The 144,179-nt window shown below is 40.9% G+C and overlaps 1 long non-coding RNA gene across 2 annotated transcripts; it reads left to right on the forward strand.

The window, feature by feature from the left end:
• The first annotated feature begins 12,442 nt into the window (after positions 1–12,442).
• Positions 12,443–116,291, forward strand: LOC132439428 (uncharacterized). 2 transcript variants are annotated; one of them, XR_009522353.1, is made up of 5 exons: positions 12,443–12,561; positions 35,055–35,167; positions 93,316–93,394; positions 94,597–94,673; positions 115,492–116,291. It is a non-coding gene; the product is annotated as an uncharacterized lncRNA (long non-coding RNA). The 2 variants fall into 2 exon arrangements; XR_009522354.1 differs by having other exon boundaries at positions 94,601–94,673.
• The last annotated feature ends 27,888 nt before the right edge of the window (positions 116,292–144,179 follow it).

The raw sequence follows: 144,179 nt of genomic DNA on the forward strand, positions 1-144,179 counted from the left end.
CACATTGGAAACAGAAGTACAAACTCCATGCCCTTTATGGCTAGAGATTTGAATCTAAGCTTTTTTTTTTTTTAAACCAAAATGGCTAAGAGAGTTTCCTGGAGCAAGGGCTCCCCTCCAAAAACCAATTGGCAGGGATCCATTTTCTTCTAAGATAGAGCAAGGTTGTGCTGTTTTGCCTTTGTCATAATGAATCGTTTGGGGCCAGAAAATGAAATAAGGCATTTTTTTAAGGGAGTATACAAAACGACTGGCTGGTGGCTCCTTTGGCAAAAACTGGTGCCCAGTAGACGGAAAGTGAAATGGAAACAGAAACGAGATCGTAAGATCATTGAAGGGCTTGAAGGAATGCCAGAGCTTCCCGATTTGTTTCTATTTGTTGAGCCCTCTGGCCCTGAGGGAATCCTCACCTCACCACGCTCTGACAGACCTATCTTCCTGGCTACGTTCACAACAGACCAACGATGGCCATCGTTGGTATAGTCCATGTTATAAGGCTCTGAGGTCCCACCCCAGTTTAGGATTCCAGAGAAGCCATTTTCCCAAATCAGTAACTCAAGTGCTTTGGGAATCACACTCACCAACAGGCTATTTTAAAAGCAGAAGCACCTACTGATAAAAGCATCGTCACCATCATCATCTTTCTCATTAAGAAAACTTTGGCTTTCATCTGAGCAATTTTATACTTTAAAATAGCCCCTTGAACCAAGATAAAACACCTTCAATAAAAGTGGTTGTGACTGAGGCATGTTGGAGAACACCCAGAAGCTCTTTCCTTCCAAAGCTTGGGGCATCTTATAATGTACTTTGTATAAAATTTAATTGAGGACTTTAAATAAACAGGGAATTAGAACTGTTTGGTTAGGATTAGAAAGGGAGAAAGTGAGAAGGCATAAGAACATTGGGGATATTTTCATGTTGAAAAGCGAAGAGTCCAAGTTTCCTGCTATGGTTTAATACGAGGGTTCACAAGCTACATCTGCAAATAACTAGCTATCCGCTTCGAAAATGTTCTTTCAACTCTCTGAGTCTCAGTGACCTCATTTGTAAATGAAAGTGATTCATCTAGGTGACTCTAAGGTCCCTTTCAGATCTGAGAGGATGTGCTCTGAGTTAAAAGGGGGGGGGAGCATGGGAACAAGGCAAGCCCCTGGAGACAGTCTTGTCCTGTGCTAGAATAATGGTCCTTCTTGCTGCCCCACCCAAGCAGTCCTCCTGAGGGTAGTGCCTTTTCTGCTCTGGACACATAGCAGCTATGTTCATTCCTCTGCTTTACATTGGGAGTCTCCTTAGGTTCAAAACACAAATTTCACAATTTAAACTCACCTGAATCATGTTGATCTGATTTTTCTGTGTGTTCCTGGGGTTTTCTTCTCAGTCTCATCCTGGCCTGCCTTTTTTATTGGCTCAAGGCTCAATTTCCATCAATCCCTTCATTTCTAACCCATATCTCCCATCTCCAATATGTAGTTGGAGGCTCACAACCCCCAGATTTCTGCAGTTTTCCTCATTTTTATTTCCGCATGTGGATCTGGGCACTAGGAAGGTACCAGTCTTACTTCTCACTTCATTTCCCATCCTCTGTTTATTTGATTTTTTTCCTTTCATCAGTACAACAACTATTTCTTTGCTACTTACATTCATAAGTCTAATTTTCATCTACCATTTTTCTTTGTCAAAGAGAATCTCAGTTTAGAAAAAAGGAAGGAAGAGAGGTAGAAAGAGAGAAAAAATTTAAATCAATTGTGACGTGAGTCACCTTACTTATAGACGACTAAACACATCATTCAAATTGGACATGGAATTCCAGTGCAGAATCCGTCCATTTACTATGGGGAGCAGAGGGAAAGTAAGATGAGACTTCAGACAAGGGGCTAGAAAGTAAATTGTCTTAAGGGCCAAGCTAAGAGGTTGAGGCTTGCTCTAGAAACTCATGGAAAGCCACTAGATGTTTTAAACAAAAAGTGACAAACACCAATATCTGTGCATTTTTTAGGTTGTATATTTTGCGAAGTCAGTTCTTCCTGGAAGTCATCAAGAGCAGATATGCAGAGTTGACCATTTTTCTCAGCAGCATGGAGTTCTCAAGGGTGCAAACTCCAAGTCCACAACTCAGCACATGAAGTCCTACCTCCCTCAAATAAATGTTATAGATCCTACTACTTGTAGAAGGTCAAATGGCAGGGTAGGGGCTGGTGTGGGGGCTGCTTTGAGGGCTGGCTGTTGGGGTCATTGGCTGTAGTTCTGGAAAAGGTTCTTTGTGAAAGGAACACTTAATTGGGACCTCAATTGAGGAACCCTGTGGAGCAATAGGAAAGAATGCAGGGCAGCTGAGAACTGTTGTGTTAATTAGTTCAAAGTGGAAGAAGCTGAGTGTGATCTATAAAGGCAGGCTTTTCAGACAAAAGGCAAGGAGAAAGTGGAGCTGAGAGGAGGGCTACGGAAGGTCCTGTGGATTTGGATGTCAGAACCACAGAGGTATGTACACAGTGGGGTGTATGGCTGGGTTCTCCAAAGGAGGAAGGGTACGTGTGGAAGATTTTTTGAAGGCAGAAAAACATGGGGGCTACAACCATATTTTTTCAAGGGCTAAAAGGAGCAAAATAAGTAGGTACTCCTGGAAAAGGAGACCTAGGGTACTCCAGAATCAGAAAAATGGGAAACCAGAGACGGAAACTTTAAGAGAGAGGTTGGAAATGAAGGTGTTGGAGATGGTGACTCAGAAGTAAAAGGACTCACTTGAAGAGGGCAGGGACTTTGCTCGTTTGTTTTATCTCCAGAGCTTGTCACGAGGCCTGGCTCTGGGTGGGCAGTCAGTTGTTACTTTGGATGCCGTAGGCAATGGAGGTTGGCTAAGACTTCTAGGTCACTGGAACTCTTCCTGGAGAAGGATCAGAAGAGAGGGATCTTGAGGTGCGCTTTTTCTTTCGCCTCCCTGTTCATGTCATTCCATTGTTCCTCATCTCCACACACTGGCGGCTTTGGTGTCAGCATTCCTAAAACAAATGCAACAATCCCTTTGCTTTATGGCTTTTCTGGGCAGGCAGCATGAGGAGAGAGGGTTTTTGGCTTTGGTGAAAATCCATCTTAATTTCTAGGTAGATTGCAAATTTCAAAAGCTTTCCTTTGGTCTGTTTTTCCCCTCGAGGACTTCTGTGTTTCTTCTCCTCCACCTTGCTATTCAGCAGAACAAGGACAAAAGTGACACCAAAGTGCTCCAGCGTGCCTGCCTTAGGAAGCTTTCCTGGGCCCCGCTGTTCAGAATCTTAGATGGCACCGTCATACGCCCGCCAGAGCAAACTAGAGCGTCCGTTACATGGGGTTCAGGGTCAGTGTGAGAAAGGCAGCCAGCAGGTAGGGGAGCCCTGCCAACAAAGTTGATGGAGCCCCACTTCCACACTAAACCAAAGCCCCCCTGCCCCAGAGCAGCCTGCTCCCCTCCCTTCCTTCCGCTGAGCACAGCCCGAGACACATTTGACCAGAACTGCAACATTTCAAACATGAACCAAGGTCTGCCTGGAAATCCTAATTAAAAGTGTTCCATTCCCAGGTGACCCAATCACATCCTGCCTAAAACTCCTGGCCCACATCCCACCACCCAGATGCTGAAAAGAAATCTTCCCCCACTTAACACCAAAACCTGCCCTCAATGTTTCTTCAGGGGACAAAGAAAAAAAAAAAAACTATGCTTATATAGAAGTCAGCCTACGAGTTCATTAAGGAAAAGGAGCGTGGCTTATTCATCTGTCGTTCAGACGTTTGATTGTTGGCATTATGGTGGTGGTGGTGATGATGATGATGATAATGGTAATGATGAACTTCTATGACCTAACCGGATTGGAAGAGAGACTAAATGCTGGTGCTCTGAAATGATCTACTCAACTCTGTCATCTGTAACAACCAGTGATAACTCTCTTGTCTTGTAAAAAGGGTTTGTACATAACTTGTACATGGTTTCATTTTGTATTTTTCGCAGATTAAAAATTTATGTATTTGTGTTCTAAAATGGCGAGTGTGCCTTGTGTCTCTGTAGCACCCACACATCTGTGGGGGGTGGAGTCTCTGAGTTTCCATCAGGTTGCTCTAGCTCTCCCTGAAGGCAAAGTTGTGGACTGATAGGAGGCATGGGAATGACCTTCCATTGCCTTTCCAGCTTCGAGTGTGAACAGAGCCCTGCGCCTCTAAGGAGACTGTCAGTGGGTACCAGCCCAAGACAGCAATGGATGGTGGCGGGGTGGGGGGAGGAAGAGCCGCTGTCATTAGATGTGGTGCCTGGGAATCAGTCCCTCCAGGGTCACACCATGGCCGGAGGGCCCACAAGCTCCTGCAGAAACATCCAGCATGCAGGTTGCTAAAGAAATAGGCAGCCTTCAGGTAGGCCCCTGGAAAGCTAGAATGTGTCTGTCCTCAGCCACCTGCACCCAAGCTAGTTACCCTTTCCTGATACCTGCATAGCGAAGCAGTGCGCTTTTTCCTTGCATTTAGCTTATCAAGACAGCCTTTACAAGTTTTGATTCATCCTGCCCCATACTCACCCCCACAGAGAAATCAATGAAACTTTATCGCAAGGCAAAAGAAGAAAGACAATGACAACAAAAAACCTCTTAAAAATTGGTGCTGTGGTCTCAGGGCCATCGTTTAAATCATCTTCAGAATCCTAAGTTTGAACTCTTTTAGGGAGGCCGGACTCCCAGAGTTAAGGCTGGTCTAGCCTGGAGGAAAGGAAGGAGCTAGAGATTGGAGAAGAGCCACCCACGTTGTATGTATGTAATGTGTATAATGATTGGCATTTAATGTATTGTAGAGATTGTCTCACTTGTTCCTCAGCCACATATTTACTGAATAGCTATTATGTTCACATTCCTCTGCTGGGAGCTGGGGATAGAGCAGTGAGCAGTATCACGACCCCACTCCAGTCTGGGAGGGGATAAACAGCTAGTAGTCATGTACTAAAAATTAACCTACAGGGGTTAGTACAGTATGGCATTGGGAAGGCATAAGAGAAGCACTTAGCCATTTCAAGAACAATCTACCAACTGACTGATACTTTGAGAAACAAATTCCTATTCTACATAAGCCAATGCCAGCCCAAACCAGAACTCATTCCCAGGGGTCAGCAAGGCAGGTTCACCTGTCAGAATGTGCCAATTCCTGACAGTTTTTGGACCCTGGTTTCTCAACTTGCCTTCTCCAATATTTGCTAACAAATCTGAACGTTGTTGGGGAATGTAATTGCAGAGCATATGGTCCCCATTAGTTAGGCAAACTCCACTGCCAAATTTGGCTCCAAGGAAGGAGTCTGCACAAAGGATGAAGTATTAGGAAGAGATCGACAGTGACAGAGAAAGCAAATGAAAGAGATGAGACAGTGAGTTACAAAATAGCAGGCCCGCCATACCCAGCGCGATGAATGTGGAACATATTTTTCTATTTGTTGAGAAAACAATATATGAGAATTTGTGCTAAAATCTCCCTGTAGCAAAAATCAAAGTAGACCATTCACCGGAATCAATGCTAACTGCTTTGCAACGTCAGATAAGATAGATGCTGCCTGGGAGAAAAACCGGGGGGAACAGAATAGACAGGGTGCAAAGGAAATAAAGCATGAATGATATCAAAATGTAAATATGGGCTCAGGACTATTTTAAATGTTAATGGACCAGGGCTTTCAGAGAAGAAACCGAATCTCATGCTTACTAACCTTTCACATTCCGAGAGTCTGAAAGTGTAGGCTAAGAATCAGAGATAAGAGGTCCCCTGAGACCTGGAAAGGATGATTGGACAAGTGGGGCCATGGGGTATCATCAGGCAGAAAGCAGTTCCCCTGCCCAGTCCAGCTTCTGAAAACTGCAGAGGAAGCAGGGCTGTGCCTGCACCCAGGTACAGCCTGGCTCCTTGGCCTGGTCTTTCCAAAGAGCTAAAGTAGGGGTCCTCTCATTCGCTGCCCGCCTCATGCACCTTGGTTTTCAGTCTTTTGTAGTTATCTCACCCATACCTAATTTGACAGATTTTTTTTTGCTAAGTCATCATTTCTTTTTTTTTTAATTGAAATATAGTTGATTTACAATGTTTCAGGTGTTTAGCAAAGTGCTTCAGTGATATATACATACATATATCTATGTATCAAAGTGATATATACATACATATATCTATGTATCTGTATCTATCTATTCCTTTTCAGATTCTTTCCCGTTATAGGTTACTACAAGATATTGAATATAGTTCCCTGTGCTATACAGTAGGTCCTTGTTATGTATCTATTTTTTATAGAGTAGTGTGTATCTTTTAATCCCAAATTCCTAATTTATCCCTCCTCGCCCCCCTTTCCCCTTTGGTAACCATAAGTTTGTTTTTTATGTCAGTGAGTCTATTTCTTTTGTGTGTGTGTGTGTGTGGTTGTTTTTTGTTTTTTTTTTTTTTTTTTTTTTGCGGTACGCGGGCCTCACTGTTGTGGCCTCTCCTGTTGCGGAGCACAGGCTCCGGACGCACAGGCCCAGCGACCATGGCTCACGGGCCCAGCCGCTCCGCGGCATGTGGGATCTTCCCGGACCGGGGCACGAACCCGTGTCCCCTGCATCAGCAGGCGGACTCTCAACCACTGTGCCACCATGGAAGCCCCAGTGAGTCTATTTCTAATTTGACAGATGTTTTAAAAGCAAGTTACCTTAATCAGGTCTTTCTGAAAATAACCAACTTTGTTTTTGTAGAATCAGTAAGCTCTTTCCTGTCCTGTTTCTTTGGTTAGCACACTATTTAATTCAATTGCACACTACAATAACAAGCACAGATGTTTCAGTTGGCTTGGGACTGCTGGGAGGCTCAGCTGGTGAAAGCACAAGAAACATCCCACAAGGCGTGAGATGTCAGTGTACGGCAGACAGCGGCGAGCCTGTTCACAGGAGGATGGAGAGGGAGCGGCAGCTAACCCAGCTAGTTGATGAGTAGTGCTCGGTTAAGAGGGCTTCTAATAGAAACAATTGTAGGTCTCTATCAATGGGAGAGGAGTTAAATGAATTTATTCATACATCCAGTGGCGTACTAGACACTCAGTACAAAGGATGAAGTAGATTTATGTATATCAGGGGTTGGCAAATTATGTCTTATAGGCCAAATGTGGCCTGATGCCTGTTTGTAAATCAAGTTTTATTGGAACATAGCAATGCCTTTTCATTATGTATCATCTCGAATTGATTTCCTGCTGTAACAGTAAAGATGAATAATTATGTCAGAGACTGTATGACATCTGTAAAGTATTTACTATCTTACTTTTTACAGGAAAAATTTAGACTCCTGACGCGTACTGCATACAGGGAGAAAATAAAACATATAGTCAGATCCCATTACTGTTAACTGATTAGGTATATTTATATATTCATTAAAGTTTGGAAGAAAATAAGGTCGAGCCATAAACAATGATTGTGAAGTTAAGGCAGAGGCAGAGGGGAAAAATTAAGAGACCTACGAGGGACTTTTGCTTTTCACTTGATACATTTCTGTTTTGTTTAGGTGTAGGTAGATTAAACATGCATAACTATCAACAGGAAAAGTGCTCAAGACACTTCTTTTTAGGAAAAATAAATGTATATGGGCCTAAGACCACAAAAGGATGTAAGTAGCTTTATCGGGATGGGAATGGAGTTCCGTTCACTGCATAGACCTTCCTAGGGCTCTGCATTTCCTAGTTCCTTATTTCTAAGGGTCCTATATACAGCAGGCAAGTATGAGACACGGTGACATTTTCTCTTCCCTTCAGAGCTTGCTGTAATTGTTGGGCTCTGGACCTGCCAGGCTAGCAAGCATGTGTCTTATTCTACCACAACCTGTTCCTCCTGTAATTGTATACCCAGCACCAAGACAGCACCCCGGACTGAGCTGCCGAAATCCAAGCTCCAAGGCTACCCTTTTCCATAGGCTTCAACTTGGCAACACTGGCCTTGATCGTGGCCTTATTCTGTTTTGCAGTCTTTTTTGCTTTTTTTAACAAGGCATCTTCCCAAGAAATGACATGCCTTTCTAGGATCTTTTATCCATTAATTAATTAAAACAAAAATTATTAGTTAATCATACATATTAGTTGCACACATGTTAAATGTATAAAATTAAGTAAACAGTGAAAGTAGGTCTCCCTCCTATTTCTCAGTCACCCAGCTCCCCTCCTTACAGACAGTCATGGTTAATCGTTTCTTCTTCATCCTTCTAGAAATAGTTTATGCATATACAAGCAAAATCCAAGCATAACATGCTATATACTTTATATACACTCTATACAGCTTTTAAAAACAATATAATGTATAGATTATTTTTTAATCCATCCATCAATCTTTCTAAGGGCTACATGGTATTCCATGTAAAAAGTAATTTACTTAGCCTTTCTCCTACTGACAAATATTTAGGTTGTTTTCAGTCATCTTCTATTTCACCCACAGCTTCAATGAACATCCTGTGCATATATCTTGGTGCATGAATGTGAGCTTAACAGTAGGGGAAATTCCCAGAACTGGAATTGCTCTGTCATTTTAAAAAACATTTAGTTGTATGAATATTGCCAAATTATCCCCCAAAGGAGGTGTCTTAAATCATAATTCTACCGTTTATCACTGAGTCCCAGGTTTCCCACACCCTCTTCAATGTGGGATATTAACCAGAATGATTCTGACTACAAATAACAGAAACCCTGGCTAAAGTGGCTGAGACATTCCATGTTTATCCTCTGATAACATGGAAACCCAGAGGTGAGTTGGCCACAGGGCTGGTTGGTAACAGGAATGAGCCATCTTTACCAAGAGTCTCGGTGTTCTCCATTTTCATGCCCTGCTGCCTTCAGGTTGGCAGTGTCTGTGCTCATGGTCAACAAATAGTAGCAGTTATTTTAGCAGCCTTGTACAGACACAACAGTGTCCTGTGAAGAAGAGGACATTTTCTCTTGTGGGACTCTTCAATATAGAGGAAATATTTTCTAGAGAAAGCCAGTACATTTCCCTTCAGGTCCTGTTGGCCACGATGGGGTTCCTGGCCCACACCCAAAATAGTAACCAGAAACAGATCTGATAATTATGCGTTTGACTTAGACTTTGGGCGATTATGGTTTATCCATGTTAGACTGGCAGGTGAGGTCACCTGCACCATACCTGGGGACAGGTGTAAGAGGAGAGGATTGACCGGCATGCAATATGAGAGAAATCTGGGAGTGATAGAAATTTCTGTGTCTCAATTTTAGGGATGGCTGTGTGCTTGTATAAACTTGTCACAATTAATGGAACGCACAGTGAAAATCAGTGCATTTTATGGCATAAAATGAGATTGAGATATGGCATATCTCAATAAAATTGATGAAAAAACTTAAGACAGGGCTTCCCTGGTGGCGCAGCGTTTGAGAGTCTGCCTGCCGATGCAGGGGACACAGGTTCGTACCCCGGTCCGGGAAGATCCCACATGCCGCAGAGCGGCTGGGCCCATGAACCATGGCCACTGAGCCTGTGCATCCGGAGCCTGTGCTCCCCAACGGGAGAGGCCACACAGTGAGAGACCCGCGTACCGCAAAAAACAAACAACAACAACAACAAAAAGACATTATAAAATGACAACAATCAAAACTGTAGTGCTGATGCATGACTTGAAAGACAGAGTAAAGAAATAAAGAGGCCAGAAATTTCTCCCAAATATCTGGTAATTTAGAACCGGATAAATTAGTGGAGAAAAGGTGGTAATTCAAATGATATTGAGTTACTTGAGTAGTCATGGCAGTAAAATAAAACTTCATGCCTGTTGAGAATTAAATTGTTGGAGTCCTAACCCCCCCAAAAGACTTGTTGGAGTCCTAACGCCTATAACCTCAGATTGTTACGTTACTAGGAAATAATGTCATTACAGATGTAATTAGTTGAAATGAAGTCACATTTGAGTAGGGTGGGCCCCTAATCTAATATGACTGCTGTCCTTAGAGGAAGAGACAGAAACACAGATGGAAGATGGCCATGGGAGGATGGAGGCAGAGAGTGGAACGATCAGTCTGCAAGCCAAGGAAAACTAAGGATTATTGGCCGCCACCAGAAGCTAGAAAGAGGCAAGGAAGGAGTCTACCCAGAGTCTCAGAGGGAGCCTGGTTCTACTGATACCTAGATTTAGGACTACTAGACTTCAGCACTGAGGGAGAATAAATTTTTGTTGTTTTAAGTCACCCAGTTAGTGTTACTTCATTATCATCCTAGGAAACTAATACATGACTTATCTAACTCTTTATGCGAAAAGTAAATTACTTGCAAGATGAATAAGGTCTGGATCTTCTGTGCAACATTGTGCTCATAGCTAACAATATTGTATTATATACTTAAAAATCTAAGAAGGCAGATCTCATGGTAAGTGTTCTTACTGCAGTCACATAAAAATAACTAACCAGATAAATAACTGAAGAATTAAAAAGAAAAAGTAATAGAAGAAAATATGCCAGGCATAAAAAATAAATCTCAGATTGAAAGGCATTTTAACTATGACATAATATTCAAAGGCATAAATTAAAGCTGTAAATAACTAAATTACTTTAAAAATATTCATATCAAAAATAATAAAATATTGTATATAATAGCATAAACCCACTTGTCAAAAGACAAAGGTGATGTTTTTATTTCCGATAATCACAAACTAGTAAATTGTTCCAAATGTTCCAATGAGAACAGCTAGGAAAGCTATCTACCTATCTATCTACCTATCTTTTTCAAAGAGAAAATGTTTGCTGAGGGCACTGGTGAGCTACAAAGACAGTGACAAAGGTCAAGATTTATCACTACGTATTTAATGCTTTTTCATGTAACTTTAAATGGATTCATTTTTAAAATTTCGTATTGTTTGTTTGTTTTTCACATATAGAGATCCATATACATTATGGTATATTGACCATATATCCAGTGACTTCCCTAAATTTACTTGTCAACGCTAATAATTTGGCTTTATTCCTTTGTGTGTCCTACATAGACAGTTATATCTGCCAACATGGGAGTATTATTTCTTTATTTTCAGTTATTATACTTCTATTACGTTGTTTTTTTTGGTCTTATTGCTTTAGTGAATACCTCCTGTACGGTGTTTAACAGAAAAGGTATAGTGAACATACCTGTGTTGTTCCCAATACCTGGGAGTATATATCAATATATCACGTTTTCTTTACCCATTCATCTGTTGATGGACACCTAGGTTGCTTCCATACCGTGGCAATTGTAAATAATGCTGCTATAAACATTGGGGTGATTGCTGTGCTGGCTTTTTTTGACTTCCATTTGCACAGAATGCCTTTTTCCATCCCCTCACTTTCAGTCTATGTGTGTCTCTAGATCTGAAGTGATTCTCTTGTAGGCAGCATATACATGGGTCTTGTTTCTGTATCCATTCAGGCACTCTATATCCTTTGGTTGGAGCATTTAGTCCATTTACATTTAAGGTAATTATTGTTATGAATGTTCTTATTGCCATTTTGTTAATTGTTTTGGACCTGTTTTTGTAGGTCTTTTTTTCTCCCCCTTTCTTTTTTCCTTCTTCTTTGGTTCTCTTCTCTTACGATTTGATGACTATCTTTAGTGTTATGTTTGGATTCATTTTTCTTTTTCGTATGTGTATCTATTACAGATTTTTGGTTTGTGGTTACCATGAGGTTTTTGTATAGCAGTCTATATATGTACATGATAGTTTTAAGTTGCCGCTCTCTTAATTTCAAATGCCCCTGGCTGGGTTGGTTTATGGGCCCTGCCTTGTGTGAACGCTGCTGGCTGCTGGTTAGTGGGGCCTGGTTACAAGGCAGCAGACTGTAGAACCTCAGGGGGTCGTGGGGCTAGTGCTGGCTCACTGGTGGACAGAGTCAGGGTTCAGAAGACTCCAGGGCTGTTGCCCCCTCCACTGGTGGGTGAAGCCAGGTCCTGGGATTAGTGCCAGACTACTGGCAGGCAGAGCCGGGTCCTGGAGTCTGGCTACAGGGCCCAGGGGTCCCAGAGCTGGTGTCAGATCACTGTTGGGGGTTGGGGGGCCTGGTTGCTGACACAGTTGAGTATGGCATCCAGGGTGTCCCGAAGGTTGTGTTGGCCTGTTACTGGGCAGGGCCAGGGCCCAGCTGGTCCAAGGATAGGGTCTGGCTTGCTGGGGGATGGTGGTTTTCTTGCATCTGGAGTCTGCCCCCTGGTGGGTGAGGCTGGTCTAGGCTAGAGCAGGCTTCCTGGAGGGCAGGGCTGGTGCTGGCCAACTGGTGGGCGGAGCTGAGTCCTGGCCCTCTGGTGGGCAGGACCGTGTCCAGGAGCATGTCTAGAGGCAACTGTGGCCTATCTGCTGATGCGTGGGCCGCGTCCCCGCCCAGTTAGTTGTGAGGCATCCCAGCACGGGCACCTACAGGCTGTTGGCGGGGCCAGGTCTCAGAGCTAATGAGCAAGAGGGAGGAGCCCCAAAGAGCGCCCTGGCACGAACTTCCACGCATAGAAGGAGCTACCAAATATGGCTGCTGCCAGTGTCTGTGTCCCCAGCATGAGGTGCAGCCCCTCTGCCCCCACCATCCCACCCCTCCAGGAGACTCTCCAAGACTAGAAGGTAGGTCTGGCCCAGGCTTTTGCCCTGGGTCCCAGGGCCTGGGAGATTTTGTGCGTACCCTTTAAGAGTGAAGTCTCTATTTCCTCCAGTCCTGCGGGGCTCCTGCAATTAAGCCCTGCTGATTTTCAAAGCCAAATGCTCTTGGGGCTTGTCTTCCTGGTGCGGGACCCCTGGGCCACGGAGCCCGATGTGGGTCTGAGAACTCTCACACCTGCAGGAGAACCTCTGCACTAAAATTATCCTCCAGTTTGTGGTTGCTCACCCCAGGGTTGTGGGAATTGATTATATCATAAGCCTGCCCCTCCTACCACGAGATGTTGACTCTTGAAACTGGGTGATGGATACATAAGGTCTATTATACTCTTCTGTTTATTTTTTATATGTTGGAAATTCTCCATAAAGAAAACTTAAATTTTTTGATAACACCAAGTTTTAGTAAGGTTTTGGAGTAACTAGTAGTCATAGATACTGGTAAGTCAGGAGACTGGTACACTTTTGGGTAGAAATATAGCAATCTCAAGTATATTTAAAGATGAGCATAATATACCACCAACCAGTTCTTCTTCTGCATATATGTGATAGAGATACCCTCACAGATATATACAAGGAGGCAGGCAAAATACTCTCAAAGCAGCACATTTTTTGCATGTGCAAAAAGTTGGAAGCAATGTACATGTCCATCAACAGGAAAATAGATGGATTGTGGTATATTCATCAAATGCATTTCAATAGAGCAGTAAAAGTTAATGAACTGTAACTATGTAAAGTAACCTCGATGATGCACAGACACAATCTTGAGGTGGAAAAAAAAGAAAATAAGCAAATTTTAGAAGGATCCATTTATTTTATATAAAGCTTTAAACATATTTAACAATGTTATGCTCACATATATAAGATTAATTGCAGATGGTATAAAATTATAATGAAATGCAAAAGAATGGCTGGCACTGAATTTTGGATAGTAGCTACTTGTAGAGGAGGAAGGAAATGTGTTTTGGGAAATACACAAAATGGGCTTCAAATATATTGGAATTGCATTAACTGTTATGCTCGGTTTTACACGTGACACAAGTGTTTATTTTAATATTTTATATCATTTTTTTATGTCTGAAGTTTCACAATTTAAAGATGTCAAAATAGGGCTTCCCTAGTGGTGCAGTGGTTGGGAGTCCGCCTGCCGATGCAGGGGACACGGGTTCGTGCCCCGGTCCAGGAAGATCCCACATGCCGCGGAGCGGCTGGGCCCGTGAGCCATGGCTGCTGAGCCTGCGCGTCCGGAGCCTGTGCTCTGCAACGGGAGAGGCCACAACAGTGAGAGGCCCGCGTACCGCAAAAAAAAAAAAAAAAAAAGTCAAAATATGTGAAGGAATAAAATAAAGGTTATAAGCTTGGTGGAGTATGAACACAAAAGAGGAACCATAGATCCAGCCAAGGCACTCATAGGAAGCTCCCTGATAAGGAGATATTTGTCTTGAAGGATGAAAATGAAAAGAATGCTTTCATCTGTGAGACAGAAACAGAAAAAATGTCCAAAGTAAGTTGTGTTATTGTTTTCTTGGGCCAGCAGGCTACATTGAGGCAGCTGACTTCTTTTTTTTTTTTTAACAGCCGAGGAGCTAAGAATGTGTTGGTTTTTTTTTTTTACATTTTTTTTTTAATGGTTACATTTTAACTGGCTATATAAGTATTTACATAATGTCCTCAGTTTTGCCTCTTGGTCCATAAAGCCTAAAATATTTACTATCTGGTACTTTAAGAGAAAGTTTGTTAATCTCTGGAACTTTTTTTTAAAATGAAGTATTGTTGATTTATAATATTATGAGTTTCAGGTGTACAGCATAGCGATTCAGTATTTTTGCAGATTATACTCCGTTATAGGTTATTACAAGATAATGGCTCTAATTCCCTGTGCTATACGGTATATCCTGTGGCTTGTCGACCCCTGGAACTTTAAATGCTTCTTTCCTAGTAATTCCGGGTGTATCTTCCTGATCATGGGACAGAAACAAAAAAACACTTTTAGTGTAAAACTTCTTTTGGTCTCAAGGGAGTAAATGCAGGTTTATATTAGTTGCAAAGCACAGAAATACAACTTAAACTACCTTAAGCAAAAAGAGTGAACTGTTGATTATGAGTCTGGAAGTTCAGGGTAATGGCTTCAGGTGCAGCATGATTCACATGCTCTAATGATATCATAAGAATTTTGTCTCTGGGTCCCTAGACTCCGCTTTCCTCTGGGTTGACTTTATTATCAGGTGAGCTCTCCCACTGTGATGGAAAAGACAGCCAACAGGAGCCCCAGGCTTATAACTGAGCAGCTGTGCAAATTGTCATTCATGATTGTTCCAGGAAAAGTCTGAGGATACATATTCCTTATCCTGGATCAACCGTCCACCCCTGGATCTGGGGGCGAGGGTGTCTCTTTGGTTAACAGGGCCCAAGAGTGTAGGAAAATTACAAGACTTTTACACAAGAAGAAAGAATGGGTTCAGGTGTCCCCTCAGCACTAGATGGCCGACACTATTTCTGTTTACCCCTCAGCTATTCCACCTTTACTACCCCTCCGGCTTCAAGATCCCAAGGCTGATGATAAACTGACTTTACTGCTCTTTGGGTGTAATACATTCTTCATACACTTCCTATTTAGTCTGCTCACTTTTTGGTGCACCATGTATTTGGATTAACTCTGTTTTGTTTTCAGTACGTAGTTTTGACTCCACATTTGCCATCTCCTTGTAACTCAGTGACTTTCGTGCTTAGATTTCTTAGTAACACTTTTGAAAATTCAGCTCTTTAGATCGCTCCTATTCCATCCATATTAGAAATTAGTGGGAATTGTGATACAGGCATAAAACCTACAATGGGGCTTCCCTGGTGGCGCAGTGGTTGAGAGTCCGCCTGCCGATGTAGGGGACGCGGGTTCATGCCCCGGTCTGGGAGGATCCCACGTGCCGCGGAGCGGCTGGGCCCGTGAGCCATGGCCGCTGAGCCTGCGCGTCCGGAGCCTATGCTCCACAACGGGAGAGGCCACCAACAGTGAGAGGCCCGCGTACCACAAAACAAAACAAAACAACAAAAAACCTACAATGAACTGATATTTGGAATACCTACAAGATGAATAAACCTTTGCCTTGCCATATTTTCAACATAATTTAAAAATTTCAGATGGTAATCCACTTCTTTAGCCAGTTTTACCAAAGTCCAATTCCCAGCTAGCAGTAGGACTAGGGAAAGAAAAGGAGGTGAGGAGGTAGAAATATTCTGCCACATTTATAGTGAAATCTGGCTAAAGACTGCTGACCTAAAACAAATAGACTGCCAGTTATTTCTCCAGCAAAAATGAGTTTATTTGGGATCAGCAAAGGATTGTAATTCAGGGTCTGCAATCATGACGAGTCAAGTACAAGTCCCCAGTGAAAATAAAAGAACGCTTTTTAAAGAGGGGAAGAGGGGGAATTCTCTGGTGGTCCAGTGGTTAGGACTCTGCACTTCCAAAGCAGGAGGCCCAAGGTTCAATCCCTGGTCAGGGAGTTAGGATCCCACAAGGGTATGGAGTGGCCAAAAAATTAAATAAAAAGGGAAGAGGAAGTTGAGAGGGCTAATAGTAAACAAAGAGCCCATTGGAGGAATTGAGAGTTCGAAGTATAGTGACTTCTCATTGGTTGAGTTGTGACAGTCTCTCATTGGCTGAGCTCTTGCCAGGCAAGAATAAGAAGCATTTCTTCTTTCTCTTGGGTTCTCCTATCATCATAGGACATGAGAGTTTCCCCTTCTGGCCTCCTGACGATGTTAATTGAGGTTTCTGTTTATTAATGTTTATAAGGCACGCTTCCTCAATTCTGCATAACAGAGTAAGAGTGTTCAGCCTTCATTATTGTCATTAATATGCCATCTGATTAGACCACATAGTCTTTGACATGCCAGGGAATTGGCATGGGCAAAATTCTCAGGTCCTGGTACTCTCGCTTAAAGCAGGAATTCTATCTAAATAATAAGTTTTGTAGGAAAAAAAAAGAAAATACACACAAGTATGGACTACCTCAGGCGTCAGATTTGGGGAACAGATGTAGAGATTTCAGAAAACTTTCCCATTTGGACTGAGCCAGACTAGTCGTGGCTACAGAACCAGCCATTAGGCAACCAGCTGCAAAGAATACCTGCCAGCAACTCTCCTCCCAGCACCTGACACAACCACCCCCAGCCTCGGGTCATGTTCCCCCGCTCCTGAGCGTTTCTCAGTTACATAGGCTCGTGGCATGTGGGTAGTCACTCCATCTCTGGCATTGGAACTACCTCCCCATCAATGGGTGCATCTGATCTTTCCCCTGTACCATTTTCTAATCAGGGGCTAGTTGTCCTAGTCCCAGCTGTAGTGGCCCCTAACACAGTGGGTCCTCTGTGATTGGAAGCCACTATTCAAGCAGTTGGAGTCCTGGTGTCAGCCATTTAAAGCAACTATTCTTCCAAAACAAGCACTGAAGGACGAATCTCAGTGCAAATTGCAGAAAGCCCAACTCCACCCCCTCTAGCTCATCACTATGTACGCTAGATCCCCCCTTCCCCATACTGACGCCAGGTCACATTGTCCACAGCGCACAGCACAGCCAGGAAGGCAGCTGGGTCACCTGCAGCCAAACTGCCTGGATTTGAATCCTACTTTGCTGTTCAAGAGCTCTTGGCCTCTGTTGCACCTCTGTTCCTCAGTTTCCCTGTCTGAAAAAATGTGGATAATGATTACCTTCAATCATTATTATGGAGATTGTGTGAGTTAATATTGGTAGGCTTGCTTAAGACAATGCCATGCACATAGTGCTATATATGATGATCAGAAAAACAGCCCATCAAATGCTGAGTCTTCTTTAGACATAGCTGTTAGTTTCTAAGCCGTCACATCTGCATTTCCACAACCAGAAAAGGAAAGCTGTCAAGGATAATGACAGGCAGAGGAGGAACTGAGCAAAAAGGAAGCCTGGAAAGGACCAATCAAAAGGCCACTACATATCCCATTCCAGGAAATAGCCTTGGATCTGTTCTGGCTCCCATGAAGCCAGGATCTAAAACCTCGACCCCCACCCAGAGAAATGGAGACTTTAACAAGAGGGAATTAACAAGCTCTGCCCATTAAAAAAAAAAAAAAAAAAAAGAAAGAAAAGAAAAGAAAAAACCCACAGAAGTCCCTAGTTGTAGCTACTGAGACACTTCCCGGAGGAAGGTAGCTGACTTTTCATCAGATGTGTCACTCGGTGCAATAATTGCTGGCACTAATGGTGCAATAGCAGTCTGCTCAGAGTACTGTTTACCCATGTCTGTTCTGTCTTTCAACTTCAAAGTGCCCATTGCCTCATAGAGCACATCAAAATGACACCACTGTTGTTACGGACAGTGGCCTAACGCAAGACACAGAAATCAAGTGATTTCTCTAGACAAGCAAAAGAGAAGATAATCTTTCATGAAGAAGCAAGGCTTGTGTGTGTGTACACATCCTGAAGCTCCATCTTTTTTTTTTTTTTTTGGTATGCGGGCCTCTCACTGTTGTGGCCTCCCCCATTGTGGAGCACAGGCTCCGGACGCACAGGCTCAGCGGCCATGGCTCACGGGCCCAGCTGCTCCACAGCATGTGGGATCTTCCCGGACCAGGGCACGAACCTACATCCCCTGCATCAGCAGGCGGACTCTCAACCACTGCGCCACCAGGGAAGCCCTGAAGCTCCATCTTAATTCACAGGTTGGGGAGACAGAATTGGATTGCAGATTTATTCACCTTCAGCAAACACTAGAATCTGAGGAAGGCGAGGAGTGATGAGACATGGATGAATAAAACCAAGAAAGAGGTTACAGAAAGGGCATGGTTTTTCTGGTTTTACTGGTAATTTGTCCCCATATTGCTGGTGACTAGACCTCCTTGTTAAATCAGGAAAAGTATGGAATCGATTGTGACTAAGAGGACACGGTCTTTTACCTCTACTCCACTTCAGCAAACTACTTGTACCCCCATACCTTGATCTGACCATCTCCCTCCACCTCTCCTGCCATTCATTGCAAGAAAGTGACATCGAGACATCACAGCATCCTTAAATTCCTTAACTTTGGATAAGACTCCCCATTAATCATCTCCATCCTGGGATTACTTCTACCCTCCCTGTGATGTTAATGTCGGTCAGTCACATCAGCTGCACTCTCTTAGACTCCTTCGTTTTATCTTCTTCTTTACCTTTTGCTCACTATCCTGCAAACGTCACATATTCTGGATCAACATAGCCTTTTCTCTTTGATTCTATCTCCAATCTCATGTCGAGAATATGATAACCATGATCACGGACTACTTTACATGCTGAAGATTTCCAAGCTCCTGGGCCCATATTTCTCCATAATCCATTTCCTCATCTCTGATCAGTTGCTTTTCATATTTCTATAGCAGCCCTTGGTGAAGTTCGGTGTGCATAATAATACCCAATTGAGGGGCCTATTGAAATACACATTTCTGGGCCCTCTTCCAAGAGATTCTGATTCAATAGATCTGGGATGGAGGCTAGGCACTCACAGTTCTGACAAGCTTCCAGGTGATATTAATGTCATTTGTCCACGCTTTTTTTTTTTTTTTTTTTTGCGATACGCCGGCCTCTCACTGCTGTGGCCTCTCCCGTTGCGGAGCACAGGCTCCGGATACGCAGGCTCAGCGGCCGTGGCTCACGCTCCGCAGCATGTGGGATCCTCCCGGACTGGGGCACGAACCCGTGTCCCCTGCATCAGCAGGCAGACTCTCAACCACTGCACCACCAGGGAAGCCCCGGGCTGTGCTTTTGAGTAGCACTAATATACAGCCCCTGGCATACTGTAAATTTTCATTATATAATTGCTTTAAAGACCTCAACCCGTTCCTTTCCCCACTTCAGCTGACCTCTTCTACTTGGCAAAACTAACAAAAATGACTGTAAAATACAAATGCTTTTAACTTACTTTCTTGCCCTCCTAAACTTATGTTGTTTTTACCCAACTCTAACCTTTCCCTTCATGTGTCAAAGGAAGAAGTAGTGACTTTGTTGCTAGTTTCTTGAAGTAGAAGGGACAATGTGAGGTTTACAGACAAAGACCTGGGTCTGGTCTTTAGCTGACTTACTCTACGATTTGCCCTCAGCACCACAGGGAAATAAAAGCAGGAAAGGTTAGGGACTTTTTCCTGGCCAGACCGAGTCTAGAAAATGGGAATGTGCATTGCAAATGGAATAGTAGCAAAAGCAAGGATTCTGGGGCCAGGTGGACCTACAGTTATATACAGGCTCCATCATTGCCTACCTGCATGGCCTTTGAAAAATCATCTTAACCTCTTCTCCTAAATGCTGTTTTACTGATTATTGTGGATACAAATCTTTGACCACAACTTTAGCAGCACAAGAAATATAACTTTATTTTTCTCCAATGTTTCAAGCCCCCACTTGGCTAGGGGACAAATACTCGATATCAGCCATTTCAAGGATTTCCCTTTTCTTTTCCGAAGGTTTTTTCTTTGTTCTTGGGGACTTATATAGTTTTAAGGTTTGGGAGGATTTCTCATCCTGGATTAGTCAAGATCTATCCACACTGACATCTGCTGAGATGCCCATTTCCATCCAATTTTTTGTTGTCGGTTCATGCAGGTTGCCCCTGAGTCAGGTCTCATGCATGAACCCGAGGCCTCATCAGACCCACCCCATCTGAGCTAGTTTCATGCCCGTTGTGGGTATCCAGGAGCCAGTCTGCTTCTCCCTGGCTTTCTTTGGCTATCAGAAATTTGGTGGGGCTCTTTAAGACCCTTCCCCACTTCCATGCCACTCTCATCTTGAATCCTTCTACTGTCCTTGCATCTTGTTGAGACACCAGCAACTCTGTGAGGCTGCCAGTAGCCAATCAGCTTGGGCACACCAGGGTGTCATTTCTACCCATGGCTTCGTGCTCCCCAGGGCTCTAGATGAGAATCAGAGACACAACTCTCTTGGTTTTCAGATTCTCTATATCTATTTATTTTTGAAAATTAAAGGCATAGCCTCTTTAAAACCAAAAGCCTTTTCCTCCTACTTCTGTAACATTTATTCTATGAATCAATGAATGCCACAAGGGAAAAGGCTAGTGGGTACAAAGATATTGTAGGAAAAATGTCAATTAGTATTTCAAAACATCTCAGCCACATGTATAAAGTGGGATATGATTAGTTTTAGGCTTACTTTGAGAATTCAATGCCATAACACAGGTTAAGTACATAGCAGTGTCTGATTTAAAACAGAAACTAGATAAATATTATTTCCCTTCCCTTAGTTCTCCCCACCTTTCTGAACATTTGTCTTTTCCTCAATGGCTTTTCTTCCCCTACACTTTCCCTGCCTTTTATTTGAAATCTAGTGGTTCTTTAATTGTTATGTATTCATCTCCCCAAACTTTCTACTTTTTGTAATTGTCCTGAACACCCACAGACACCTCACACTCATCTGGTCCGGAACTGCCCTTGATGTTATTCCCCCAGATTGCTCCTTCATCTTGGATTTCCTTTGTCAGTCATAGCACAGCATTCATGACTCTGCTTAAGAGAGAAACCTAAGCATCGATCTTGATATCTTCATTCTGCTCCAACACCTCCCACATCTAATCAGTTCTCAGTTAATGACTATTTCTCCATCCTGACCCCTCCTATCTATTCTCACAGCCACCGGCATAGCTAAGGTCCTCAACAATTCATATATCTTTTCCTCCTGACTGGTCCCCTTCCTACCTGCCTGTTTCTGGCCACCCTCTAGCCATCCACTGATAATATTCTATTTCTAACACTTAGATGTGATTTTGTGATCCTCTCAGATCAACTATTTACACAGTGGTGCTTCATCCCCTACAAGTGATGGTATTTAAAGGCCTTGGCTATCTACTCTCAATTTTCATGTCCATTTTTAATCCTCTCTTCTTTCCTTTCTCCTCTGTTCTTCACCCACATACCAAATCGGTGCTCAACATTGGTGTTCTAAAAATAAACTTGAGGGGACGACCAAGTGTACTGTGACACAAGAACTTTAGTACTACTAAAAACTTAGAGGTTCGGAAATGTATATAATATATCAATATATATTTATTGTAAGTATACAATATATATAAAATTGCTTTTTAAAAACCTCAATTATTTCCTTTTCTCACTTCACACCTCTTCTACTTGGCAACAGCGACACAACTTACTATAAAATGCAAACTCTTTTAACTTTCTTATGTTACTTTCTTATATACATAAGAGTATATATTATATAATATATAGTAGATACATAATATATGGTAGTGAGTTCGTATAATAACATCACATTGATAATGGAAAAGAAAAAAGAAAAAGGGATAAAGGAAGAGCTAAGCAGCAGTACCCTGTCTACACTGTTGACCTAAAACGAGTCGACTTCCAGATACTTCTCCAGCAAAGATGGGTTTATTCGAGATCAGCAGAGAATTGTAATTTAGAGTCTGCAACCATGGCAAGCCGTGTGCTAGTCCTTGCTTGGCAAGGAAAAGGGGAACGAACAGTTTTATAGGGGGGAAGAGGAAGTTGGGAGGGCTAGAGTAAGCAAAAGTGTCCATGGCTTTTCGTTGGCTGAGTTCTTGCCAGCCATCTTCTTTCTTCCTGTTGGGCTCTGCTATCCTCGCAGGGAGTGAGAGTGTGGTCTCTTGACTCTATTTAATTGAGGTTTCTGTTTATTATTATTCTTTTACACTTCTCCCTTTCGATCAAGATCTTCCTCTAAAAACATCACTAATCAGGAGTCAGGTTTCCCAGTTTCTGTGGCTTTTTGTCCCTCAGTGCCAGGAGGGACCTTGCCTGAGTGTAGTGTTTCACATGGGAGGGAAAGCGTACAGACTGGAAACCTACTGAGGTAACATTTGAGTAACGAGGAGGGGTAGGAGGGAGAACTTTCGAGCACTTTTTATCACAGACGTTGGAGATCTTGAAGTGTTATATATCATCATCAAAGATCTGGTGGCCAATTTCTAAGGGGCCTGGTCGGGATATCTTGGGAAAGCTGTCTCATCAGATGTCATATGCTTCAATTCTGGGAAATCTGTACTTTCAGATCACCAGATGATGTGCAGGCCAGTCAGGGTTTGGTGCTTTCTTTAAGTGTGTCATGTGAATCCAAGAGTATATTCCTCGGAGTTTGGTGGCATAAGGGTTGGTTAGCAGTACTTGATAGAGGCCTCTCCAGCAAGGTTGAGGCAAGTTCTTCTGGAGGTGTCTTTTCCAATGGACAAAATCTCCAGGAGGTAAGGTGTGATGCTTAAGGTCTTTGTCTCTAGGGAGCGCACTGTGAAAAGATTGCTTTACCAAAGCATGCTTATTTATTTATTTATTTATTTATTAACGCATCAATTTTATTTATTTATTTATTTTTGGTTGCGTTGGGTCTTCGTTGCTGTGCACAGACTTTCTCTAGTTGCGGCGAGCGGGGGCTACTCTTCGTTGCGGTGTGTGGGCTTCTTGTTGCAGTGGCTTCTCTTGTTGCGGAGCACGGACTCTAGGTACACGGGCTTCAGTAGTTGTGGCTCGTGGGCTCTAGAGCGCAGACTCGGTAGTTGTGGCGCACAGGCTTAGTGGCTCCACAGCATGTGGGATCTGCCCGGACCAGGAATCGAACCCATGTCCCCTGCATTGGCAGGCGGATTCTTAACCACTGCGCCACCAGGGAAGTCCCAAAGCATGGTTATTTTTAATAGAAGCAATTAGACCGTTATAATATTGTAGGATCTCTCCTTCTATAAGTTGTGAGTCAAAAGAAGAAGGAGCCAAGTGTATTGGGCATCCTATGGCCATCTCAAAGGGTGAGATTTTATGAGCTCCCAAAGGGGTAAATCTGAGATTTAGAAGGACCAATGGCAATGCTTTTGGCCAAGGTATTTGGAGGGCTTCTACAATTTTTACCGATAGTCTTAATAATGCCTTTAGTGCAGTAGAATAAACCAGAGGACTGAGGGCGGTAAGCACAGTAAAAGTGCTGTAAAACTGGCTAGATAGTACAGGCTTTTCCAAGTACCTGCCCAGTAAAATGGGTTCCTTGATCACTGTGAAGTTCAAGAGGACTTCCATAGGTAAAGATAATTTTTCCCATAAGGACTTTATCCACAGAAGAGACAGTAGCCTGTCTGCAAGGGATGTCTTCAGTCTAGTGTGAAAACAGACTGTGACTAAAACATATTTATATCCATGAGACAGAGGAAGTTGTAGGAAATCCATTTGCCAGACCTCCAATGGTCCATTAGGCAGTTTAAAATATCTGGGAGCAGTACCAACAAGCTTCCCTGAGCTGTAGTTTAGACAAGTGGGGCAAGTGAGGAAGGTGCCTTTTGTGGCCTCGTTAACGTTTCCCCACCAATACTGATGCATGAAGGCTGTAATTTTGCCAGTAGACCAAGGGTTTAATGCATGCACATTGCTGAGAAGTGGGAATTTTAGTCTCCAGTAGGACGGGGTTGTTATTTGGTCCAAACCAGAGCTTTCTCTTTTTATCAAACCAACAATTGTTGAATTTCCACTCTTGTTTTTCCTTTTCTGGGTCCAACTGTTTGGCTTCTCTAGCCAGTTTTCTAAAGCTATCATTTGAGGAAACATCCCTTTGGACCATGACAGAGGCTTGGCTGCTGTGAGCCCCTTTTATTTCCTTGAGGAAATATCACCGAGGTGATTTCCTTTACCTCCCAGAGAGTCAAAGTTTAGAATGCTCTGGAATCTTAATAGCTAAAGTGGCAGGTAAAGTATTGCGTCCAGTGATTCCTGAACATAAGGGTCACGTTCAACTTTATTTCTGCTGAAAGTAAGGAAGTCACGTTGCTTCTACAATATTCCAAAATCATAAGCTACTTCAAAAGCATATCTACTATCTGTATAAATATTGGCAGTTTTGTCCTTGGCTACAAACCCTTGTAAGAGTGTATAATTCAGCCTGTTGGGCAGAAGTAGCCATAGGTAAAGATGCTGCCTCAACAACATCAAAAGGAGTTGCAGTAGCACACCTGGCGCGATATTTGCCATGGTCACCTTTTAAATAGGAACCATCAGAGAAGCAGGAGAAGTCAGTTTACTCAGAGGAGCTTCCTGTAAATCATCACAAGGAGTCAGGAGGTGATCAGTTAGCGTTAAGCAGTCATGAGGAATTCTGTTAATGCTGGAGGGGAGAAAAGTAACTGGGTTAAGGTTACTACAACATAAAAGGATTATGTGAGGAGTAGTTAACAAAAGGACTTCATAGGAAGTGAGGCGGCTGACTGAGAAATGTTGAGTGTGAGGAGAATTCAGGAGGGCTTCTACTACATGAGATACAAAAACAGTGAGAGGGGATCCCACCACAATTTTCTAGGTGGTATTAATCAAAAGGGCAATGGTCATAGTTGGTCTATGGCAAGGGTGGTATCCTCGCACCACAGGGTCCAGTTACTGGTGTGACACCCTATGGGTTGATGGTGGTCCCTGTGTTTTGGGGTGAGTACCCCAAGAGCATTCTCTTCCCTTTCATATACAAAAGGAAAAAGAATCTCATAATTGGGATGCCCAAGGGCATGTGGGTTCATCAAACTCTCCTTTAAGGCCTTGAAAGCTATGTTGTCCAGTTTTCCCCATAAAACTGGGTCAGGGTTGTTATAGCTTAGTAAAATATAGTGAGGTTTGGCTGTTAAGAGAGAAATTTGGAATCCAATTTTGGCAATAACCATATAGCCCAAGAAAACTTCAAAGTTGGCACTCAGTTTTGGGTTGGGGAAACTAAGACATCATGAAGTCTATCTGGGTCTAGATGTATCCCTAATTCTGATAGCAGATGCCCTAAATATCAAACCCGGGTTACAGAAAACTGAAAAAAAATGTTGGTGACCTTATGTCCCTTTAAGGTTAAAAGCTTTAGCAAGCGGATACTCTTCCTGTGAGAAGGCTTGAGAAGGAGAGCAAAGAAGCAAATCATCCATATATTGCAACAAAATAGAACAAAATAGAACCTCTAGGGAACTTTATATTATCCAGATCCGCCTTCAGGATTTGTGAGAAATACAAAGGACTCTCAGTGAAACCTTCAGGCATTACTGTCCCAGGTGATTTTTTTTTTCTCAAATGAAGGCAAAAGGTATTGGCTAGCTTCATCAACTGAAATATTAAAGAAGATTATCTACGAACTGCATAGATCAGTTATAGTAAAGAATTTACATCCAATGGGAATGGATGCTAGTGAGGCAGGAGTGTGAGAAACAACAGGGTGTCCAGGGATGACAACGTAGCTTAGTGCTCAGAGATCCTCAGCAAATCTCCACCCTTGGCCATAGGTCTTCTCACCAGTAAAATAGGGGTGTTACGGGGACTAGTGCAAGGGACAAGGAGGCCTAGAGACTTGTAATCTCCTATTATGGACTTTATGCCTTGAAGGCTTCTTTACTCATTGGGTATTGATTAATTCTGGGAAGAAGTTTTGAGGGATCTCTTTGAATCTTGACGGGAGGTGCACTGTGAATTTTGCCAATACCGGTTGGAGATTTTGCCCATAAGGAAGGTGGTAGCTGATTCAGTAGGGACAGATGGTCACTGTTTTCAGAATCACCTCTAGTACCATCAAAGATGGAACAAATAAAACATGTGAAAGGGTCCTTTAACTCACCTAGTTGGCTGATTGGATGACTACTGCCAAATTTTAGAATTGCTTCCCCTTCTGAGAGAAAGAAATTCTGGCATGATACTTCTCTAAGAAGTCTCAGCTTAATAAATGCATAGGGGCTGAGGAACTAAAGTGAAAAAATTGTGTATCTCTTAAAGGGTCTAAGAAAAATGGAATAGGCTCAGGGACAGGAACCTCTTGAGGTGCATTGGAGATCCTCGCTATTTGAACTGTTTCTGAACTCCAAGGCAGGGGCTGCTTTATAATAGTGGGGTTGAGCACCCGGCGTGTGGCTCTGGTGTCAGTTAGGACTGGAGTAGATTCATCCCCACTCTGGAGAAATGTCTCTCCAAGCTGATTAAGAGGGAAGATTGGGAAAAGTCCCTGTACTTCCTCAGAGCCCGTCATTAGAATTGGGAGGGCGTTGGAAAGGCTGGTTAGAGGGTTGAAAGTGCCTAAGGCACTTAGATTTGTAACAGTCCCTTTTCCAATATCCTGGCTCTTTGCAATAATAGCAGAAACTAGAAGGTTTTGGTTCTGTTTAGGAACCTTCATCTGCTGGGGTTGACGATTAAGAATTTTGATGGTCTTCCATTTTGGTGACTTATCTAGAGTGTGGGAGAGCTGGTTTGCCAGATTCACTGAATCTGGAGTGGACACAGTTTGCCATTCCATCCTGGTCCGTTTTAATGGAAAAGTCCCAGTTCAGCCCATTAATAAGCATAGAGTCAAAAGCTATGCAGGTGGAATCAACACCTGAAGGAAGACCAGAACTTTCTTGAAAAATAATCTGCAGTTGATTGTAATCATCATGAACAGGTTCACAAGACGTTTGTGTGCAAGCCTGAATTTTGTTCCGATCAACAAGCTTCCAAAAAGCTCTAGGAACTGCTTGATGAAGTTGCCTAGTGATTGCCTGGGCCTGGTCATGGAAGTTAGCGAGCTCCCCGGTCGTAATTCTAGAGATCTTCCAGGATTTTCCCAGTTAGTATTTCTCATCCAATGCTGATCCTGGCCTCCACCAATAAGCATATGAACCAGGCAGCATAAGTCAGAGAGACTCGGCTGCCAAGTTTGAATGACTCTATTAAGTTCCTCAAAAAGTCGATGAAGTTATTCAGTTACTTTGGGGAAATCTTTGACTATGGCTCCCAGTTCAGCTTCAGTCCAGGGAATATAAGAAATAAAGGGTTTAGCTTCTGGAGGCTCAGGAGGTTTATGTTTAAAGGGATAGGGTCTGACACGTTCAGAGGAATAGGTAGTGGGAAGAATTTCCGAGAAAAGGGGAAGTTCTGGTGAGAAACTCAATACAGGGGAATTTAGGGTATAGAGGAGGCATCATAGGCAGGGATGAGGAAGATGGCCCCAGCGGCAGAGCCTGGCCATGGAGCCAAGGGAGAGACATAAGATTGTGCTGGAGGGGTAACCTGAGGCAAAGAAGACAAGGAAAAGAGTCTGGGGTTTCAGGAAGCATCTTATCTTTCTTTGTTGGTTTGCCTCAGTTAATCTTAAACTCTTATTCTTCAGAGAGGCAATTTCAGGCACCTGATAAAGTTCGGAAGCCTCAAACTATCGATCAAAATAGGCATACCACTCCGTTCCGGAAATGCTGAAGTTACTGCAATCCAGTTTGGTTTTAAGGGAATTAAGTTTGGGGATTTCAAACGTTCCCTATAATGTCCATTGATATTCTGATGGGCAAGGGCAAGAGAACTCTTTTATAGAGGGAAGGAGGAAGTTGGGAGGGCTGTAGTAAACAAAGGGTTCATGGCTTTTCATTAGCTGAGTCCCTGCCAGGAAAGAAGATGAGTCTTTCTTTATCCTGTTGGGCTCCCTCCCTCTCTGTTCTCCTGACTCTATTTAATCGAGGTTTCCATTAATTTTTTACTTTTTAACAACATCATTATAGTGTTTATTGCATAGTTCAGTGCTTGAAACATAGTAGATTCTCAACTAGCAGTTCCTGAGGAAATGAATGTGCCCTTGGAGACTTCGCTGCTGCTCTCCTCTCTGCCTTGCTGGGACATCCCAATGGGTGAAGATCACATGATGCCAGCACCTTAGGCATGCTGCTGGGAATTTCCCACTTTCCCGTTTGTTTTCTACCTGGCACAATCATACTCATTTTTCAGGCTCAGCTTAAATATCAATTTCTCTATTAAGCCTTTCTTGGCTTTGTAGATCATTTCTCTCTTCCTGAGAAATGAATCCTTTCCTTCTGTGTGCTTCCACACCCCTTGGTGAATGCATTTTCCAGGTGCTTTAGCACGAAGGATTCATTATTTGGTTTATGTATTGTATCTTACTCTTTCATTACAAAGTGAGCTCCTTGAAAAGCCTTTTTTCTTTTGATTATAGCATCAGCATGCATAGGAGACACTGTGAATTTTTATTCGGTTTAGCTGGGTAGGGAACTTGAAGGCAAGAAGATTAAGAACTGTTAACTCGATCGCACACATTGAACAGGTATGCCTGGATTTAATTTTTAAGCAAAATATATGGTTTGCCTTTCCAGGATGTTAGAATCATCTTTACTTCGTATTACTTCCTTCCTCTTATTGGCTTGTCTGTCCCAAACATAAGGAAAATCCAGGTCCTTTTTCCCCAGGAGTTCTTGAGGGGACAGCAGACTTCAGATCCATGGATTTCTTGCCTCCCAAACTTCCAACATTCCAGTGAACAAACATGCATTTGAAGACCCTTTGTCCAAATCAAAGCAGTGATATAGATCAAGTTGCAGGAGAATGGGAGACTAGTTGTGGAAGGTCAAGGGAATGTTGTCCTCCTGGCACACAGAGCTTTAGAACACAGTGGGATGCTAGTTCTGCAACCCTTCCCAAATATACCCATTTGGTTACAGTACATTGTAGTTCCTGAGACACAACATCTGCTCACTTTAACAATGAATGGTTGAAATACGTGGTCCAGTATTTGAAGGTAAACACATTTCCCCACCTGTTTGCACAGGGTTTCTACAAAGACAAAAGCTAACTCTTCTTATTGGCAAATTTCCTACCCCTAGCTTGAGTTCATCCTGTTGCTTTATTGTAATTTACGTTCCTCCAGGAAAAGAAAAAAGACACTCCAGAAATTTTGGAAACCAATTTCTCAAGTTGCTTGCGCCGAGAGGCTCAACTGAAAAAACTGTCCCACCATCCCTGACGTACCCTAACTCCTAAAAGAACACTATCTATAGCCCAGCTGGTCTCAACCCTCAAATGTGAAAGCTAATTATTGAAGTCACATCCTCCTCGATTTAAGATCTTTTAATGGACAGCTAGAAGCTTGGCCATCACTTCACACCGGCCATAGTGTCAATCAGTTGGAGGAAAAAAAACCATTTCTATGTCAATCAAGAAATCCTTGGGGATGTTGTAACCTGTTAGGATGCATTACCCTTTGACCGCTGTGACTTAAAGGCTCTGGCATTAAAGAGCATGTGCCCAGAAATAATTAGAAGCTAATCTGAATTGTATTCACATATAACTGAAGCATTGAGCACGGGAGTGTTTATACTGTCTGCATGAGAAGGCTGAGGGGTCCATCTTCCTTGGTGCCACCACCAGCACCCCTATTCATCAGATGTAGTGAGTTGAGATTCAAAGTTATTGCCCTAACACTGCAAATATTTAACACCAATGTGATTACTATTATCCTGTATTAATGTCCTGCCACAGGTGTTAACAAGGCCAGCATAGCAAACTGACTCATTCTCAATTCCCCTAGCACCCTGCGGTGAAAGAGATGGATTCTCCAGGAAACAGCCATTGTAGAAAACAGCAATATAGAGGGCTGAGGCTGGCCTTACACATCTTAGTGGTTACAAAAATGTCTCCCCAACCCCTTGTGAGTTATAGCTCACTAAGGTATGACACTGAATCACCTTATCTCTCCCAGTAACTGCTCTGTTGTGCCTGGGCTCAGGGGCATTCATCTGAATGACACCAACCTCAAAATCGGAATTTCGGCTTTAAATCTCGAGCGTGTGATGTTTTTCTTTATGCGCCAGATTTCAGAGAGCCCGAAAGAAGAGAGAGAATCACCAACACACACCTGGCTTGCACTCGTTCACAGCTCATCTTGGCCATTGCAACATCCTGTCCTTAGAATGACCTTACAGAAAAAAGAGAGTTAAAGGGAGTAGCTACAAAAATGAGAATGGCTGAGGAGTAAATAAAACAACAGGAAGGCAGCCAGGGGCCGCAGTGCCCAGACTGAACCAGAATAAAACAAATTCATTATACTGTAAATTACTCGCACTATATGGGAGTCTATTATGAGAAGTTTGTGAGAACTGGGAAAGGGGGGGTGGATTCCAGCTATGTTCAGAGCCCATGGACCACTCTAACATCTCCAGAGCCAAAGAAATCTAACTCCTGATGGATCGTTCACGATTGTAGAGGGTGAGGAGAGTACGTAAATTAAACCCTCAGGTAGCCCTACCTGTGGTGTGAGGTATAGTACAGGTCTTCTGCATTTGGGCTGAGAATGCCTGAGGATAATTTGCCATCCTCAGGGCCCAAAACAGGGCCAGCCAGAGTGTCTAGTGCTCAGTATATTTCTGTTGACTCAGAGGATTGTCCTGAAGTGTTAAAGCCCTTAGAACATAGTAAGTGCTCAATAAGTATCAGTGATTCAGTAGCTGACCAACCACTTCCTGCATGGAAGCTTCCCCCCTCCACCATGGATGTATAATCCACATGACAAGATATATGAGCCTTCTCATTCTCACATAAGTGCTTCATTCATTAATTCTCACTCCATGCATTTAACAAATATTCGTAGAGCAGTTCCTATGTGCCAGACACCATCAATCACATGTTCTGGAGTCCATAAAAAGCTTTGGCATCAGATGGACCTGGGTCAAATCCCAGCTCTGTGATACTGAGCTTCAGTTTCCTCATCTGCAAAATCAGCATAATAATAATTCCTCCCTTGAGATACTGTGAGGATTAAAAGAGCTTCTGTAGTGAGATATTTGGTGCAGAGCTTAACACATGGTAAGCTTTATAAGTGCTTAAATAAAGCCTAGTAGTTTCAAGGCTTCACCTAAATCCAGGCATCACTGTGACCCTTACCCTGCTTTACACAACCCTTGTTAATTCTGCTTTCCTCTGAACTCAATTAGTACTTACTGTCTGTTCTATCAAGTTTAGGTCTTGGCTTTTTGATTCACTTGGTAGCCTTTCTTCCTTGGCCTATTATTCCATGCATCTCTAACTTTGACTTTGCACATGGAGAAATATAATTGCAGAGGAGCCCAGACGATGAGCAGGTTAGGAGCTGGGGACTGAGTCGAGATGAAGATCAATGCAGGAAAAAGCTCATCTTCACAAAGGTAGAGTGAGGCTTGATGAAAGATAAATAGAATCCTTGCAGGGGAAAGCAGGATGAAGCCCAGAAAGGAGAGGAACAGATGTGTACCTGATGGCTATGCCAGAGAGTCGGCATATTCTATAGTGTGAGGAGTCCCCTAGAGCGTGGGGACTCTTTGGGGGGAAGTTGTGTGAGGACAGAGGTTCACAACACCTGGATGGGGAAGGAGAGTTCCCATGTGAATTATGGGGCACTCAGCATAGTTGGGGGCCATCCACAGTCATGTTTACCCAATTTCTTCATCCCTAATCTTTAACTCTTGTTGGATATAAGCAACTTTAGTTTCACTGGTAGGAAGACAATGTCCCACAGTGACGCTACCTCTGCACTTCCTGAGACCCTTGGCACATCTGAATGTCCAGTCATAGGCTGGGATCCAAGAATATAATTCTAAAGAACAGACTGATACAAGTAGAGAAACAGCAGCAAAAAAGTAGCAGAAAGAAATTAGAAAGAGGCAGTTATGGCCCCTGAATTTCACTGTTGTTTTTATTTTTAATTTTCAAAAATAAATTTATTTTTATTTTTGGCTGCATTGGGTCTTCGTTGGTGCACGCAGGCTTTCTCTAGTTGCGGTTAGCGGGGGCTACTCTTCATTGCGATGTGCAGGCTTCTCACTGTGGTGGCTTCTCGTTGCAGAGCACGGGCTCCAGGCATGCAGGCTTCAGTAGTTGTGGCACTCAGGCTCAGTAGTTGTGGTTCGTGGGCTCTGGAGCGCAGGCTCAGTAGTTGTGGTGCATGGGCTTAGTTGCTCTGCGGCATGTGGGATCTTCCCAGACCAGGGCTTGAACCTGTGTCCCCTACATTGGCAGGCGGATTCTTAACCAAGGTGCAAACCAGGGAAGCCCAAGCCCCTCACTGTTGTTTTAAAAGTGGGATTCTTAACCCTCTGAAACTGTGAGCAGTTTTATGTGGGCATTTTTTTCTCTAAGAAGAGGGTCAGTAGATTTCATCAGATTCACAGAGGACTGTGAGTTACCCTTGCCTTGCTTTGCTCAGAGGAATGATGTGGGATGGTCTATGATCCCTTCACATCCACTGAACATTCTCAAGGGCTGCCACTGGGGGCAGGAAGGGAAGGACAGAGAATATAGGGCCAGTTCCACCCCACCCCACCCTACTCCCAACTTCAGTAAGAGCAATTTTTAAAACTTATTTTTTCATATAGAAATAGTTTTACGCTATACAAAAGTTGGAAAAAATACCTAGAAAAAATGAAGAGTAAGATTATCTAGCTGAAAAGGGCCCTCTTGTATCCACTTCCACCTTATAGGCAGGCATCCTGTAACAGAGGGCCTAGTGTCAACTCAGTGTCCATGGCTTCATCCTGGATTGCAACCACACAACATACTTTATGCTTCACTGATTTCCCAACTGATGACTCCATTTCTCATTTCCTGTTTTCGTTCTTGCTATGTGGACAATGTGATACTTATTGAAGACTACTGAGTGGCATATGAAAAATATTTGATTAAATCCTAAATGAAAAAAAGTAAAACCCAATTACATAAAAGCTTCCTGAGAAGTAATGAATAAAAGGCAAATTATTTGAGATGTTGCACATCTTTATGATTCTCCTGGTTATTTCTGGTGGCTACAAGATGGCTGCTGCTGCTCTAGCCATCATATCTACATTCCAGCAGGAACAAAGTAGGAGGAATAAGGAGAAAAGGATATTGCCTAAATCAAGCAGCAAAAACTTTCCTGGAAATCCCACAGCATGAATCTACACATGTCCCATTGGCCAGCACTTTGACACATGACTAGACCTGGCTGGAAAATAGATAAAGAAAAGGAGGTTAGGAATGGGGTTGGGGCCAGCCAATCAATAAGTGCTCCAGGTGGTAACTGAAAAGTCACCCTAACTTTTGGTCTTGAAATAGTCTATCACAGTAACCACTGAATTAAGTCAGGCCAGACTATAAAGAGAAATTTTCTTCCTTCCTCCCTCCTTTCCCCTCTTCCCTTTTTCTCTCTTCTGTATTGTAAAATCTAAAATTTCAAGTGCTGCCTTGACAACTTTGAGCCTCTTTCGGCCCCAAATGCCTAGCTGTGAGTTTCCCTGTTCTTGCCAGATACGCCCCACCTCCCCAGCCCAGCAGGAAAGCCTCCCTCCCTGACAAGTTCCCTGATCAGTAGAATCAGCTGCGCCTTAGCTGGTCTTCAGCCTAATGGGTTTCACCTCCCCATCAAATCGTGAAATTATTCAAACAAGCCAATCACATCCCTCCACGTGAACAAAGGGTTACCTCACTCTTCACTACAAAGCCTGAATCCCACAGTCCCTGCTGGTTTTCTCTCCTCCCAAGTGCAGTCCTTGTGTGGTCCTGCCTGGCCTGAGGGGTCCTCCTCCCCTTCTCTGTGAGTATTTATGGCTGATAATCGGTCTGGGGCTGGGTGCTCAGCCACGTACTACTTAAGGTGGAGGATTCGTCCCACGTCAATGGCGTGCATAGGAGTTGATCAGAATACCCGTGTTGGCATCACAACAGTGAACAAGATATCCTCAGGCCTTGCCCTGGGGTGGCTTACCATCTTGCGGGAAAGATATTTACTTGTATTTTGTATTTGCTGCTCTAAATACTGGTGTAGAGTACTATGGGAGCCAGTGGTGGGACGAACAAATGTAGAGCGGAGTGTGTGTGTGTGTGTGTGTGTGTGTGTGTGTGTGTGTGTGTAAGTGTAAGGAAGGGTTGTTTTTGTTTGTTTTTTTTTTGCGGTACGCGGGCCTCTCACTGCTGTGGCCTCTCCCGTTGCAGAGCACAGGCTCTGGACGTGCAGGCTCAGCGGCCATGGCTCACGGGCCCAGCCGCTCCGCGGCATGTGGGATCCTCCCAGACCGGGGCACGAACCCGTGTCCCTTGCATCGGCAGGCGGACTCTCAACCACTGCGTCACCAGGGAAGCCCAGAAGGGGGGATTTTTCAGTTCTGTGTGGCTGAAGCTGAGTTTGAAGAGCTGAGAATGAAGAGGGGAAAGTTCAAAAGAATTGCTTGAAACAGAAGCTGGAGAGGGACCCAGAGGCCAGGTCAAGGCAAGCCTTCTCAGCAGAGTGAAGAAGTTCAGGATTTCATGAGCAAGCCCTGGTTTGCTCCCTTCAGCAGGAATACATGGGCGGACATTGGCTTTTGGAAAGATCTCTGTGGCTTCAGTGTGGAGGACGGGAGGGCACCGGGATAGGGAACTGAAGAAAATCAGGGAGGCTGTGGCAGTGATCTAAGCAGAGTGGCAGAACTTTACTGGAGGGACTGTCTGTGAGGTCATGGACCGTAGAGGCAGAGAAATCTGTGGCCTCTTAGTGTGACTTTACATTCAAGGGTTTTTGGTTTTACCTTCCTCATAAGGGGCAGGGAAAGGAAAGTTACCTGCTCACATAGGACAAGGGTTCAGTTGCTCATGGTACAAGTTTTATATTAGAACTCTCTGCATCTGCAAGTAAAAGAAAAATACAATTCCAGTGGCTTACACAAACTGGACCTGTGTTTTCTTCCAGAGAAAGTGGTTGGTTCAAAGAAATCAGAGCAGATACTGCTTTTGGAGTTGCCCTCATTATCCCAAAGTGGCTGCTACAGCTGCGTCCACTCTGCATTCAAGGCAGGAGAAAGGGTAAGTGAGAAAGGCTGTGCCGGCTTTATGTGACTTTATGTATCGTCATAGCAGGAAAGAAAAATATTTTACGAATGACCTTTCCGAAAAGACTTTTGCTTATTCCTCACGGACGCTGGCTGCCCCTAGCTGCATGGGCAGTTGGGATGGCAAGTATCAGCTTTCAGGATTCTCTAGAAGGAGGCAGAAAGCGAGAAGGGTGCTGGGAATGGCGATTCGGCAGCCAATCAATGGTGTTTGCCACACGTGCATTACAAGCCCGCGTTATATTGGAGGGGAAAGGGGAAGCTGTGGAGGCAAGCACGTAGCAGAGGTCAGTCACAGTCGTGAATTTTATGAAAGGTTTGCTGGGAAACTACATTTAAGAAAATATATATGGTGACTACGATTCCCCTGACAGCACGACCGAGTGATTTGCAATGTACTTGCATTTCATGGCCCTGGTTCCAAGTACTGTCACTCACTTTCATGTCAGACACTTGAGCTGTTTCAACATCACCAGGCTGGCCCACTATAAAATTACCTACACGTGCGCACGCAGACCCTTTAGGAGCCCCCAGCGTATGGTGAGAAGCGCGCTTGTTCTTCTGCTGGCTGTGGCATCAGCACTATGGATTTGTTTGGGCAAATGTGCTTCTTTGTAAGAGTGGAACTCCAGGAAGATTAAAACTACCCTTTGCCCCAGGTCTCTTGCCGTAAGCCTGGAGTCTAAATCCCTTGAAAGCAGTGTTATGCCCATGGTATCATGATTCTCATGGCAATCCTGCAAAGCAGGCTTTTAGAAGAGGAAACTGACCCAAAGAAATGAAATGGTTTGCTTGTGACCATCTAGTAGTGTGTGGGGGTCAGCAGCCTTCTCCAAAGGAAGACCTCCTGGGTACAAATCCAAGCTCTTTTTTTTTTTTTTTTTTGGCGGTACGCGGGCCTCTCACTGTTGTGGCCTCTCCCGTTGCGGAGCACAGGCTCTGGACGCGCAGGTTCAGCGGCCATGGCTCACGGGCCCAGCCGCTCCGCGGCATGTGGGATCTTCCCGGACCGGGTCACGACCCCGTGTCCCCTGCATCGGCGGGCGGACTCTCAACCACTGTGCCACCAGGGAAGCCCCAAGCTCTTTCTAATTCTGGGTGATTCAAAAGACTTTCAAGGGAGCAGCAAAGCAAGGTCACTGAGAAATGAAGGAAGACCAGCAATGATGAACTTAATTATAATTCTAGTTTAGGAAAATCTGGAAAAAAAGCTGTTCTGTCTATGTGCTAACAAAGCACCCTGAAACTTAGTCACATAAACCACCAATTATCAATATTTTATTATGTTCATGTATTCTGTGGTTCAAGAACTCAGATCACAGTGGGGATGGTCTGTCTTCTCCATGATGTCTGGGGCCTCAGCTGGGAAGAGTTAATGTCTGTGGGTTACTCCATAACTGGGGACTGAAGACTTTCAACTTACGTGTCTGGCTCCTGGGCAGGGATGACTCCAAGGCTGGGCTCAGATGGGACTACTGACTTAAGCAGCTATGTACAGCCTCTCCAGGTGGCTTGAGCTTCCTTTTTTTTTTTTAATTTACTTTTTATTGTATATTAGAGTATAGTTGATTTACGATGTTCTGTTAGTTTCAGGTGTACAGCAAAGTGATTGTTATACATATATGTATATCCATTCTTTTTCATATTCTTTTCCCATATAGGTTATTAGAAAAATGCCATTGGTAATTCAATGGGGATTGCACTGAACCTGCAGATTGCCTTGTGTAGAATAGTCATTTCCACAGTATTGATTCTTCCAATCCAAGAACACAGTATATCTTTCCATCTGTGTCATCTTAAATTTCTTTCATCAGTGTCTTATAGCTTTTAGAGTACAGGTCTTTTGCCTCCTTATGTAGGTTTATTCCTAGGTATTTTAGTCTTTTTGATGGGATGGTAAATGGGATTGTTTCCTTAATTTCTCTTTATGATCTCTTGTTAGCGTATAGAAATGCAAAAGATTTCTGTGTATTAATTTTGTATCCTGCAACCTTACCAAATTCACTGATTAGCTCTAGTAGTTTCCTGGTAACATCTTTAGGTTTTTCTGTGTATAGTATTTTGTCATCTGCAAACAGTGACAGTTTTACTTCTTTTCCAATTAGTATACCTTTTATTTCTTTTTCTCCTCTGATGGCAGTAGCTAGAACTTCCAAAACTGTGTTGAATAAAAGTGGACATCCCTGTCTTGTTCCTGATCCTAGAGGAAATGCTTTCAGCTTTTCACTGTTGAGTATGATATTAGCTGTGGCTTTGTCATATATGGCCTTTATTATGTTGAGGTAGGTTCCTTCTATGCCCACTTTCTGGAGAGATTTTTTTTATCATAAGTGGGTGTTGAATTTTGTCAAAACCTGTTTCTGTCTCTACTGAGATGATCATATGGTTTTTATTCTTCAATTTGTTAATGTGGTGTATCACACTGATTGATTTGCAGATACAGAAAAATCCTTGCATTGCTGGGATGAATCCCACTTGATCACGGTGTATGATCGTTTTAATGTACTGTTGGATTCAGTTTGCTAGTATTTTGTTGAGGATTTTTGCATTTAAGTTCATCAGCAATATTGGCCTAGAATTTTCTTTTTTTGTGGTAAAGTTGTCCTGTTTTGGTATCAGGGTGATGGTGGCCACATAGAATGAGTTCGGGAGTGTTCCTTCCTCTGCAGTTTTTTGAAATAGTTTCAGAAGGATGGGTGTTAACGCTTCTCTAAATATTTAATAGAATTCACCTGTGAAGCCATCTGGTCCTGAACTTTTGTTTGTTGAGAGTTATTCAATCACAGTTTCAATTTCAGTACTTGTGATTGGTCTGTTCATATTTTCAATTTCTTCCTGGTTCAGTCTTGAAAGATTGTACCTTTCTAAGAATTTGTCCATTTCTTCTAGGTTGTCCATTTTATTGGCATATAGTTGCTTGTAGTAAACTTTTTTTTTCTTTTTTTTTTTTTTTTTTTGGCAGTACATGGGCCTCTCACTGTTGTGGCCTCTCCTGTTGCGGAGCACAGGCTCCGGATGTGTAGGCTCAGCAGCCATGGCTCATGGGCCCAGCTACTCCGCGGCATGTGGGATCTTCCCGGACCGGGGCACGAACCCGGTCTCAAATCCATCTAGATTCAAGAGGAGGGGATTCCTCCTGATGAGAATTGTGTCAGAGTATTTGCAGCTGTGTTTTAAAACCAGTGCAGAAGCCAGTCTATATTAGTTACCTTTATTTTGAATTGATATTGAGGATGAGAAATGCATTATACTTTTCAGAGCTTTTTATTTCTAAATGTATTCATCTGGCCCTAATACTATCACTTACTAACTGTGTGACCGTGGAATCCTACCTAATGTCTCTGAATCCCATTATCCATATCCTTAAAATGGAGATAATACTTATACCTACCTCATTGGGCTTCTGTGAGAAGGAAATGTGACAGTGTCTGCAAAGGGCTTAGCAAGAACACATTCCACATTTATTCAACACATACATTTAGCATTTATGTGCCAAGCTCTGTTCTCAGTGTTTCACAAAGATTACCTCATTTAATCCTCATTTACCTCTACAACATAGACAGTGTTTTTATCCCTATTTCAAGGATGAGGAAATGGAATGGTCACAAAGCACGTATGTGAAGACCAGGACTTGAACAGAGCAACCTGGCTCTGGGGTCCATACTCTCAACGCCTCTGATGTGCTGCCTTTCAGTAGATAGTACAGATGTGAATTCAGGCATGCATATATCATTTCTTGAGTACCCACAAGTAATAGTATGAGCCCAGGATTTTGGTTTGTACGAAGAATCTGTTCATCTAGAACAGGGGTCTGCAAACGATGACCGTGGTCCAAATCTGGACAGTCCTAGTCAATGTGTATTACTCAAGGCTGCTTTCATGCTGTCACAGCAGAATGGAAGAGTTGTGACAGAGACTGTATGGCCTGCAAAGCTGAAAATATTTATTATCTGCCCCTTTGTTGAACCAAGTTTGCCAAGCCTTATTCTAGACCTTACCTGAAACGATGCTTTATCGCGAATTTCTCGGAATTTCAAACATGTTGAACCTTGTCCTCATCCTTGTTAATTCCTTACTTAACAAGTAGCTATAATAATATATGGCAGCCATTTTTCTAGACCCTGGAGGTACTTGGTGAATAAGAGAGGCATGGTCCTTGCCCTCAGGGAGTTTGTGTTCTGCTGGCGGGAAATTAAAAAAAAACAAACAAACACCCAAAATCAGCAAGCAAAACCAAATGATTGTAGATTATAATGACTGCAGTGAGAGAAAGAAATAGGATAACAGGTAACTGAGGTTAGAGAGAGGATTTCTTATAAATAGAAGCCATTGTGGGTGAGAAGTCTATGACTGCAGCTAAAAGCATCCCAATAAGGAGATATGTGGAGAGGAGAAAGTATGAAATTGTCATCTCTGAGAGTGGAACAGAAAGTTTATTAGGAAGTGTGGGAGGACGGATGCTCAGGATGTGGGAGGTGGAGTGCCCACCTCGGGATGGGAATTGAAAGTGAATGGTCAGCCTGACGGTATGATTTTTCCCTTCTACAATCTGAAGCAACTGGGATGCAGACGTGGAGAAAGCAGGGAGTGAGTTCAACGAAAGTTGAGGTTTTGGAGGTTAGCAATAAGGGGAGAGATGAATGGGCAAATTTAGCCTGGAGACAGATTTTCTTTGGCTAGCCCACTGTATTAAAACTAAGCATTCGAATGACTTTCAACGGAACACAATTTGGTTCACCATGTCCCTACACATTCTTACTATGTTCCGTCTTGCCTGTTTCACTTGTTTATGTTTTCTGCCTGACCCCGTAAACTTCTGAGATTGCAAACACTGAACTGTAGTAATAGATGACAGGCTCTTACCTGCATGAGGAGAGAATGGAAGGACAGAAAACTAAAGGATTATGAGAGAATGGTAGGATTAATGAATTGGAGACTGAACTTTTGATGAGGTCAGATGAGAGCTAAGGAATTATTAAAGTGAGGACTGGAAATATAGCACAGTCTCTTAAGAATGGAATATTAAAAATCAAGATTCTGAAGGTAGTAGACTGATGTTTACAAGGTAAAGAGTGTGACACTGGGAGAGGGTAGCTGAGGTAGGGAGAACCAAAATGTTACATGCATATACAAACATATACATGAAACACGTGCATAGAACGTTCATATATACACATACATAAATTCACACACACAGGCTGGAAATGCTTTTAAGAGGCTACCTGGCATTCAAATTTAAGAAAATATCTCCACATAATGAGGATGTACTCTTTTATGGGTTTTCTACACACATGATGAAAAGAGTCATTAGGAAGCAGCTCAAATGCAATCAGCCAAAGGGAAGCCTAGGCTAGAACACGAGAAATCCATTTTCTAACAAAACAACTTTTCCTTCTTCTACAGAAAAACCAGGGTAAATGAATTATTAAAAACATACCTTGGGCTTCCGGAGACCCCAAAACAGTGACTGCTGCCTAGGCTGGTGTCTCCCCATATATCTATATACAGGTTTCCCCCACTAACTGAAAGTAGAGCCATGCTATGAAACTTTTCATAAGCCAAAATGGTATAAAGCGAAATAGCAATTACCTTAGGACACCTCTTGCTAACTGACACACCAAATAAATGGAGATGAGGCACAGATGCTCACAGACACAGTTCAGAGCGATGGGGGCTTGACACTGAGATGTGGAGTGTTGCTCCCGGAAGAGCTTGGCAGTGCCACTCTCACTCCTTGGGGTGAGGGATGCCTCTCTAAGGACCCGCTGCAAAACAAATGCCGATGCGCTTTGTGTTTTTCACCTTTTCCATAAAAGCAAACATCTTCAGATTTCTTTCAGTTTGAAATTGGTGCTAATGTAGGTCTTTCCTAAACGTAAAGTGATGTAAAGCAAACTTTTGAAAAGTGGGGGATACCTCTGTATCTCAGCACTGGTGTCTCCAGGCTGTTGGGTGGAGCCAGGTCTTGGTACCTGTGAGCTAGAGGGAGGATTCCAAGATGTCGCCCAAGTGCTGGCTTCCTCCAGGTGGTAGAACCAACTTCCAATTATGGCTGATGCCACTGTCTATGCCCCCAGGGTAAAAGCCGCAGTGGCCACCCCCACGCCCCCCACCTCTCAGGGAGACTCTGCACGTTCAGCAGGTAGGTCTGGTCTAGGCTCCTATAGAATCATTGCTTTTACCCTGGGTCCTGGTGCCCGTGAGATTTTGTGGGTGCCCTTTAAGAGTGAAGTCTCTCTTTCCCCCAGGCCTGTGGGACTCCTGCAGTTAATCCCTGCTGGCCTTCAAAGCCAAATGCTCTAAGGGCTCATCTTCCTGTGCAGGACCCCCAGGCTGAGGGAGACCAACATGGGGCTCAGAACTCTCACTCCTAAGTACAGGGAGAACCTCTGCACTGTAATTATTTGTTGTGGGTTGCCCACCTAGAGGTATGGGACTTGATTTGATTACATCGCGAGTCCCCCTGCCCATCTCATTGCGGTTCCTTCTTTATGTCTTCAGTTGTAGAAGATCTTTTCTGGTAGGTTTCAGCCTTTTTCATCAATGGTTGTTCTGCAGATAGTTGTGGTTTTGGTGTGCCCATGAGAGGAGATGAGCTCAGGGTCTTTCTACGCCATCTTGGTTCTGCACTTCAGCAAACTTCCTTTTATTGTGTAAAGTAACATATTTTTTAAATTCTGGGGACCAGAATTTTGTAAACATATTTGTAGGGACATTTTTCAGCTTACCACAATAACACAGATATAAAATTTTAAAGTAAGTTGACACTTTTAAACTTTAAATTTTCAAGGCAAGTAACTGAGCTGACTTCATGATTCTTGAAACCCTTAACCCCTTGCTGGCCATAAAACTGTCAAGAGTGGATTATGAGGATGTAAATGGTGAAAGCTAGGCTATGAGTCCTAAGTAGGAAAAGAGAGGAAGTGTCTGCTCCATTGCTAAGTATCTTACGGGAAACCACCTGGGGAGTAGATGTATGTCCCCTGGAGTTTGACCACTGTTAGATCCATGTCTGAGGAATCTCAAAGAAAGGACTGTGGCTGCTGACCTAAGCATCAGGGTTAAGGGAAAGTAAAGGTCTGCATTTGAAAATAAGCCTGCACCCAACAATGCATGGCATCGTGTGTTTCCTATGGGCCCACAGAAGGCCATCAGAGGAAAGAGTGTGAACCTGGGGCCATTTAAGAATTCTACCATTGAGTATCACCTAGGGTGGTGATAGGATTCCAACAGAGAGGAGCCTGGGAAGAGGAGTTCTCCAACAAAATAAGGCTGGACAAAGGCCTGGAGGAACAGGTATATTCTCACATCACAGGATTACAGTCAGAGGAACAGAAAACACCTATAAGAGAAATCATCAGTTTAAACTCCACTCTACCTGCCCTGTGAAGGGAAAGGAATCCTTCTTTAGAAGAAGTTACTACCAGCTTGCCTCTCTACATTTTTGTTATATATTTATAAAATAAATAAATGGATGGAATTGGACATGAACATGTAAAAAGGTGCTCGATATCATTATTCATCAGAGGGATGCAAAATAAAACCACTATATACTATATATATACTACTATATGCCCTTGAGAATGGCTAAAATTAAAACAACTGATAATATCAGGTGTTGGAAAGGATGTAGAACAAGTGGGATATCTTATGTCTGGGGATTCCCTGAAGGTCTATGACTGAGAATTGGGCTGTACTTGCACAAGACAAGATTATTTGTAAGTTGCCAAAGAGCAGGTTCTACAGTGATGAGAATAAAATATTTGGTAAATTATTTGGAAATATTTTCTAAAGTAAAGGATCCATATACACTATAACCCAATAACTTTACTCTCTGATATGAAGCCAATAGAAATGAGAGCTTATATATGTCAAAAGTAATGCACAGAATAATCATAGGAACTACGATTAAACACCCCCATCTGGAAGCAGCTGTTGTGTCCATCAAGAATGGAATAGTAAATAACGTGTGGTAAATTCAGACAATGGAATAATACACACATTGGGGGGAAAAACCCACAAACTACTGATACACAGGCCAATATGGATGAATCTAAAGACATCATAAAGTGAATAATACTAGATACAAAAGAGTACCTAAAATGTTATTTCATTTATATGAAGATTTAAAACTGATCTGTAAAGATAGAAAATCGGAATAGTCGTTACCTGTAGGGGACTAGTGACTGGGAGGAAGCATAAACAAGTCTTCCAGGACCTAGAAATAGTCTATTATCTTGATTTAAATGGTTGTTACATAGTCATTACACATATGTATTAATTCATTTAATTGTAAACTTAAGATTTTTGAATTTTTTATGTTATACATCAGTTCAAAAGAATACTAGTTAAACAAAAGTACAGGACTATCTAACCAAAAACTGAGAGAAAATAATACATAAAATAGAAACAGACCCATCATGAGTTGGCTGACAAAGGCCTTAAAATCAATGTGATTAGTTTATTCAAGACAATAGAGATAAAGATGGCCAAAATAAAAGATGGAAAATGTCACTAGAGTAGCAGAATCTATTAAAAAGATCAAATAAAATTTCTAGAATAAAAAAAAAATACTATATCTGGGTCTAGCTTCTAGCTATGATAGAGAAACTGGTACTGAACTAGCCTTTCCACTATTAATTAAAAAAAAAACAAACCCCACAAAAGTTTATAAAGCACTGGACAACAGGAAGCACAGGACTGATCCCTGAAGAAGAGAAACGGAAGAAGTAGGCCACATTTAAGAGTGATTGTCTTAGATCTCTGCCTGAGGGCAATTTTTAAATCATGGTGCAGTAAGCTAAGGTCCAAACCGAGTTCAGTCATCTTGCTGAACTGAGGAGGTGGAGACAAGAGTTTGGGGCAGCTGAAGAGACTGGAGTCTGTGAGTAGGACATGAGACAGGAGGAAGCTGTGCAGAGATGAGACCCCAGAAGAAGGCATGGCAATTCCCTAGAAGTCTGTGACTAAGTGTTGGGCTATATTTGCACAAAACAAGATAAGCTGAGGATTTCCGAAAAGCAAGTTCATCAGAGATGAGAGTAGAACAGAGAAACTAGAGGTCACACAATGCTAGAGAACAAGGCAAGTTCAACTGTTCTCATTAACTCCTTGTTGATATCTCAGGCATCCGACTGAGATACCAAAAAGGCCAAACCTTAAGAATAGGGACCTACTCTAGAAAGCCTACTCTAGAGATCCTCCCTAATGAAGTCTAAAGCCAAGACCTGACAAAATCTATGGAGAGGGCAGACTTTGGAAGATGAGTCCTTCCAAGTAAAAAAAAAAATTTAATTAAGAAAGAGTTTAGGATTTTCATAGGTCTGCCCTAAGAAAGTATAAAACCAAGCCTATACAAATTCAAATTGATTAACCCATAAGTTAACTGTATACTTGAATAAACAGCAACTTTCTGCAGAGGAATGTAATACAATCTAGAATCTTTCCAATGTATCATCAACAATACAGTTGTGAAACAACTGTTACAAATATATTTAAAGAACTAAAACAATATATATACAAGGAGTTAAAGGGAAATATGGTTTTCTTAAAGGAAAATCTATTCAGAGAACTGGAAACTATAGAAACAAACAAATGGAAATTCTAGATCTGAAATGGAAAAAAATAAAAGATGTGCTTAATAGACAGTTTCAGATGACAGAAGAAAGAGGCAAAGCAGCTAGATGAATAAAAATTATCCAAACTTAAAACAGGGAAAAAAGAGTTGAGGAAAAGTGAACAATGCATTAGGGACCTGTGGGACAATATCACACAGCCTAAAATACGTGCAATAGGGGTCTCAGAAGGAAGAAAGATGAGGCAGAAAAATATTTTGAAAAAATAATAGCTAACCTTTCCCAAGTTTGATTAAAAAATTACTTTTCTGAGATTCAGGAAACTCAGAAAACCCCAAGCAGGATACACACACACACCATAGCAGAAGACAGTAAAATTACCAAGTAAAATTTCAAGATAAATTTTGAAAGCGTAAAGAGAAAAAGACACTTTACACTTTTACTTGCAGGGAAATAATAACATGAATTAAAAATGACTTCTTAGAAACAAGTCCAGAAAAGCAATAGAATGTCATCTTTAAAATGCTGAAATAAAGAAATATATATCCAGTGAAAGGATCCTTCAAAAATGAAGGTAAAATTATTGGACAAACAAAACCTGGAAGAATTTGTCAACAGCAGACCTGCCCTATAAGGAATGCTTAAGGATGTTCAGCCTGAAGGAAGATAATACCACATAGAAATTCAAATCTACAGGAATCTATAGCAAAATAGTGTGAAGTGCATATCTATTACAGTGTTCTTTGCAAAAGCAAAAAATTGGAAACATGCTAAATGTCCAACAAAAAGAAGTCATTCAATTTCATTGTGTATCTATTCAAGAAAAACTACAAAGGCATTAAAAAAGAAATTAAAGATCTAAAGGACACGAGAAAATGTACATTATATCTTACAGTTTAGGTCTTCTTTATCTGATAATTTCTGAGAAAATTGTGTGAAATATTTCACTGTAATTGTGTGTGTGTGTTGTCATTGGATACATATGAGTTCATGGTTTTTATATAGTCTTGATAGATTGCTGCTTCTGTCTACAGTCTTTATATTTCCAATCATACTTTTTATATTAAATTATGTTGTTGATATTGACAAAGCCATACAAGTTTTCTTGTACTATTTTCCAGATTTTTTTTCAAATTGTTTTATTGAACTTTTCTGCATCATTTTTATGGCATTTGCTTGTAATTGAGTGGTTTTTTTCCATTCAGTCAGGTAGTCACTTAAAATTTAGAATTATTATTATGTGATTACCTTTTTGAACCACAGTAAAATAAAGTTAGAAATACAAAATTAAAGATAATGAACATAAATTTGGAAATGAGCATTCCTGTCTGTAACACTTGAATTGGAGAAGAAATCACAAGGAAATTTTGACACATTTAGAATCCTAATAGGAATATTGCATGTAAAACTTGTGTGATGCAGCTAAGGTATTATTCAGAGGTAAGTTTATGTCAGTATACAAAGGTTTTTTTAAAAAACATTTATTTGGCCGTGCCAGGTATTAGTTGCGGCACGCGGGATCTTTGTTGCAGTGTGCGGGATCTTTAGCTGAGACGTGCAAGCTCTTAGTTGTGGCATGTGGGATCTAGTTCCTTGACCAGGGATTGAACCCAGGCCCCCTGCATTGGGAGCACAGAGTCTTAGCCACTGGACCACCAGGGAAGTCCCTGTAAAGGTATTTTAAAATAAAAAGTTACTGAAAATAAGAGGTAATCCTGCAACTGTGTAAGACAAGACAAAACAAAACAAATTATGAGTGTATATCAGAGTAAGTGAAGTGAAGAACAAAATAAAGTTAGAAGCAGAAAATAAAGTAGAGAATAAATAGGTGACAGTAAGCACAATAAGCTTAAAACCTTTTTATTAAAAAAAAGCAATAGCATAGACAAATCCCAGGTCACATAGATGGGGATGACAAAGGAAATAAATGATATTAGTAAAGGAAAAGAAGGCTGAAGTCTAGATAACTCTGGAAAGAGAAAAATCATTTAAAACTATGCTGAGTAATGACAATAAATTTGAAAAATGTAGATAAAATGGAAATAGACAAGGAAATTACAAATTGCTACACTTAAGAAAACTTGAAGACCTGAATAAATTAATAACCATCAAAAACGGAATCAATTTTTAAAACCCCTTCTTCCTTCAACAACAGCAAAATAGTTTTATAGGAAATGTGCTACCCTTCAAGAAACATATGTCTTGTAAATTGTTTCAGATTATAAAACGGGAAAATGTCCTGCTCACTCTCTTAGGTTAGTATAATTTAGATAATATAATCAGATGAGACTAGATCAAGACAATAAAATTACAGATTAGTGTTCTCTATCAACATAGATGCAAGAATCCTATATATAATATTACTAGTTGTATTATATACAGAAGTCAAACATTTATATTAAATACAGTAGAATGAATATATATTTTTATATAAGATTAATATATGTGATGTATACGGTTTAGCTGCTTATTTATGAGAGCTATGCAAGAATAGTCCATTACGATGAAAACCCTATGTATTCTACTATATTACCATTGAATATATTAAGTATCTAAACATTATATTTAGGTGTTAAGTATATAATACTTTCATATATTTATTAAATGAAATCAATACATAGATTAAGAAATTTATATCTATGTTAAAACAAGCAAGGATAATTTCATATCGGGAAATCTCTATGTAAGTCGTGAGATAAAAAGAGTAAAGAAAAGGGTATATGGTCATTTTAATAAACACAAAAGGAATTTAATAAAATTTAACATTCATTGTGGATATTAAAAGAAGGCAAAGATCTTACCAAAATGCAAACTGAATAAATCTTTCCCTTATATGATAAAATATTATTTCTCAAAAACCTACTAAAAACAGCGTACTTAGTGGTGTAACTTTAAAGTTAGAAGCAAATTTAAGATTCCTGCTATTGATGCTTCTCCTTAATATTTTATTGGAGCTCCTAACCAACACAGTAAGCGAAGAAGAAGAAACAAAAGGTATAAATATTGGAAAGAAAGGGAGCAAACTCCTTTCTTTGAGAATTTTTTTCTACAGTAAAATTTTTTTTCTACAGTAAAAAATTCAAGAGACTCTACAAAGTATTAGAAATAAAATTTTTAAGTAGAAGATCAACATAAAAATTAGTAATATTTCTGTATGCTGGCAGTGACCAATTCAAAAATACAATTTAAGAACTGTAATTCCCAACAGCAGCAAAGCCTTTAGAACATCATGGATAAAAGAAATAAATTTTGTTGATAGACATGAAGAATACCTAAATAAATGGAGAGATACACTGTGTAATCATGAAAAGTTTCAATCTTCACAATTTAAAAATTTTCTCTAAATTTATGTATAGATTACATGCAATTTCAATCAAAATGTGTGAGGGAAAATAACTTCCATTAATGCTGGAAAGCGGAGGGCAGGTAAAACGATCAAGAATGCTTGCTGTGAACCTGCATTCAAGGGCCAAGACAGACCACTGTCAACAAATACCTCCTCGGATGGAAGCCTTGGGTTTTCATGGCGTGTGATAACATCTTCAGGTATAGAGGAATGGTAGTGCAACAAGAATTTAGTACTATTTAGATTCGTCAGCACCCACAGTTGCACACTCCCTCAGAGCCATTGGATTAGTGGTTTTGGTCTCAGTGTTTATGCCTAACAAAAGCAAGCAAACAGTCATTAATGTGTAAGAAGTATGAACCTAAACTTCATAAACAGGAACAAGTTCATTTTTTTAAAAAGTCAAATAAAAAATGATCCTTTCACAACACCAAAATGTTGTAAACCAGAAAATCTTTCTTCGCCTCTTGCTGTAAACTTTTCTATTCTCTCAACTTAGTGTTTTTTTCATTCAGCACCCTCCACATAGGAAATGAACATACATTTCTGTCATTGACCGGAAGCGATTCAGACTCATTTAAGAACCAGGAGCTAATTAGAGGTGATGACCAATGAACGACATCTCCAAAAACTGATTTGAAAACCATGACCTCTGCCTGTGGTTCTGTATCTAATCTCTGACGGATAGAACAGAGGTAAACCCATTTTCGGCAAGACTTATTATTGTACAGATTTGGAGGAAATTATGGTCCCTGACACTAAACTGGTATGAAACGTATCAGCTGTGTATATAACACTAGCGCAATAAAGTTCCAATCTTCAGGAAGAAATCAGATGTGGGAGGGATTTTGACTTGAAATTCCTAACCCCATCTATTGAAAATCCACCTCATCAGCAATTATTATTTGAGTATAGATAGGGTGCAAATTGCTACATATGGTGCCTGGGGTATATTTGATGACCTAAAGAAGACTGGGGGAAAATGTAATATGCATTCATGCAACCTCCCTCAGCTGTCTTCCAGGGTTATTAAGTACCCAGCACTGGAAACTTCTACTTGTTTCTTTAAAAATTGTAAAAGCTGAAATGCCAGCATGTCAATAGCAGAGTAATATCCAAATCATATCTTATTCCTTCCAAGAGGCTGGAAAAGACAACGTACATCCCCCAACGAGGACAAGACTAATCATGGAGCTGGTGCCAAGCCTGTGGAGATTTCCCCGGGGAGCTCATCACTTTATCACATGTCACAGCTTTGTTCAGTTTCAACATTGCTCTCCGGAGCAGATTCCCTTTCTTCCACAGGCTCTAAAGGGGAAAGAGTTTCCTATAAAATCTACCTAGGACAGGGCTGGCCAGGTTCAGGGATCCGTGGTAGCAGCACACTAACAGAACAGAGAGCTACAGAGGCCATTCCTCCACTGAGAATAGTGATTTGACTCATACTAGCATCTGGACCAGAAATCGATAATTCACGGTCACTACTTGATTTGGGAATTGATGCAAAATAATACTGGCGGCCAACAGCTCACGTGTCATTCCTCCTTACACTGTGAGTCTTCGTCCTCCCTTCATGTGCCCAGCTATGGCAGGCTTTGGGAACACGAGCATGCTCGCATGCATGTTTGCACACACACACAGACACACATTTAGACAGGAGGTTATCGATACAGTTGGCTGCTCTGCTTCTGTAATCCCTGCTTACCTAGATCACGATGCACAACTCAAAGTCATAGAAAGCTGCGAGATTTTGCATTACTGCCTTTCTCCTACACGTAGATTGTTCAAGAAGGGTTAACCCTGTCGCTTCCCCACCATCTGTAAGCCAAAATATCCTCTCAGCTTTGATCATTTTGAACCGGTCCTGAAAGTCTAGAGAAATGCATTGATTTATCCATTCAGGATAGTTTCAATTAGACCTCACGGTGGTAGAGAACAGCAAGCAGCGCCAGGATGCAACGTGTTGAGAAATCACAGCCGCACATTGGTTGACGTGGCCTGAGGGCACCAGAAACCAAGAGCTTCCACTAGCAGATAGAGTGATGGAGAATGGACCCCATAGAGAATACAGCATTGGCCACAGGGTCAGAGATTCCTGGGGTTCTTTGGGGTTCCTCAGGGAGTAGGTAGAACTCTTCCCAGCTCTAAAACTCAAAGGTTGTGACTCAGGGTTGGCTCTGTCTTGCTAGCCAGAGGGGGGGGGAAATGTTCACTGAAGTGGCATTGAATTGACCTGGCCAGTGATTAAAATGTTCTTTCTCTCCTTTATTCTCCCAAGTTACACTGCAGTCTCTCAGGCCACGCTTCTGAGAGCAAAGATGGACAACAAAGTGCTGTTAAATATCCTGCTGACAAGGTATAGGAATGAAGAGATTGTCAGCAAAGGCTTCTGTGAAGGTTGCAGGGACGGGTGAGGGCAAATGTTTTCTGAAGTACAGTTGTCGCTCTGTGTTAATAACTGCATCTGACCTTTCCCTGACAAAGGCTCTTTGCTGGCTTCCACACTGAGCGGCCAGAATGATTTAAAATTTAAGCCCTGACAGTAGGGGACACGCTGCACTTTGTTTTCTCCAAAACTTTTGCCTGTCATGGAAGTTCTGTGGAAGGCAAGAGAGAAGGGTGAAAAATCACCCCAGGGCCACTCCGTGGAATAAGCTATGGTGGTAACTAAAAAGCCTCATGCTTGCAACTACAGTTCAAGTACTTTTTAAAAAATCAACTAAGGCACCATTTCTTCCTTTGCCTCAGGGATAAGTGATTAAAAATAACTAATAAATATTTGTGAATCCCTTTCCTCCACTAAACCTGGCTTAACCTCCCACTAGAGGCTCCCTCTCCATTAAAACTGATCTTTTTATTCAACCCCAACTCTTAAATTGACGTCCTGGTCCAATTCTTGTTTCATATTCCGCCTCCCAGCTTTCCCGTAGCCTGTGTGCTTTGCTAGCCCGCTATTCCCAGAGCTATTGGCGCTAATGATGAGCTCTCTTTGGAGATTTATGGTATGTTATCCTCAGCTGTTATTTAGCCAGAATCTTCTCTTTTGCATCTGCATGAACCTATCTAGCTTGCCTTTTCTGTAGAAGCAATAAAAATTCAATGGCTAAGTATTGATTTAAAATGGAAACCTAGGAGTCAAAGACTCTGTGTTAGGTCTAAGGGAAAAGAAGTGAAGGGTCAGCTGCGAGCTTTACCCTCAATGGACTTCCGGTCCAGTGGTGCAGAGGCAGCTGGGGTAGAAGCTGATGGAAGAGGCCATTCAAGGCTGAGGAGGTAGCTTTCAGGTTGGGGTCAGCGGGAGGTAAGGCCCAAGATCAAGAGAGTCCTGATGCTGAAATTCCTTCAGTTTATATATGCCCAAATGGGGCCCAGCAGGTGAAATGACTTGCTATTGGCAAGGATCGGCACAGCCAAGATGGTATAATACTAGTAGGAACTAACAGTAACGATTGCACAGGCTTTATGAGCTCCTGCCCTGTGCTAAGCGCTTTACACGCAGTCGCTCTTGTCATCCTCACCACAATTTAAGAGGTTGGTCCTATTGTTTTCCTCCAGGTTTACCAAGGCTGAAATGGAGACATTAAGTGATTTTTCCAAGGTCACAGAGTTAGAGAGCGGGTGAGCCAGACTGAGGCCCCAGGGCTCTGCCACTGGAGTCTGTGCAACTCTGTCCCTCTATTCTTGCTCTAACTTCCTTCAAAGAAGAAGAAAAAACTGAAATGAAGTTAAAACTCCTTACTGGTATGCATGACTTCCTTGCTCTTTGTGGATCCTGACCCTGGTGTCGCCGGGTTCAGGGCCCCAGGTGTCATTGAAATCATCAATCGCAGATAAGATCTTTCATGAAAGGGCCTTGGTTATTACCTCACTTGTAAAATGAGAGGGTCGGACAAGATAATCTCTGTGGTCCCTTCTGGTTCTCACAGCCTGTGATTCTATGATTCCAAACAACATCCTCAAAGACTGTAAATTTCAACTCCTTTCACAAGAGGAAGGATAGGAAAGAAGAATTGATGGCATGCTTGTGCAAATTTAGGTAATAGAGAACAGAGATGCTACCCTTGTGAGTTCCTGGGTGATATGCATGACTTGGAAAAAGAAGAAAAGTATTTCATGCAATACCATAGGGCACCCTTAGCTTAGCCTTTCTTCCTGAAATAAAAATACAGCTGAGTTTTTCAAGTTAGTGGGTTGATGTATCACTCTGTTCCCCCTCATCATTCTCGTATGACTCAACAGACATTAGAGAGAAATTTTTCTGCTTAAATTCCTTCCTGCAACGGAAGTAAATATCTTACTTTTATAAAATACATTTCTTAAAGATCAAATACAGTTCTACAATGCTGTTTCAGATAGATTTGCCATAAGTCAGATACCCTTGTTCAAATAATGGACTACGGCATAATCCATCTTGGGGAGTCAGGAAGTACAGAACTTGGTCTTATTAAGGGGCTCTGTTATGAGGCCCAGTCACTGATACAATGAATTGGTTTTCAGCTGGGCTGTCTCTGCCACCATAAGTCTTTGGCTTGAATGAAAAGGCAATTAAGAAAGGAAGTCGGAACAAGAAACTCAAACTAGATACTCTTCTTTTTCTAGTGCTAACATAATTAAAATTGTGTTTAACGGCCAGTTGGCTAAGACTAAATGAAAATATGCAGTTAAGGGCACTGGTGAGGCCAACTCTCTCTCAAAGACTCTCTCTCCTACGACTGCCATTTGATTCTTGTCTTTCCTGCAGAAGTTTCTTTTAAGGTGTGGTGAACTCTGCGTGTGGGTAATGGAAAAGTCGCACATCCCAATTCCCCATTGCACAATTCTTAGTTACTTCAGAGTTAGTTGGCTCTGACAGACATAATGTACTTTCTGCTGCTTTGCACAGGGGCCATCAGGGTGACTGTGTTCAAAACCCATAGCCCAACTTCTTTTCTTATGTGACCATGATAAGAAAGCCCTAGTCTCCCAGGAAAGCAAAAAAATTGTACCATCAAGGACGGTAGTAGTAATCTATTGCTATGTAATAAAGTACTGCAAAACTTAGTGGCTTAAACAAATACAAAATTGTCTCTCAGTTTTGGGGGGGTCAGCAATTTGGGTATGGCTTGGGGAGGTCATCGATCTGAGGGTCTCTCACAAGGCTGCAATCAGGGTTTAACTGCAGCAGGATCTGCTTCCTAGCTTACTTATTGGTTGTTGTCAATCTTCAGTGCCTTGAGGGCTGTTGGACTGAGGGCCTCAGCTCCTTGCTGGATGTTGGCTGGAGACCACCCTCGATTCTTTGCCACATGGCCTTTCCAGTGTGGCAGCTTGTTTCATCCAGGCCAGCTAGACAGAGTCTGCTAATAAGACAAAGTCACAATCTTTTGTAACCTAATCATAGAATTGCTATCGCATCACCTGTCCATATTCTATTGGTTAGAAGTAAGTCACTAGGTCAGTCAGTCCATACTCAAGGGGAGAAGATTATACAGGGGTGTGCACACCAGGAAGGTGGAGATCACTGGGAATCATCTTAGAGGTCATCTACTACAAGGAAGAATGTGGTCCCAAGGCTTGACCAATCACCATACAATAATGAAAAGCTAAGGTCTAATCAGTTAGCCTCCTTCCCAATTTTTAGAGCAAAGTCGTCATTCTAAGAAGAATAGAATCATCAGTTATAGGTGCTCCCTCTTATTTCCACTACTACCTACACATGTGTGATCTTCACAGCCACTACTTGAAATGGAATCTTTTCCCGTATAATCATTAAAATTACACTGTTGCATTATTTCTCAGAACTTACACTAGTAACTCTTACGGTTTAGTTGCTGTTGATACGGGTGTGACCTAAAATATATAAAAATATTCTGAACCTACCAATAAATCCCTGTGGCTACTTGGGCAAGTCATCTCCCCACTTTGGGTCCAGATTTGCTTCCCTGAAAAGCAAGAAGTTTACTTTAGATGGGGACTAAGCTCCCTACAGCGTTGTCATTATATGGTTTTTATTGGGGGTCCATCAAAAGAAGCACTAATGAAAACCTTGCTGGATTTCTTTATGATCAATATGGTCAGCTGATTGCATCCAGTGTCTATCTGTTAGGGTTCTCTATTCTAAGCAACAGAAATGGACTCTTATTAACTAGAGTTCAAAATTATGGTTTGAGGGAGGAGGGAATTTATTGGAAGGATAAGGGTGGGGGGGTCATAGACTGAAAGGAAGAGTAGAATAACTAGGCCACTGGAAGGGAAGCAGCCAAGCCCCCTTGAGGGCTTGCAGCAGTGGGTCCATCTCTCTGGGACCCTTTCATATTGAGGTATGGCACCAAATGTCTTATATTCCTGTATGTCTTCTCTGATTAAACTGGTATTTAAATCCATAGGGGAGAGATTCTGATTAGCTCTACTTGGATTATGATCCTACCCTGCTGTCAAGGGAAGGAGTCTTATGATTGTCAGTCCCATCAGAACAAGTGATGGGGGTGGAGCATTTCCCGAAAAGAGGTCATGTTGAGTAGATTAAAGCAATTAATATCACTACTTTCAACCAAAAGGATGGCTGGGACAATGGACATTTGTAGGAGATAAGTTAGGAATATGTTATCCACAAAACTTAGTGGCTTAAAAACCTACAGAATTATCTCACAGTTTTGGGGGGTCAGGAGTCTGGACATGGCTTAGCTGGGTCTCTAGCCTTACTTATGGGTCAAGTTAGGGTTAGTCGAATCAGCTTTGATCTAAGTATGCCTTCCTCAGTCAGCAGTACTCAACAGTAGCCACATGTAGTCTGTTGGAATGTAAGCCCCAGGAAGTCGGGAATCTTGGGTTTACTCAGGCATCACAAGTGTCTAGAACAGGACCTGGCATATAGTTGACTTTCAATAAATATGGTTGAATAAATGCATTGAATGCACTTGGCTGGTGCAGATGTACACTGGTGCAAGTGAACCATATCTCACACAGAAGTTAGATTCCAATGACAGTTTGTAATGGGGAGCTGCATGTCATAAAAAGGACCACATGACGAATAACATGGGAGGGGCTTTCTAAACCTCACTGAACTTTGACATTTTCAGCCATTTTTCTACATAATAACTCCAACAGGGTTTTTTCTTTCTGAAGTTTCTTTTATCCAGCACCATAAAAGTGACTCCTTTGCATTTACTGGCCATGATGTATAAAAATGTGTATCATTAAGCCTTTCATGCCAGGCCTCAAGAGCCACGGCCTGGGCATAGCAGGCTCATCTGTCCTGTCTTGTCCCTACCCTGGGATGTACGCTTGTGCCTATGCTGCCATTCTGGAAAATATCAGGATCCTTACAGATGTTCACACCATTGGACCAAGTATGACTACAATTTGGAAATTATCATAAGAAAATCATCAGAGCCCTATAGGGTTATTTTTAATAGTAAAATTCAAACCTATTAAAATGCAAAATAGAGAAAGGTTAAATACTTTATGTATATATAATTAAATATTCTGCAGCTTTTGAAACTCTCGCTTGTTGGTAGTAAAATGTTACCACACCCAATTTTTTTTTTTTTTGTGGTACGCGGGCCTCTCACTGCTGTGGCCTCTCCCGTTGCGGAGCACAGGCTCCGGACGCGCAGGCTCAGCGGCCATGGCTCACGGGCCCAGCCGCTCCGCGGCATGTGGGATCTTCCCGGACCGGGGCACGAACCCGCGTCCCCTGCATCGGCAGGCGGACTCTCAACCACTGCACCACCAGGGAAGCCCTACCATAGCCATTTTAGCAGTGGGGGAAGTTAAAGATAGACTCAGTTCCTTGTACAATGTTCAAGTGTCATATAATCCCTATGCTGAAAGGTTGACCTCTGGTCATTTAGTCCAACTCTAACTTAATGTGAGAGTCTTCTGCATACTGCTTTAAGGGGTCCTCTGACTTACTTGCGACCTCCTATGAATGGTGTGATTGACAGAATAAAGAGCCCCCCAGAGATTTCCACGTCCTAATCCACAAACCTGTAAACATGTGATCTTAAATGGCAAAGAGGAATTAAGGTTGCAGGGGGCACTGAGGTTGCTAACCAGCTGACCTTAAAATAGGGAGGCTTTTTTGGATTATCTGGGTGGGCCCAGTGAAACCACAAGAGTCCTTAAGAGTGAAAGAGGGAAGTAGAAGAAGAGAGTCAGAAGGGAGATATGACTCTGGAAGAATGGTCAGAGGACATGGGGCATTGCTGGCTTTGAAGATGGAGGAAAGGGGCCACATGTCAAGGAATGCAGGCAGCCTGTAGAAGATAAGAAAGGTGAGGATACAGACTGTGCCTTAGAGCCTCCAGGGGAATGCTGCCCTGCTGCTGTGACTTTAGCGCAATGAGACCCTTTTACGCTTCTGACCTCCAGAACTCTAAGGTGATAAATTTAATTCACTAAGTTTGTGGTAATTGGTTACAGCAACCATAGGAAACTAAGACAGATGGGTAGTTTGTCATTTCTCAAAACTACTTCCACACTTCAGACCTTGCAAGGCAATGTGGGAAAATGGACGAAATATTGATTGACCAGGAAGTCCCTGAAAGATGGGCTTTAAAATACATTTCTGAGGTCTCACGTCAAATCTTAACCTAAAACCACATCCCAATTCACTGAAATTATGTAACGGATCTTAGCATATTGTCTTTCTTTTGGCTGTCTTGGTTTGCATTACCTCTCACACGTGGTGGTACATAGTGCCTTGAATTCCTCTGCTTTCTAAAATTCTTAGACACAGATCTGCTGAGAAATTAAATTTCTTTGAATACGGGAATAGACTGTAATAATTGATGAAGTTGAAGAACTACTCAAGGGCTTGCTCATAACCTATAGCCTGGGCCTCTCAGGGATTTAATAAAGAGTGTCTTCCTCTCACACAGTTTACCAGCCTTAAATTGTTAGAGAGGAAATCAAGGAGTCGCCAAGTTACATGGTTACATATTAATCATGAGGTGTTATAGTTGGTCATAGTTATTTTACTTATTACCTTCTTATGCATCAAATGCAATATTCAGAAGCATATAGACAGTTACATAGCTTCAGGGGCTTCTAACCTAGGAAAAGTGGGCTTGGTTTCTCTGTGTGCCCTTTATCTACTTGCATGAACCAAAAAAACGCATTTCTAATTATGTCAGGACATCACCCAACGATGCGACTGTTGCAAAGAGATCACAAATTAACCGGCAAGAATGGAAGGCAACCCGGAGTTTTTTGAGAGCAATCTTAGAGCTTGGAGAATTCATAAACCAAGTAACCCTTCTGACATAACTGTAAAACGTGGTATAAACCCTAGAAAAAAATGGCCATCTTGAAAGGGTAACAGCACTTTTATGAGAATTCCAACCGCACCATGGCAACATCAACCCGTCAAAGCAAATGAAGGGTAGTAAAAGTAAAATTAAACATGATGGAGGGGACACCAGCTTGCTAACAGCTTTCCAAGCAGTAAAGCTTTCAAATGTTATCTCTTCATTGGTCTGTTCAGTCACACATGCCTGCTACCAAGCTTTATCATATTATGTATCTTTCTCATCACTGCAGCCTGCCACCGGTTTGATGGACCTGTCTGTATATTCATAAAGGAGGGAAAGACAGCGTTCCCCTTCCCCCAACTGCAGCTCCCTCCTTGTGAGCCCTCATTTCTCTCCTGTAATTCTTCTCTCCCACTGTCCTCTCTTGCCCTTGTTCTGGGGTCCAACATGAGTCTCTCTGGCATAACAAAGGTTGCCGTGCAGCTTTGAGCTTTGGGGACTAAATATAGATCAAAGCTCCAACCTACCCTCAGTCATCCGAAAGACAGATTCCAAAGAGCGTCTAAAAAATCAGCATCCTTCTTTCCTCATGGTTCTTTTCCTCCCAACTAATCCCTCTTCCCTACCACTTCTCCGACCTCCTGCAGGGAAAATTGTGAAGGCATTTTCATGTGTTAACTAACAGACTTGCTAATCCCCTGGACTGAATGCCTTTGCCCTGTTTTCAGGGATGCAGAAATCTTAAGGTTACATTTATTCTCTGACCTGCTCAACCACCAGGGAGTCAGGGCAAATTCTGGCCTTTCAGTGCTTTAAACTTCTTCCCGACTCTATTTCGCAGTTCTAAACAAATAAGGTTCCCATTCATTTTGTGTGCAGTGTTTGCAATGCCAAATACCTAAGCCTGTAGACCATATGAGTTATTCAACTGTATGGGAAGGAAAAAGAAAAACAAATGACTAATCAGCCAACTAAGGCTTCCCAAAGCCCACACAGTGATGAGGAGATTCGGGGGGTAAGAAAAGCTGGGATACCATGCTGTGGTGCTTACACATAGTCAACAGGGGGTGGAAAGGGAAAGGAGAAACCAAGAAAAGAAAGGCAGAGTTGCTGCAGCCAAGTGTCTCGTAAAATTGCCACGTTTTAGCCTGAGTTTATTGTCTGTTAGTGTCGGTAATTGAATTGCTTTCTCTCCTGTGGGCTAGTATGTGAGCCTACCTCCTTTTTCTATGATCAGCATTAAAGTGTTCCCAGTTAAATCGGTTCCTTTGATTCATTCATCCATTCAGCACATACTTATTGAGACTCAACAGCGTGCAGAGTTGGACTTAGAATGCATTTGAAGTCTGAGAAAGGGCAGCACTGAACTTAGCCGTGAGTGTGCTTCAGAGAGAAGATGCCTAAATGTGCTGTGATGGCTCCCACCAGCTCTGTCTCCAAATGTTTCTCTCCACGTCTGCCTCCTATGAGTCAGGTCTCGGGCGTCTGGTTGTCCTGGCTCTAGCTTCCAGCCAGGAACCCAGATGTCTGCATTCGCTGATCTTCCATCTCTTTTTCTACTCTTTGAGGGTTATCGTAGCCTTCCGCACTTCCTGTCTTCAGTGGCTGCTTAAAGTACAAACATTTATTGCGGGGAAATAGTAAAAGTATGAATGAGATCGTGGTTCCAAAAAGAGCCCATGAGGATTCCGATAAGTTTAATTTTGTGGTGTGACTGTGCACGCACGTGCACACACACACACACACCAGAGCCTGCCTGCAAGCTCATGTGTGGGTGCACGTGTGCGCCCGCGCACACACACGCTTCTGTTGCTTTATTCTTTACTTCAATTGATCCTAATGTTTATAATCGAATCAGTCAGCCATCTTCTCCCAAAATGTAAGAAACTGTTTATCTAGCTGATGATGCCGATGCCAAGGCCAAAACGTTGTACTTCCTGGAGGGTCCTCACGTAAACTGAAAATCACATGAATTGAATCATGCCATCACGGAAACCTGGGGCTGAAGGCAGGGTTGAGAGGCGGATGCGCAGAGGGCTGGTTTTCTACTCACAGCCTCTTACAATTTACTCTGTGGCCTTGGACGTGTTACTTTAATTTTTATTTATTTATTTTTAAATTTATTTATTTATTTATTTATGGCTGTGTTGGGTCTTCGTTTCTGTGTGAGGGCTTTCTCTAGTTGCGGCAAGCGGGGGCCACTCTTCATCGCAGTGCACGGGCCTCTCACTGTCGTGGCCTCGCACAGGCTCCAGACGCGCAGGCTCAGTAGTTGTGGCGCACGGGCTCAGTAGTTGTGGCACACGGGCTCTAGAGCGCAGGCTCAGTAGTTGTGGCGCACGGGCTCAGTAGTTGCGGCACATGGGCTCTAGAGTGCAGGCTCAGTAGTTGTGGCTCACGGGCCTGGTTGCTCCGTGGCATGTGGGATCTTCCCAGACCAGGGCTCGGACCCACGTCCCCTGCATTGGCAGGCAGATTCTCCACCACTGCGTCATCAGGGAAGCCCCGTCACTTTTATTTTAAAACATAGATATAAACATAAAAAAATTGTAAATACAAATATATACCCACCTATATCTTTAGCACCAATCATATGCGACCGTCTTGTACTAACTGTATTAGTGTGATAGGGCTGCCGTAACAAAATATCGCCGATGAGCTGGTAAACAGCAGAAGTTTATTTTTCCTCAGTTCTAGAGACCAGAAGTCCAAGAGCAAGGTGTTGCAGATCTGGTTTGCTCTGAGGCCAGTCTCCCTGAGAATGGCTGAGCTCTGGCTGTGCTCTGGCTCTGTCCTCCTGTGGCCTTTCCTCTGTGTGTTCCTCTGGTGCCTCTTCTTCTTCTTGTATTGGCCTCATTTGGACTGAATGCCCTCTTTATCTCCAAATGTGGTTACATTCAGAGGTGTTGGGACTTCAATATAAGAATTTAAAGGGGGGCGGGGATAGAGTTCAGCCCATAACACTTGATGCAAGGCAACAAAAATAAATGGGGCATAGTTCTTGCCCCTGAGGATCCAGTCATTGAAACAGAAATAAAGTTAATTATACTATAGTGTAAGAAGTGTAGCAATAGAGGCAGACACTCAGTATAGTGAGGGCACAGAGGAGAACCAGCAAGTCAAGTCACCTTAACTCACAGAGAGGACCAGGAGGGAGACAGTGTTTGTACTGGGTCTTCCCGTCTTAGTAGGGCTTCTCCAGGTCAGTAGGAGAGGACGAGGAAAGGAATGGGCATTTGATATGGGTGGATATTTAGGGTCAATCCAGTGGCCCAAAAGGGCCAGTTCTGTCTCATATTAAGGACCTCCTGTGTTGGGAGGAGAGAAATGTGTCCCAGCTCTGCTTAGCCAGTTAGATCTCTAACTGGTCTAAATCTCATATAAGCCTATTTAAGCTGTGGTGAATTTTGTACTCTGTGTGCAGTGCTGTCCTAGGGTCCTTGAAGACAGAAAGGACACTAACCCTGTCTCTTCATAATCTGAATAGGGAGATCAGAGACAATTGAAATAACTTGAATAACATTACAAGGCAACAAATGAATAATTCCAAAGAATATTTGCCTCTTTCCCTCTAGATAAAAAGAATGTTATACTGAATCTTCTTTACGTTTTGCTCAAGGAATCAAACGGTCTATGACAGTGTTTTTCAAACTTGAGCAATATATTTAAAAACTTCACAGATCCTCCTTGTGTTACCTTAAATTATTAATGTTATGTAAGAGCATAGATGCAAGAGCCACACTTCCTGGGTTTGAATCTTAGATCTACCATTTATTGGTTATGTGACCTTGGCCAAATCACTAAACTCTCTTTGCCTCGGTCTTCTCATCTGTGAAATGGGGATGATAATAATACCTATATTCATAATAATGTTATGAGAATTAAATTAGTTAATATTTGTTTTATTAGGTTCTTTTTTAAAATTTACAATGTTGCATTTAATTTCTGCTGTACAGCAAAGTGACACATATATATTCTTAAGAAAAATTTTGTTGTAGTAGATTTACAATGTTGTGCTAATTTCTGCTGTATAGCAAAGTGACTCAATTATACATATATATATCTTCATGTTCTTTTCCATTATGGTTTATCACAAGATATTGAATATAGTTCCCTGTGCTATACAGTAGGACCTTGTTGTTCATCCATCCTATATATAATAGTTTGCATCTGCTAATCTCAAACTCCCAATCCTCCCCCCCCCAACTCCTTGGCAACGACCAGTCTGTTCTCTATGTCTGTGAGTCTGTTTCTGTTTCATAGATAAGTTCATTTGTGTCATACTTTAGATTCCACATATAAGTGATATCATATGGTATTTGTCTTTCTGTTTTACTTAGTATGATAATCTCTACGTCCATCCATGTTGCTGCAAATGTCATTATTTCATTCTTTTTAATGGCTGAGTCATATTCCATTGTATATATATACCACATCTTCTCTATCCATTCATCTGTCAATGGACATTTAGGTTGCTTCCATGTTTTGGCTATTATAACTAGTGCTGCTGTGAACATAGGTGTGCACGTATCTTTTCGAATTATAGTTTTGTCTGGGTATATGCCCAGGAGTGGGATTGCTGGATCATATGGCAACTCTGTTTTTAGTTTTTTAAGGAACCTCCATACTGTTTTCCATAGTGGCTGCACCAATTTACATTCCCACCAACAGTGTAGGAGGGTTCCCTTTTCTCCAAACCCTCTCCAGTATTTATTATTTGTAGACTTTTTAATGATGGCCATTCTGACTGGTGTGAGGTGTTACCTCACTCTTGTTTTGACTGGCATTTCTGGAATAATTAGTGATGTTGAGCATCTTTTCATGTGCCTCTTGGCCATCTGTATGTCTTCTTTAGAGAAATGTCTATTTAGGTCTTCTACCCATTTTTTGACTGCGTTGTTTGTTTGTTTGCTGTTATTTAATTGTAGGAGCTGTTTGTATATTTTGGAAATTAAGCCCTTGTCAGTCGCATCATTTGCAAATATTTTCTCCCAGTCTGTAGGTTGTCTTTTCATTTTGTTTATGGTTTCCTTTGCTCTGCAAGAGTTTATAAGTTTGATTAGGTCCCATGTGTTTATTTTTGCTTTTATTTCCATTGCCTTGGGAGACTGACTTAAGAAAACATTGGAACGATTTATGTCAGAGAATGTTTTGCCTATGTCCTCTTTTAGGAGTTTTATGGTGCCTTGTCTTATATTTAGGTCTTTAAATCATTTTGAGTTTATTTTTGTGTATAGTGTGAGGGTGTGCTCTAGCTTCATTGATTTACATGTGACTGTCCAAATTTCCCAACACCACTTGCTGAAGAGACTGTCTTGTATATTCTTGCCTCTTCTGTCGAAGATTAACAGTCCATAGGTGTGTGGGTTTACTTCTGGGCTGTCTATTCTGTTCCATTGATGCATATGTCTGTCTGTGTGCCAATACCATGCTGTTCTGATTACTGTAGCTTTGTAGTGTTGTCTGAAGTCTAGGAGCGTTATGCCTCCTGCTTTGTTCTTTTTCCTCAGGATCTTCTTTTTATCTTCTTTTAATCTCCTTTTATGAACTCCTGAGAATATGTAGTCAGCCTATGGAGTTAGAGACCCTAGTTTGAGTAAGGAGGTATCCCATATATGCTAATGATCTCTGTGAAGACTATACAGGAGGATGGTTGTATGGGAGTGCTGCTTATACGCGTGGGGCTACAAGGTACTCACACATGTACCTCTTCTTTGTATTTCTTTCTTTTAATTATAGTTAATTTACAATGTCATGTTAGTTTCAAGTGTACAGCAAAATGACTCAGTTATATATATATATTCTCTTTCAGATTCTCTTCCATTATAGGTTATTACAAGATATTGAGTATAGTTCCCTGAGCTATACAGTAGGTCCTTGTTGTTTACCTATTTTATATATAGTACTGTGTATGTGTTAATCCCAACCTCCTAATTTATTCCCCCCCCCCCCTGCTTTTCCCTTTGGTAACCATAAGTTTGTTTTCTATGTCCTTGAGTCTATTTCTTTGTATTTCTTTTGAACAGAACTCTAGGTTCTGGAGTAACCCAGAGTTACCCATTGGTATGATGAAATCCTTCATAAGTGGAGATGTCAAAGCAATTATCTTATGGCTTTCTGAGTTCCCAACTCTATATTACAGTCAAATCGAACCTGGAAGCTTCTTTCTCGTGGTATCCGTTATGATGCAATTTGGCATCCTCTCCAGCCTAAATCAATACATTTCATCATTAAAAAGTTCAACCTCTTTGTAAAGAGCTGTGGTTTTCAGCTTGGTTGGGGTTGGGGCAGAAATGCCTTGCTCTGCTGGCCTGTGGACCACTGGCTTTTAACGAAACCCTGCAGAATGTGTGTACCTTTAAAGCAGAGAATCATGGAAGGCCGGCATGCAGTAAGAAATGACCAAGTTCAACCTCTTTGTTTTACATGTTGAGAAGTCAATGCTGAACTTCTCAAAGAGAGCACAAACCTTAAAAAATCATACTTATTGAGTGTGCAGAGTAAACACAGAAAGTCTGTCTTTTCTTGTTAGAAACACTGTAGTCTGGTTCAAGGTGCTCTGGGATGGTCCCGGTACTTCCATCATTTGGCTACAGGACTTTGGCTCAAATGTGGGAGGTTTCTTGAACTGTTGGTTAATGCAGAGGCAGATCTGACTCCCTTGTCCTGTTTTCAGGCTGCTCAGGCCACCAAGCTGTCCCCGCCTTTGTCATATGCCATCACATGTGTGTGTATGTCTGTCCTCTTCTAGTACAGAATTCCCAGATTATATGAATACGTCTTGTTGGCAAAAAGATTCTGTGGTCAAATAATGGTTGAAGTGCAGAGTTAAATAGTGAACATTTCCTAGGACTTCTTAGAACATTTAATATGCCCACATGCATTGCAAATCTCCAGCAGGGGCATAAGCAGGATGTTGCAATTCACTTATTTTTTTGAACCGGAGACTTTTATTTTTAGGGCATATCTGGTGGGACCTGGAAAAACACTATGTTACCTAGATTTTAATCCCCTGTCCACAGTTATAATGACTTGGTCCTCCTTGTGCCCTAAACTCAGTGCACTATGCTGGGCACATGACGGGTTACCAAACATGTTTAATGAAAGAATGAGTGAAGTTCCGTGTTTTCCTGAGTTCTCAATTTGCTCATCTGTCATATGTAGAACTAAGATTACATGTTATTTTGCTTGGTGGTTTTAACATGTTCAGAAGGAGAAGGCTTTGAATGAACATACATTGTTAGACTGGGAAATACTTTGTGTATTTTGCGTTACCATCAATATCAGAACCACCACTACCAATCTATTACTATTAGTAGGTGCTTCACAGAAAATTGTTTCTTTTAACCTTTGCTCTACATGGAGTATTAAATATCTCATAAGTTTTATTACCATAATATATATAGCTTTTAAATAGAATCAGGTAGAATTAAATAAAATTTACCAAACATATGTAAATGTTTGCTGGATCCTTGCTTTCTAAGTTGCCTAGGCCTGATAAAAAGGGCACTCTATATCTAGATAAATATTCACCTGCAACCCTCATTCATCTGTTTATAACTATATATGATAATTATTACTACAGCTATATGTGTGTATATATTTGTTTTGTATATATATGCATATACTAATTGCTCAATAAGTGTGTGTGTGTATGTGTATATATATATATATATATATGCAAATATGATTTATCAAGCAATTACTATGAGCCAGGTATGATGACAGGCACTTTTTAATTTATTGTCCTCATCCTCACAATAACTCTGCAAAATCTGGCATTATTATCCCTAGTCTAACAAGAGAAAGCTAAGGCCTAGAAATGTTTGCTAAGCACCCAGAAGTTTAGGGACCCTGTGCCTTAATTCTCTAAGAGAATCCTCGAGATGTACTTGCTCAGCCTAAAACACACTTGCTCGTATCTCGCACTTATACCCTGATAAGTTATGGCCCATGCCCAGAACAAGAATATCCAGCCGGAATGGAGGGCTGACAGGAGCCAGGCAACAGAGAGTAATCTTTGAAGCCTAACACTGTATTACTGTAACTCAAGACGGCCCAAGGCCCAGAAGAAGGGCAGTTTGCCTCAAGTCACAGTGAACACTGACACGATGCCATCACACACCTGGCATTATTCTCAGCTTTTTACCTTGCTCACAAGCCTCACGATAAGCATACACGAGCTACAATTTATGTAAATCATTTGGCAGATAAAGTACAACAGAGGCCTAGAGAGTTAGAGCAATTTGCCCATGGTGACAGAGCTGGTCAATGGCCATCTGGGGCTTGAACCCAGGTAAAGCTAAATTTAGCAGCCGGGTGCTTATCTCCTAAACCAGTCCAAGCAGTGTTAACACACCTACTGCCTCCTTAAATCCTGTTCCACCTCGGTTGCCAAGTCCTCATCAATCCAAGGGTTCTTGTAACCATCACCTTGTGATGTTGTATTACCACAACTGTCTGCCCAGTGAGCCAGTGGTTCTCCCCTATGTGCCTCCACAAACCCCCCTCGAAGTCACTGGACCATAGGCGTCCAGCTGCTCTCCCTTGCAGTCCAATTCTCCTCTTCCCCACTGCTCACACTATGCCCAGAGTTTTGCCTTCGGATGTAAGGTTTACAGGGGAGTCATCATCGCACAATTACCCTCAACCATGCAGCGCTGACAATGCAATCATCTGTCAGCAAATGAGCTGAGCGGTTCCTGCATGAGGCTGTCTGGACCACATTTGGCAAAATCAGGTTATGACCTTCATGCCTTCTAACCAAACTCAGACAATAGAGCTCTCCATTACCCAGAATGGGAGCACAGTTTTCTCCGGCTTTCCTGCCCACATACTGAGATTCACATAGAAGCCACAAAGCCAGAGGGAAAATATCTCAAGACAAAATGCTTTTGTCCCGTCTCCTTAATTAAAGAGTTGAACTTGTTTTATAGAAGGCTCTTGGAAACCAATTATAATATTTCCTGCACATGTTTTTTTTTCACTAAGGAGCGTGTTCTCAGTGTTATACCTGGCAGGTTTTCTTCTGGGTAGTCAAAATTTAATCATTTTATTTAGTCAGTGGATAGGGTAAAGACTGATTTAGAGACCACGGGACACTCAGACAAGGCACAAAGCCCCTGTGTGCTATTAATGCTGACCAGGTGAGGAAGACCCTCTATCTCTTCTCTCTTTTTTCTCATGACACACTATTATGAAAAAATTTCCAACGTACAGAAAGTTAAAAGGATTTTACAGTGAATAACCTAACCCCCTCACCCGTACTTAGGTTTTATTTCACTTGCTTCATGTCACATCTATCCTTCTGTCCATCCTTCTATCCAGTTACCAATCCATCTTATGTTAAAGTGCATTTTAAGTAAGTTGCAGACTTTGGTACACTTCACTCCAAATACTTCAGCACACATAGCCTTAATTAAATTTAATATTCATTTATGTTTCTCTCTTGTGAATTTTGAGGTAAAGTTTGCATACAATAGTGTAGAAATCTTAAGTGGACCCTCCACTGAGTTTTTTTTTTTTTTTGTTTGTTTTTTTGTTTTTTTCAGAGAGGTTTTTAAATTTTATTTATTTATTTATTTAACATCTTTATTGGGGTATAATTGCTTTACAATGGTGTGTTAGTTTCTGCTTTATAACAAAGTGAATCAGTTATACATATACATATGTTCCCATATCTCTTCCCTCTTGCGTCTCCCTCCCTCCCACCCTCCCTATCCCACCCCTCCAGGCTGTCACAAAGCACCGAGCCAATATCCCTGTCCCATGCGGCTGCTTCCCACTAGCTATCTACCTTACTACGTTTGTTAGTGTGTATATGTCCATGACTCTCTCTCGCCCTGTCACAGCTCACCCTTCCCCCTCCCCATAACCTCAAGTCCGTTCTCTAGGAGGTCTGCATCTTTATTCCTGCCTTACCCCAGGTTCTTCATGACATTTTTTTTCCTTAAATTCCATATATATGTGTTAGCATACGGTATTTGTCTTTTTCTTTCTGACTTACTTCACTCTGTATGACAGACTCTAGGTCTATCCACCTCATCCACTGAGTTTTGACATCTGCATACACCTGTGTAATCCAAACCCCTATCAAGGTATAGAATATGACCATTACTCCAAAAAGTTTCCTCATGCCACATCCTACTCAATCTACAACCCCACCTCCCTGGGGGCAATCAATATTACGATTTTTTCCCCACTATAGTTTGGTTTGCTCTGGAGTGTCATATATATGGAATCATAGAGTAGGTACTCTTTTGGGTAAGTTTCCTCCCTCAGCATAATGTTTTTGAGATTCATCCATGTTGTGTGTATCAGTAATTCAGTCGTTTTTACTGCTGAGTAGTATTCCCTATGTATAGCTATACCATAGTTTGTTTATCCATTCACCTGGTTATGATTACCTGGGCTGTTTCCAGATTTTGGCTACTGTGCGTAAAGCTGCTGTGAATTTCTGCGTACAGGTCTTTGTGTGCACATGTGCTTTCATTTATCTTGGGTAAATAAACAGGAGTAAAATTGCTGGTGACAGGGTAGATGTATGTTTAGTTTTATAAGAAATTGAAAACCCTTTTTTCCAGTAGTTATCTCATGTTACACTCTCGCCCACCATGTTTGAAAGTTCAGTTTGCTCTACAGCTCACTGACGCTGGGTGTTGTCAGTCTTTTTAGCCATTCTGGTGGTGGTGGAGGTATCTCACTGAGGCATTAATTTACATTTCCAAGATGACAGATGATATTGAGTGTTTTGTCATGTCCTGATGGCCATCCACATATCTTCTTTTGTGAAAAGTCTACTCAAAACTTTTGCCCTTTTTTAAAAATTTGTTTTAAAGGAAGGGTCTGGTCAGACCTTGGCCCTTGTTCCAGGGAGACCAATCTACAACCTTGTGCATGTGCTTGTATTCAGAAGCCCCAATCCATTCCTGCTTCTCTAACCCCTGCCCAGGCTCAAAAGACCCTGAAGAGAGTTTTTTTTTTTTTTTTTTTTTTTTTTTTTTTTTTTTTGCGGTACGCGGGCCTCTCACTGTTGTGGCCTCTCCCGTTGTGGAGCACAGGCTCCGGACGCGCAGGCTCAGCGGCCATGGCTCACGGGCCCAGCCGCTCCGCGGCATGTGGGATCTTCCCGGACCGGGGCACGAACCCGTGTCCCCTGCATCGGCAGGCGGACTCTCAACCACTGTGCCACCGGGGAAGCCCGAAGAGAGAATTTTTGAAATAAATGTTGATCACACTCCTCATCTGTTGGGCGCTGCCAACAGGCAGCAGGAAGGGACGGCTTGTTAGCAAAGCCTGGCCCCTTTGTGAGATGTTTGCAGAATGTTTGATTTACAATAAAGTGGTTCCTGGTGGGTGCATGCAGGTGGAACTGATGCAGATCGATTTCAGTGGTGCTAACTAATCAGCTGTTTAAAATGGCAGGGAGAGTGCTCAGTGACAAACATAGTGTGACCATCATTTTCCCCCTAAGATTACAAATTAACTTGTTGGGGTTTGCTGGGGTGTGTGACAACCTGGAGCCCAGCCTCAGAGGAGCGGAGGGTGGCTGTGCCTTCAGGGATGCCTCTCTGGGATCCACTTTCCTGTAAGGCTGGACCTGGGCAAACAGCACTCTGGGCTGGAGGAAGAGAGATCCCATCTAGGAAAGAGTAGGGATTTTCATCTTCTTTGAAATTCATCTCTGCCCCCTAGGTGAGGGGGCCGGGTGAATTTTAAAGGGGCCTCTCCTGTTCCTCTTTTCTTTTTTCTGTTAGCTATTTGCTTGACCTCATGGCAGGCCCATGTCTCTTCCTTTCTTCACATAGAATGAGCACACAGAAAACCATCATTTTCTCCCCTCTGGTCATGGAGAAAACTCAGTGTCCTCACATCCAAGCTCTTTTAGGTTGAGGGGCCACTGTTTTGTTTGTTTTTAAGGCTCTTCACTTTATAGTAGGATTACATTGTAGTACCGTTTAAGCATTGAGGTATTTGCCTTTACAATATTAATTACAAAACTTGATCCTGACCATTGGGAGGTTTTAGGCTGAAGAGGCCAAGTAAGGTGATGAAGATGAAGAGGCTGGTGTAACTGCGGCCCCGTCATGGCCACAAGAGGAAGGCCTAGCCCAGCTCCAGACTCTAGCACTTACCTTGACCTCTCGCTCACAAAAGCTTTCTCATACGTGATTTCATCCTCGCGATAACTTCACGTGATGCACAGGGTCCACCATCTTATATTATACGTGGGAAAGCAGAAATCAGAAGGCATCCGTAAGTAGATGCTGAAAGTGGTGAAATGTGACCTCAAATACAGGTCTTTGGGTATTAGTATTTCTAATTAACAGCTCTGGAAACCTGAATTAGCAGGCTAAATAACGTATGTGCTACATGAAGTGTCTGGAATGGCATTACAGTATAAGAAGGTGGACCTGCTAACAACCTGCAAATTAACATTTCAAAAGGATTTGTTTCTTCAGAACTTGATACTGTTATTCTAAAGTGCTACTGGAGGAATAACCAGGTGAGAGCTGGGACAGGCTGCAACCAGATATTAAAACTTAGTGTAAGCCTCCAATAATTAAATCACTGTAGCCCTAGGGATAAACAAACAGACTAAGTAGAATAGGTGACTTTATAAAAGCTTCTAGCTAGTATTTGAAAAGGCAGAATATGATAACGGAGGTATCAAGAACTTGTAGAGAGAGGATGGGAAGATTAGTCAATGAATAATTCTGCAACCACTGGAAGCTTATTAAGGGGAAGAAGTATATTTAGATCCTTAACAGATGATATGCTCCAAAATAAATACCAAATATTTCAAGATTTAAACGGAGAAACGCAAATTATAAAACTCTTTAAAATATTTAGGTGATTAGGTGATTAAATCTTTGGATTAAGAAAGACTCTCTTGGCAGAAAAGCAAAGGAAAAATCACAAATAAAAATATTCATAATGTATAAAAATAAATTGCTATGTATTTATAAAACAATACAAAGATTAAAAGCCAACATGAACTAGGAGAAATATTTGTAAAAATTATGCTGACGGGCTAATATCACAATATATAAAATCTTGTTCAAATAGACAGAAAAACAAGAATCTCAATGGTTATATTAAGGTCAAGAAATGAAGAGATAACTTATAATGGAGGAAATAAAAATGTTAAATTAGCTTTTCTTTGTAAATCCACCAGTAAACAAAGGATTAAAAATTATGATAATGGGATATTTTTCATGGATCAAGTTAGCAAAGATGAAAATATGATAATGTTAGTGAAAATATGATAAAGCAGGCACTCTCATACACTTAAGGCTGAAGGTTAAATTGTACGACTTTTCTGGTCTATATGCCTATATATTGTTCCTATTGACCTCCCCAGTCTTACCTTATATTGCTTTCCCTTTGCTCTCTGTTCTAGGATGAGGGGAATTTATTTATTTATTTCAGTTGTCCTCACACAGATTTTCCATATGCCTAGAAAGTTCTCTGACTTCCCCTCTCTCCCCTCCCTCTCACTTCCTCCTCTTCTCCCTTCCCTCTTCCCCCTTTCCCCTCTTCCTTAGTCTCCCCCTCCTCCACTTTCCTTGCTCCTCCCCTTCTTCTGTGTTTATCCCTTTTCCCTTCCATTCTTTCTCTTCCTCTACCCCTTTCTCTTCATCTTTTCCTAGTTGAGACTTACTCATCCTTGAAATCTCAGATCAAACATTACTTACTCAATGCATTCATCTTATTCTCCCTGAAAGTGTCACATTATTCGGTTACTTGCTCTCACACCACCTTATAACTGTCCCATATAACACGAATCACAATGGAAGTGTATATATTTGTAATGGTTTGACAAATATATTTTTCCCTCCCAGGATTACACGGATTGTTCTCACCTTTAGTCAACACTCAATCCCCCAAATCTAGCCCCCAAAAGCAAGTTAATACATATTTGTTGGATGCTTTGACTTTGACTTGCCGAAACGTCACTAGAATAAACTGAGGCTTAAGCAAAGCTAGCTTGATTAAACCTATGGCAGTAAGGGAGAACGTACCCCAGCAGAGTCTTACTCATGGCAGAAAAGAGGATGGTCATGGGTAGAAATCTCTACAATTTGAGGATCTGGGCTCAAGTGGTTTAAGGCAGGTTTAGTGTGAAGATCTGATAGGGAATGGCCAAAGTATGATGCAAGAGCTTAAGATTGGTGAGCGCTGCAAGATAAGGATCTTTAAGAAAGTCTTCTAAGTAAAAATAGTTTGACATGTGAGCTGTTTGCTCCTGTGAACAATCTATTGTTTTGACAAGAAGGTCTGTTTATCTAGATGGGCAAATTAATTATTCATATAACTTAGTTTTCAGACAAGTTCTGAAGCTAACAGTGAAGTGATTTATTGCTTTATAGCCTTCGTGGGCAACAACTTCCAGGAAGAAAGAGTAAAATCATGTTGCTAGAACTGTCTTGAGTTCTCAGTCCTGGGAGTTAAACTTTGTAACCACAGGAGATCTCTGTTCTGAGATGAATAAATGGAATGCCATTTTGGCAATACACAGCAAGGTCCTTGGAAATGTTTTCTACAAAATTTTCTAGTAGTTCCTTTCTAAGAGTCTATCATTAAAAAAAAAATTAGGAACACAAAGTTTTATGTATGGGGTTGGGAAGTGTCTCTTTGGGAAATTGGGGCAACCATTAACGGGCAAAATGACCTGCCCTTGGGAGAAGAGAAGGGCTAGAGCTTAGGAGGGGGAAGTAGAGGTGAGGAAAAAAACCCCAAAACTGCCAAGCTTTCATCCATTTATGGAAACTGGATTCGTTATCTGTTGAGGGATTCTCCTCTTCTCTGCCCCAGATTGGTCACGTATTTATTAAAACACACACACACACACACACACGACTCAAACTCCAGGCATGTCTACCATTAAAGCTCTGTCTCCGCAGTTAATCAGTGAGTGATAGACACGTGGCTCTCAGTTCATGTAAGAGAAACAAATCACCTGATGAGACTCCATGGTGGGGAAAATGCTACAAATTCTATGTAGTGACAAGGCTAAGGTTTTTTTCCAAATATCTAGAGCTCTTTCTTTGACTCTTTTCATAACAATGCATATAATGAGCAAAACTCACATTTTCTTTGGTACTTTTGGTCAAAGAAATGTTTTGTTTTGTTTTCATACCAAAAGCTGCAGTACTGAGTGTGTGGCAGCTAAGACCCTAGATAATTAGCAAGATTGTAGAAGGTGAGCTGTGATTCTGTCTGAGTGCATAGCTCGTTATGGTTGGCCTTATATCCTGAGGTATGAAGGCAGCTTCCTAATAAGATCCCTAACATTAAGGGAAGTGCTAGATGATAAGAGAGAGACAACATCTGGTTTTCTTGGAAGGCGTGACAAACTACAGATCTGAGATATTTTTGATTAAAATTACAATCTGCTTTGTGAGCACTGAGGAGAAAAAGCAGCTCCCACCAAGACCTAAGATGGGGTCATTAAGAAAAAATCATGACAGACAAACCGCATTTGCTAGTTTTGATATTGTTTGTAGATCAAGCATTTGTATCTGGATGTTTTTTAAATGGCATTTCACCAAGTCGTCAAAATGTCTTTGTGGACAAATAGGGGGTTGACATAGTAAGGTGGCTAGCACTTGGCTGAAGTTCAGAAGGTATGGATTTAAATATTAGTTTTAACCTGCATTAATATATTCATTTCAACCTGTGGCTATTTAGAATAACTATGAACCGGCAGAGGTCAGTCATAGTGCAATAAAAGCATTTTTTTTTTTTGCGCTACGCGGGCCTCCCACTGTTGCGGCCTCTCCCGTTGCGGAGCACAGGCTCCGGACGCGCAGGCTCAGCGGCCATGGCTCACGGGCCCAGCCGCTCCGCGGCATGTGGGATCCTCCCGGACCGGGGCACGAACCCGCGTCCCCTGCATTGTCAGGCGGACTCTCAACCACTGCGCCACCAGGGAAGCCCCAAAAGCTTTTTTTATGTAGTGCTAACACCCTGTTAGATCAAAGTTTATTCAGTGTCAATTAAAACTCTATGTCCTATAACAGAAAATCTGTAAATACCTCCTGTCTCACAATATTCTAAAAAGTCATAAGATTTGATGTTTTGATCATGATGATTTTTTTTTTTTTGTCTGAGCTACTTGAAGTCAAAAGCTCCGGGGTCAAAATATACAGCTTCATTGAATTATCTAAACAGACATACACCCATATTTTCATAGTACACATCAGTGTCAAATCTATTTTACCCAATGATTGTTAACTTCAACAAGCTCACAAAACTTGTAAATGAGCTGGAGCTAATTATGAAACAATTAGTCAAAGTCTATGAAAATAATAAAATAAATGAGTATCGTATTGCTACATCTCATTAAAAGTCATTCGCCTAGCATATATCATCATGTTCATATTGCTCCAATCACCACCTAGATCATGTTAGAAAGTCAGGCTATTAACATGTGATGATAAGTCATAACCAATAAGGTTATGGATGTCAATTACTTTGTAATTACACATAATGCAAATCTCATAATGTATGTGGTAACCAGTTAGAAAATACAATGTAACTTTTAATACCACAATATAATATATTCTATAAAAGTTATGGGAAAATATCTTTTATTCCAGTGAAGAGGTAACCTTTGGATTCCTGAATTACTAGGCAAAATCAGCCAGCCATGTGGGGATGGGAGCAGAAAGTTCCAGGTAGAAGGAGGGAAGGAAAAATCCTAAAGAGGGAATGAGCATGGCATATTCTAGGAACCAAAGAAGTCTTTCATAGCTGGAGTGGGGCAGAGGGGTTAGAGTGACTCTGTTTGAGGCTAAGAGGTGGGCAGGGACCAGTTCACGTAGTGACTTGCAGTCCAAGGACAACAAGTTGGGTTTCAGTCTAAGAAGTGGGAAGCCATTGGAGGGCTTTAGGGAGGAAAGCAATAATACCCAATTTGTTTTTAAAAGGGTCCAACTTGGAGGTTGAAGGGATTATGGAGTATAGATGAGTAAGAATAGAAGCAGGGAGAACATTACAAAACTAATGCAGGGACTTCCCTGGTGGTGCAGTGGTTAAGAATCCACCTGCCAATGCAGGGGACATGGGTTCAATCACTGGTCCTGGAAGATCCCACATGCTGTGGAGCAGCTAAGGCCATACACCACAACTACTGAAGCCTGCACACCTAGAGCCTGTGCTCTGCAACAAGAGAGGCCATGGCAATGAGAAGCCCGTGCACAGCAATGAAGACCCAGTGCAGACATAAATAAATAAATAAATTTATTAAAAACCCCCAAAACTAATGCATTAGTCTACACAAGAAATGGTGTTGGCTTGCACTAGGGAGGAAGCTGAAACATGGAGAGAAGTAGAGGTATTTAGGATGTAGTGTGAAGGTAGACCTGAGAGGATTTGAAGTTATGGATGAAGTGGAGTGTGAGGGGAAAAGGATGCTTCAAGGAGAGCTCCTAGTTCGGGAGCTTGAGTGAATTTAGTGGATGGTTGTGCTGTTAAGTATGTATTAAAAATATATGCTGAGTAGTATGGTAGTTCTATTTTTAGTTTTTCAAGGAACCTCCATACTGTTCTCCATAGTGGCTGTATCAGTTTACATTCCCACCAACAGTGTAAGAGGGTTCCCTTTTCTCCACACCCTCTCCAGAATTTATTGTTTGTAGATTTTTTGGTGATGGCCATTCTGACCGGTGTGAGGTGATACGTCATTGTAGTTTTGATTTGCATTTCTCTAATGATTAGTGATGTTGAGCATCCTTTCATGTGTTTGTTGGTAATGTGTATATCTTCTTTGGAGAAATGTCTGTTTAGGTCTTCTGCCCATTTTTGGATTGGGTTGGGTTTTTTTTTTTTTGATATTGAGCTGCAAGAGCTACTTGTAAATTTTGGAGACTAATGCTTTGTCAGTTGCTTCATTTGCAAATATTTTCTCCCTAGTATCCCCCTACTGGGCATATACCCTGAGAAAAGCAAAATTCAAAGAGAGTCATGTACCACAATGTTCATTGCAGCTCTATTTACAATAGCCAGGACATGGAAGCAACCTAAGTGCCCATCGACAGATGAATGGATAAAGAAGATGTGGCACATATATACAATGGAATATTACTCAGCCATAAAAAGAAACGAAATTGAGTTATTTGTAGTGAGGTGGATGGACCCAGAGTCTGTCATACAGAGTGAGGTGAGTCAGAAAGAGAAAAACAAATACTGTATGCTAACACATATATGTAGAATCTTAAAAAAAAAAAAAGGTTCCAAAGAACCTAAGGGCAGGACAGGAATGAAGACGCAGATGTAGAGAATGGACTTGAGGACATGGGGAGTGGGAAGGGTAAGCTGGGACAAAGTGAGAGAGTGGCATGGACATATATACACTACCAAATGTAAAATAGATAGCTAGTGGGAAGCAGCTGCATAGCACAGGGAGATCAGCTGGTTGCTCTGTGACCACCTAGAGGGGTGGGATAGGCAGGGTAGGAGGGAGATGCAAGAGGGAGGAGATATGGGGATACATGTATATGTATAGCTGATTCACTTTGTTATAAAGCAGAAACTAACACACCATTGTAAAACAATTATACTCCAATAACAATGTTAAAATATATATATATCCTGAGCAGTATCTACTGTTTGGAGGACACTTTGTAGGGCAAGATACATTTTTCTAACTTCTAAAATACTTCTATTACTAACAGATTGTGGATGCAAATATTCTTTTTTTTACTTTTGAAAAGTTCCTATTTATTAATGTGCTTTTCTGTGCCTAAAAATAATTATTTTTTTTTTAACATGTTTATTGGAGTACAACTGCTTTACAATGGTGCATTAGTTTCTGCTTTACAACAAAGTGAATCAGTTATACATATACGTATATTCCCATATCTCTTGCGTCTCCCTCCCTCCCACCCTCCCTATCCCACCCCTCTAGGTGGTCACAAACCACCTAGCTGATCTCCCTGTGCCATGAAGCTGCTTCCCACTAGCTATACACCCTATGTTTGGTAGTGTATATATGTCCATGCCACTCTCTCACTTCGTCACAGCTTACCCTTCCCCTCCCCATATCCTCAAGTCCATGCTCTAGTAGGTCTGTGTCTTTATTCCCGTCTTACCACTAGGCTCTTAATGACATTTTTTTTCTTCTTAGATTCCATATATATGTGTTAGCATACGGTATTTGTCTTTCTGTTTCTGACTTACTTCACTCTGTATGACAGACTCCAGGTCCATCCACCTCACTACAAATAACTCAATTTCGTTTCTTTTTATGGCTGAGTAATATTCCATTGTATATATGTGCCACATCTTTAACGATTCATCTGTTGATGGACACTTAGGTTGCTTCCATGTCCTGGCTATTGTAAATAGAGCTGCAATGAACATTTTGGTACATGACTCTTTTTGAATTATGGTTTTCTCAGGGTATATGCCCAGTAGTGGGATTGCTGGGTCATATGGTAGTTCTATTTGTAGTTTTGTAAGGAAACTCCATACTGTTCTCCATAGTGGCTGTATCAATTTACATTTGCACGAGCAATGCAAGAGTGTTCCCTTTTCTCCACACCCTCTTCAGCATTTACTGTTTCTAGATTTTTTGATGATGGCCATTCTGAGCAGTGTAAGATGATATCTCATTGTAGTTTTGATTTGCATTTCTCTAATGATTAATGATGTTGAGCATTCTTTCATGTGTTTGTTGGCAATCTGTATATCTTTGGAGAAATGTCTATTTAGATCTTCTGCCCATTTTTAGATTGGGTTGTTTTTTTGTTATTAGGCTGCATGAGCTGCTTGTAAATTTTAGAGATTAATCCTTCATCAGTTGCTTCATTTGCAAATATTTTCTCCCATTCTGAGGGCTGTCTTTTGGTCTTATGGTCTCCTTTGCTGTGCAAAAGCTTTTAAGTTTCATTAGGTCCCATTTGTTTATTTCTGTTTTTATTTCCATTTCTCTAGGAGGTGGGTCAAAAAGGATCTTGCTGTGATTTATGTCACAGAGTGTTCTGCCTATGATTTCCTCTAAGAGTTTGATAGTGTCTGGCCTTACATTTAGGTCTTTAATCCATTTTGAGCTTATTTTTGTGTATGGTGTCAGGGAGTGTTCTAATTTCATACTTTCACATGCACCTGTCCAGTTTGCCCACACCACTTATTGAAGAGGGTGCCTTTTCTCCACTGTATATTCTTGCCTCCTTTATCAAAGATAAGGTGACCATATGTGTGTGGGTTTATCTCTGGGCTTTCTATCCTGTTCCATTGATCTATCTTTCTGTTTTTGTGCCAGTACCGTACTGTCTTTATTACTGTAGCTTTGTAATATAGTCTGAAGTCAGGGAGCCTGATTCCTCCAGCTCCATTTTTCCTTCTCAAGATTGCTTTGGCTATTCGGGGTCTTTTGTGTTTCCATACAAATTGTGAAATTTTTTGCTCTAGTTCTGTGAAAAATGCCAGTGGTAGTTTCATAGGGATTGCATTGAATCTGTAGATTGGTTTGGGTCGGAGAGTCATTTTCACAATGTTGATTCTTCCAATCCAAGAACATGGTATATCTCTCCATCTATTTGTATCATCTTTAATGTCTTTCATCAGTGTCTTATAATTTTCTGCATACAGGTCTTTTGTCTCCTTAGGTAGGTTTATTCCTAGATAATTTATTCTTTTTGGTGCAGTGGTAAATGGGAGTGTTTTCTTAATTTCACTTTCAGATTTTTCATCAATAGTGTATAGGAATGACAGAGATTTCTGTGCATTAATTTTGAATCCTGCTAGTTTACCAAATTCATTGATTAGCTCTAGTAGTTTTCTGGTAGCATCTTTAGGATTCTCTATGTATAGCATCATGTCATCTGCAAACAGTGACAGCTTCACTTCTTTTCCGATTTTGATTCCTTTTATTTCTTTTTCTTCTCTGATTGCTATGGCTAGAACTTCCAAAACTATGTTGAATAAGAGTGGTGAGAGTGGGCAACCTTGTCTTGTTCCTGATCTTAGTGGAAATGGTTTCAGTTTTTCACCATTGAGAGTGATGTTGGCTGTGAGTTTGTCATATATGGCCTTTATTAGGTTGAGGAAAGTTCCCTCTATGCCTGCTTCCTGCAGGGTTTTTTATCATAAATGGGAGTTGAATTTTGTCGAAAGCTCTGTCTGCATCTATTGAGATAATCATATGCTTATTTTCCTTCAATTTGTTAATATGGTGTATCACGTTGATTGATTTGTGTATATTGAAGAATCCTTGCATTCCTGAAATAAACCTCACTTGATCATGGTGTAGGATCCTTTTAATGTGCTGTTGGATTCTGTTTGCTAGTATTTTGTTGAGGATTTTTGCATCTATGTTCATCAGTGATACTGGCCTGTAGTTTTCTTTCTTTGTGACATCTTAGTCTGGTTTTGGTATCCGGGTGATGGTGGCCTTGTAGAATGAGTTTGGGAGTGTTCCTCCCTCTGCTGTATTTTGGAAGAGTTTGAGAAGGATAGGTGTTAGCTCTTCTCTAAATGTTTGATAGAATTCGCCTGTGAAGCCATCTGGTCCTGGGCTTTTGTTTGTTGGAAGATTTTTAATCACAGTTTCAATTTCAGTGCTTGTGATTGGTCTGTTCATATTTTCTATTTCTTCCTGGTTCAATCTTGGCAGGTTGTGCATTTCTACGAATTTGTCCATTTCTTCCAGGTTGTCCATTTTATTGGCATAGACTTGCTTGTAGTAATCTCTCATGATCTTTTGTATTTCTGCAGCGTCAGTTGTTACTTCTCCTTTTCATTTATAATTCTATTGATTTGAGTCTTCTCCCTTTTTTTCTTGATGAGTCTGGCTAATGGTTTATCAGTTTTGTTTCTCTTCTCAAAGAACCAGCTTTTAGTTTTATTGATCTTTGTTATCATTTCCTTCATTTCTTTTTCATTCATTTCTGATCTGATCTTTATGGTTTCTTTCCTTCTAATAACTTTGGGGTTTTTTGTTCTTCTTTCCCTAATTGCTTTAGGCGCAAGGTTAGCTTGTTTATTTGAGATGTTTCCTGTTTCTTAAGGTAGGATTGTATTGCTATAAACTTCCCTCTTAGAACTGCTTTTGCTGCATCCTATAGATTTGGATCATCGTGTCTCCATTGTCATTTGTTTCTAGGTATTTTTTTTTATTTCCTCTTTAATTTCTTCAGTGATACCTTCGTTATTAAGTAACGTATTGTTTAGCCTCCATGTGTTTGTATTTTTTACAGATCTTTTCCTGTAATTGATATCTAATCTCATAGCATTGTGGTCAGAAAAGATACTTGATATGAGTTCAATTTTCTTAAATTTACCAAGGCTAGATTTGTGACCGAAGATATGATCTATCCTGGAGAATGTTCAAAGAGCACTTGAGAAAAATGTGTACTCTGTTGTTTTTGGATGGAATGTCCTATAAATATCAACTAAGTCCATCTTGTTTAATGTATCATTTAAAGCTTGTGTTTCCTTCTTTATTTTCATTTTGGATGATCTGTTCATTGGTGAAAGTGGGGTGTTAAAGTCCCCTACTATGATTTTGTTACTGTCAATTTCCCTTTTTATGGTTGTTAGTATTCGCCTTATGTATTGAGGTGCTCCTATGTTGGGTGCATAAATATTTACAACTGTTATATCTTCTTCTTGGATTGATCCCTGGATCATTATGTAGTGTCCTACTTTGTCTCTTGTAATAGTCTTTATTTTAACTTCTATTTTGTCTCATATGAGAATTGCTACTCCAGCTTTCTTCTGATTTCCATTTGCATGGAATATCTTTCCATCCCCTCACTTTCAGTCTGTATGTGTCTCTAGGTCTGAAGTGGGTCTCTTGTAGACAGCATATATAGGGGTCTTGTTTTTGTATCCATTCAGTCAGTCTGTGTCTTTTGGTAGGAGCATTTAATCCATTTACATTTAAGGTAATAATCAATATGTATGTTCCTATTCCCATTTTCTTAATTGTTTTGGGTTTGTTATGGTAGGTCTTTTCCTTCTCTTGTGTTTCCTGCCTAGAGAAGTTCCTTTAGCATTTTTTGTAAAGCTGGTTTGGTGGTGCTGAACTCTCTCAGGTTTTGCTTGTCTGTAAAAGTTTTAATTTCTCCATCAAATCTGAATGAGATCCTCGCTGGGTAGAGTAATCTTGGTTGTAGGTTTTTCTTCTTCATCACTTTAAATATGTCCTGCCACTCCCTTGTGGCTTGCAGAGTTTCTGCTGAAAGATCAGCTGTTAACCTTATGGGGATTCTCTTGTGTGTTATTTGTTGTTTTTCCCTTGCTGCTTTTAATATGTTTTCTTTGTATTTAATTCTTGATAGTTTGATTAATATGTGTCTTGGCATGTTTCTCCTTGGATTTATCCTGTATGGAACTCTCTGTGCTTCCTGGACTTGATTACCTATTTCCTTTCCCATATTAGGGAAGTTTTCAACTATAATCTCTTCAAATATTTTCTCAGTACCTTTCTCTTTCTCTTCTTCTTCTGGGACCCCTATAATTCGAATGTTGGTGTGTTTAATGTTGTCCCAGAGGTCTCTGAGACTGTCCTCAGTTCTTTTCATTCTGTTTTCTTTATTCTGCTCTGCAGTAGTTATTTCCACCATTTTATCATCCAGGTCACTTATCCGTTCTTCTGCCTCAGTTATTCTGCTATTGATCCCTTCTAGAGTATTTTTAATTTTATTTATTGTGCTGTTCATCGTTGCTTGTTTCCTCTTTTGTTCTTCTAGGTCCTTGTTAAATGTTCCTTGCATTTTCTCTATTGTATTTCCAAGATTTTGGATCATCTTTACTATCATTATTCTGAATTCTTTTTCAGGTTGACTGCCTATTTCCTCTTCATTTGTTAGGTCTCATGGGTTTTTACATTGCTCCTTCATCTGCTGTGTGTTTCTCTGTCTTCTCATTTTGTTTAATTTACTGTATTTGCGGTCTCCTTTTTGCAGGCTGGAGGTTCATAGTTCCCGTTGTTTTTGGTGTCTGTCCCCAGTGGCTAAGGTTGGTTCTGTGGATTGTGTAGGCTTCCTGGTGGAGGGGACTAGTGCCTGTGTTCTGGTTGATGAGGCTGCATCTTGTCTTTCTGGTGGGCAGGTCATCTGATGTTTTGTTTTGGGGTGTCTGTGGCCTTATTATGATTTTAGGCAGCCTCTCTGCTAATGGATTTGGTTGTGTTCCTGTCTTGCTAATTGTCTGGCATAGGGTGTCCAGCACAGGAGCTTGCTGGTCGTTGAGTAAAGCTGGGTGCTGGTGCTGAGATAGCGATCTCTGGGAGATTTTCGCTGTTTGATATTACGTGGAGCTGGGAGGTCTCTTGTGTACCAGTGTCCTGAAGTTGGCTCTCCCACCTCAGAGGCACAGCCCTGACGCCTGGCTGGAGCACCTAGTGATTGTCCTCCACACGGCTCAGAATAAAATGGAGAAAAAGTAGAAAGAAAGAAGGAAAGAGGATAAAATAAAATAAAGTAAGATAAAATAAAGTTATTAAAATAAAAAATATTAAAAAAATTTAAAACCTTTTAAAAAAAAGAAACAAAATCTGGACGGTCAGAACCCTAGGACAAATGGTGAAAGCAAAGCTATACAGACAAAATCTCACACAGAAGCATACACATACACACTCACAAAAAGAGGAAAAGGGGAATAAGTAATATATCTTGCTCCCAACGTCCACCTCCTCAATTTGGGATGATTCATTGTGTATTCAGGTATTCCACAGATGCAGGGTACATCAAGTTGATTGTGGAGATTTAATCCGCTGCTCCTGAGGGTGCTGAGAGAGATTTCCCTTTCTCTTCTTTGTTCGCACAGCTCCCGGGGTTCAGCTTTGGATTTGGCCCCGCCTCTGCATGTAGGTTGCTGTAGGGTGTCTGTTCTTCGCTCAGACAGGTCAGGGTTAAAGGTGGAGCTGATTCGGGGGCTCTGGCTCACTCAGGCCGGGGGGAGGGAGGGGTACGGATGCAGGGCGAGCCTGTGGTGGCAGAGGCCGGCGTGACGTTGCAGCAGCCTGAGGCACCCTGTTCATTTTTCCGGGGGAAGTTGTCCCTGGATCCTGGGACCCTGGCAGTGGCGGGCTGCACAGGGTCCCGGGAGGGGCGGTGTGGAGAGTGACCTGTGCTCGCACACTGGCTTCTTCTGGCTTCAGCAGCAGCCTTAGCATCTCATGCCTGTCTCTGGGGTCCGCGCTATTAGCCACGTCTCACGCCCATCTCTGGGGTCCATGCTTTTAGCCACGGCTCGCGCCCATCTTTGGAGCTCCATTAAGCAGAGCTGTTAATCCCCTCTCCTTGCGCACCAGGAAACAAAGAGGGAAGAAAAAGTCTTGCCTGTTCGGCAGGGCCAGACTTTTCCCCAGACTCCCTCCCGGCTAGCTGTGGTGCACTAACCCCTTCAGGCTGTGTTCACACCGCCAACCCCAGTCCTATCCCTGTGCTCCGACCGAAGCCCGAGCCTCAGCTCCCAGCCCCGCCGCCCCGGCGGGTGAGCAGACAAGCCTCTTGGGCTGGTGGGTGCTCGTCGGCACCAATCCTCTGTGCGGGAATCTCTCCGCTTTGCCCTCTGCACCCGTTGCTGCACTCTCCTCCGCAGCTCCGAAGCTTCCCCCTCCGCTACCCGCAGTCTCTGCCTGCGAAGGGGCTTCCTAGTGTGTGGAAACCTTTCCAACTTCACAGCTCCCTCCCACTGGTGCAGGTCCCGTCCCTATTCTTTTTTTTTGCTGTTCGCGGGACTCTCGCTGTTGTGGCCTCTCCCGTTGCGGAGCACAGGCTCCAGACGCGCAGGCCCAGCGGCCAAGGCTCACGGGCCCAGCCGCTCTGCGGCATGTGGGATCCTCCCGGACCGGGGCACGAACCCGTGTCCCCTGCGTCAGCAGGCGGACTCTCAACCACTGCGCCACCAGGGAAGCCCCGTCCCTATTCTGTTGTCTCTGTTTTTTCTCTTTTCTTTTGCCCTACCCAGGTACCTGGGGAGTTTTTTGCCTTTTGGGAGGTCTGAGGTGTTCTGCCAGTGTTCAGTGGGTGTTCTATAGAAGCAGTTCCACGTGTAGATTTATTTCTGATGTATCTGTGGGGAGGAAGGTGATCTCCGCCTCTTACTCTTCCGCCATCTTCTCCAGAATCCAAACAAATATTCTAAGTAAGCTTTCTTTTTTTTTTTTTTTGCCTCTCTCATTATCTTGTTATTGTAACATAGATCAGGGGTTGGCAAACTTTTTTCTGAAAGGAATGAGATAGTAAATATTTCAGGCCTTGCAGTCTCTATGAACTCTGTTGCAAGTACTGCACCCTGATAATGTAGTGTCAAAACAACCATGGACAATACATTAAGGAAAGAGTGTGGCTGTGTTTCAATAAAACTTTATTTACAGAACAAGCAGTGGGCCACATTTGGTCTCTGGGTTGTAGTTTGCTAATCCCTGACATAGACTACAGGTCCCCATACAAGACAATGTCAAGTGCAAAAGAAAATCTGTTTATGAATAAAGAAACCAAGAACTTATTTATTGATTGACAGAAATGCACCCTGGAAGCTATAGTTGTCATTTATTTAAATTTTTTCTCCCAGTATTATTTTAATTGTCCTTCTGGTTTCTTAAGGATCTCTCACTCCATTTAATCCTACGACTATAAATCATGGCACTTTGTTCTCTACCACAATGGTAGGTCCTTAGCCAGGGTGGCCAAACTGAGAAGTGCCTTCCCAATGGTCACAGTGACTGGGAGGCAGGCACATGATTCAAGCAAGGCCAGTTAGAATCTTCCCTGAACTTGATATGTAAATAGTAGGAGACAGTTTTCTTCACTGAGGGTCTACTAAGAAAGGGGGCTGAAGATCTTTAACTTATACTAGCTATTTTGCCAGTCATTTGGTCAGTGCTTATGTTCAGAGCTACTCCAAGCAGAGATAAACAGAGTCTAGAGTCATGGCGACATTGTTTGGGAAGTTTAATCCAGCTATGTCCAGAGCCAGAGACATGCCAGGACTTCCTGGTTATGTGAGTCAGTGAATTCCATTTTAGCTTCAGCTAGTTTGAGTTGAGTTTCCATCAGCTGCAGACAGTAGATTATAGACAAAAATACTGCTTCATTGAATCTGGAAGGGGATAATTAACATTTGAATTCCTTGAATGTGCCAAGCATAATACATGCTAATCTTAGTTAAACTTAAAATAGCTTTATGTTTAAGGTTGAGAGAACAGGGACTCAGAGATAAGCGATTTGCTTGAAGTTACGTAAATTTTTGGTAGAGTTATGATTTGACTGCTAACATTTTTGACTCTGAAGACCATGCTCTTTATATGATACTAAGGAAGCATAGAAATTAAATGAAAAAAAGAGTAAAACTGATTTCTTCTAGGGCTCCACAACTGAGGGAGAGAATAAAGACGATGCTTGAAGCATCAGAAAGATTAGATGTAGTATATGACCTGTTAAGCAATCAATCATGGATAGTCTTTCAAAGCTTCTCTGAATCCTAGAATGGGGTGTTTCTAGCCTAACTGTCCACAGGCGAAAGCTGGAAAATGTTCCTCTTTTTCTCCTGCTTAGGGAGACCAGATTTCATATGTATGAAGGAAATGAGGCGCCAGGCAAGCCGTTCATTTCCATATCTCTAAGTGGGCTGTGTGAGCTTGACAAGGAAGGGCATGTAAGGGATATAAAATCACCATCAAAGATTCATGCTGAGGAAACTCTTCTTGAGAGCTATATGGAGACAGAAGTACAAGAGGGGCTTCTTTATAGGTGGAAAGAGGTGATAATTAAACATAATTTGTAGAGGGAAATTAACGGTGATGGACTTGAATCCTTTATAGCAAATGTAAATTTCAAGGCAATTTTGTGTGGAGAAGTAAAAAGCTATAATATATGGCTGAGTGGTATATGCTGACAGTAATGGTCCTCTTGTGCAGTGGGTTATTAAAGAGTTTCATCTCGTGGTTTTCAATAATGAAAAGGGAGGCAGTCTGGGGGCATTTTCTGAGATACGTCCCTTGTGTTGATGTAGCTTATACAACCAGTAGGTTATCTCAACAGCTGCATGGAAAAGGTTAAATTTGCTAAGGAGAGTAAAAGACTAAAATGTGAGAAGCATCCTATTTTAGAAAAATGTATTATTTCTTCTAAGAGACTAACAAACTGTGACCTTGGGCAAGTCATTTAATCTCTATGGCGCTTGATCTCTACATCCAGTGCAAGGATCTTATCCATGGCTTTTTCCAACTCCAGTAATCTATGATTCCTTCTCATGGTAAAAACACCCTCTTGGAATGAAGAAATGTCAGGGACATTTTGCTTGGAGTCACTTTCTCTCTCTCTTCCCTTATTTTTGAAATGGATTCTAGAATCAGCTCCAGGACTGCATGGCCTCCACTGAACAAGATACAGATATGGTGAAGAATCAGAGTCATTTGACAAAGCTTGATGTTCAAGCTTTCACAAAGATCTACAGAAGGAAAGCTTGTAGGGAAACCAATAGCTCCGTTTCACTGGGTCACAGTACGAATGACTATATGGGTTTGGGATGTGCTTGAATAGTCCTGGCTTGTGAGGATTGGACCTTGAGGAAATGAGAAATGGGATTCTGAAAGAAAGAAGAGATCATTTATTTTTGATAGTTTACTGCATTTATTAAACTTCTGGGGGTTGAATATGGAAAGATAGTATTAATATATCATGTTTTAAAGACCTTAATCATTCATGTTCTAGAGCAGAACTATCTTACTTTAGTATATTTGTCGAAACTGATTAACCAATGTTGACTCATGATTGGTAACTAAAGTCCAACTATTCAGATTTACTTAGTGTTTACCTAATGTCCCTTTTCTGTCCCAGGATTCCATCTAGAATAGAACACTACCTTTGGTCCTAATGACTCCTTAGAGCTCTTTAAAGTATGACAATTTCTCGAATATTTCTTGTTTTTGATGACTTTGACACTTCAGGGGAATACAGGTCAGGTATTGAGTAGCATGCTTCTCAAGTTGGGTTTGTCTGATTTTTTTTTTTTCTTGATTGCATTGGGCTTGCTGGCTTTTGGAAGACCACAGGGTTCGTAAAGTGATAGCTTTTTCACATCATATTAAGTGCATATTCTACCCATATTATTCATCACTCAAGATGTTAAACTTGATCACATGGCTGAGGTAGTGTTTGTCAACTTTCTCTACTGTAAAGTTACTCCCCTCACTTTTCTGTACTATATTTAGAGGGAAGTCAGTCCCTCCCACAATTAAGGGAGTGGGGAATTATGCTCCACCTATTTGATGAGAGAGTAACTACATAAATTGTCAGGAATTCTTCTGTATGGGAGATTTGCCTATTCTTATTAATTATTATTTATTACATCACTATAGACTCAGATATTTAGGTTTAGATTTATACATTGGGTTATATTCTAATACATGTTATTTATTTTATTGCTCAAGGTTTCAGTTTTGGACATTGGGAGCTCTTTCAGTTAGCTCCTGTGTCCCTCTGACATACTCTACTGGTTTTTGTTTTGTTTTGTTTTCCTTACTTCCTGACACTGTAAGATGCTCCAGGCTCATCCTGCATATCCTTGCCTTGGCTTTCAAAGCTGTCATTTCTCCTGGAAGCCCTAGTTTCTTTTCTTGGAGAATGATGTTTGAGGGAGGGAGGAACAGGGAATAAACTTTTAATGGATACAGAGTTTCAGTTTGGGAAGATGAAAAAAGTTCTGGAGATGAATGGTGGTGATGGTTGCATAATAATGTGAATATCCTCAATTAATGCCACTGAACTATACACTTAAAATTGCTAAAATGGTAAATTTCATGTTATGTATATTTTACCACAATTCTAATATGCTTTGTTTAAAAAACAAAGAAACCTTCCAACTTGTTTCCAATGAATGAGAGTTCCTGTTGCTCCACATTCTCACCAGCATTTAGTTGTCAGACTTTGTTTTGGGGTTTTTGTTTCATCTATTGTAATAGGTGTGTAGTGATGTCTCATTCTTGTTTTGATAGTGGTATCTGACTGCTATCTGAATTTGCATTTCCCTAATGACATATGCTGTTAAGTGTCGTTCCATATGCTTGTTTGCCATTTGTATATCCGCTTTGCTGATGTGCTTGATACTTTACTCTTTTTAAATTGGCTTATTTTTTATTGCTGAGTTTTAAGAATTCTTTGTGCATTCTGGATACAAGTCCTTTATCAGATATGTGATTTGCAAATATTTTCTAGCAGTCTGTGGCTTTTCATTCTCTTAACAATGTATTTCACAGAGCAAGTTTTTAATTTTAATAACATCCAGCTTAGCCACTTTTTCATGGATCATTCTTTTGGTTTTTGTACCTAAAAGGTCATAACCAATGTATATCATACTAGTTTTCTTCTTGAGGTGTCTATGTGTAAAGAGAGATGTCCATTTGTTTCAGTACTATTTATTGGAAAGACTACTCTTTCCCCATTGAACTGCCTTTGCACCTTTGTCAAAAATCAGGTGATTATGTGGTATCTTTATTCTCTTCCACTGATCTATGTGTTTATTCTTTCACCAAAACTGCACTGTCTCTAAAAGAAGTATAAGGCATATTATGTATTTTTTAAAATTTAATTTTTATTTTATATTGGGGTATAGTTGATTCACAATGTTGTGTAGGTTTCAGGTGTATATAGCAAGGTGAATTGGTTATACATATATCCATTCTTTTTCAGGTTCTTTTCCCATATAGGGTATTACAGAATACCGAGCAGAGTTCCCTGTGCTATCAGTAGGTCCTTGTTGATTTTATATATAGTAGTGTGATTTTTTTATAGCCATTATTTTGTATTTTATTATTAATTTATTTTTGGCCATGCCACACAGCTTGCAGGTGTATCACCTTTTTAGATTCCAAATATAAGTGATATCATATTTGACTATCTCTGACTGACTTCACTTAGTATGATAATCTCTAGATCCAACCATGTTGCTGCAAATGACATTATTTTTTATGGCTGAGTAATAGTCCATTGTGTGTGCACATATACATACATATGTAGGTGTGTGTATACATATATGTATATATATATAAAAATATACACACATACACCACATCTTCTTTATCCATTTATCTGTCGATGGACATTTAGGTTGCTTCCATGTCTTGGCTATTGTAAACAGCACTGCAGTGAACATTGGGGTGCATGTGAACCATGGTCTTCTCTGGATATATGCCCAGGAGTGGGACTGCTGGATCATATGGTAGCTCTATTCATACTGTTCTCCGTAGTGGCTGTACCAATTTACATTCCCCAAATCAGCATAGGAGGGTTTCCTTTTCTCCACACCCTCTCCACCATTTATTGTTTGTAGACTTCTTGATGATGGCCATTCTGACTGGTGTGAAGTAGCTGCAGTTTTGACTTGCATTTCTCTAATAATTAGTGATGTTGAGCATCTTTCCATGTGCTTTTTGGCTATCTGTATGTCTTCTTTGGTGAAATGTCTACTTAGGACTTCTGCCCATTTTTTGACTGGGTTGTTTTTTTTTTGACATTGACCTGCATGTACTGTTTGTAGATTAATCCCTTGTCAGTTGCATTGTTTGCAAATATTTTCTTGCATCCCGTAGGTTGTCTTTTCATTTTGTTGATGGTTTCCTTTACTGTGCAAAAGCTTTTAAGTTTAACTAGGTCCCATTTGTTTAGCTTTGTTTTTATTTCCATTCCTCTAGGAGATGGATTGAAAAAGATCTTGCTGCGATTTATGTCCAAGAGTGCTCTGCCTGTGTTTTCCTCTAGGAGTTTTATAGTATCTGGTCTTCCATTTAGGTCTTAAATTGATTTGTGTATGGTATTAAAGAATGTTCTAATTTCATCCTTTTACATGCAGCTGTCCAGTTTTCCCAGCACCACTTATTGAAGAGGCTGTCTTTCCTCTATTGTATATTCTTGCCTCCTTTGTTGTAGATTAATTGACCATAGGTGCATGGGTTTATTTCTGGGCTTTCCATCCTGTTCCATGGATTTATATTTCTGTTTTTGTGCCAGTATCATATTGTTTTGCTCACTGTAGCTTTGTAGTATAGTCTGAAGTCAGGAAGATAGTCTGAAGTCAGGAAGCTTGAGTCCTCCAGCTCTCTTCTTCCTCAAGATTGCTATTTGGGGTCTTTTGTGTTTCCATACAAATTGTAAAATTTTTTGTTCTGTGAATAATGCCATTAGTAATTTCATAGAGATTGCACTGGATCTGTAGATTGCCTTGGGTGGTATGGTTATTGTAACAATATTCTTTCAATATAAGAACACAGTGTATCTTTCCATAGAACACAGTATATCTTTCCATATGTTTGTGTCTTCTTCAACTTCTTTCATTAGTTTCTTACAGTTTTCAAAGTACATGTCTTTGGCCTCCTTATGTAGGTTTTATTCCAGTGTTTCTTAAATTTTCGTGAAACTACTTCAGTTTTTTTCTTAGGACACAAAACAAGCATGAATCATATCAAGAAAGCTCTAACTCCAGGCCACTAAGATTTCTTCATTAAATTTTTCTAGAAATTTTTAGTTATCAGTTTTAGATCTGTGATCCATGATGAGTGAGTTATTCACTGTATATGGTGTGAGATTAGGGTTGAGGTTTATTTTTTCAATATGAGGCCCAGTTGTTTCAGCACAATTTGTTGAAAAGAATTGTCTTGCTCCCATTGTATTTCCTTGGCAGATTTGTTCAAAATCATATGGGTGCAATACTATTTCTGGACTGTCTATTCCATTAAAATATATGTCTATCACACTGTTTTAATTACTGTAGCTTACTATAAAGTCTTGCTAACTAGTTTTACACTCCAAGGATCAACACTTTCAAAATAGCCTTGACTATCCTGGCCTTTCCACTTCCATAAATTTTAGAATCAAATTGTCAAAATCTCTTGGGATTTTGATTGAGATTGCATTGAGGCACCACATTAATTTTGTAAAATTTGACATTCTCTCAGTAATATTTTGCAGTTTTCAACATACACCTCTTGTACAGATTGTCTTATATTCATCTGTAAATATTTCATGTTCATGATATTGCAAATGGTATTTTTATTTAATCCAATTATAAGTTGCTAGTATAGTATATAGAAATACTATCAATTGTGTATAAACACTGTGTCCTGCCATCTTACTAAAATCACTCATCAGTTTGCATAGTTTCTTGTAGATTCTTTGGATTTTCTACTTAGATGATCATGTTATCTACAAATATGTATAGTCTTCTTCGTTCCTTTTCAATCTGTTCATTTTACTTATTTTTTCTTACCTTATTGCACTAGTTAAGATCTCCCACACAAAATTAAATATTGAGCTGGTGAGAGCAGACATCCTTGTTTCTTTCCTATCATGGACATAAAGCATTTAGCCTTATGGATGATGTCAGCTGTAGGTTTTTCATCAGGTTGAGGAATTTTTCTTCCTACTAAGTGAAAAAGACGTAAGTAAGTGGTGAGGTATATTATCAGTTGTTGCCATAGTGTACTGTCAGTGCAGTGCAATTCCAAGCAAACTTCCAAAAGGCTTTTTGGTAGATATTGAAAAGCTGTTGCTAAAATTCTTATGGAAACGTAAAGGACCTAGAAATGCTAAAACAACTTTAGAAGACTTTGTTTGAAAAGTTGCAGGGATCATACTAGCTGACTTCAAGAGTTGTTCTAAAGCTACAGTAATCAAAAACTGTGATGTTAGAGTCAAGATAAATGAACAATAGACTAGAATAGAGAAACTAGAAATAGATATGGTTAGTTGACTTTCAACAAAGAAGGAAAAATTACTTGATGGAGAATAAATAGCTGTTTCAACAAATGCTGAAAAAAGTTGATATCAATATTCAAAAAAATGAAAGATAACAAATTCATGTCTTGCAATATTTACAAAAAATTAACTCAAACTCTGGATCTAAATATAATACCTAAAACTATAAAATTTCTAGAATAAACTGTAGGAGAAAAGCTTTCTTACCAAAAGGAGAAACCGACTTTATCCAAGTTAAGGACTTCTGCTCTTCTAAAAAATGAAGAGACAGGCCACAGAGTGGTAGAAAATATTTGCAGTCAGTCAGTCACATATATCTGATAAAGGACTTATAAAGAACATTTTATGGCTAGAAGTCCCAACATAATATGTATTATGTTTTGGAGAAAAGAATAGAGAGAGAATGAATGAAAAGCAATAAGAGTAACACAACAGGGCTTCCCTGGTGGTGCAGTGGTCAAGAATGCAGGGGACATGATCCCTGTTCCGGGAAGATCCCACATGCCGTGGAGCAACTAAGCCTGTGTGCCACAACTACTGAGCCTGCACGCCTAGAGCCTGTGCTCTGCAACAGGAGAAGCCCCCGCGCAGCAATGAAGACCCAACGCAGCCAAAAATTAATTAAAAAAAATAAAGTAACACAACAGCACCCAAACTATATTGACGCATTGTGTATACACCTCAGGGCATTGTCAGTAAAGAGAAAAATCTACGTATTCACATCTTTGCCTCAGAACAGGCTTCAGGAATTCAGGTAACAACACTAGGTTTGTCAACAACAGTATTGGCAACAAGAAGGCAGTGGAACGCTTGCAAAGTACAGATGGAAATTCCTTGATTTTAGAACTCTATGCCCCCAGATACTGGTCAGGTAAGGGTGAGCTTGAACTCAGAAGTTCTAGAGTTTATAGGCTGTGTCTGAAAATACCTACTTTTTAGAGGCTGAATTACATCAGGAAAAATAGTCAATCCAGAAAGAAGCAGGAGTATGTGTGAAGATACAGTTAACAGAAGTGAGAACTCCTCGTTGCTAGGCCTAAATAAGTATTTGTTATGAAAAGAAAGGAATCTTAACAAGAATATGAACTAATCTTCTAGGCATTTTCCACACGGACGTTGGGGCAGAGGCAAGGGGAAGAAAACTGAAAGCGTGTGAAATTTTTACATTGGTCTGGATGACACGTTACTCGTTAGCTGATTCCAGACTTTAAATGAAATAAAAACTACAGCAAGTTACAGAATTACCTCACATAGGGGACTGCTCAGTTAATGATGTTGGACCATAACAGCTCTTGAAATAGTATACCCTTTAGTATACCATTTTTTGGACACCACTCTTTTTTTGTTTCAGCATAATGACATCACCTAAAAACACACTAAGTAGATGCCCTCTGAGACGTGGTGTTTTCTAAGATGTTACATTTTCAAGCAGAGTCCTTCACCAATTTACTAGACACACTTTCTAGTCAGAGAATATCATATGAAACAAATTTAAACTGCAGGTCATGGTTCAATGAGCCACAGCATTTTTATTGGTGAATTTATGCCAAGTGAGAAGGATGAAGAGTTGCTTCTTCAGTCTGTGCACTTTTTCCATATGTTTCTAGACTTACCCTTTATTTTTCCTAGATTGCTGTTTTTGAGTGCATGGTAAAAACATAAACTCCAATTGTTAACTAAGTAAGAGGTGCAGAATGATGAATGCACCTTCCAAAGAGCAAGCCCTGGCCCTCTTCTCCACCGAACACCACTTACTCTAAACTTTTCATTCTATGTAGAGTACACTAAATCTGTATTACATTATGTATTTATTGGGTTTTAAAGTATTGTTTATCATCTCACATAAAGTTAATTGTTCAATGTACCTATTTGTGCAAATTATGTGGGTCTCTAGGCTTGAAATGAAGCACATCTAATTTTTCCCGTTCCCAGTTGATAGACATGGGTTTATCTATTTCAGCTCTAACATGTAAAAGAGCTTACAAGTCATCGCTCTTGGCAGTGCAAAAAAAGTTCTTGAGTCTATCAAAGAACTGGGGCCACAGGGAAAACTGTCCCTCTAAAATCAGAGAGATTGGTGCATCCAGAGAAATACAGCACTAGAAATTTGCTTACCTGGAGGGGAAGCCACAAGTTGTATAAACACTTCGTTTAGTAGTAATCTTGACAAGTTGCTGTAAGCTGAGTGCTAACTAGCTTGATCCCGACACATTCCTGGGGGCTGCAATCACTTACACTGTTTTGGGCTTTCCTTCTAGGAACCCTACAGCTTTGCACAGTATGGATTCAAGAAAAATCTCCTGCGGCTCTGACAAAGGAAGGGGGAAAGCAGCAAGGGTAATCCTCTCATTTTCTTCTCTATAACAAAGACTGACTTATCTCACCTGGGGAAAGAGATTTCCTTCCCCTTGTAGTCCCTTCTAGCATTTGTATTTCACCTAAGAGCAGAAAGACAAAGTTAACAGGGGACAGAAGTTCAAGGAAATATACTGGGAACTTGGTACAAGGAAGATGGGAGGAGCTATGTACCTTGAAGAGGGACAGAAACAGTTGGGAAGGCCACTCTGAGACAAATCTCCACTCAAAGACTATTTCTTACCTCCTCTGCACCCAACAAACATAGCCCCCCTCTGAGAAGTATGGATAGGACAAAGAAAAGCCTTAAAGCCCAAAGAGGAAACAAATAATGACACTAGGTAGTACAGACTCCACATTCCTCTGTAGCTATAGCAAACATTAAAGCAGTCCAGCTCATATCCAGATTACCATAAATCCTGCCCCTAAAAGGTCTATTTACCTGTAGGTACTATTGATACATGACAACTTTTACTTTTTTATTAAAAGGCATACTGAAAGGCAGTTTGGGAAGAAAAAGCAATCATCATAAGAGATAAGGCATTTGGAATATAACCATGATTAATAATATGTTAATTAAAAAATAGGCAGCATGCAAGATCAAATGGGTAATGTCAGGGTAATGTCAGCAGAGTTGTGGAGATTTCAAAAGTAAATGTTAGAAATCAAAAACAGTTAATGCTTTGGGTGGCTCATAAGTAGACTTAAGGAAAGAATCGGTAAACTTGAAGATAGATCAAGAACTGGCAGAAAGAGAGAATGGGGCAGAAGAAGAAATGTTTGAGGGAGGTAATCATTGCTGAGATGGTACCAAAGTTATTGACAGACACCAAACCACAATTTTCAGAAGCTCAGAGAACACCGAGTAAGATAAATACCAAAACCCACCACACCTACATGTATTATCTTCACCTGTAGAAAAACCAGAGACAAAGAAAATCCTGAAAGAAACTAAAGAGGGAAAGAAACCTTCCCAATATAGGAACAAGGGTAAGAACACAGCCCATGCAAGCAAAAGGAGAATACTGTAAAATGTTGAAAGAAAATGGCCAACATAGAATTCAATGCAATGTCTAGCAAAAGTATTTTTTTAAAGTAAAGGAGCCAGAGACTTTCTCAGACAAAAACATAGCGAACTTGTTACCAGCAGCACAGTCCTATTAAAAAACTAAAACTTTCTTCAGGCAGATGGAAATTATCTACCTTAAGAACTTGGATCTACCTAAGGAAAGGAAGAGTGTCTGTCAGAGAAGGAATAGAGGTAAATATTTTATTATTCTTTATTCATCTAAAAGACATCTTTTTGTTCAAAGCAATAAAGGAACAAGGTATTGGGTAACTATAGCATATCAGTAAGTGAAATGTATTACAGAAATGTCACAAAGGATGGTTGGAGGAATTGAAAATACTCTGTTGTATGGTCCCTGTACTATACATGAAGTTGTATAATGTTATTTGAAAGTCGATTTAGATTGTTTGTAATCTATGTATTGTGAACCCTAAGAAAAGACACTTTAAAAGGAAATATGATACATCAAGAGGAGATAAAAGAGAATCATATAAAATTCTCAATTAAAACCAAAGGAGACAGAGAAACAGGAGGTAAAAAGAAGGAAAGAACAAATGTACTGTTTAGAATATAGTTTCAAAGATGGCAGATTTTAATCAAACTATATCAATAATCACTTTAAATATAAACAAAGTCCACGATTGTCAGACCAGAGGAAAAATGTGCCATCTAGAAGAAAGCCACTTTAAATGTAAAGACTCCAGCTAAAGTAAAGCAATGGTAAATGATGTAACAGGCTAACATTAATCAAAATTAAGCTGCAGTAACTATATTAATTTCAGATGAAACAGATTGTCAGGGATTGAAGAAGGATAATGATAGAGGGAAGTCAGTTCTCCAAGAACACATGAAAAATCATAAACATGTATGTAACTAACCAAAGAGCATCAAAATGCATGAGACTATGGAGACTTCAACACAACTCTGTCGGTAATTGATAGATTAGGTTAGGCAGGCGAAAAATCAGTAAAAACGTAAGTGACCTGGACAACACTATAAATCAATTTGATCAAATTGACATAAGTAGAATACTCCATCAAACAAGAGGAGAACACACATTCTTCTCAAGAACACGTGAAATAGTCACCAAAATAGAAAGAACGATACACTAGGCCATAACATACACCTTAACATTTTTAAAAGAATAGAAGTCATGTAGAGTATGCTCTCAGATCACCACAGCATCAAACAAGAAATCACTAACAGAAAGATATAGCTGGAAAATTCCCAAATATTTGGATATTAAACAGCACACTTCTAAGTAATCACTAGGTCAAATAAGTTTCAAAGAAATTTTAAACTAAATGAAAATATAACATCAAAATGTGCTGAGAGGGAGAGTTATAGCATTAAGCACATATATTAGAAAAGAAGACAGATTTGCAATTGATTACCTAACTCTCCATCTAAGAAAACTACAGTAAGAAGAACAAATTGACCCTAAAGCAAGCAGAGGAAACAAATTATAAAAACTAGAGGAGAAGGCAACAGAAGTTAAACTAGGAAAACACAGAGAAAATGAATGAAACCAATAAGTGCTTATTTGAAAAGATTAATAAAAATTGATCAGGCTCTACACAGCTCAATCTGAAAAAGATGATACAAATTACAAATATCAGGAATGAGGCAGGGGTCACACTACTCCCAAGGACATTAAAAGGATAAAAAGAAGTACTATGAACAACTCTATGCCCACAAATTTGATAACTTAGATAAAATGATCTAATGTCTTAAATTACAAAAATTACCAAATCTCACTTAAGGAGAGACATAGATAATCTGAATGGTACCACAGCTATTAAAGAAATTGAGTTCATCATTTACAGCCTTTCAAAAGTGAAATCACCAGGTTCAGGTGATTTAACTGGTGAAGTCAACCACACTTTTAAAGAAAAAATGATACCAATACTCCACAATATCTTTAAAATTTGCTCTTCATGAGGGAACACATCCCAACTCATTTTATGAGGCCATCATTACCCTAAAACAAAAACTTGGTAAAGACACTACGAGAAAGAAAACTACAGGCCCATATAGCTCATAAACGTAGACAAAAGATTTTTAACGCAATACAAGTAAGTGGACTCCAGCAACATATAATACAGCACTACTGAGCAGAGTTCATTCCAGGGAGTCAAGGACAGTTTGATATCATAAATCAATCAACTTCACTATTTTAGCAGACTGAATAAAACCATCTTCTCATTTAACAAAATGCAGCACCCATTTAGGATTTTTAAAAATTAGAATTAAAGGGAATTTCCTTAACCAGTGAAGGATATATTAAAGAACCCCTATAGCTGACAGTATAAGACACTGAATACTTGCTTCCTAAGTTTTGGACCAAAAAAAGATGCCATCTCTTACTACATACATTCAATTATAATAGAAATCCCAGTGCAATAAGAAAAGAAGAAGAATAAAAGTTACACAGCTTGGAAAGGAAGCACGGATTACATGTCTATGTAGAAACTCTACCATGTTATAAAAAACAAATAAACCCTTGGCATTAATAAGGGGGTATACAGCAAGGTTATAGGATACAAGCTCAGTGTACAAAACTCAACTGCTTTCCTTTACATAAGCAAACAAACAATTGAAATTTAAAACATTTTAAACACATCATATACAATAGCACCTAAAAAGGAAGTACTTAGCTGTAAATCAAAAAAATATGGACAGGATCTGTATGTGGAAAACTATAAAACACTGGTAAGATAAATCAAAAAAAAGATCTAGATAAATGAAGAGAGAGTCAAAACTCCTGCACTAGAAGTTTCATAATTGTTAAGATGTCAGTTGAACTTGTTCTACAGAGCTGCTGAAATCCCAATCAGAGTCCCAGCAAGCTGTTTTTGGTAACTAATTCTAAAATTTATAGGGAAAAGCAAAAGACAGAGAACAGTTCCACAATACTGAATCAAGAACAAAGTTGAAGGGCTCACATTACCAAACTTCAAGACATAATAGGAGGAGGGAGGAGTTGAGGAAGATGGCAGAAGAGTAAGACGCGGAGATCACCTTTCTCCCCACAGATACACCAGAAATACATCTACACGTGGAACTGCTCCTACAGAACACCTACTGAACACTGGCAGAAGAACTCAGACCTCCCAAAAGGCAAGAAACTCCCCAGGTACCTGGGTAGGGCAAAGCAAAAGAAAAAAGAAAAAACAGAGACAAAAGAATAGGGACAGGACCTGCACCAGTGGGAGAGAGCTGTGAAGGAGGAAAGGTTTGCACACATTAGCAGCCCCTTTGTGGGCAGAGACTGTGGGAGGTGGAGGGGGGAAAAGCTTTGGAGCCACCGAGAAGAGCGCAGCCACAGGGATGTGGAGGGCAAAGCAGAGAGATTCCTGCACAGAGGATGGGTGCTAACCGGCACTCACCAGGCCGAGAGGCTTGTCTGCTCACCCGCCAGGGCGGGGGGGGGGGACTGGGAGCTGAGGCTCGGGCTTCGGGAGAGTACTGACAGCTTGAACACAGCCTGAAGGGGTTAGTGCACCACGGCTAGCCAGGAGGGAGTCCAGGAGAAGTCTGGAGCTGCGAAGAGGCAAGAGACTTTTTCTTGCCTCTTTGTTTCCTGGTGCGCAAGTAGAGGAGATTAAGAGCGCTGCTTAACGGAGCTCCAGAGACAGGCGCGAGCTGCGGCCAACAGCCTGGACCCAGAGACGGGCATGAGACGCTAACGCCGCTGCTACTGCCACCAAGAAGCCTGTATGCAAGCCTGTGCAGCCCGCCACTGCCAGGGTCCCGGGATCCAGGGACCACTTCCCCAGGACAACGCATGGCGCACCTCAGGCTTGCCCCATACTCTGTGCCCCTCCCTTCCCCCGGCCTGAGTTAGCCAGAGCCCCTGCATCAGCAGCTCCTTTGACCCTGTCCTGTCTGAGCGAAGAACAGATGCCCTCCATCGACCTACACGAACAGGCGGGTCCACATCCAAAGCCAGGAGCTGTACGAACAAAGAAGAGAAAGGGAAATCTCTCCCAGCAGCCTCAGGAGCAGCGGATTAAATCTCCACAATCAACTTGTACCCTGCATCTGTGGAATACCTGAGTAGACAACGAATCATCCCAAATTGAGGAGGTGGACATTGGGAGCAAGATATATTATTTTTTCCCCTTTTCCTGAGTGCATGTGTATGCTTCTGTGTGAGATTTTGTCTGTATAGATTTGTTTTCACCATTTGTCCTAGTGTTCTGTCCATCCGTTGTGTTTGGATTTTTTACTTTAAAAAAATTTTTTTTCCTTAATAATTATTTTAATAACTTTATTTTATCCTCTTTGTTTCATTCTACTTTTTCTCCCTTTTATTCTGAGCCGTGTGGAGGACAGTCTCTTGGTGCTCCAGCCAGGCATCAGGGCTGTGCCTCTGAGGTGGGAGAGCCAACTTCAGGGCACTGGTCCACAAGAGACCTCCCATCTCCAAGTAATATCAAACGGCGAAAATCTCCCAGAGATCTCCATCTCAACACCAGCACACAGCTTCACTCAACGACCAGCAAGCTACAGTACTGGACATCCTATGCCAAGCAACTAGCAAGACAGGGACACAACCCCACCCATTAGCAGAGAGGCTGCCTAAGATCATAATAAGTACACAACCCACTGAACCAACCTTAGCCACTGGGGACAGACACCAAAAAGAACAGGAACTACGAACCTGCAGCCTGCAAAAAGGAGACCCCAAACACAGTAAGTTAAGCAAAATGAGAAGACAGAGAAACACACAGCAGATGAAGGAGCAAGGTAAAAACCCACCAGACCTAACAAATGAAGAGGAAAAAGGCAGTCTACCTGAAAAAGAATTCAGAATAATGATAGTAACAATGATCCAAAATCTTGGAAATACAATAGAGAAAATGCAAGGAACATTTAACAAGGACCTAGAAGAACTAAAGATGAAACAAACAACGATGAACAACACAATAAATGAAATGAAAGATACTCTAGATAACTGAGGCAGAAGAACGGATAAGTGACCTGGATGATAAAATAGTGGAAAAAACTACTGCAGAGTAGAATAAAGAAAAAAGAATGTAAAGAACTGAGGACAGTCTCAGAGACCTTTGGGACAACATTAAACACACCAACATTCGAATTATAGGGGTCCCAGAAGAAGAAGAGAAAGGGACTGAGAAAATATCTGAAAAGATTATAGTTGAAAACATAACTAATTGGGGAAACGAAATAGTTAATCAAGTCCAGGAAGCACAGAGAGTCCCATACAGGATAAATCCAAGGAAATGCCAAGACACATATTAATCAAACTGTCAAAAATTAAATACAAAGAAAATATATTAAAAGCAGCAAGGGGAAAACAACAAATAACACACAAAGGAATCCCCATAAGGTTAAGAGCTGATCTTTCAGCAGAAACTCTGCAAGCCAGAAGGGAGTGGCAGGACAGGACATATTTAAAGTGATGAAAGAGAAAAAGCTACAACCAAGGTTACTCTACCCAGCGAGGATCTCATTCAGATTTGATGGAGAAATTAAAACCTTTACAGACAAGCAAAAGCTGAGAGAGTTCAGCACCACCAAACCAGCCTTACAACAAATGCTAAAGGAACTTCTCTAGGCAAGAAAATTAAGAAAATGGGAATAGGAACATACATATCTATAATTACCTTAAATGTAAATGGATTAAATTCTCCCACCAAAAGACACAGTTTGGCTGAATGGATACAAAAACAAGATCCGTATATATGCTGTCTACAAGAGACCTACTTCAGACCTAGGGACCCATGCAGACTGAAAGTGAGGGGATGGAAAAAGATATTCCATGCAAATGGAAATCAAAAGAAAGCTGGAGTAGCAATTCTCACATCAGACAGAATAGACTTTAAAATAAAGACTATTAAAGAGACAAAGAAGAACACTACATAGTGATCAAGGGATCGATACAAGAAGAAGATATAACAATTGTAAATATTTATGCACCCAACATAGGAGCACCTCAATACATAAGGCAAATACTAACAGCCATAAAAGGGGAAATCGACAGTAACACATTCATAGTAGGGGACTTTAACACCCCACTTTCACCAATGGACAGATCATCCAAAATGAAAATCAATAAGAAACACAAGCTTTAAATGATACATTAAACAAGATGGACTTAATTGATATTTATAGGCCACTCCATCCAAAAACAACAGAATACACATTTTTCTCAAGTGCTCTTGGAACATTCTCCAGGATAGATCATATCTTGGGTCACAAATCTAGCCTTGGTAAATTTAAGAAAGTTGAAATCGTATCAAGTATCTTTTCCGACCACAACACTATGAGACTAGATATCAATTACAGGAAAAGATCTGTAAAAAATACAAACACATGGAGGCTAAACAATACACTACTTAATAACGAAGTGATCACTGAAGAAATCAAAGAGGAAATAAAAATACCTAGAAACAAATGACAATGGAGACACAACAACCCAAAACCTATGGGAATGCAGCAAAAGCAGTTGAAAGAGGTAAGTTTATAGCAATGCAATCCTACCTTAAGAAACAGGAAACATTTCGAATAAACAACATAACCTTGCACCTAAAGCAATTAGAGAAAGAACAAAAACTCCCCAAAGTTAGCAGAAGGAAAGAAATCATAAAGATCAGATCAGAAATAAATGAAAAAGAAATGAAGGAAACGACAGCAAAGATCAATAAAACTAAAAGCCGGTTCTTTGAGAAGATAAACAAAATTGATAAACCATTAGCCAGACTCATCAGGGAAAAAAGGGAGAAGACTCAGATCAATAGAATTAGAAATGAAAATGGAGGAGTAACAACTGACACTGCAGGAATACAAAGGATCATGAGAGATTACTACAAGCAAGTCTATGCCAATAAAATGGACAACCTGGAAGAAATGGACAAATTCTTAGAAATGAACAACCTGCTGAGACTGAACCAGGAAGAAATAGAAAATATGAACAGACCAATCACAAGCACTAAAATTGAAACTGTGATTAAAAATCTTCCAACAAACAAAAGCCCAGGACCAGATGGCTTCACAGGCGAATTCTATCAAGCATTTAGAGAAGAGCTAACATCTATCCTTCTCAAACTCTTCCTAAGGATAGCAGAGGGAGGAATACTCCCAAACTCATTCTACGAGGCTACCATCACCCTGATACCAGACTAAGATGTCACAGGAAAGAAAACTACAGCCCAATATCACTGATGAACATAGATGCAAAAATCCTCAACAAAATACTAGCAAACAGAATCCAACAGCACATTAAAAGGATCCTACACCATGATCAAGTGGGGTTTATTCCAGGAATGCAGGGATTCTTCAATATACACATATCAATCGATGTGATACACCATATCAACAAACTGAGGGAGAAAAACCATATGATCATCTAAATAGATGCACAAAAGGCTTTTGACAAAATTTAACACCCATTTATGATAAAAACCCTGCAGAAAGTAGGCATAGAGGGAACTTTCCTCAACATAATAAAGGCCATATATGACAAACCCACAGCCAACATTGTCTTCAATGGTGAAAAACTGAAAGCATTTCCACTAAGATTAGGAACAAGAGAAGGTTGCCCACTCTCAGCACTCTTATTCAACATAGTTTTGGAAATTTTAGCCACAGCAATCAAGAAAAAGAAATAAAAGGAATCAAAACTGGAAAAGAAGTAAAGCTGTCACTGTTTGTAGATGACATGATACTCTACATAGAGAATCGTAAAGATGCTACCAGAAAACTACTAGAGCTAATCAATGAATTTGGTAAACTAGCAGGATACAAAATTAATGCACAGAAATCTCTAGCATTCCTATACACTAATTATGAAAAATCTGAAAGTGATATTAAGAAAACACTCCCATTTCCCATTGCAACAAAAAGAATAAAATATCTAGGAATAAACCTACCTAAGGAGACAAAAGACCTGTATGCAGAAAATTATAAGACACTGATGAAAGAAATTAAAGACGATACAAATAGATGGAGAGATATACCATGTTCTTGGATTGGAAGAATCAACATGACTCTACTACCCAAAGCAATCTACAGATTCAATGCCATGCATATGAAACTACCACTGGCATTTTTCACAGAACTAGAACAAAAAAATTCACAATTTCTATTGAAACACAAAAGACCCCGAATAGCCAAAGCAATCTTGAGAACAAAAAATGGAGCTGGAGAAATCAGGCTGACTTCAGACTATCCTACAAAGCTACTGTAATCAAGACAGTATGGTACTGGCAGAAAAACAGAAATATAGATCAATGGAGCAGGATAGAAAGCCCAGAGATAAACCCACGCACATATGGTCACCTTATCTTTGATAAAGGAGACAAGAATATACAGTGGAGAAAAGACAGCCTCTTCAGTAAGTGGTGCTGGGAAAACTGTAAAGGTACATGTAAAAATATGAAATTAGAACACTCCCTAATACCATACACAAAAATAAACTCAAAATGGATTAAAGACCTAAATGTAAGGTCAGACAGTATCAAACTCTTAGAGGAAAACATAGGCAGAACACTCTATGACATAAATCACAGCAAGATCCTTTTTGACCCACCTCCTAGAGAAATGGAAATAAAAACAAATAAACAAATGGGACCTAATGAAACTTAAAAGCTTTTGCACAGCAAAGGAGACCGTAAACAAGATGAAATTACAGCCCTCAGAATGGGAGAAAATATTTGCAAATGAAGCAACTGACAAAGGATTAATCTCCAAGATTTACAAGCAGTGCATGCAGCTCAATAACAAAAAACAAACAACCCAATCCAAAAATGGGCAGAGGACCTAAATAGCCATATCTCCAAAGAAGATATACAGACTGCCAACAAACACATGAAAGAATGCTCAACGTCATTCATCACTAGAGAAATGCAAATCAAAACTACAATGAGGTATCATCTCACACTGCTCAGAATGGCCATCATCAAAATATCTAGGAAGAATAAATGCTGGAGAGGGTGTGGAGAAAAGGGAACCCTCTTGCACTGTTGGTTGGAATGTAAACTGATACAGCCACTATGGAGAAGAGTATGGAGGTTCCTTAAACTACAAATAGAACTACCATACAACCCAGCAATCCCATTACTGGGCATATACCCTGTGAAAACCATAATTCAAAAAGAGTCATGTACCAAAATATTCATTACAGCTCTATTTACAATAGTCAGGACATGGACGCAACCTAAGTGTCCATCACCAGATGAATGGATAAAGAAGATGTGGCACATATATACAATGGAATATTACTCAGCCATAAAAAGAAACGAAATTGAGATATTTGTAGTGAGGTGGATGGACCTAGAGTCTGTCATACAGAGTGAAGTAAGTCAGAAACAGAAAAACAAATACTGTATGCTAACACATATATATGGAATCTAAGAAAAAAAAAAGTCATGAAGAACCTAGGGGTAAGATGGAAATAAAGACACAGACCTACTAGAGAATGGACTTGAGGATATGGGGAGGGAGAAGGGTAAGCTGGGACAAAGTGAGAGAGTGGCATGGACATATATACACTACCAAACATAAACTAGATAGCTAGTGGGAAGCAGCCGCATAGCACAGGGAGATCAGCTCAGTGATTTGTGACCACCTAGAGGGGTGGGATAGGGAGGGTGGGAGGGAGGGAGATGCAAGAGGTAAGAGATATGGGAACATATGTATATGTGTAACTGATTCACTTTATTATAAAGCAGAAACTAACACACCAGTGTAAAGCAATTATACTCCAATAAAGATGTTAATAAATAAATAAATAATAGGAGGAGGAAACAAGATGGCAGAATAGAAGGACTCGAGCTCAACTCCTCTTTTGAATACACCAAAATCACACCTAACTGCTGAACAACCATTGACAAAAAAGACTGGAACCTACCAAAAAAGATATGCTATATCCAAAAACAAAGGAGCCACAACAAAATGGTACGAGGTGCACTTTCACAATATAATCAAATCCCATACTCACCAGATGGGCAACCCACAAAGTGGAAAATAACTATATCACAGAGGTTCTCCCACAGGAGTGAGAGTGAGCCCCACATCAGGCTCTCCAGCCTGGGGGTCTGGCATCAGGAGGAAGAGCCCCCAGAACATTTGCCTGTGAAGGCCAGTGAGGCTTGAGTGCAGGAGTCGCACAGAGTCCACTCTTGGCAAGTGCACACAAGGTTTCACATGCACTGGGACCCAGGGCAAAACAGTGACTGCACAAGAGCCTGGGCCAGAGCAACCTGCTGGTCTTGGAGGGTCTCCTGTGGAGGTGGGGGTCAGCAGTGGTTCACAGTGAGGGCAAGGACACAAGTGGTGGAGGCCCCAGGGAATACTCATCAGCATGAGCTCTCCCAGAGGTTGCCATTTTGGCACTGAGATGGGGACCCACCCAGCAGCCTGCAGGCTCCAGTGCTGGGACGCCTCAGGCCAAACCACCAACGGGGTGGGAACACAAACCCACCCATCAGCAGACAGGCTGCCTGAAGTCATCCTGAGCCAACAGCTGTCTATGAACACAGCACTTGATGCAACCCTGTGCACCCAAGGGACAAGACCTGGCTCCACCCACCAATGGGAAGGCACCAGCCAGTCCCTCCCACCAGGAAGCCTGCACAAGCTCCTGGAACAACCTCACCCACCAGGGGGCCGACAGCAGAACCAAGAATTACAACCCTGCAGCCTGAGGAACAGAGACCATAAACAGAGAAAATTAGACAAAATGAGATGGCAGAGAAATATATTGCAGAAAAAGGAACAAGATAATACTCCAGAAGAACTAAGAGCAGTGGACACAGGCAATCTGCCAGAAGAAGAATTAAGAGTAAAAATGATCCAGGATCTCAGAAAAAGAATGGAGTGACAGACCAAGGAGGTACAAGAAATGTTTAATAAAGAGAAGCTTCAAAAACAAATCAGAAACAGTTAACAAGATGCACTATGAACATACATACCAATAATTACCTTAGTCATAAATGGATTAAATGCTCCAACCGAAAGACATAGACTGGCTGAATGGATACAAAAATAAGGCCCATATATATGCTATCTCTAAGAGACTCACTTCAGATCTAGGGGCATATACAGACTGAAAATGAGGGGATGAAAAAACTTATTCCATGCAAATGGAAATCAGAAGAAAGCTAGAGTAGCAATGCTCATATCAGACCAAAGAGACTTTATAATAAAGACTGTTATTAGAGACAAAGAGGGACACTACATAATGATCAAGGGACCAATCCAAGAAGAAGCTATAACAATTGAAAATATATATGTACCCAACCTAGGAGCACCTCAATACATAAGGCAAATGCTAGCAGCCATAAAAGGAGAAATTGACAGTAACACAATAATAGTGGGGGACTTTAACACTCCACTTTCATCAATGGACAGATCATCCAGACAGAAAATCAATAAGGAAACACAGGCCTTAACTGACACATTAGACCAGGTGAACTTAAGCATCAGAGTACACACTCTTCTCAAGTGCACTTGGAACATTCTCCAGGATAGATCACATGTTGGGCCACAAAAAGAGCCTGAGTAAATTTAAGAAAATTGAAATCACATCAAGCATGTTACCTGACCACAATACTATAAGATTAGAAATCAACTAGAAGAAAATAACCATGAAAAACACAAACACGTGGAGGGTAAACAATATGTTACTAAACAACCAATGGATCACTGAAGAAATCAAAGAGGAATAAAAGAAATACCTAGAGATAAATGAAAACAAAAACACAGCGATCCAAAACTTTTGGGACACAGCAAAAGCATTTCTAAGAGGGAAGTTTCTAGCCATACAATCTTACCTCAGGAAACAAGAAAAATCTCAAATAAACTTTACACCTAAATCAACTAGAGAAAGAAGAACAAGCAAAACCCAATGTTAGGAAAAAGGAAATCACAACAATCAGAGAAGAAATAAATGAAATAAAGACAAAGAAAACAATAGAAAAGTTCAATGAAATTAAAAGGTGGTTCATTGAAAAGGTAAACAAAATTGATAAACCTTTAGCCAGACTCGTCAGGAAAAAAAAGGGACAAGGCTCAAATCAAGAAAATTAGAAATGAAAAAGGAAAAGTTACAAAGGACACCACAGAAATACAAAGGATCATAAGAGACTACTATAAGCAAAGAAATGTCAATATCATGGACAACCTAGAAGAAATGGACAAATTCTTAGAAAGGTACACTTTTTCAAGACTGAACCAAGAAGAAATTGAAAATACCAACGGACCAATCACAAGTACTGAAATTGAAGCTGTGACTGAAAAACTTCCAACAAACAAAAGTCCAGGACAGATGACTTCACAGGTGAACTGTATCAAACATTTAGAGAAGAGTTAACACCTATCCTTCTGAAACTATTTTTAAAAATTGCAGAGGAACACTCCAAAACTCATTCTATGAGGCCAAAATCACCCTGATACGAAAACCAGACAATGATAACAAAAAAAGAAAAACATAGGCCAATATCACTGATGAACACAGACACAAGAATCCTCAACAAAATACAAGCAAACTGAATCCAACAATACAGTAAAAGGATCTTACACCATAAACAACTGTGATTCATCCCAGGGATGCAAGAATTTTGCAACATCCACAAATCAATCAGTGTGATTACACCACATCAATAAATTGAATAAAAAACATATGCTCATCTCAACAGATGCAGAAAAAGCTTTTGACAAAATTCAACACTGATTTATGATAAAAACCCTCCAGAAAGTAGCCATAGAGGGAACTTACCTCAACATAATAAAGGCCATATATGACAAACCCACAGCTAACATCATACTCAATGGTGAAAGCTGAAAGCATTTCCTCTGAGATCAAGCATTTCCTCTGAGGATGTCCACTCTTGCCACTTTTATTTATCACAGTTTTGTAAGTCCTAGCCATGGCAATCAGAGAAGAAAAAGAAATAAAAGGAATCGAAATTGGAGAAGAAGAAGTAAAACTGTCACTGTTTGCAGATGACATGATACTATACATAGAATATCTAAAGATGCTACCAGAAAACTCCTAGAGATCATCAATGGATTTGGTAATGTTGCAGGATACAAAATTAATACACAGAAATCTCGTGCATTCCTATACACTAACAACAAAAGATCAGAAAGAGAAATTAAGGAAACAATCTCATTTACCATCACATCAAAAAGAATACAATACTTAGGAATAAACCACCTAAGGAGGCAAAAGACCTGTACTCAGAAAACTATAAGATGCTGATGAAAGAAACACAAACAGATGGAGAACTATACCATGTTCTTGGATTTGATGAATCAGTATGGTCAAAATCACTGCACTATCCAAAGCAATCTACAGATTCAATGCAAAGCCTTTCCAATTACACAGAACTAGAACAAAAAATTTTTAATTTGTTTGTAGACACAAAAGGCCCTGCATAGCCAAAGCAATCTTGTGAAAGAAGGGCAGAGCTGGAGGAATCAGGATCCCTGACTTCAGACTATACTACAAAGCTACAGTAATCAAGACATATGGTACTGGCACAAAAACAGAAATATAGATCAATGGAACAGGATGGAAAGCCCAGAAATAAACCCACGCACCTATGGTCAATTAATCTACAACAAAGAAGCAAGAATATACAATAGAGGAAAGATAGCCTCTTCAATAAGTGGTGCTGGGAAAACTGGACAGCTGCATGTAAAAGAATGAAATTAGAACACTGTTTAACACCATAGACAAAATTAAACTCGAAATCTATTTAAGACCTAAATGTAAGACCAGATACTATAAAACTCCTAGAGGAAAACATAGGCACAACACTCTTTGACATAAATCACAGCAATATCTTTTTCAATCCATCTCCTAGAGTAATGGAAATAAAAACAAAAATAAACAAATGGGACCTAATGAAACTTAAAAGCACAACAATGGAAACCATAAACAAAATGAAAAGACAACATACAGAATGGGAGAAAATATTTGCAAACAAAGTGACTGACAAGGGTTTAATCGCCAAAATATACAAACAGCTCAATATCAAAAAAACAACCTAATCAAAAAATGCACACAAGATCTAAATAGACATTTCTCAAAAAAAAAAAAACAAACCAAAAACATACAGATGGCCAAAAAGCACATGAAAAGATGCTCAACAGTGCTAATTATTAGAGAAATGCAAATCAAAACTACAATGAGGTACCACCTCACACCAGTCAGAATGGCCATCCTCAAAATGTCTACAAATAATAAATGATGGAGAGGGTGTGGAGAAAAAGGAACTGTCCTACGCTGTTACTCGGAATGTAACTTGGTTTAGCCACTATGGAGAACAGTATGTATTTCCTTAAAAAACTAAAAATAGCGTTACCATATATTCTGCAACTCCAATCCTGGACATATATCTGGAAAAGACGAAAACTCTAATTGAAAAAGATACATGCACCCCAACGTTCCTAGCAGCACTACTTACAATAGCCAAGACATGGAAACAACCTAAATGTCCATCAACAGATGAATGGATAAAGAAGATGTGGTATACATATGTGTGTGTACGTATGTGTATATATACATATATATATATATACACATACGTACACACATACCCATACATACAACAGAATATTACTCAGCCATAAAAAAGAATGAAATAATGCCATTTGCGACAACGTGGACGGACCTAGAGATTATCATACTAAGTGAAGTAAGTCAGAGGAAGATAAATTTCATATGACATCACTTAGAGGTGGAATCTATAAATTGATACAAATGAACTTATTTACAAAACAGAAACAGACTCAAAGACTTAGAAAACAAACTTATGTTTACCAAAGGGGAACAGTTGGGGGAAGGATAAATTAGGACGTAGGGATTAACATATACATACTACTACATATAAAATAGATAATCAACAAGGACCTTGCATAGCACAGGGAACTCTGCTCGATATTCTGTAATACCCTATATGGGAAAAGAATCTGAAAAAGAATGAATATATATAAATGTATAAATCACTCTGCTGTACACCTGAAACTAACACAACATTGTAAATCATATATACTCACATAAAATTTTAAAAAAAGCAAAAAAACCATATCTGATTAAGGACTTGTATTCAGAAAAAAAGCACTCTTACAATGGATTATTAAAAAAAAGTACTTTGTTGAAAGGGCAAACCATTTGAACAGATAATTCACCAAAGAGTGTATATGACTAAATGAGGAAGGAAAAGATGCTAAACGTCTCTACAGAATTGCAATGAAAATTAAAACCAGATGAAAAACTATTACACATCCAACAGAATGTCTAAAATAAAAAGACCACCAACCTAAGTCTCAGCGAGGATGTGAAGTAGCTAGACCTCTCAGACATTGCTGGTGTGAATACAAAGTTATATGGCCACTTTAAATATCTTGGCAGTCTCTAAGTATTTATACTTACCTTTACTGCTGGTCCAGCATTCCCACTTCTGAGTACTTACTCTAAGGAAATGGAAACATAGGTCTGTTGAAAGATCTGTACTCAAATGTTCATATGGGCTTCAGTCTTCATAGCTAAAAATGGAAAATAAACCAAAAGTATATTAATTGGTGAATTAATAAACATATTGTGGCATATCCATTCAAAGAATACTACTCAGCAGTATGAAAGTACAAACTACTGAAATAATCAACATGATATATCTCAAAAGCATCATGCTAATAAAAGAAGCCTGACACAAAAGACCATCTTATATGATTCCATTGAATTAAAATTCTAGTAAAGGCAAAATTACAGAAATAGGAAGCATCAGTGGTTGCCTATGGCTGTCACGGGAGGGTGCTGACTGCAAAGGGGCAGGAGGAAACTTCTGGGGGTGATGGAATTATTCTATATCTTGACTGTTGTTATTAAACGACTGTACATATTGCCAAACTCATAAAGTTGTACGTTTAAAATTCGTGATTTTTTTTTTTCTATGTAAAGTTCACCTCAACAAAGCTGATAAAAAAGAAAGGCTCAGGAATGACAGAGAAAATAAAGAACTATTTTTCTTTGGGAATTAAGAGCTGAGGATAATATAATAAGCCAGTTGGAATGCTTTCATTACATCAGGTTCAGAAGTGACTCCTAGAAAACTCTCCTAGTTTCACTGGTTTGTTTCCTTTTCCTTAAGATTAAAGATCAATTTTGCCCTTATTGGCCAAGAACCTTTCAAATTTCAGTTTTGATAAGAAAAGGGTAAAGAAATGCCAGTATTCTCTTTTCCTCATTTCTGTGGGGAGACAGTATGGGAGAGGGGGGGCTTGTGATTGGGTTGGTAAAGTCCACCCTCTCACCCCACGAACTCCAAGACTGATTGTCCTGCCCCACCGTAGACTGGGATCAGACACGAGCCTACAGAAGGAAGGACATTGTGAATCTGTCCCTTACTTGCCTTAACAGCTACTTAGGCCTAAAAACTGTCTAGCTACAAAAGATTTGTAGCACAACAGGAATTGTGGACTCAAGATAATTCTAACTACAGTGAACAAAGCCCAGAGGCAAAGGTAATCGTTTTCAGCTATTCTTGTTAGCTTGCTACACACATATCGATGGCTTCATTACCAAACACGGTCACACAGAAGTATTTAAAAGTTTACTTCTATTTGGAACATCTTTATTCCATCCTTTTATGGATTTTTCATCTTCCCTAACTGTCATCTTCAGCATTTGCAGCCCTTCTCAAGAGAGGGGAAGAAAAATATGTTGTGTGTATAATATACGATGATTCAACCCTGTTGCTATCATCACGCACAGGAGAGATGGGGAGTCATAAGTTACGAGTTATCCCTCACTCCCTCATTCACAGAGATAAAAACATAGAAATGCCATCCCAACGTTTAGGCAAGATATACATACCAGGAATGGCGGAGAACAATAAATTTCCCCAGCAACTCCAATACTCTTTCCACAATAAAATGATAGGATGGAGGGAAGCAATGGAAGCCTTTGGAATAAAATCACTGTGCCACCACATTCAATATCTGGATAAAAATTCTCCCTGTATTTTCAGTGTTCCAGCGGCTACAGGGATCAGAGAACCTCTAACCACACCTATCTGTACATGGAATGGGTAGATTCAAGTAGATGGTTCTCTGGATCAAGAGCTAGATTTGCTTGTAGGGTTTAGGGGACCATGAGACACTGCAAACTTTGTGAGCAATGACCCTATAAAAAAGAGCTTCGACTTGGTAACCTTGAACCCGTTCTTCACCATACTCAGTACCAATGTGCATCCCACGGCACTACCCATGTTAGTTTCTGTGCACAATGGCCTATTCCTGGATTTGGGGCTTCAAGATCCTCATTTAAGTGTTTTCCCATATTGTAACTTTGTATATTTGGAGCTCTGAAAATCAGAACAATCAATTCTGGTCTTTGTATGAGATAATCACTGTCCTACCAAAGTTCACCCCCCAAATTGCAATTCTACAGGAACTTGTGAAGCTGTGGTATTAAAATCCCGTAAGATATATGTAGAGTAACCCCATGATATTTACAGTTCCATATATTTTTCTCCCCAGCAACATGTAGCTCTTTAAAGAACGTACTTAAAAATAGTAAACATATTTCAAACTTTTTTACACATCCAAGTCCTGTCACACATTCTTCTTGCAAAGCAGCATGAGAACTTAGAAGAAAAAAATTAAAAGACCATTCCAAAAAGGTTTTACATGTGGACTCTTGTATGTGGCAACTTCATCTTTCATCCTTAGTGAGACTATTAGAACTGCACTGGAACCTTAAAGACTGTTAAGATGATTAAGAGCCACATTTAACAGTTGTTCTGGTAGCATCTTGACAAACATTTTACTTTTGTATCTCTCAAGAAAGTCCATAAAACAGCATGACCTAAAAATTTTTAACAAATATATTAATAAAAATTTAAACAGGCATGTATTACTTATGCTATTTTGAGTTAATTACATAATAATATTGCCTTGTGTACACCTTAATTAGATTAAATATTGATCAGTGCCCTTTCCCACTTGCCACTGATATTCCATTAACACATAATAACTGTCTTGTTATATCTAGATGTAACTTTAAATTAATTAAAGAGTCTGGCTGGAAATGAAAAGTTACAGAAAGATGTACAAAGCTAGCCCTTTTATACATAAACAGGACTGGAAACCTCAGCCTATGAATTAAAGCAGGGAAGAAAAATTAAACTCTACCTATTTTAAGGATTTAAAGTAATTAGATCTATGAACAATGATCCACAATTTTTTTTCCATAGGGTTTCAGAAGTCATATCAATTAGACTAGGTTCACCTATAACTCTGTATTAAGGAAGAGGTTAAGAAATATTACAATTATTCCTGAGGATTATGGTCTTTGTTTATTTCAGAAAAAGAACCTAGATTTTAAACAGCATCGAAGATTTCTTAGCATGTGATTAAGGCTGTTTATTTTCATGCTGATGAGCTGAGAGCTGTTTCAATGGGGAGATGCTATAATTTTCCCATGATCTGGAAAATAATTCATGGCACTTTTTAATGTTGTCATTAACTGTCACGTCTCTTGAGTTAAATATGAGCCCTGTCATTTGGAAGTCAGAAAGCAGCTCCTAAATTCCTCAATTTCATTAGCAATTGATTCAAATCATTTCTCGAAAATAGTCTGAATTGACATATGAATTGTAGTGGTTCCTCAGCTTGGTGATTAATTAATCAAGCCATCAGGTTCACATTAAACTATTTATCAATCTTACGATTTCCTGCTTTTCAGAAAAAATTAAACAGCACTCTAATGATATTTTGTGAGTTTTGAGAAAAATTAAAATGGGACCCAAAAAAATAATCTGTCCTTCCTAATTTATGAAGCTCCATGATGTCAGTTTCTGTAAGGCAAGACACTAAAAGGAGGAGATGGGGCTGGAATCTCCACCCCAGGGAAGGCAGGGTCATTTGTATAGGTCTCAGTTTCTTCATCTGTAAAATAAGAAAATTGAACTAAATAATCTCTCATTATCTCTCACTTTCAAAATTATGTTTGTCTGTGAATCAAAATGTAATATGATAGTTATGGTTACTTTTAATTTTACTATTTTGGTGTGTGCCATTGTCCTTACATTAAAAACAAACGACCTGGGGTTACTGATAGAGACTTAAAGACTCCACATTAAAATTATAATTGATGTTCTTGGATCAGCTATGGACACTGTTCTGCAATTGGCATTTAAAATACAATTTTCTCCTCAAGGCCACATTAGTCTGTGTTTTTTCTAATGGGCTATTATAACAAGGGACCACAGTCAGTTGCTTTAGCCCAGAATGACAGTATCAACTTTTCCAAGATTGGGCCACACCAATAGCTGGTTGTTGGCTGAGAAAACTGCTGGCAAAACATCATGTGTTTGCCGATTTAATTTCATTCAAACTTTGCTGAGTTCAATTAATAGCTAGTTTTTTTCATAATAAACCACCAGCCAGCTGAATTCAGCCCCCTTTCTTTCAAATTTGCTGTGTGTATAACTACAAAACTAATGTCTCATTCTACACAAATCCCTCTGGCATTATTTATAGAAACCTGAAGATTCTCTCTTAAAGCTAACTGCGTTTTAAGTGTTGGGCTGCCTCTGGTGTCCTAGGACAGAGACTGCAAGCCACACAGGAAGAACCCTCCGTGCGCAAGGCAGTTTGAGTGGACTTCCATTCCCTGCCTGCAGTGCTGGGACAAAGGCCAGAGGAGCAGTGTCTAAAACGACACAGGAGAAAACTATAATTCGAAAAGATACATGCACCCCAATGTTCTTTGCAGCGCTATTTACAATAGCCAAGACATGGAAGCAACCTAATATCCATCAACAGAAGCAAATGGAACTTAATGAAAGTTAAAAGCTTTTGCACAGCAAAGGACACCATTGCTAAAACAAAAAGACAATCTATGGAATGGGAGAAAATATTTGCATACAACATGACCAACAAGGGATTAATTTCCAAAATATACAAACAGCTCATACAGCTCAATATCAAAAAAAAACGAATAACCCAATCAAAAAAATAGGCAGAAGATCTAAATAGACATTTCTCCAAAGAAGACATACAGAAGGCCCACAGACACATGAAAAAATGCTCGACATCGCTAATTATTAGAGAAATGCAAATCAAAACTATAATGAGGTATCACCAGTCAGAATCATCCAAGTCTACCAATAATACATGCTGGGGAGGGTGTGGAGAAAAGGGAACCCGCCTACACTGTTGGTGGGGATGTAAACTGGTTTAGCCACCATGGAGAACAGTATGTGTTTCCTTAAAAAACTAAAAATAGCATTACCATATGTTCTGCAATTCCAATCTGGAAAAGATGAAAACTCTAATTCAAAAAGATACATGCACTCCTATGTTCCTAGCAGCACTATTTACAATAGCCAAGACGTGGAAGCAACCTAAATGTCCACTGATAGATGAATCGATAAAGAAGATGTGGTACGTATATACAATGGAATATTACTCAGCCATAAAAATGAAAGAAATAATGCCATTTGCAGCAACATGGATGAACCTAGAGATTATCATACTAACTGAAGTGAGCCAGACAGACAAATCTCATATGATATCACTTATATGTGGAATCTAAAAAAATGATGCAAATGAACTTATTTACAAAGCAGAAATAGACTCATAGACATAGAAAGCAAACTTATGGTTACCAAAGGGGGAAGGGGGCGTGGGGAGGGATAAATTAGGAGTTTGGGATTAGCATATATACATGCTACTATGTATAAAATAATCAACAAGGAACTACTGTATAGCACAGGGAAATATACTCAATATCTTGTAATAATCTGTAAGGGAAAAGAACTTGAAAAAGAATATCTATCTATCTACATAACTGAATCACTTTGCTGGTACACCTGAAACTAATACAACATTGTATATCAACTACACATCAATAAAATAAATAAATAAAATGACACAGGCAGTTTTCATGGCTCATCCCTCCCTTCTCAGGAGGGTCAGGGGGATTCGTAGAAATGCAATGTCTTTTTCCTCCATTTCTTCTCATTCTCAGGGCTGGATGTGGCTGATTCCCCCTGCACAGCATCAACTGCAGAGAAGCGGCCTTGGACTGAGAGAGGACCACAGAGAAACCAGACCACAGCGAAACCACCCCAAGAGGGGTCTTCCTGGAGGCTGGCTGAAGCGACTTTTCTCTTCAAAAGCAGGGAAAATGCCTTGCATCCTGGGGAAATTTGGGGTCTCATCTTGGACCACAGTGGCGCTGGGAATCCCCTACCTCTACCCCTGTCACAGACACACATGCATTTTATGGATAAGGAGAACAAGAGCCAGAAAAATAAGTAACTTGCCCAAGAATGAAACTTTTTGGAAAGCTATGTCCTATAGGGGAATGGGATGGAAATGGAAAAGCAGAAAGGCTATTTGACACACAAGCCCACAAAGGATCTCATGTTAAGACGTTACCTCCATACTAAGTGAAGTAAGTCAGATAGAGAAAGACATATCATATGATGTCACTTATATGTGGGATCTAGAGAAAAAAAAGGATACAAATTAACTTACTTACAAAACAGAAACAGACTCACAGACACAGAAAACAAACTTATGGTTACTAAAGGGGAAAGCAGCGAAGGGATACGTTAGGAATTTGGGATTAACAGATATACGCTACTATATATAAAACAGATAAACAACAAGGACTTACTGTATGGCACAGGGAACTATATTCAGTATCTTGTAATAACCTATAATGGAAAAGAATCTGAAAAAGAATATATGTATGTATGGCTGAGTCCCTTTGCTCACCTGAAACATTGTAAAGCAACTACACTTCAATAAAAATAAACTTTAAAAAAGAGACTTTATCTCCAAACGAGGTTATTCACACAATTGCTAAGATGCGTGACAGAACTGGGGAAAAAATAAAGTTCATCACACAACCCAAAACTTGTGTTCCATTGTGGAAAAATACTGTCTATAACCCCTATTTTATCAATTCTGTGATTATCTTATGTGTAGCACAACTATATTGCATTTTTTTTTTTTCGGTACGCGGGCCTCTCACTGTTGTGGCCTCTCCCGTTGCGGAGCACAGGCTCCAGACGCACAGGCTCAGCAGCCATGGCTCACGGGCCCAGCCGCTCCGCAGCATGTGGGATCTTCCCGGACCGGGGCACGAACCCGTGTCCCCTGCATCGGCAGGCGGACTCTCAACCACTGTGCCACCAGGGAAGCCCTATTGCATTTTTTTAAGTTAAAGAGTTAATTTGTTCAGCATATTTAAAAATATAACAAAATATTTTAAAATATAACTGTTTCAATTTCACTCCTTCCCCCCCCACCCCAGTATACCGGAAGCCCCAAGAAAATGGAGAAGCCTAGGTCTCTTCGGACCTCACATTTGTACTGGGCATCCTTCATTTTAGTCTACACAATGCCAGAGTCCCACCCTGTGGGAAGACAAAGCCATGTATAAAAGGAAAATAACATATGGGAAAGGACATCACAGGTACCAAATGAACCACCCAAGCCCTATGACAGCCTTGGTCCGTTGCCAAAAGACACCTTCAATTATATTAATTAAGAGAAGGAAAAATCCCTCACCTCTAGATCATATCCTACTCCTGCTATTTTGTTATAATGCACTTGTAATGCCTAGCTATCCCGAGCCCTTTCTGGAATATTCCATGCTTTCAAACTCCTGGGCTAGCACCATGAGGATGGAGAGCAATTGCATTTGCAAATGTCAGCCTACCTCATCCATCTCCCCTCATTCAAACAGTATGCATTTGAGGTTCAGCAATTGTAGTTATATATTTTTCCTTAATGTTTTTGTAAGGTAATGGTTCTCTTATCTGAAATTCATCAGCCTGCTATAAATTTAAAGTCCATTACTGCCAATAGAGAAAAGCTAAGCACCAAACCACTTTCAATAAATTTGCACTTAGGCAATTGAACTGATACGGCCTCAGAGGAAAAGGTGAAACTCATCTTGAGATATTTAAGTTAGTCTGAGTCACTGCTTCGCCTGGTGTTAAATTGGATCCATCGAGAAATGCAGGGCAGTACTCATCAGCCCTGAGTTGTAAGAAGAGATTTTAGGCTGAAAAAAATTCTGTCTCCAGCATTCATTATTAGGCGGTGTAATTCTAAGAAACCGCTGGCTGGCTCTGATATTTGACACAACTAAATGCTACAAATGCAAACCCTGATGGATGAATATTTCTATGAACAACATCAATCAGGCTTGGGCAAGCCCAAGGTATAGAGATTTGTCATGTCCAGTTGTGAAGCTGCAAGTGAGAATGTCTATACACTCAAAGCCAAGAGGACAGTTACAAACATTTGCACAAGGCTTCAGGATTCACAGATAATACCGCTTTTACTTTATACACCCACCTGGATAAAACAATCGTCAGTTACCATCTTCTATTCCTGATGAGGGAACTGAGGCCCAGATATGTGAAATGACCACCTTTACCAGGTATGTGAAAGCAGTGACTTGATATCATGTCCTCCTGGCTCTGTGTTTTTGGCAGTGGAAGATAAAGAACGCACCCAATTCATGCTCACGATACATGAAAGCATCACCGTCACCATGGCAGACCACAGGGAATGATCAGTGTGAACTGTTAAGTTCTCGCCTCAGTGATGCATTGCAAACAGTTTCCCTGGAGAATTAACAAGTTCCTGACCACAGTATTGTATGCAAATAAATAAACAAACGCTAAAACAAAACAAAAAACAAAACCCCAAAACCAAAATCCCACCCAGTTTAGCTGCCTTAAAAGGCTGCCAGGATCTCTTGGTGAAGAAAGACATCTGGATCAGGACCTGAAAGAATAAAATGTACTCTTTGGGTGCAAAGAATCACTGCTGCATCTCCCTCGGAGGGTCAGCCTCCAGAGGTTGACCACCTGAAGCAGTTCAGCTTGGGGAGAGGGGTCTGCTGGCCAATTAGAGTTGATGGTTTTACAGGCAAAAATGTTGATCATTTTACATGACCAGGCAAGAGCTCCCAGGCTATTAGTGACTGAGGATTTAGAAATTTAAGATAAGTTCTACTTATGGTTGGAAAAAAACACCTCTCTGTGGACTCGAGCATGGGAAGTTTAGCTCCCAGGACATAATGAGCACGCTACAAGTTGTAGGGGCTTAGCTGTCAGACATCCACACACACAACCTCAACCCTCCTCAAGCCCTTCTCCCAACCCCACCCTCAGGGCCCATTCTGAGGCCAGAACTGGCATCACATACCAGTTGCAAGAACTGAACAGCATTTGCACTTAATTGGACGATATACATTATTCATGAGCCTTGAGTCTGTGATGATTTTGGCATTCATTAGGGGGGAAAATGGGGCATTAGTTTTCTTGGTACAAAACATTCCGTATTAAACTTCATTTGCAATCCACTTTTCAACGTGAGGAATTAGAAATGCTTTTAAGCAAAGTTAGGAACTATGAAATAGCTAGAGAACAAGAAGCAGCAACTTCTAAAGATGGCGAATAAAGGAGTAAAAGCTGGGATTTCCCGATGTCTCAGGTACTCACAGCTCTAAGCTCTGAGTATAGGAGAGGGAGAGTCAGCCTAAAATTCAAGCAGGGGAATAAAAATTGCAATGATAGTAATGATAAATGTTTGTATGCATATACCTAGACTTACATACATATATACCATATATATTATATACAAACATCTATATTTTATATTTCAATATATACAGGCATATATATACACACACACACACATACATGCACACATATATATTCAAAATTTATTTCAAAGCAGTGGATGAGTTGTGCAGTTTTTGCCCTACCTCTATTTTTCCAAAATTAAATGCATCATCTTCTGCGAGATAAATGAGGCCTAGCTTAGGGTTGTATCATGCCCTTTTTCATTCCATTTGGAATAAAGACTTCAAAACCTATCTATCAGAAGCGTTTGTAGACTGAGGTTGAATCTGCCTAGTTTCCCTTTTCACAAGTGTATCTAGAGCCTCAGAATTGGGATCAACTAAGTCAATCACTTTAGTTTGCACATGAAGAAACTGAGGCACAATGAGGGGTCCCGGAGCTCTAGTGCTCAGGGGATAAGAAGTGAAGAAAATCGGACTTCCTTGGCAACTTTCATGCACGCCTGCCCCACATGGTCACAGCTCCCTGGGAAAGCCTTTTAGTCAGAGGCTTTCAAGTCAAACAAATCTGGTGCAAACACTACAGGCTCGTGGGCAAGGCTCTTCATCTCATTAAGCTTCCATTCTTCAATTATAAAAGAAGATACATTTTGGAGGTTTGTTAGAAGGTCTAGAAGAGATAACTACAGGTAAAGCCCTTAGGACAATGCCTAGCATACACTAAACCTCCGTAAAGATTCACTGTGATGGTCCTATTTTCTTTATTATAAAGTCTGAACACACAGCTCACCTGCACAATCTAGCTATTGCTTGCTAGCTGTCCCACATTGGTGACATTTGTCTGATTTTCTCAGTTAGACGGGGAGTTCCATAGATCAGAGTCGTCTTGTAGTCCCACTTAGTATTCTCCATGCCTGGCCTTAATTCAGCTAGTGGGTGCTCAATAATGATAAGAACTGTGTTTTACATGGTGGGACAGTTTGTAACATGGAGTCCTTTCATGCAGCCCTATGATGATGATGTACCTGCCATCAGAAATTGGTGCTGATTGTGCTTTAATACTGAAGAGAAATCCCACGCACGAGACTATTGACAAGCAAAGTTCCCCTCTTTGTCTCAGTTATCACTCACAAGGGCCCAGGCAGGCAGATACCACCACCCCCATTAAATAGAGGAGGATAGTGAGTTTTTGGGGAAAAGGAGCTATACGCCTGAAGTCCAGCAACAAAGGGATGGGCCCGGAAAATAATCTCAGTGTTCCCACCCTACATCCAGCACGGATTCCACTCGATACCCCTTGTCTTGGGGTAGACTCACTGGCTATTGCTGTGGGTTCAACACAAAGCAAGGTCCCTGTTTAAGGATGGTGCTTTCAGAAGAGTAGGGTAAGTAGGTTGGCTCACTTCTGAAAGTATTTTATTTGAGAAGGCTCCAAAGCCTGAGTAAAGGGACTGCCCGTTACTGAGGTCTGAAGCATAGCTCCAAGGGGCTCATCACAAAAGCGAAATGTCTTGGAAGTTTCCCGTTAAAATTCATGTCCATTTGGGTCAACCCCACATTAAAATGTGTGTTTCTTTTAATATACATTTCCTCTTCCATCTAAAGGAAAATAGGTATTCCAAGAAAATGCACCATTTTTTCCTATAGTTCAGGCCATCCCCGGCCCACAGCTGTACACTGAGATTCAAAAGAATGCTTGAGGGCTATCTCTAGCGTAACCCCCAAATCTCAGCTCCAGCCCACATGTGTGATGACGACCCCACAGCCTATGGTCATCGGGGCACAGCTAATGGCCCTCAGCGAGGGTGAGGGCTGCCTGCAGACAGCAACTGGGCTGACCCTCCGACAATTCTTCTTAAGGAGGCACTGAGGATGCCCGCTTTCCCACAAAAGCCCTAAGAGCAGCCAAACTCATTTCTCTTCTGTCCATGCGTATTAATTCCTGTTTCTGTAATGAGATACAGAAGAGAAAAAAGGGGAAGAGGACTGATGTAGAATCAGATTGGGCCTGATGAGTTATGGAGCCTGCCTTCTCATCAGTGATGTAAAACAGCCCGGGCTCTATTTACTGCTGCTGTCAGCAGGATCGATAAATAACATTTTCAGTGACATGAAGAGGGAACGCGTGAGCTCAATGAAATGAAGGGGAGCCAGAGGTAGATGCAGACAATGGACTTTTTCTCTCCCTGCCCCGGCAGGAGTCACCTGTTTGGCTGGGAGAGGCAAGGGGGTAGAAATTCGGTCTGGCTTTTAAAAAGGGAAGAGGATGCATCCCCAGGAGGAGGAGAGGGCTTCTCTGCTGAGAGGGGAGGCGAGGGAGGGCATGGTCCATTGTCACCATCACTTCCCTGCTGTATCGAGCCACACCCTGTCTGAGCTGAAAAGCCACCATCAGCTGGCCTGGGTGGGCAAAGCCCCATCTTCTTGGCCACTTCAGAGGGAGGTGTTTGACTTATTGTTTATACTTGAGAAAGAGTACAGGGCTAAGGTGGAACCCAGAGGAGATTCGTTTGACTGCCAGAGGGCTGAGGATGCTGACCATTAAGAAAGGCCTCTGTGGGCTTCCCTGGTGGCGCAGTGGTTGAGAGTCCGCCTGCCGATGCAGGGGACACGGATTCGTGCCCCGGTCCGGGAAGATCCCACATGCCGCGGAGCGGCTGGGCCCGTGAGCCGTAGCCGCTGAGTCTGCGCGTCCAGAGTCTGTGCTCTGCCATGGGAAAGGCCACAACAGTGAGAGGCCCGCGTACAGCAAAAAAAAAAAAAAGGCCTCCGTGGTTAGAGGGGTGAGGTGAGGTGACCCACAATGCAGCATAATTCCAGTTCCCTCCAGCAAGAGTTTGGAGGTCAAGAATCGACATGATCACAGAATTTCCACTTTGAAGGAATCTCTGAGGTAATCTTGTCCAACCTCTCACTAAACATCAGAATCCTCTCCTCAGTACTTGTGAGGGGCAGACCCAGCCCCTGAACACAGCGGGACCACGGACTCTTTCCATTATAGGCGCCCTCCAAGCTGCAGGGGTGGTTGAAGCATCCGACGCAAGGCAGCAGGCACAGCAACCTGCAGTCTGTCTGCTTTGCAAGGCAGGTGAGACTGGCATTCTGCTGGTGGGCTGGGATACCAGGTGTACCCAAGTGGCCCCCGCACAGCCCCTCCTGCCTTTGCTTCGGGGACAATTTGCAACAAGATGCTCTCAGCTAAAAGCACTGTAAAGAAGCTCAGCTTCAGGTACAGTGAAAATACAACTTTGAGGACTTCATTTGCATTAACGCTTCTTTTCCCTGGAACCTTTCTAGCATGTTCATTTGGGCTAAAAACCATGCGCTGTTAAGAGTCATTTATAATATCTCAGACTCTCTGTGGCGTTTAAGAGTTTTGGCAGAAACCAGTGTGATAGGTCCAGAAACATCTGGGGGAGAGAGAGGAAGAGAAAGGAGGAAGTCATTAGTGTGGGAGAAGAAGAAGGGCAGAGAGAGGAGAGAGACGGATAGAAAGAAAGCAAGAAAGAAAAAGGGGAAAAGGAAACAGAAGGAAAAAGAAAAAAAGAAGGGGGCTGAGCAAAAGGAGAAGTGTGAAGGGAGTAGTGGGAGACTCTTCAGCAAATCCTATTCTCCTCAACTCTGCTTCCAATTTATAAACACTGTTAATTGGATGGACGACGACATAACCAAATAAAGCTCTTCTCTAGACACTGCGTTGAAAAGTGCCAAGAAATAGAATCAGAAGGTTATATATATAATCATAAGTCAAGCTCTCCCTCGACTTATGATGGGGTTATGTCCCGATAAGCTCATCGAGAGTTGAGTACATCATAAATGGAAATGCATTTAGTTCCTCTAACCTACCAAACATCACAGCTTAGCCTAGCCCACCTTAAACACGCTCAGAACACTTCCATTAGCCTACAGTTGGGCAACATCATCTACCACAAAGCCTATTTTATAATCAAGTGTTGAATTTGTCGTGTAATTTATTGAATACTGCAATGAAAATGAAAAACAGAATGGCTGCCTGGGTGCTGAGTAGTTGTATGTTGGTTGTCAGTCAGGGCTGACTGCGAGCTGTGGCTGCCGCTCCCAGCATCATGAGACAGTCTTGCAACGCATATCACTTGCCCAGGAAAAGATTAAAACGAAAAATTCAAAGTACAGTTTCTACTGAATGCACATTGCTTTCACGTCATCGTAACACTGCAAAATCATAAGTCGAACCATCGGAAGTCACAGACTGTCTCTATGTATATTCCAGACTCTAATCCCAAGTATTCTTTGGGGAAGTCCAACGAAATCCTTCTGGCTACTGGAATATGTCATAATTAAAGTCCTTCTTAATACTCATAATAGTGGGTGCTTACTAGATGCCATGCATTGTTCAAAGTACTTATCAGTATTAATGCATCGAATCCACATGCCAGGCCTACAAAATTGGGGCCATTACCGTGCTTATTTTGCCAGCAAGCATGGAGACTGAGTAACTGTCTAGGGCCACAGAACCAGGAATGCAGTAGCCAGGATTTGCTCCGAGGCAATCTGGCTACAGAGCGTAGGCATTGGACCACCTTATGATTCTGCCTCTCAATCACTTTTGTATCATTAATTCATTCATTCATTCAAGAGACACTTACTGATCTCCCCATCAGCCAGGCTCGGAACCTCCCCCAGCAACAATACCTGGGCACAAAGGACACAAGCAAGAACAGGCGCAATCTCGGCTCAAAAGGACAACGGGTCTGATGGATAAGACCTCACGATGAAAGGTAACTGCATGGTTATTTCCTTCCATGCTCTCAAAAAGATAAGCAAGATAGGCTCACACGAATTTGCATCTCTAATAAGCTCTCACACGACGTCAGTGTTGCTGGTCTGGGGATCACACTTTGAGGACTCCTGGGTCAGAGACAGTATTGTACGCAGAGAGAACAGAAGCTGAGACCTAAACCTAGACTATCACTGAGAGGTTTCCAGCTGAAGATGCAGGAGGAGAGAATGTCCACAAATCTGGAGGCAATAGGCAGATGCCACTTGGGGAAATGGAGGTGCTGGCTGGAACCGGAAATATAAAGCTGGCGAGGGAAAGGAGGGGATGCTGAAGAGGCAGCTCGGGGCCAGGTAAACGTAACAGAGCTTTCACCCCGTCCGGGAGAGGCTCACTCACCACTAACGATCCCACTGAGGTACCACGGAGGGTTTGTTGTTTCCGAAAGATGAGGTCATCTTCCGCCATGAAAGGCAAGTCAGACTTCCAATCACTTAGCAGTCCTTCCTCCATCTCCTCTTGGACAAACTGCCTCAGGCTGGACTGGCCTCATGTTTCTGTTGCTGCACGAGAAAAATAAACATGTACAAGTTAATGATGGGGTTTTGTCCACGATAAAACCCAGCTCTTCATAGGGATCACATGTGTGACTGCTTCTGCAGATGGTTTTGAGAGGAACTGGAAGGTCCCAATGGCTGCTAAAGAGCTTCCAAATCCCACTACTGTAGCAGTCTTATTAATCTATCCAATCACCACTGGACTCCTAATAACATGCACATGTGTATGCAGGAAAGGTAATTTATTACTATCAAATCCTCCCGAATACAGTTGTAGAGAAGGGTTTATCAGGATATCTACTTATCCATGACTGGGGTTGAGGGAGCAGAGGGTCGATCTGGTCCCTGTTAAATGTCTTCACCTGCATAGATGTCACTGCTCTTCATGCTCCCCAGACTGTGACAGACATGCATACACAACTGTGTCAGGGTCACTTTGATGTACACACAATCAATCTGATACTCACTGACCAGTTCATTTCAGTCCATGTCACAGCTGCCTCGGGGCTCATATAGGCAGATATATACATTCTCTCCAGAACTGTCGTATGGCCCCAATCTCCTAACAAAATTTTAGGGGGTGTATCTCAGGGGTAGAATGGGAGGTTGGGTACCTCAGTGGGTGCTCATTACAAATAAGTAAAAATACAGCATGAAGAAAAAGAGAGGAGTGGAGACCACTCAGAATGGAATGGGAGAGAGAGGGACAGAAAAGGAAACAGGTAGGACAGCGCTGGGGCACTGAATGCAAACTCCTTTTTACCAGGCTCGTGGCCTAAGAGTCTGCTGAGGAAGGAGTGGGCTTGGTTGTGGCCCAGCAGAGGCATGATGGTATTACCCTGCTCTCTGAATGAGACAGCATTCTAGCCTGGAATGATGGAGTAGGACAAATCTTTCAAGATATAAACAAAAACAAAACAAAAATCCAAAACACCAAAAAAAACCATACAACAACAACAAAAAAACAAACCCACATCATTTAAGCTCTGAAACATAATTCACAGTTTGAATTTTCTTTTCCTTCTGCCAAGAGGTACACTTCATTGAGTACCTTAAGGCATCTGGTAGTTATCCTGAGATGACATAGGTGGGGTGGTGGCATGAGGAGAGGTATGGATAAGGAGGTCCAATCCTCCCAATCACTGCAACCACTGCTAATACAAAAAGTGACCCTTTCTTTTAGGTGTGGGGTTAGCAAGACCCAATGAACTTTTTTTAAAAAACCCTCATCAGGGCTTCCTTTGTGGCGCAGTGGTTGAGAGTCTGCCTGCCAATGCAGGGGACACGGATTCGGGCCCTGGTCTGGGAGGATCCCACATACCGTGGAGCGGCTGGGCCCGTGAGCCACAACTGCTGAGCCTGCGCGTCTGGAGCTTGTGCTCCACAGCGGGAGAGGTCACAATGGTGAGAGCCCCACGCACCGCGATGAAGAGTGGCCCCCGCTCGCCACAACTGGAGAAAGCCCATGCACAGAAATGAAGACCCAACACAGCCATAAATAAATAAATAAATAAAAACAAAACCAAAAAAACCCTCATCAGATCTTGATCAACAGGGCTGTTAATGTTTTCTCTGTCTCTCAAAACCTGATACAGGTCAGGTCCCCAGCTTGTTAACTGCTGCTCTGGCCATCACTAGTTCCTGCTTCAGATGGCTGCCCCATTTACCTTAGCTTAATACATTACCAGGCCAACAGAAGATGGTATATAGGTATTCTTTTATTATGCTCGATAGCATATTGAAGCAGGCTTCAATTTAAAGTGACACATACATCTAACTTTCTTCATCCTTTAATTTGACTCAGTGGCAACACAACATGGGCATAACAGACAATGTACAGTCTATTAGCAATTTTACAGTGAATCACTGTTAGTCTGTCATCTCAGTGTTTTTAACTGACTTGCATATGATCTAGTGGAACATTTCATGTGTGCCTGTATTTTGCCTCCTGACAACCTGTATAGAAGGCACAGCCAGCATGGCATATGAAATATGCATGCATCCTCCCATGAAAATATTTATAAATACACGATGTTAATAGTGAAAAACTTGAGGAGACCTTCAATATGGTGGAGGAGTGAGACATGGAGATCACCCTCCTCCCCACAAATACATCAGAAATACATCTACATGTGGAACGACTCCTACAGAACACCTACTGAACGCTGGCAGAAGACCTCACACATCCCAAAAGGCAAGAAACTCCCCACGTACCTGGGTAGGGCAAAAGAAAAAAGAAAAAAGCAGAGACAAAGAATAGGGACGGGACCTGCACCTCTGGGAGGGAGCTGTGAAGAAGGAAAAGTTTCCACACACTAGGAAGCCCCTTCGCGAGCGGAGACTGCGGGTGGCAGAAGGGAGAAGCTTCAGAGCCACGGAGGAGAGCACAGCAACAGGGGCGCAGAGGGCAAAGCGGAGAGATTCCCGCACAGAGGATCGGTGCCGACCAGCACTCACCAGCCCGAGAGGCTTGTCTGCTCACCTGCTGGGACACAGGTGGGAGCTGGGAGACGAGGCTCAGGCTTCAGAGGTCAAATCCCAGGGAGAGGACTGGGGTTGGCTGCGTGAACACAGCCTGAAGGGGGCTAGTGTGCCACAGCTAGCCGGGAGGGAGTCCAGGAAAAAGTCTGGACCTGACTAAGAGGCAAGAGACCATTGTTTCAGGGTGCACGAGGAGATGAGATTCAGAGCACCACCTAAATGAGCTCCAGAAATGGGCGTGAGCCGCGGCTATCAGCACAGACCCCAAAGACGGGCATGAGACGCTAAGGCTGCTGCTGCCGCCAACAAGAAGCCTGTGTGCGAGCACAGGTCACGATCCACACCTCCCTTTCCGGGATGCTGTCCCGGGAGGCTGTGCAGCCCGCCACTGCCAGGGTCCCGTGATTCAGGGACAACTCTTCCGGGAGAACGCACAGCGCGCCTCAGGCTGGTGCAACGTCACGCCGGCCTCTGCTCCTGCAGGCTCGCCCCGCACTCCGTGCCACTCCCTCCCCCCAGCCTGAGTGAGCCAGGGCCCCCGCATCAGCGGCTCCTTTGACCCCGTCCTGTCTGAGCGAAGAACAGGCGCCCTCAGCGACCTACATGAAGAGGCGGGTCCACATCCAAAGCTGAACCCCGGAAGCTGTGAGAACAAAGAAGAGAAAGGGAAATCTCTCCAGGCAGCCTCAGGAGCAGTGGATTAAATCTCCACAATCAACTTGATGTACCCTGCATCTGTGGAATACCTGAATACACAACGAATCATCCCAAATTGAGGAGGTGGACTTTGGGAACAACTGTATACTTGGGGTTTGCTTTCTGCATCTAATTTGTTTTTGGTGTTATGTTTATCTTAGTTTAGTATTTACAGTTTATTATCATTGGTAGATTTGTTTATTGACTTGATTGTTCTTTTTTTTTTTAAAAAAAACATATACATATATATTTTTTTCCTTTTTCTCTTTTTGTGAGTGTGTATGTGTATGCTTCTTTGAGTGATTCTGTCTGTGTAGCTTTGCTTTTACCATTTATCCTAGGGTTCTGTCTGTCCGTATTTTTTTTTTTTTTAGTATACATTTAGCGCTGGTTATCATTGGTGGATTTGTTTTTGTTTGTTTTGTTTTTTGTTTTTTTTTGCGGTACGTGGGCCTCTCACTGCTGTGGCCTTTCCCGTTGCGGAACACAGGCTCTGGACACACAGGCTCAGCGGCCATGGCTCATGGGCCCAGCCACTCCGCGGCATGTGGGATCTTCCCAGACCGGGGCACGAACCCATGTCCCCTGCATCGGCAGGTGGACTCTCAAACACTGTGCCACCAGGGAAGCCCCGTGGATTTGTTCTTTTGGTTTGGTTGCTCTCTTCTTTCTTTTTTTCTATTTTTGAATTACTTTTTTTAAAATTTATAATAATTAAAAAAAAATTTTTATTTTAATAACTTTATTTTATTTATTTTGTTTCTTTCTTTTTTCCTCCCTTTTCTTCTGAGCCATGTGGCTGACAGGGTCTTGGTGCTCTGGCCAGGTGTCAGGCCTCTGCCTCTGAGGTGGGAGAGGCAAGTTCAGGACATTGGTCTACCAGAGACCTCTGGCTCCACGTAATATCAAACAGCGAAAGCTCTCCCAGAGATCTCCAACTCAATGCTAAGACTCAGCTCCACTCAATGACCAGCAACCTCCACTCCTGGATGCCCCAGGCCAAACAACTAGTAAGACAGGAACACCACCCCACCTACTGGCAGAGAGGCTGCCTAAAATCATAATAAGGTCAGAGACACCTCAAACACACCACTGGAAGCGGTCCTGCCCACCAGAAAGATAACATCCAGCATCATCCACCAGAACACAGGCACCAGTCCCCTCCACCAGGAAGCCTACACAACCCACTGAATTAACCTCACCCACTGGGGGCAGAGACCAAAAACAATGGGAAATACGAAACTGCAGCCTGTGAAAAGGAGATCCCAAACACAGTAGGTTAAGCAAAATAAGAAAGAGAAACACAGCAGATGAAGGAGCAAGGTAAAAACCCACCAGACCAAACAAATGAAGAGGAAATAGGCAGTCTATATGAAAAAGAATTCAGAGTAATCGTAGTAAAGATGATCCAAAATCTTGGCAATAGAGGGGAGAAAATACAAGAAACATTTAACAAGAACCTAGAAGAACTAAAGAGCAAACAAACAAGGATGAACAACACAGTAAGTGAAATTAAAAATGCTCTAGAAGGAATCCATAGCAGAATAACTGAGGCAGAAGAACGGATAAGTGACCTGGAGATAAAATAATGGAAATAACTACCACAGAGCAGAATAAAGAAAAAAGAATGAAAAGAACTGAGGACAGTCTCAGAGACCTCTGGGAGAACATTAAGCACACCAACATGCGAATTATAGTGGTCCCAGAGGAAGAAGAGAAAAGAAAGGGACTGAGAAAATATTTGAAGGATTATAGTTTAAAACTTCCCTAACATGGGAAAGGAAATAGGCAATCAAGTGCAGAAAGCACAGAGTCCCATCCAGGATAAATCCAAGGAGAAACATGCCAAGACACATATTAATCAAACTATCAAAAATTAAATACAAAGAAAAAACATTAAAAGCAGCAAGGAGAAATAACATGCAAGGGAATCCCCATAAGGTTAACAGCTGACCTCTCAGCAGAAACTCGGCAAGCCAGAGGGGAGTGGCAAGACATATTTAAAGTGATGAAAGGGAAAAACCTACAACCAAGATTACTCTACCTAGCAAGGATGTCATTCAGATTCAATGGAGAAATTAAAACCTTTACAGACAAGCAAAAGCTAAGAGAATTCAGCACCACCAAACCAGCTTTACAATATATGCTAGAGGAACTTCTCTAGGCAGGAAACACAAGAGAAGGAAAAGACCTACAATAACAAACCCAAAACAATTAAGAAAATGGTAAGAGGAACACACCTATTGATAACTACCTTAAATGTAAATGGATTAAATGCTCCCACCAAAAGACACAGACTGGCTGAATGGATACAAAAACAAGATCCGTATATATGCTGTCTACAAGAGACCCACGTCAGACCGAGGGACACATACAGACTGAAAGTGAGGGGATGGAAAAAGATATTCCATGCAAATGAAAATCAAAAGAAAGCTGGAGGGGCTTCCCTGCTGGTGCAGTGGTTGAGAGTCTGCTGACGATGCAGGGGACACGGGTTCCTGTGCAGGTTCCTGTGGTCCAGGAAGATCCCACATGCTGTGGAGCGGCTGGGCCCGTGAGCCATGGCCGCTGAGCCTGTGCGTCTGGAGCCTGTGCTCCGCAACGGGAGAGGCCACAACAGTGAGAGGCCCGTGTACAGCAAAAAAAAAAAAAAAAAAAAAAAAAAGCTGGAGTAGCAATTCTCATTATCAGACAAAACAGACTTTAAAATAAAGACTATTACAAGAGATAAAGAAGGACACTACATAATGATCAAGGGATCAATCCAAGAAGAAGATATAAAAATTGTAAATATTTATGCACCCAACATAGGAGCACCTCAATACATAAGGCAAATGCTAACAGCCATAAAAGGGGAAATCGACAGTCACACATTCATAGTAGGGGATTTTTACACCCCACTTTCACCAATGGACAGATCACCCAAAATGAAAATAAATAAGGAAACACAGTTTTAAATGATACATTAAACAAGATGTACTTAATTGATATTTATAGGACATTCCATCCAAAAACAACAGAATACATTTTCTTCTCAAGTGCACGTGGAACATTCTCCAGGATAGATGATGTCTTGTGTCACAAATCAAACCTTGGTAAATTTAAGAAAACTGAAATCATATCAAGTATATTTTCTGACCACAACACTATGAGACTAGATATCAATTACAGGAAAAAAATCTGTAAAAAATACAAACACATGGAGGCTAAACAATACACTACTAATTAAACAAGAGGTCACTGAAGAAATCAAAGAGGAAATCACAAAAACCTAGAAACAAATGACAAGGAAAACACGATGAGCCAAAGCCTATGGGATGCAGCAAAAGCAGTTCTAAGAGGGACGTCTATAGCAATACATTCCCACCTCAAGAAATAAGAAACATCTCAAATAAACTACCTAAATTTACACCTAGAGCAATTAGAGAAAGAAGAACAAAAAACCCCATGGTTAGCAGAAGTAAAGAAATCATAAAGATCAGATCAGAAAGAAATGAAAAAGAAATGAAGGAAACGACAGCAAAGATCAATAAAACTAACAGCTGGTTCTTTGAGAAGATAAACAAAATTGATAAACCATTAGCCACACTCATCAAGAAAAAAAGGGAGAAGACTCAAATCAATAGAATTAGAAATGAAAAAGGAGAAGTAACAACTGACTTCAGAAATACAAAGGATCATGAGAGATTGCTACAAGCAATTCTATGCCAATAAAATGGACCACCTGGAAGAAACGGACAAATTCTTAGAAAAGCACAATCTTCCTAGACTGAAGCAGGAAGAAATAGAAAATATAAACAGGCCAATCACAAGCACTGAAATTGAGACTGTGATTAAAAATCTTCCAACAAACAAAAGCCCAGCACCAGATGGCTTCACAGGCGAATTCTATCAAACATTTAGAGAAGAGCTAACACCTATCCTTCTCAAACTCTCCCAAAATATAGCAGAGGGAGGAACACTCCCAAACTCATTCTACGAGGCCAACATCACCCTGATACCAAAACCAGACAAAGATGTCACAAACAAAGAAAACTACAGGCCAATATCAGCGATGAACATAGATGCAAAAATCCTCAACAAAATACTAGCAAACAGAATCCAACAGCACATTAAAAGGATCATACACCATGATCAAGTGGGGTCTATCCCAGGAATGCAAGGGTTCTTCAATATACATAAATTAATCAATGTGATAAACCATATTAACAAATTGAAGGAGAAAAACCATATGATCAACTCAATAGATGCAGAAAAAGCTTCTGACAGAATTCAACACCCATTTATGATAAAAACCCTCCAGAAAGTAGGCAGAGAGGGAACTTACCTCTACATAATAAAGGCCATATATGACAAACCCACAGCCAACATCGTTCTCAATGGTGAAAAACTGAAACCATTTCCTCTAAGATCAGGAACAAGACAAGTTTTTTTTTGTTTTTTTTTTTTAACATCTTTATTGGGGTATAATTGCTTTACAATGGTGTGTTAGTTTCTGCTTTATAACAAAGTGAATCAGTCATACATAAACATATGTTCCCATATGTCTTCCCTCTTGCGTCTCCCTCCCTCCCACCCTCCCCATCCCACCCCTCCAGGCTGTCACAAAGCACCGAGCCAATATCCCTGTGCCATGTGGCTGCTTCCCACTAGCTATCTACCTTACTACGTTTGTTAGTGTGTACATGCCCATGACTCTCTCTCGCTCTGTCACAGCTCACCCTTCCCCCTCCCCACAACCCCAAGTCCGTTCTCTAGGGGAACAAGACAAGTTTGTCCACTCTCACCACTATTATTCAACATAGTTTTGGAAGTTTTACCCATGGCAATCAGAGAAGTAAAAGAAATAAAAGAATCCAAATCAGAAAAGAAGAAGTAAAGCTCTCACTGTCAGATGACATGATACTATACATAGAGAATCCTAAAGAAGCTACCAGAAAACTACGAGAGCTAATCAATGAATTTGGTAAAGTAGCGGGATACAAAATTAATGCACAGAAATCTCTTGCATTCCTATACACTAATGATGAAAAATCTGAAAGAGAAATTAAGGAGACACTCCCATTTACCACTGCAATAAAAAGAATAAAATACCGAGGAATAAACCCACCTAAGGAGACAAAAGACCTGTATGCAGAAAACTATAAGACACTGATGAAAGAAATGAAAGATGATAGAAACAGATGGAGAGATATACCATGTTCTTGGATTGGAAGAATCAACATTGTGAAAACGACTCTACTACCCAAAGCAATCTACAGATTCAATGTGATCCCTATCAAACTACCACTGGCATTATTCACAGAAGTAGAACCAAAAATTTCAGAATCTGTATGGAAACACAAAAGACCCCAAATAGCCAAAGCAATCTTGAGAAAGAAAAACGGAGCTGGAGGAATCAGGCTCCCTGACTTCACACTGTAGTACAGAGCTACAGTAATCAAGACAGTATGGTACTGGCACAAAAAACAGAAATATAGATCAATGGAACAGGATAGAAAGCCCAGAGATAAACCCACACACATATGGTCACCTTATTTGTGCTAAAGGAGGCAAGAATATACAATGGAGAAAAGACAGCCTCGTCAATAAGTGGTGCTGAGACAACTGGACAGCTACATGTAAAAGAATGAAATTAGAACACTCCCTGACACCACACACAAAAATAAACTCAAAATGGATTAAAGACCTAAATGTAAGGTCAGACAGTACCAAACTCTTAGAGGAAAACATAGGCAGAACACTCTGTGACATAAATCACAGCAAGATCCTTTTGGACCTATGTCCTAGAGAAATGGAATTAAAAACAAAAATAAACAAATGGGAACTAATGAAACTTAAAAGCTTTTGCACAGCAAAGGAAACCATAAACAAGACCAAAAGACAACCCTCAGAATGGGAGAAAATATTTGCAAATGAAGCAACTGACAAAGTATTAATCTCCAAATTTTACAAGCAGCACATGCAGCTCAGTATCAATATAACAAACAACCCAATCCAAAAATGGGCAGAAGACCTAAATAGACATATCTCTAAAGAAGATATACAGATTGCCAACAAACACATGAAAGGATGCTCAACATCATTAATCATTAGAGAAATGCAAATCAAAACTACAGTGAAAGGATGCTCAACATCATTAATCATTAGAGAAATGCAAATCAAAACTACAATGAGATATCATCTCACACCGGTCAGAATGGCCATCATCAAAAAATCTAGAAACAATAAATGCTGGAGAGGGTGTGGAGAAAAGGGAACCCTCGTGTACTGTTGGTGGGAATGTAAATTGATACAGCCACTATTCAGAATAGTATGGAGGTTCCTTAAGAAACTAAAAATAGAACTACCATATGACCCAACAATCCCACTACTGGGCACATACCCTGAGAAAACCATTATTCAAAAAGAGTCATGTACGACGATGTTCATTGCAGCTCTATTTACAATAGCCAGGACATGGAAGCAACCTAAGTGCCCATCGACAGATGAATGGATAAAGAAGATGTGGCACATATATATAATGGAATATTACTCAGCCATAAAAAGAAACGAAATTGAGTTATTTGTAGTGAGTTGGATGGACCTAGAGTCTGTCATACAGAGTGAAATAAGTCAGAAATAGAAAAAGCAATACCGTATGCTAACATATATATGGGATCTGAAAAAAAAAGGTTCTGAAAAACGTAGGGGCAGGACAGGAAAAAGATGCAGATGTAGAGAATGGACTTGAGGACATGGGGAGGGGGAAGGGTAAGCTGGGACGAAGTGAGAGAGTGGCATGGACATATATACACTACCAAATGTAAAACAGATAGCTAGTGGGAAGCAGCCGCATAGCACAGGGAGATCAGCTCAGTGCTCTGTGACCACCTAGGGGGGTGGGATAGGGACGGTGGGAGGGAGATGCAAGAAGGAGGGGATATGGGGATATTTGTATATGTGTAGCTGATTCATTTCTGTTATACAGCAGAAACTAACACACCACTGTAAAGCAATTATACTCCAATAAAGATGTTAGAAAAATAGTGGAAAACTTAAACAAGGATGACACAATTGATTCTGGTCCAATATGCATAGTTATTATTGAGTTTTTAAACCCATTAAAGTAAAGAGTCTGGAGGAGGAGGTTTAAGAACTAGGGACACTGCAACAGCTTTTGTTTTTCTGAAGCTCTTTCTGGGGGAAGAGATGGGGAGAGTTTTCAGTTAGCCACTAGACCATAGCAAAACACCAAAAAATTCACTGACCTTTTCGTGACTGGGGTAGGAACAATTTTTTCTTATTTGTTGCTTTAGAAAATGATAAAAAGGACCTTGGAGAAAATCCACATTTGTCTATAAGCACTACAAATTCAATCACAGTAGCCCTTAAATAGATCTGAAAAATAACAGTGTATACACATAGATACATCTGCACATGCACACATACACCCATGAGTTACTACAGGGTATATATGTGTATGTGTGTGCATATGCAGATGTGTATATACAAATATAGGTGTGTGTATGTATATGTATTCATATATATACTTGAATATATACACTCACTGTGTGAAGAAAAGTTATATCTCATCTTCCACGTTCTCAAACTCAGTTTTGAGGCCTTCTTCTCAACTCATTCCTTACTTGTGCTCCAAAGAGTCTTGGATAACTGCCTTGTTTATGTTCCTTGAAACTTTTTAGTTGGCTGTGCCTTGGCTTTGTTGGAAGGGTGCCTCATTCCTTGAGTATTAGTCGGGATCACTGTTATCAAAAGTGATAGAGTCTTTCCAGTTACACCAGCCAATGGATTTCTTTGCTGTTGTTCTTTTGTTGCTGTTGCTTTGTTTAACCTAGTTTGAAATAGGTCATAGATGTATAACTTTAAGTGATGCTAGATGCAGGTGTTCAAATGATGTTGTCAGGGCTCTGGCTATCTCGACATGTCGGGGTTCACTCCCCAGTGTATGATTATATCATTCTCAGATAAGTTCTTTCCAGGTGGTGAGAAAGATGGTTGTTAGCATCCCCAGACCCTTATACTAGTAGCTCATCATCAAAAAGAATAGGGACATTCTTTCAGTGTCAAGATTTAGAATCTCAGTGAGATTTCTGAATGGCCCTACTAGGTTCACATTGCCAGTCATTGGACTAATCCCTGGATTTGTTTACACTTTGGGTCTAGCCTGGAGACTTGAGCCCAGCTTAGGGCAGGGGGCTAAGTGGGATTCCATGATTAACAGCCCCATCGGAAACACATGTAATGTTTGTGTGTTGGGGGGTGGGGTGGGAAGAATAGCTTTCATAGAAAAGGGGAATTAGAAGTAGAAACCACCTCTCCAACTTACCTACCCAGGTGCCTTGACTCAGATCACCTCAGATGGCCATCTCTCCTTATTTGACCACACTCAAGACTCTACAATCCTTTACCCTCCACCCAGGTGTCAACTTCTTTTCTTCCTCTCTCCTAAGCCTCCTTTAAATCACAGATGACATTGCTCAGGACTTTCCAGGGAAGTCAGGAGTCAACAAGAGCCCAAGAGATAAAACACCTGCCTGGCCAATAAGCCTTAAAAGAAGCAGTAAAAATGGGCAGATGGTCTCCATTCAAGAGTCTTGGAAAAGCAGCCAGACATTCTGTGCTCACTTAACAAACATGAAACAAATCACACACATCCAAAAAATGGATTCTGCTCATGACCACTGGCTGGATCACTGGAAGAAGGAAAACATCCTTTCAACCGTGTTTCCTAGCCCAGTTCCTCCTTCCATCTTCAAATTGTCTTGCCATTGAATCTAAGCCTTCTCTAGAATGACCTGTGGTGTAGTACATGGTGCCAAAGTTCTAGGATAAGACAGACTCGTGATGATCAGGGCAAGTTCCCTCATCTCTAAACTTGGCTTATCCTTTATCTGTAGTATCGGAATAAGAATATTTATTTCATGGCACAGTTGTAAGGCTTCAATCACTTAACCTCTTTAAGCTTCAATTTCACGATCTGTACAATGGGCATATAGTAATATCTTGTTCATAGGATACGTCAGAGTTGCCTATTCAATATATGTCCTGCTCTCCTTCCTTAGTGACATAGTCCCAGTTTTGGGAGGGATGGCAACATGCATGATTTTTAAAAGACCCAGGCTTCCTTGCAGATAGAAGTGGTAGATGAGATATAAGTGGAAATGGTTAAAAGTGATGTACAGGAATCCTTTTAAAGGAGGCTGATACAGCTGAGAGCTATATTATTTGTCTTATTCCTTCTTTCTATCTGCAATTAGGATGTTATGTCTTCAACTTCAGCAGCTATCTTGGGCCCATGAGGAAAAGACAAAGAATTGCTGAGACCTTGGCTCTGACATCCTTGAGTTGCTGAGACAATGCCAACAAACTCTTACTTCTAGATTTCTTGTTGTTTGATAAAAAAATCCATTTGTGGTTAGTCCTCTGTAGACAGGGTTCTGTTACTTGTAGCCAAACGCAACATGCAATTGCACAAGATTTGTTAAGAATTCAAAGAAGTATTGTATAAAGAACTCACTGCAAAAATCTTCAATATTGAATCTAAGACACTTTGATGCTGTTGTTTTTCATTCTTACTAGAAAATGTCAATGGAACGTTTTCTCCCAACTGTGTCTCAAGTGCCATCTGGCTGACAACAAATGTACACTGAGATTGATTTATGAGGTGCCTGATTTCAGAAATGTTAGGATGGGCAAATTGTCTTAGAATCAGTGAAATAAAATAATAACAAAACCTACCATTTATAGAGCAATTCTTATTCATAAATGTAACAGTGCTGACACATTGCCAGTAACATGGTAGGTGTTCGAAGTGTTTTCTTTCCTTCCATTCTTATCCCTTCTTCTAATGCAAGGGTGAGTCTGTGAAGGAGAAAGCAACTTCCTTCAATAATATGTAAATGATAATAATTTCCAGGTGCACTCAGGAGGTGGCCACAATGAACAGTGCCTTCTCACTTCAAGGAAAACCTCAACATGAATTTTGGGAAAATAATGAGTTTTACAGCAAACTGTCTTTTACAGGGGACCTGACAAGGCTGGTCCCTAATTCCAGTTGGCTCTTCAGAGTAGGTCTGATTAATGGGCTGGAATTAGTACTATTGGGACACACCAGTTCATTGAAATATTCAGAGTCTCCTATCAATGTCACCCTCCACCCAGGCCTGGTGGGGAGGCAGCATCCACCATCAGCGTTTCCATGACAATGAAGTACATTTAGTCAGCAGCACCTCCCGAGTAAATAGTAATCCTTCAGAGAAACAAGAAGGTCATTACAGCAACTTGTCAAATCAATGCAGAGGGTGTCAAGGCCGATTAAGGCATTTTCTCTCGCAGCTGACACAGTGTCAATAGTACTGGGCCATACTGCTCAGGCAGATGATTGAAGTGAAGTGCCCATCAGTCAGGGCGTTGAGGTGGACTAACGATTCCCCATGCTGCCTATTAGAGCTACATGAGGACTCAATCCTTTTCGCTGGCAAAGAGAGAGAGGGAGAGGGAGAGAGAGAAAGAAGGGGAAAAAATAGTGACCTTGTTGCTTTGTCTGAAGCTGAATTAAATTGACAAGAGCAGCCAATCTGTACCTAGGGCGATTAACAAAATTAAGGACCACAACAAAGGCACCCGAGGTTTTAACATCTGTGCAAGGGCTCAGGTATGTTTATGATGGAGGAAGCTCTCCTTTGGTATTTAGGTACCATCCAGATATGTATGCTGAGCCAAGCCTCCTCCAAATGAAGCGTGGGTAATCCCATTAACACCCTGCCAAAGCAACGTGTAAGGACACAAGGCACTCACTGAATATGCCTCTGCATCAGCCGGGAAGCCGACTCTTCCCAGTGGCTCTGGTTGATTATTTTAGACTTATGATCTTTTAATATATTTCCCTGGAGAAACATTTTGCCTTATTTTAAATCTTCTAAGACCATGATTCCACAGCAATTTTTTCCCAAACCATCCAATGGTTCAGCAAAATAAGAGAAGGGCCTCATGGCAGAAGAGAACTCCTGAGGAAGGAAATGAGCAGTGTGAGATTCTTGGAGAAAAATTATTATTTTTTTCTAACTTACTGGGACATTTTATTCTTGATGCATTAAAGTCATGGGATCTAGTGTGAACAAATTAGAACAGTGATATCAAGGATGAAAATTTTATATATAAAATGACACTTAACATTTGCTAAGTATACTCTTCAATAACCCAAAACAAGGCTCATCATTTGCTTTTTTTTTTTTTGTAAAGGGCCAGAGAGTAAATATTTGAGGCTTTAAGGACCTTATTGTTTCTGTTGCAACTACTGAACTCTACTATTACAGCATAAGAGGAGTCATAAACAATATGTAAATGAGTAGGGGTGGCTGTGTTCCAAGAAAAGCTTTATATACAATAACAGGCTGGACCATATTGGCCTGCTGGCTGCAGTTTGCAGACCCTTGACCGAAAAGATTGTAGCATTTCCATTTAACCAGCTAATAGTAGTAGAATGCTTTCTATTCTTGAGGCACAGGACTAGCTGTTAAAGATGGAACAGACATAGTCCCTGCATTTGAAGAACGTGCAGTGTAATGAAGAAGACCGCTGAGTGCATAAATATAATATTGTACATTAGGTGCTGTAGCTTAAATAACAGAAATGAAAGTGATACATTCTTCCTAGGGCAAAAGAGGTCAGAGAAAATGATAGAAAACAGGAGACATTAGGGCTATACATTTAAGAAACTCTAGGTGCGTAAGGGCATTACAGATTTAGTGTGGCCAAAGTTTAGTGTGTGTGTGTGTGTGTGTGTGTGTGTGTGTGAGAGAGAGAGAGAGAGAGAGAGAGAGAGAGAGAGAGGGGGAGGGAGGGAGGGAGGGAGGGAGATGGGGGGCAGGGGCAGGAAGCAAACAAGACAAGTGAAATGAGAGGGGAAGAAGACTTTGGGGGACAAAGTAGTTGTAGAAAAGACTGGAAAGGTACCTGGGAACAAGATGAAGGGATCTGTATGGCAAGCTTAGGAATTCAGATTTTTTCATCTATAGGCAATAGAGAGCAATTAATGACTAAGCAGGGGAATAATGCAATCAGATGGCTGTGTGGACACAAGGGAAGTCTACACAGAGACTATTATAATAATTCCAGGCAAAAAGAATAAAATCCTGGATTAGGATTGGTCAGGGAATAGAGAGAAGGACAAAAATATGAGAAATGTTTAATAAATACAATTTATCAAGCGTCTCCTCTTAGGGATAGGGCAGGTATGGCTGAAGGGTTACCCCAGTATCTGTTCCAAGAAGGTTGGCTTTGGAGGAGTGTAGGACCTTGAGGAGAATTTGCACAGGGCCAACTAAGGCAGCACAGCCTAGGGAGAAATGTAGTCTAAGAGCATAGCCAAGAATGTCACCATGGAAACAGCTTTTAAAAGCCAAGTATGGAAGATGATCCAAAGGTAAGAGTGAGGTATTGGATTGCTGAGGTAAGAGAAGCTCATGAGAGTTGGTGCAGGTCAGGATGTAGAGCTGGAAATATGGTTGGGACAAATTGTTCAGAACTAAGGTGAGCAGGAGATGATTCCTTGCTTTGGTGAGGTGTGGGGAGATTTAATAATACATGGGCTCATATAGACTCACATACAATCAATAACACCAGAATTTCAAGAATTCTAGCTGGGCAATTCAAAGCAGGGTGATGTTAACAGAGGTAATGAAGATGAAAGATGATGTAGGCAGAGTGATACTGAGTTTACTTTGGGGTATGATGAATTAGAAACACCTACATGCTAACTGGTAGCTTGTTGAATATAATGACACAGAGTTTAGAATTGAAGATATAATTTGAAACTTGTCAGTATGTAGCTCTTCTTGAAGCCATGGAAATGGATAAGAACACCCCCCCCCCACCTGCCAAATGTGTCTGGGGAGAAGAGGGAGAAAAGTAGAATTCTATGAAAAGCACTTAAGTACTTACAGGGAGAACAGGGAAAGAGACAGAGAAAGACTGGTCAGAGAAGTAGGAGGAAAATCAAGAGAGAATAATGTTTCTGGAGGGGAGGGGAAGGGAGGGGTGGTTAACAGCAAAAGTTACAGGAAAATGAATTTAGTTAAAAACCCAAACAGAACCGAAAAGTTTGGGCTAATTGTTGGCAACCCTGGGTAAGAAGAGTAGTATGGATAAGAGACAGATTATCCTTGGTGGGGACTCAATGGGAGCCACTGTCAAGAGTTTTGATGATAAAAAAAGATGAGAGGTATGGTAGTAACTTTAGAAAAATATACAGCAGAGAAAAGACATTTAAGAATGAGGCATACTTAGATATCTGAGGTCAGAAGAAAAGCTGATAGAGTGTGAAAATATTAGAGAGGAGATACAGAAAATCTGGGATAATGTTTCCTAAATTAACCTGCAAACAAGAATTACCTGTGGGATACTTGTTAAACTATATTCCTGGGCCCCAATACAGACTTCCTAAATTAGTGTTTCCACCAGAGGGACCTGGGGATCAGGTAGGTTTGGGAAGTTGCTCTAGGAATATTTGAGATTAGAGCAGTGGTCCACTTGAACTTCACTGTTCATTGGAATCAACTGAGGAGCCTTAAATATTATCAATGCCTGTCCCACCCCCAAGAGATGCTGATTTATTTTGTCTAGAGTTCCAGCTGGGTATTGAGAATTTTAAATTTTCTCATATGATTCTAATGTGCAACTAACTTTGAGGTGTAGATGTGGGAAGATTATGAGTAAAAATAAGTTGGGAGGAAGAAGGGAGGAAACCATACTGTTTCATATGTTTGTGGCTTCTATGAAAGAAGTAAAAGGTTCCATATGTTGAGAATGAAGGGACAGAAGTGGAGTGCTGGACTTAGGGAAAGAGGCAAAGGGAATGGATGGGAATACAAGAATTAAGAGCACTGAAGATGTTCCCGAAATAATTCCCTTTTTCAACAGAGGGCAACTATTCAGAAATAGGGTAGCTAAGTGATTCTCTGTCTGGTGCTGAGGTTGAGATGGAGAATGCAGCAATGTGACCAGGGAGAGAAGGATTGAGGGGGGAGAGGGAGAGGAGGAGGAGAAGAGAAGGAGGAGGAAGAAAAGAAGAAGACATGGTTACATGGGGATGGCTATGATTAGTAAGTCATGATTTTAGTTTATGATCTTGTAATCTCAAGTCCACAAAGTATAGCCACAGAGATGACTTACCCAGGTGGAGTGGAAGTGACTATCTTTGGAGTAGAGTTGGTTAAGGAACTATGAAGTTTGAGTTTGGGGATACGGGATTGCCTAATAGGGTAAAGAACTTGAACTCTAGATTTGTCAAACTTGAATCTTTGACTTACTAGCTGTGTAACTTTGGGCAAGTTATTCAATCCATGGAAGCTTCAACTTCATCTATAAAATGAAGATAACAACACTTATAAAACTGCATGAAAAAGTGAGTGGTCAACAATGTCAAAGGCTTCAGGAAAGGTCCACCTAGATAGGAAATAAAGACAAGCCTGTGCATTGGTCAACAAGGTGATTACTGGTGATGAGTCTCAATAGAGTGGTGAGGGCAGGAGCCACATGCTAATGGGCTGCAAAGGCAAGTCATGAAGTAGAGACTCTTTCAAGAAGTTTGGTGAAGAGAAAGAGATATTTTATAGTACACTTAGGAAAAGGCATTGCCTGTGGAATACTTAAAGGATTTTTATGATGATTAAATTAAACAACAAATACAAAGTGTTTGGCCCAGTGGGCACAGTACTCAATAAAAGCTATCTATCATCATTATTACCACAGCTACTAATAATATTACAATTTTGTGGATGATAATGACTGAGCTGGGGAAATAGGAATGTCACATGCTTTATGGGTTTGGTGATTGTGTTGACTAAGTGAAAATTTTATGACCTGTGACCTAAAGTGGTGAAAGATATTTATTTGAAATCAGGGCATTGTAATAGGTATGGTGGGTAAGGTAGATATACAGGTAACAAGTTTTTAGAGTGTTCTATTTTGTTGTCATGTTTGCTGCTAAATTGAGGTTCCATGACAAGTCTATTTATAACTACTTTTAAAACTTGGGGCCATTCTAAACGTGTTTGATGAAATCTGTCTTTATATTTGCGTCATGTTTCTATGCAACTTATCAGTTTATATTACTGACCTACTCAATCATATACAATAAAATGCTGCCAGGAATGGGGAGAGTAAGAGTGAGAGAATCTATCCACCCACCCCCCACCCCCCAATAAAAAGTCTGAATAAGAGAAAGCATCAGAGAAAATCAGAAACGATAGCTTTCATTACTCGTCTTGAGCCCTGCTGGGCACGTGTTTCTATCCAATAACTAGGTAATGTACTTCAGCATCTGTGGCAGAAATCACCGCCACAGATGTCCTTCTGTATGGAAGGGCTGGGATCTAGAAAAGATCCAAAATGACCATTTCTGACAGGGGTCTGGTACAATTAGTAAATAGGGAAAAACGTCCTACAACTCATATTAGGGACAATCATGCAGAAGTCTAGTTATTTCTACAAATAGAGAAGAATCAGTCACCAAAAACAATGAAGGCTCCATAGCCTGGGAAGAAAGGCTTAAGGGAGAACTTGGTTTCACAACATCTGTGAGCCAGACCTATTTCTGAGGCCCTCAGAGCACTGGGAAGAAGAATTATTATAGTGACTTTTAGATGAGAACACTGGGTCCAGGGGATGGAAGTTTAAGGGAGGGAGATATCCAGTAAACAAACAAACAAATTAAAAAGACATCTGTGTAACCACAGATACAACAACAAAACAAATGAAAAATAGGCTGCTTAGGAAACAGTGATATTTTGTTTACAACTGGAGACGCACAAGATGAGATGAATAGCCAATTGCTGAGGACCCTGTGGAGGGGTTTAGGAATGCTATGGGAGATTAGACTCTCATGTTCCCTTCTGATTCTGGGACATTACTTTTGATGTGTGGAAAATACTGGGGTCACATTTAATACTCGCATGCTAGGATGAACTTAACTTTTTCTTGGAGTAAGCTAAGACTGCATTGGTCAAAGTTCTTTCTGGCTAGACAGGCAATAGGATATTATAAAACTCTGGGGAAAAGTTGTAAAGAGAACTTTTTTTTTTTCAAAGAGGGGCTTCCATTTATACTTGTGGAGACATATCATATTAGAGGATGTAGTACAGACTTTTAAAAGTGTATCTAATTTAATTTTCATTAGAGAACAGTGAGGTAAGTACTATAATCTCTATTTGTTGGATGAAGATATGGAAGGGTTAGAGTAGTTAAATAAGTCATGCATGGTCACACAGTAGAAACCTGTATTTAAAACCACATGTATCCTATCCTATCATTTGGACTCTCACTGCTACACTCTATTGTTCTCATTTTCTGTTACTGATGAACTGCATGATTTTGGGTATACTACCTATACAGCTTAAAATATTTTTTTAATCTTTGATTTTAAAATTGGAGTGTTGTTCTACAATGATACATTGAGAAGTTCTGGGGAGTTGAAAACAATAGCAGCTACCTAGGTCTACATTTTGCATATATCCTGTAAAAATAAGAGAGAAAAATAAGAAGAACAAATAAAACTAGCAAACCCCACAATCTCAGCATAACTAGAACACAGAGAATTACCAAACTTCAAA

This window comes from Delphinus delphis, chromosome 16, assembly GCF_949987515.2.
Source record: "Delphinus delphis chromosome 16, mDelDel1.2, whole genome shotgun sequence".
NCBI lineage: Eukaryota > Metazoa > Chordata > Mammalia > Artiodactyla > Delphinidae > Delphinus > Delphinus delphis.